Genomic DNA, 122869 nt, shown 5'->3' on the forward strand with positions numbered 1-122869 from the left:
GTGTGAGGCTGATGAGAACAGGGCAATTATTCTGGAATATATTACAGAAATGTTATATGGAAGGCACTGGAAGTACTTAATCTCTACTCAGTACTGATCAAGCTTGCTGGTGTCTGGTCTGGGGCTTTGAGAAGGAGGTGAAAAACAAAAATAGAATGCAGAGGAGAGCAATGTAAATGGTAAGAGTTTCGGGGAGCATGAAAGACAGCTGAATGCAAGACAGTGTGGCCATATTTACATGGCATGTGGTAGATCTGCTTGAGTTATGGTTTATGGTCACAGAACTGAATGTCTTGAGCCAGTTGCATCCACAGTGCAGACTAAAGAGCAAGTGGTCCCCCTCATGTATGAATATCTGTGCCTGGAAAGCTAGCAAACTAGAGTATGAGGTAATAAGCAGACAGTGTGAGTCATTGGGGTGTTGTGCTCTGGCTCCAGCACTGAGCAAATAGGATGGTATAGATGTAGCTCATAATAATAATAGTCTTTCATTGTGAAAAAGGTGTTAGAAGAGCCATCATAGCAAATAATCCACTAGGTCAGCTGAGAGAGAAGTCTAAAAAGTAATCTATTTAATGAGCAATACAGAAAGTTTAGGACATATTTCAGTAAAATGTTCGACTACAGAGTGCTTCACCAGGAAAGGCCATCTAGGAGGTGGAGGAGTCTCCATATTGCTTTTAACAACTACTTAGATAAAGGTGTCTCCATACTAATCTGAGTGCTGCAGATCCTTGCTTTGAGGTAGGGGTTTTGACCTGATCAGGGTTGAGTTACCCCTACAAATGTGGCATATAGCCTGCCACTACAATGATCTGCTTCTGCTTCTTTAGTGACCTCTCAACGCAGCCAGGGGTCTGGGGACCAGATGAGTTGTCACACATGAGCATGGATTTAAGTGTCTGCATTAGGTTCTCAAGTCAGAGAGTGCACTCTTGAGAGGGCTGAAAAATGAAAGACTGTGTCCTGGCAGAGGAGGACCTCTCACCAGGAGTCACTGAGAATGAAAAAGGGTAGGCAATCAGGAGGGTTTGGCTGGAGAAGGGATGGGGCCTGAGACTGGAGTGGCAACTGGGAGGAAGGCAGGCAAGCAGATCTGAAAATAAAGCTAATTTGGATTTTTTGTCTATCCAAGGCTTCAAAGGGGTAACTCCTACTTATCTGCAAATATTTCTACTCCTGCTCATTTATTTTAAAGAAACTGAGGTGTGTTCTCATTCAGTTGCTGATGCATTTATGTCAAATGTTGTCCGGAACTTTCCCATTTATTAAGTGTCATGATGAGGAATCACACAGTCTTTGCTTGTGCACTCAGCTGAGGCAAAACTAAAACCACAATAAAAATACCATTGGCTACCTTTGGAAATGACATGCATAGTCTGAAACAAATACAGAAAACCTACTGAGAAACCAGGCACAAAAATGAAAGTGAAAAAGAAGAACGCAAAATGTTCTGTGTAACAGAAGAGATTTAGGCCCATAGAAGGGAATGTGACAGGCTAACATTCCCTTTACCTTCTCCTGAGTTCTTGTCAAGAAGGAAGAAAAGGCTTCAATTCCTGAATTCTGATACCAGGCCAGTCTCCAAAGAACTTTTGCTGGTATATACCTTCTCTGCCCTGCCCTGCTTGCCTAATGACGATGTTTAAGCAAACCTTTTGTAACTGAGGCAGCAAATGTTTATCAGTGGGATTTTCTTTTTCCTATGCAAATTACATTCAGTGACCAATGTAATGTAATGCGGATCAGACCCCGTCCCAGGCAGTGTGAGACACTGAAACTCCCCAGAGGTGCAGTTTGGCCCTTTTTTTCTGCTTTCACTGATCAGTGGAAACGAATGGAAATCAGGTCAGTCATAAAAACTCTTCAGTACTCAAGGATGACATCAGAACCAGTGCGCTGCAACTTTCTGCTCATTTTTCCCTGACAATAATAGCTTTAGTCATCTTTCTAAATGCTTTTAATTCCTAGTGAAGTAAATGGGAATTTGGAATGAATGCAGACTCCAGTATCAGACCCCCCTTTATTTAAAAAATTGGGTGTTTTAATAGCAAAAATTATTCGTTTTCATTAAGCACAGATAAGCAGGGTTGGGGTTTTTTTCCCTTTGGTTTACCTGTGTTCTCCAGCCTGCTCTTTACTGTTCTCTTGTTCTCTGTGGCAGTCTGTTTTCTCTAAGTGCTTTTACTGCTGCTTCTATTTACCACTGTTGTCCCTTGTGCTGCTTTGGAGCAGGGACCTCAATTTTGTATACACCTGTAAAGTAATATAAATTTGCATGAAGTTATGAAGCCAACATAAATCTCAGAAGCTAATAGCATGTATTACTGCAATACTTGGTAACTGAACTCACATAGTCTAGGTAAAATAGCTGGTTCTGAGCTAAAAATCTATCTTGGAAACTCTTGACATGCCACAGTCCCCAGCATTTCACATAGAAGATTTGTGCAGTATAAGGGACTCGAGGTGTTGGGAATCACCCTTACCAATTTTCTACCCATGTTTTTTTTTTCCAGGGAAGTTGTAAACTGAAGCTGTGGAGAGGCTTGGATGAGGGTGCTGGAGTTGGGAGAAATAAAAAGCCGGAAAACGGGCTTCAGAGCTGAGCTGCTGTGACTGAGGTTTGTCCTCAGTCTGAGGCAGGGAAGTTCCTAATAGCTGGAGTAAACAGCCCCAAACTGAGATTCCTAAATAGCCATAGTTAGGGAAACTAGCTGAATTGATTTTTGTATGTCCTGCCTTTCATGCTCTTATTATCTTAACCATGATAAAGATAAATCGCTTGATGGATTGCTTTTGACCAGCCACTGAAGCACCTGGGTTGATTCAGGATGTGAAGCAAGCCACATCCTCTCAAGGATTAAGAGTGGATAGTTTGATTGCTTTTTTACACTTCATTAGTGAATTGGTATTTGCTTTTCAAGAAATGGTTTTCATGAGAGTGGAGGTGTCAGTTCTGAGACCATGCGAGTTGTAGGTAGTTGGTATCTCTGAACAGTGAGATCTTCCCTGTCATGAATTTCATCACGTTAGCATCTACAGACTTAAGCTATGGAGCAGGATCCTTTCATAATTAGCACTGTAGAAATCCAAGGACAAAAGCTGGTGGTTCCTGTTCCAAATAATTTACCTAAATATAAGGCAAGAAACAAGAAGAGAGAATGAAGAAAAAAAAGATGAGAGCACTGGACATCATGAGAAGCAGTGGCTTAGGTTCACCTAATGCCTGAGCAAGTGGCAGTAGTGATCAAATATTCCCCCTCAGACGAAAGATTATTAGTGTTGATAATCTATTTATCGCTAATTATAATTAAAAACCAATAGTTAAAGAGAGTTAAAAACTCAGATGAGTTGCACAGAACGTCTACCTTCTTTTTTCTCTGAATTCCACTAGGCAATAAATTAAGAAAGAAATAGAAGGTTTCAAGCATTATAAAAATTATTTCAGAGTCTCTTATGAATCTTCCAAGTAATGATTTTGAGGATTTGTCTGTATTATACAAATCCAGTTTTTGCAAATGCACTCTTGCTGGCGTTGTAGAAGCCGTATTTCTGGAACAGATAATGAATAAGCAGCAGTTGTGAATGGGGAGATGTTTTAGTATTTTCTGCATTATTTAAGGACTTTTCCCTATGATGTCATGTTCTTCAATTAAAGAAAAAAGAAGATGAAGGAAAACAGTGATAGGCATCAGCATCCTCTTCATCATCTCACAGCTTTTGTAAAGAAATTAGAACATACAAGTTTGGATCCCAATATAATTTGAGTCAATTGCAAACTCTTGCTGCCTTAAAAATCGAAGACCGTAGGATTGAGCCTAAATGAGCTGTGTGCTCAAAGGGTGCAGGCTTCTTTGATGCATGATTTAAATAGATGAACTAATTGATTTGAGGGGGTAGGAGACAAGTTAGCTACAGTGGGCCAGTGAATCTTGTTGCTAAGACACTGAGGGAGTGAGAGCAGGCCAGGTGAGGATATGAGAGGAAGAGAAGTCCGCTCTAACAGGAGTGATTAGAATCCCAGCCAACATTTGCAATGTTTATCGTGTTTTTCATTTCTGATTTTATAGGCTAAACTAAAAGGTTGAGGACAGAAAATGAAAATGCAGATGTTCAACTTGTTACTTTGCTCTGCTTTGAATGACATAACGAAAACCACTTCACAAATTGTTATTAAATACTTGGAAGTTCTTAGACAGGCAGTGGGCCTACCCACAAGCATTAGCAATTATTTTTCTATGTTTAAAAAAAGGACAGAAAATACTACATCTACATATTGCAAAGTACTTCCAAGTGGTCACAAAGTTTGATACTTATGGTGTGTTGTATGGATTTAGGAATACTTTTAATGATTTAATACAGATGTAGGGATGCTTTTGATGTTATATAAACAATAGCTGAGGAACAATTCCTACCACCTTTCTTCCTTTCCACTGGGATAGAATCTTGCAGTACACTCCTGCATTGCTAAAATTCAGATCACTTATCTGTTTGGGCTATTCTTGTTTTCATAGAGAGGATGGAGGCTCTCTCTTCAGAAGGAGCCACATGGAGAAGACAAGGGGCAACGTGTACAAGTTGCATCAGGGGAGTTTTCATCTCGATGTAAGAAAAACATTTTTTACAGTGAGAACAGTCATCCACTGTAACAATCTCCCCAGGGATGTGGTAGAGTCCCTGTCACTGGAGGTTTTCAAGATGCAATTGGGCAGGGTACTAGATAATTTCATCTAGGCTCCCTTTCCCAAGAAATGTTGGACTGGATAATCTTTCGAGGTCCCTTCCAACCTGGGCTATTCTGTGATTCTAATACTTCACCCATTGTATTGCATTTGCATGGCAAGGTTTTGGTAGCAGAGGGGCTGCAGGGGTGGCTTCTGTGAGAAGATGCCAGAAGCTTCCCCCATGTCAGACAGAGCCAGTTCCAGCCGGCTCCAAGACGGACCCACTGCTGGCCAAAGCTGAGCCCATCAGCGACGGTGGTAGCACCTCTGTGATAACATATTTAAGAAGGGGTAAAAACTGCCGCGCAACAGCAGCCGGAAGAGAGGATTGAGAAGATGTGAGAGAAACAGCCCTGCAGACACCAAGGTCTGTGAAGAAGGAGGGGGAGGAAGTGCTCCAGGCACCAGAGCAGAGATTCCCCTGCAGCCCGTGGGGAAGACCATGGTGAGGCAGGCTGTCCCCCTGCAGCCCATGGAGGTCCATGGTGGAGCAGACATCCACCTGCAGCCCGTGGAGGACCCCACGCCGGAGCAGGGGCATGCGCCCTGAAGGAAGCTTTGGACAGTTGGACTAGATGATCATTGTAGGTGTTACGGAAATTACACGTCAGCCACCATAACAGGGTTCAACTCTAGGTTTCCGCATGAGCTGAAAGGTAGATTCCTTTATGAAAGCACTTTTTATTAATAGCGCTACAGCTTGAGCTGGGTGCCTCCGAAGAGGGACCCCGAACAAAGAAATCCCTGGGCAGTCATACCCTTACAATCTAAGTTCCCCACCCCTCACGCGATAGTTGGGACCAATAGTAATATTGAGGTCTGGGGTCTTCTTGCTTTTTTGTTGGTTTGATTTGTTTTCTGTTTTGTTACTAAGCTGTTGCTAAGTGGTCATCTTCTTATACAATAGCACATCCTCTTAGGTCAGTTTCGGCCTATTCTGTAGTTAGCTATTCAGCATGTTGTAATACGGTTGTTACAGTTCATATACCATGATCTATAGACTTTGTCTACTCTAGCTATTGATGTTTAAGCTGCTAGCTTTGTCTACTCTAGCTATTATTACTGTTTAAGCTGCTAGCTCTAAGTTTCAGCTAACTTTTTCTACAACAGTAGGTCCCTTCCAGCTGAAAATATTCTATTCTATTCTATTCTATTCTATTCTATTCTATTCTATTCTATTCTATTCTATTCTATTCTAAAGCTGTATCCTGGAGTGTTTTGTCAGTATGCTGATAGATGTGCACTCTGAGATCCCTAGTATTTCTAAAGATGAAAATCGTTTTCCAGATTGCAAAGTCAAGAATCAGTACATCATGAGGCATGTTGCTTTGAGGGTAGAGCAGAAGGCCAGGGCTCTGGACATCAGGATTGCTCTTTCAGCTCTGGTGCTAGTACTTGCAGTTCAAGCACATTCAAATTGGTAGCGTTCAGCTTTTGCTTCGTGGCTTTGGTCAAGTGTCTTAATTTGTCTGTGTTTCACTTTTGCTTGTATACAAAATGGGTCTGACAGTTCTTTATATGATCTGAAATCACTGCACTGATGTTTAATGTCTATTCTGCTGCTATTTATAAGCTTTGATATGTGGGATTCAAATAACAATCAGTTTTTCCCAGCATGCAGATTAGATTTGTCAGAGAGCTAAGGGACTTGGGCACAAAACTGCCATTGAAAAAATCCTTCAGCTGACCCTGAAAAATTCAACCTTGTTTCTATTTGATCCTTTCTAAACCAAAAGCTAATAGGCAGATACATTTCGAAACAAGTTGCAGTATTATGCAGAATGAAATCAATGCTAAAATACTCCCCTACTCCATTAAGCACAGGATTTAATTTTGTTGCATGAAAAAAATTAGCCGCTTCCATTTAACAGTCTAACATCAGTCCACACAGCCTTATCATCATGACAACAAATCCGGTACAGAACAATTCCAACGGCAAGAATGATTTTTTTTCCCCCTAGCTAATCACCCTGGCTAGAGCAATCAATTCTACAAGACTGGATGTAACGATGACATTTTTTTTTCTTTTCTCAGTATATGCTAGATATAACACGTTAATGTATATTCTTTTCCTTTTTAATTTCTTCCCCCCCCAAAAAAAAATTCTGGATACAGAAGAAATGACCCTAACAAAAGTATACTGATGTTTAATTTGGACATTTCTTCACTAGTCTTTACAGAAAACTTGACACATTATAAAGAGCACCCTGATATAACAAACTATCATCAGAGTTTATTTAAAACGAGTCAGTATGACAGATTAATTTATATAACAAAAATTACATATATAATAATATTGTATATTTTGTCAACTTTTGCATTTTTTTCATCAGAGTATCTGAAACATCTTTACAGATAAAAATCAGCGAGTTGAAGCAGCCAACCTGTATAATTTCTTGCTTGCAGATGATAAAACTCAGACATTTAGTATTTCATAAAGTTGTCCAGCTGGCAGGGGAAACTTGGAGACATGAGGGCAGGTGAAAATTTGTAAGGATTGACATTAAAATACCTTCAGTACTGTGTGCGGTTCTGGGCCCCACCATTTAAGGATGTGAAGGTCCTTGAACGCGTCCAGAGGAGGGCAACAAAGCTGGTGACAGGGCTGGAAGGCATGTCCTGTGAGGAGCGGCTGAGGACTCTGGGTTTGTCTAGTTTGGAGAGAAGGAGGCTGAGGGGCAAGCTCATTGCTCTCTGCAGCTCCCTGAGGAGGGGACGTGGAGAGGGAGGTGCTGAGCTCTTCTCCCTGGGATCCCGGGACAGGACGCCTGGGAATGGCTCAAAGCTGCGTCAGGGGAGGTTCAGACTTGACATCAGGAAACATTTCTTTGCTGAAAGGGTGGTCAAACACTGCAACAGGCTTCCTGGAGAGGTGCTCGATGCCCCAAGCCTGTCAGTGTTTAAGGGGCATTTGGACAATGCCCTTAACAACATGCTTCAACTTTTGGTCAGCCCTGAAGTGGTCAGGCAGTTGGACTAGACGATCATTGTAGGTCCCTTCCAACTGAACTAATCCATTATAAAAAAATGCGTGCAACATGTTTTATGAAACAAATAGCATTTAAAGAAATATTATAGAATAAAGACTAATGGAGAAGAGCCCCCAATAAAACATACAACAGGACTGGGCTTGGGCTAATGTACTGCTGGATTAGGTACAAGTCACCATGAGTAGAATGGGTAGCAATGTTGTCAAACCTAAAAACCATGTCAGAAAATGGATGAGTCAAAACGGTGCATCCTAAGTTGTGAAATTTGCTTTAAACTCCTGAGTTTTTAAAATGGGAATGGATTCTTTCTGTATCCCGTTGGGGTTCTGAGCCTTCAAAATGTACTCAAGTCACATTTGCAAGATTTTTTCCTACAACTGGGCCACCCCAATTGTACTGGCCCACTTCATCTTTTAAGGGAAAGCTGATACTGGTTTCAGGAAGCTTTGGGAAGCCAAAGGCAGTCATCAGCAATACTGAAACTGGTAGGAGGCAACTACACGCTAGCCCTGAGATCTTAAGAGCATCTCGTCTTTAAATGTCAAATTTATGCAAAGCCTAAAGTATTTGCAATTTTTTTTGTTAATCCTTCAATATATCCTGTGTGTAAGAGCACCCGTTAGCATCCTAGTGAGCTAAAGGTTTAAGTACCTGCATTGTTAATCTTGGCCCATTCCAAAGGTGAGCCTAAACATATCTGAATTTAGTCACGCCCTTTACTTCATCCTCCATTCCCGTAATCTGCAAACCTGGGAAAACACAGTCTTTTCGCCAATACTGCCTGCCATCCATCTGCCCTCCCTCATCCTCCCCACCTTGTTTCGGCAAGGGGGTTGGGTGTCCACAGGGGACAACACAGAGGGAAACTGTCTCCCTTTGCCCATTCTTTTCTGGAACCGGAGCACACATGCCACCTTACGACCGGTTTCCAAGAAACGGTGCTCTGCAACGGTGAGGCGCTGGTTACGAGCAAGGACATACGTTAACAGCGGCCTTATTTGCAAAAACGACTCTGGAAGGCATTAGCAGGCGCACGCCAGCGCTGCACGCCGCGGCTCCCCCGCGCGCGCCCCGAGCGACAGTCGGCCGCGCACGCGCGCACGCTCGCGCCCCGGGCACGGCGGGCGGCTGCCGCCGCGCGGCCCCGGCCGCTGCACGCGCGCACCGCCCCGCGGGCGGGGGAGGGGAGCGCGCCTGCACCGCCCCCGCGCCAGGCGGGAGTGGGAAGGCGGGCGGGCGCGCGCCGCCGCGCGCGCGGGCTGCGCGTGCGCTGCCTTCGGGGGCGCGCGGGGCGCCGCGAGGAGCCGGGCGCCTGCAGCAGCGGGGGCCGGGCGCGGTTGCTAGGCGACGGCGCCCGGGCAGCGGCGTTGGCCCGGCTGAGGCGCAGGCAGAGATGAGGTGGAGGCAGCGGCCCCCGGGCTCCCGCCGGCGCTGAGCCCCGCTCCCGCACCTTCCCCATCCCGTCCCGCCCTGGCTTTGCTCCTCCACCCCCCTCCTCCTCCTCCTCCTCCTCTCCCCTCGCTCCGGCCTGCCCTCCCCCTCCATGCGGCGGGAGCGGCCGGAGTGGGGCCCGTGCCGCGGCCGCGCCGAGCCCCGCCGTCCCTCGCCTCTTCGCCGCCAGATCCCGCAGGGAGCCGCGGGCGGTCTCTGCAGCGACAACAGCGGGTGAGGCCCCGGCTGGGGGAAGGGGGGCGGTGAGGGAGGGCGAGGGGTGGCCCGGGGAGGGGGGGGGCGGCAGCGCAGCGCCGTGGCGGCGGCGGAGCCCCCCTCCTCCCCGGCAGCCGGCGGCACGGCGGCGGGAGTCTGCGTGCTGGGAGAGGCCGGTAGGACGCCCCCTGCCGCCCCGCCGGGCGGTCTCCAGGCCTGGCAGCAGCCGCGGCGCGGCCTCTGCCGCCCCGGCCCGGCTCCGCCGTGGGCCGCCGCCGCCTCGCCGGGCCGCTGCCCCGCGGGTGCCCCCGCTGCCCTGCGCGCAGGGGGAGCGGCGGGTGGAGGGGCGGCTGCTCGGTCTGGCGTCTGCCTCCCCCCAGCGCGGCCGCCGTCCTCGGCGCGCTGCGGCCCGCCCCGCAGCAGGTGCTGCCTGGGCGAGGGGGCACGGGGCCTGCTCGGGAGCCTGGCGTTGTTGTTCTCGCAGCTGCCTGCAGGAGCGTGCTTTGGGTGCGGGAGGCTGCTGTGGCAGGGCGGTTGAAATGGCCTAGACACCTGGGTACGGAATCGGGAAATTCACCTGGTTTCATTTAGTAATTGTAAGTGCCAAGGGGGCATTGCGAAGGCTGCGTTAGCACGCTGTTTAAGAAGGTGTTCAGTGTCCGAACGTAAGAAGGGTAGCAAGAAACTTGCATTAGCGAAAGCAAGGTGGTGAAATAAGGAAATTACTTTTGTAGAGGGTACCTGATGATCACTACTCGCATCCTTCCACTTTGCTTTATAGTGCAAATGTGAATAAGGAACTGGTCGCTTACTGCAGTATACGTGAGGTTTGAGATACTTTTTCTAATTAGTTCATTTAAAAATGTTATTTTTCATAGCTGTTTGCTTTTCTAATTGTCATTTAATCCTTTGGAGATTATATTTCACAAGAGCTGTATATTTCCTTCACAAGTTAGCAAACAGTGAAATTGAATCAAAAGCTATATTGTGTCCTCTGAAGTTGAGAAGTGTGGCTCTAAATTAATTTGGGTTTAATGAGATACATGTGATACTTTTTTACTTTTTTTTTTTTTTTAAATCTTGCGATGTGTTTTAGTGATTAGCGTGTATTGTCATAAATGGGAAGCGGGAATAGAAAGAAAATCAAAATCCTGGTCACTTATGAACTTCCATTATGCGTATCAGTAGTTCTAGGTGCCTGGGTGTGTGCAGCATTCCAGATCCATCTGATTTCTTATGCTTGGTATGTTTGTTTATTGAAATGGATGTGTCTGTCAAGTAGTCATTTTTGTATAGGAGGTATCCTTTATTGATGAGATATATCTTTTGCTTGCCAGATGTTATAAATGCACTGCGGTATGTAGAACTGAAAGGTGTATTTCACAAGTGCAGCTAAAGTAAATTATAAAATTGTCTCTGCTTCTTGCTGGAAAAATGGGTTAGTGGGAATGTCAAGGTCATCCTCAAATTTAGAACAATTTAACTGCCATTGGAATATGTCTTTTCTTCTTCACTGTCATATGTTTTCCGTGTATTGATCCTGTGGCTGTTGACGTTTTCTGGACCTGTGATCTGTTTGTCTTCTGAAATGATCTAATGCTTAGCGAGTTTTAATAGAAGCAATCTGTAAAGCTTCCTAAGTCAATTTCATTTGAATGACCTCTTTAAGGTGTATTTAAAAAAAAGAAAATATAACGGCATCCAAACTCACTGTTCAGAAAGAATGGAAACAAAAGGTGTTAAGAGGGTGAATGGATACCAATGACACTTTATATGCAGATGAGCTAGTAAGAAAGTAACTTCTTACTGTCAGCTGCTGTGAATGAGGTAAGTTCTGGCTTTCTGTTCTTTGATCTTTCTGGATGCCTTTTCCAATGCAAATTATTCCATTGTAGACATCTACTGGTTTTTACTTTCCTAGCCACTTTACAGTTTGCAACTGAGATGTCATTTTGTTAAACGCTTATAATTCTACTATAGATCTGTGAATAACAGAAGCAAAACAAATTGCTTCCGTCACTTGCACTCTGTTACTGTTTACATCAAGAGCAGAAGCATTGGAGCTTTTGGGAATAAGGAAGGCAGCAGGTAAGTTCAGTTATGGAAGCAGGGCTTGGAAAGGTGAAGAAGTGTAATTTATGAACTCAGAAGAAGTTTCCAAGTGTTGCCACCTTGTAAATTAGTTTGATATATTGATTTGTCCGTCTCATAATGTTAAAAAAAAAAAAAAAAAAGGCTGTAATGCTACCTAGACCTCACATGCATCCCTGAGAACACTATCCTCTTTTGATCATGGAATCTGCTAGACATAACGGGCTTTGAAGAGCCATGGGTACGTGGCTGGACAAATATATATTTTTATATACATAAACTTTTTTTTTTGGTAAGTTTATTGTAACAGGTTATTTTTTTTCTAGGCATTATAAATGAAAAGCATGTTTAATACTGGTATTTTTTAAATTCTTTACATCTGTTAATGTGGGGGTTTTTATTTCCTATGAATTGTCCCTTTTTGTTGATAAGCTGTATTTGATACGATATATTCACAGTAACACAGATAATTCATCTGGAAGTAAGAATGCCATGACCACCTTTACAGATCTAGGCTTTCTGATGCCATGATATGTAGTATTGTGTTTGATATATTTCAGATTTAGGAAACATATTTGGAAGTGCAGAGCTAAGCGGTGTAGCATCTCATAAGATGTAGTTTTATTGTTCTGAGGTGAACAATTTATTCATGAGATTGGCCATGATAAGAAAAACTCTTCATTAGCTGGCAGTTTTGATTCAAATATATACGTTCTTTCTATATTTAAACTTCAGCTAAGTGTCTTTGAGTTTTAAAGGTAGCTATTGTATTTCATTTTCTTACATGAGTTATTTTTGACATTGCTTACTAGCAAAGCAGGTTGAATCACCATGTCAAAATAAAACCTAGGCTTTACATGGTTTGTTGTGGGCCTCTTCTAGAATTTCATTAGGATGTCATGGTACAGTATAACTAAAGCCTTTTACAAATCCTAGCATAGGCCAAGGTGCTTGTTGGTTACATAGTTGAAATACAAGAGCTCCTTTTCCACATTCAGTCCATTTGGTGAGAGTCCCCTCATCAAGATTAATATCTGTTCTGATTATCTGAGTCAACTTCTATTTCAGTTGTCTGGAGAGGAATGCTGTAACAGGGACAGAGTATCAACCTTAGGCTAAAGCCAAAAGTTTAGACTCTAATTATTTTTAGTAAGGACATCCACAAGAAATTTAATGTATACACTCCTTTAATGAGCCCACAGACACCTCAGCCAGATCACATAAAGTCAAAACTAAGTCTGAGAATTTTAAACTAAAAACCACGTGATTGCCCCCTCTGACCCCCCACCTTTTTTTTTTTTTACCATCAAACACTAATTTCAGACTCTTTGCCAAGTCTTTCCCTTTTCTGATTTCTAGGTTGTCCTGATTTAAAAAACCGAACAAAAAAACACTCCCTAAAACAAAATACTCCTCCCCCCCCCCCCCCGAAAAAAACTTCCTCTCTCAGGCCTAGTCCATATATAGATCTCCCTTTAGAAAGGGAGAGATGAAGTTGCTGGAGCATAGGGATCTGCTGTTTTCATTTTCGAAAGCAAAGTAGTAGGCTTTTTCTCTTGTCTTCTTGAAGATGACTTTGCAGCTTCCTCACCTTGGAAATGAGCAGTGTTGTCATGATAAGAATGAAGGAATATTAGGATAAAAGAATAATTAGTTTGGACTGGACTTCAGGAGGTCATTTAGTCCAACACCTTGCTCAAAGCAGACCTAATTAGCGATGGACTGACTTTGTTTTTGCAAAAGCAAGGTAACAGGTGTGAAAATCTAAAGTCACAAGATGCCTTTAAGCTCCTCTTGCTGCTTTCCATAAAGGTACTGTTTGACGCTTACTGAGCGAGGTCTCTCTGCTTCTGGCTTTTTTTTAGTAGCTTCTAAAGTGGTTGTTTCAGTTTATCAGAAAGCATATGTCCTAACAGCTGAGTACATCCTGCCTCTTGTTGGATGGCATAGCATGTGAGGGTCCACCCAGTATATTGAGACCTTTAGAAACAGAATACCCTTTGTTTTACAGCTTTCTCAAAGATTGCTTCTGGATGAGATTTTTAGTTAGAGGAACATTTGGTTTAGTCTATCAAAGTAGTGTTCTAAATATTCAATTACAAAATTAGAATTAGTGTAAGTTAAGATGATGAGATGCGTCACATCCTTTATGTGTCTTTAACTTAGCTGCAATCACAACTTTTTTTTTTCCTTCCCAGAGCATTAATGAGTCATTTAGATCTGCAGAGTAGGTAGTACCAAATGGCCTCCTATTAGAATGTAGATTAGGAGAACCAGTGTATTGCTTTGGTTTTAGATCTGAATACACTATCTCAGTTTATAAGGAACTGCTAACAAGTAATCTTTTAAGGGGTTATGCTCCTATTCCTATTTTACATAATGTTGTCAAATGAAGTGTAAATGTTGCCTTGGTAGGGACAACAGACTTTTTGAGTACCAATAATGCTAGCTGTAAGTGCTTAAGATTATTAGAAAGAGAAGATTGGTGGAAGGAGGTACTATATTATTGTTAGAACACCTTTTTTTGAATGTGTGTTTACTGTCTACTTCTTTCTTTTTTTTTTCTGTCTTAGGAAGTATGGTTGAATACCTAATCAACAGAAATATTCCATTTCCTTCCCTTCAGAAATCTGGCCTGTACTTTGTACTTGTCTTGAGCTCAGCACTACCTTTTCTTTCTAGTTCAAGAAATCAGTTAACTCCATACGCAAATCATATATCTTAAGAAACAGATAAAATGCCACTTCCTCTATAATTCCAAAAAGCTTGCTTTTATGTATAGTCTAATACTGATATCAGTGATCACTTGAAGTATTTACTGAAATAAATTTGAAGTACCTCAAACATTGAGGTGATACTGTAGTTTCTTAGTGCAATTTTTCAGTTTAACAAAACTCCACAATATGCTAAGAATGAGGTGTAAATGGATGCCTTCCTACCAGGTTTTCTATTCTATGATATTGTTTCTATCGTATGTTTTGAATTAAATCCTGTAGTTGTCACCAAAGCAAAATGACTTCTTTGCAAGTTTAGGCTTGGTAAAGTCTGTAGCTTTGGATCTAGGGATTCACTGCATATTTGCACAGCAAAGAATACATTGTTTTATTTAATGTTCCAAATCTACTGTGACCTTAGTGTTTAATAGGTCTTATTTCGGGTTTTCAGAAGTGGCCTTGGTTTCTTAAACTTCTAGCTAATCAAAATGCTTTTACTCATTTCCCTGTTGTCTGTTAACAGGAGCATGTTTTTCTTTCCTGGTGTTGTCTGAAATGGTCTCTAGATTTATTTCTGAATCCTTTATGAAAGGTTAGCCATGGAAGAGTGCCGCAGATGTTCAGTCATACTCTTTAAACTTGTCAGACAATCCTGCGGGGCAGATACCTAATGTTTGTTATGTACAATACTACAGTTTGAGCAGAATTAGAAAAATGAAGTTCTGAGCACCTTCTTTGAGGTCTTATTTCTGATGCAGCAAAGTGCTATGCTTTTCTGCTTAGTGTCTTGCTTGTTACGGGGAGGTTGAGCATAATAGCGTAGTAACTCAGTACCATTTCTGCTAAGCTGAACAAGGAGGTTTTCATCAAGGTCAGGCAAAAAAAGATCTGTAACTTTGTAATCTGCTGGAACTCAGTGGCAGATGTGGGAAGTTCGGTTTTGGGTTGGTTTGTTTGGTTTTTTTTTTTAAGTCTTGATCACTAGAATTGTTGTAGTATTTAATCTAATTTTGCTCAAATAAAAAGACCATAAAAAGGCAGAGCTGTGCTCATTAACTTTCACAGGCTGGGAAGTAAGTAGTGGCTCTTGGATGTAATTTAGCTGAATGTCTTGTCATTGCTGAATGACACTGTCACTCTGATGCCTTGTTCAGTAGTCCAGCCAAACACCAATTGCTTGCATTCAGCAATGTTGAAATGGAAAGTGAGAAACTGAGGTCCTCAGGGGCGTAGTTGCACGATTACTTTCTTGCATGACAATGCTTGTATAAGATATTTTTGTCTACCATGATGGTTCTTTCTTGCCTTTGTGTTGCAGGATGTTGTTCCCCTTTGCACAGGTGCAATTATTTCTTTGAGATACACTGTAAACTTCATCTGTGTTTAAAACCAAACATTTCTCCCCTAACTCCCCCCTCAAACCCCCCCCACCCAATCCCTTTTCCAGCTGGCGTGCATGAGCCCATCAGCCTCTTCATACTGCAGAGAGAGTCACGGACAAGTAGGTTCCTAGCTTAGGTGTTTTGGTTAAGAGTCTATGGCAAGATTGCATGAATCTAGGTTTTCATACCCACGGATATTCTCATCAAATTTGAAAATTAACTGATCTGCTAGCTCAGTGGCTTACCTTACATCATTGGCAGTGACCCTGAATTTCCATAGTTCTTGCACAGCATTCGTCATTTGTTTTAAACTGAGCCAACTGTGGTAAAGGGATTTCAGGGACAGTGGGCTAGAAGTTGGTGAGGAAGAAGAGCAACTGTGTGACTTAAGTTTTTGCAGCATTTGCGAAGGAAGAACTCTGTTTCACTTTTCTAAACTGTGAAATGTATCAATACATTGACAGATTCAGAACTTATGTATATATATGGGTGTACATATCTATCTGTGTGTGTGTATGGGTGGGTTTTTTTCCGTCACTGTTCTGTGTAGACAGGACACATGTAGGCACGAAAAGATACAGAAGATCAGAAAGGTAAAGCCTTAGTGGTATTTCTAAAGACGTTGCTAGTTCTATATATTCTAGTGTGTGGATTCCTCAAATTCAGTCCTCTCTGCACAGCTGAACCTCTTCTACCATTACAAGTGTTCCCTCAGCTTTTGTTAAGAAAGAGTATCCCCTTCAAGGCTGGGTGGTGATGATGATTACATTAATCTTAACTGGTGAGTCAATGCTGAAAATCTTCCTTTGCTCTGCCTCTGTAACAGAAGTGCGCTAAGTCACATTCCTTATTGTTCTACTCCAAAGGTGGTTAAGGAAGGGCGAGAGACAGATGCAGAAACAGAAATGGCAAATTTGCTTTTCTTTTAAAATACTACCTCTGAATTGACTCAGGAAGGAGGAAGTTTTTAAGTAAAAATGATTACTAACCATAGCCAGCAAGCTATTTTTCAGTTGCAGTTTCAATATTAAGGACAAGGTATTCACTACTGGTGTTACCTGCTAGTACTTTACTTTAGACTTAATGTGTATCAGTGTTTTATTTCAGATAAGTCATAATGAGTAGAAAGTAAAATATTTTTCTTGATGTTGTTCTGAGTTTGGCTTGATAAAAGACTATACAATATTAGGCCTTTGATTTGTGTAAATTTAAGGTTTCTCTGTTCATCAAAATGACAGTGTTGAAACTTCCCATTAACGTGTTGAGACTGACATTGCATCGTAAGGTAAGAAAAAATCCATTAAACTGAATCAAAATGCTGTCATTTATATGGCTCTAATTATCAAGGGACTAAAATCTCTGATCTGCCATTTTAACACTTCTGTTAAAAATGCTATTTGACTTAGTGCATACCCTGGGAATACTGATTATACATGTCTCTAAACGTATAAATGAGCTGCAGATCTGTGCTCAGGTCTTTGGTTTACACCATCTCTTCTAGAACGGAGAAACAAGTTGGTTTAATAGATTAAAAAGTACAAAAAGTATTTGAACATGTGTTCATTTTAAGTATCTTAAAATAAGAGTATTCCTTTTCAATAAGGAAGATTCCTTGCTCCTCAGCAAGAAAAGTACTATAAGTGATGTTAATGCCAGATATTTGCATCAAAAGCCAGCTGCTTTTATCTTATATCAAGCTTGATATACTTGTTTTCCTTCACTGAGTGACTCGTATGTATTTTGGACTTTTTATGGATGCTATATCAGAATATATATGCTATACATCTGTCAATAATTTGATGCTTATATGAGTGTTGTTTGCTAAGTACAAAAGCTCTTAGGACAGTCTTAATAAAACTATGCAAAATGCAGTTTTAAAAGGAATAAAAGGGCAGAATTCTTTATTCTAGGTCCTGCTAGATAAATTCAGAGTGCTTGGTCATATGATCTTGTTGACATTACTGAGAGGTGCACTTGAAACTGTGACTACAAATTTCTGTGCTTTGCAAAAGCATCACATTTTGGAGTCACTTTAATTTCAAAATGGCCAACTTAAATAGGAAAATTTTCTATAAAGCTTATTTTATTCTGTTTTCCTACAGTCTTGCAACACTTGACACAGTAAATGAAAATTAAATATGCTAAGCTACCACATTTGTTACATGCTGAAAATAATTCATTCTAAGGTTCAAAAAATAAATTGGTAAAAGTGATTAATTCCTGTTGAATTACAACATATGTATTATTATGGTATGCATGTGTAAACTGTAATGTATTCCTGTTATCTCTGTTTAAAATAATGATAAATGTGGAAATCTAGTGGTACAAGATGTATAAACACACAGGCAAAACGCTACAAATCACCAACCCTTTTTATTAAGGACAAAAGATAATTGCACATAATGTCACACAGTGCAACTCTTCCTTTTTTTTTTTTAATCCAGTCTGAAATACCCAAAAGTTAATTTTAGAATATTCTCTGCTTTTCTTCAGGTGTAAATCTGTCCCAGCAGATGTGTACCACCTAAGCGTATAATTAGAATGAGAAAAAGCTACCATTTTTATTTGTGACTCATATACTTTGTCAGCTTTAAGCGCTTCTTTCTCAGTAGATAAAATAGTTCACTACCTCAGAAAATACTCAAAGCAGCAAGCAGTAATGTGTAATGTCTGTACTGCTCCTGAAATAAGAATACAACAAGAAGATTGTGTCTTCAATGCCATGAAAACACCGATGTTGAGTTGTGTCCCTTTTTTCATGAGCACTGTAGAAATGCGGTTCTCAAAATTAAGGGCTAATCCAAAGTCCAGTGGCATCTGTGCATCTTGAACTGCTTTTTGTCTATGTCCTCTGACAATAACTACTGCCTAGTAAATACTGTTTTGTCACATTCCTGAAGACTTGTGCAGTACATTTCAGGGTTTTTTTTTTTTGTGCTGCAGGCCCAAATTGTAATGTCTTTGAAATGGCAATTAGTCATGTGTTGGGGAAGTTTTTAAGGATCACAAAAACGTACTCCAAGAATGTGTCTTTAGAGTAACCACTAGTCTGTGCTGCAGCACACTGCAATGCTGAAGATCCTATTGGATGTAGTGTCTCTGAACACTGAATCATTTTTAAAAAGACTTCTCTTTCTCTTTGTCTCTACTCATATTGTTTCCATGGGTTTAGACTCTTAATTTACCATAATCAGTATGTGCGTAACCAGGAAGTTGTCAGCTTTTGTGTTAGTAGGCTTGTACGCTGTCTACACTGTAATCACGAGGCGTAGTTGTAGTAGATACATAGTATACCAGCCCTACCTGTTGTTTAGTTGTGAAGATGATAGGATGGGTTTCATTCATTCATTCATGCATTGTAGAACAAGTAACCTGGGATCATGCTAGGTTTACACAGTTTGTGTTGAAGTCTGTGTTGTTATGATTTGGTTGCTCTTAGTGCCTGAGCTAGCTACATGAAAATTAGTTTGGTGTTGTGGTTTAACCCCAGCCGGCAACAAAGCCCCACGCAGCCGCTCGCTCACTTCCCCCCCGGTGGGACGGGGGAGAGAATCGGAGGGGTAAAAGTGGGAAAGCTCGTGGGTTGAGATAAAGACAGTTTAACAGGGAAAGCAAAAGCCATGCATGCAAGCCAGGCAAAACAAGGAATCCATTCCCCACTTCCCATGGCAGGCAGTGTTCAGCCATGGCCAGGAAAGCAGGGCTCCATCACGCCTAACGGTGGCTTGGGAAGACAAATGCCATCGCTCCCAACGTCCCCCCCTTCCTCCTCCTTCCCCCAGCTTTATATGCTGAGCATGGCGTCCTATGGTCTGGAATATCCCTTTGGGCAGCTGGGGTCAGCTGTCCCGGCTGTGTCCCCTCCCGGCTCCTTGTGCCCCCCCAGCCTCCTCGCTGGTGGGCTGGGGTGAGGAGCAGAAAAGGCCTCGACGCTGTGTAAGCACTGCTCAGCAGTAAGGAAATCATCCCGGTGTTATCCACGCCGTTCCCAGCACGAATCCAAAACACAGCCCCATACTAGCTACTGTGAAGAAAATTAACTCTATCCCAGCCCAAACCAGCACATTTGGATATATGTCTTTGTGTACTTCAGTCAGCTTCTGATGATGTAGAAATAGCCACAGTAATCAAAGACTTGGCTATTATTTAGAACAGCCTTCTTCCAGAAAGATGCCTCTTCCTGTGTGCCTGTCTTACAGGGAAGAATCTATACAGAGGAGCATGCAAATGATTAGTTACTGAAATGAAGAGTAAAGAGAGATACTAAGACATTAAAATTCATGCTGAAGCCATGGAGGGAATAACTTAATTTTCTTAATAAAAAACATGGCCGGTTTTTTAATTCTTGTGAAGATGTTTATTTGACAGTTTAAGAAATACAAAAGGAGAAATTTGCAATATTTATTCCTCACTGTGCATATGGAACTCCCCTAGATGTTATCATTTCATGTGTCAGTATTCGGTTAGATTTTTTTTTTTTTTCTTGGAGTGTTATTAAAAAAAAAAATCACTTACTAACTACATGTATCTCAAAAGTATACAAGGGAAAACAAACAATCCTCCCCCTCCTTAAAATAAATACTATAGAATCATTGTCATATGTATTTGTTATCCAGGTGAAAGAGACATTTGAGAAAATACTTGGGTTGGGTGGGGTTTGGTTTTTTTTTTTAATTTTGCGTTTTAGTATCTGCAATGACAGAAAACAAGTCAAAGTTGACTTGTCAGCTTTGTCAACTTGTCGACAACAAACAAGTCAAACTGCTTAAAAGTTGACGAAAGGAGTTAATTAATAAAATATTTGTCTTTTAAAGGTTGTTCCTCATAATAGATGTGTGCATCGTATAATTGCCCCTTTGAAGGGCATGGCTCAGAGCACACTGAGATGCTGGAAAGATAGTGTCATAAGGGACCAAAAGAAGTTGTTCAATCCATTCTTTCACCCTGTCTTCTCTGATTCTGTTGGTCCTGCTGAAATGAACAGGCTCTGAATAGAGTATTTCTAGCACCAGCTCTTTAATAGTCACTTGTATTTGAATAGTAATTGTTAAATAATTCCCAAGTGTTTTTTCATAAATATTACAGTACTTTATTACTGAGCAGACATTTTCCTTCTGTTTTAATACCAGCAAAATTAAATAGATGCTTTCAGTTTGGTCCTTTATGAACAAAATATAGATAATTTTGCCTCGCTCTTTTCTCTGAATCACATTATCAATTCTACTAGTCAGTCGTGACTGTGCCGAAAGAGGTGTTTAGTAAGAAAACTTGGTTGCTTAGCAATGAACATCAAGAGAATTAAAATTTTAAAGCTGCAGTATATCTGTTTCTGAGTTATAATATCTTCAAATCAGAAATCAGTAATAGCTTTTCTTTTCTCTCCTTAAGTGGGTGTTCACATTTGGCTGTCTTTGGAGAGAGTGTAACTCATACTAAACAAACACTAAAATTTCAGCGATACAATGTTACTGTTTATGATCTGTGAGATGAGCTGTTATTCCATCTTTGAGAAAATTTTGAGGCACACTGACTCATTTCTCAATTTTGTGGTTATCAGCAAAATCAAGTGTTACTCAAATTATTTATGTTTTTTAATGTTTGTTCTGTTTTTGCTTGTAAGTGGATTTTTTTTTTAATTTACCCCTGTGTGATAACTCCTTAATGCATGTGTACTAACTTTAAAAAATGTACAGTATAAGCAATAACAAAACAAAAAAGTGGAAAATTATCTGCAAGGATAGTTCTGTAAACTGATTATTAGTGCTTTTTCCAGTAACTTTTTTCTGTGCACGTAAGGGCAAAGTGAGCATAAAGCCAATGAGATAATAGAGAATTCTCAATGGATCACATATTGCTTCCAGAAATAGAGCTCAACTAAGACATCCCTGTCCAAAGACTGCCTGAAAGCTGTCATTTTATTCTACATGATGCATGAATTGCTTGCACTAGATTAAATGTAATCCATGGTTCACTCTTGCACTATTCAGTCTGATACTACCCTGATAAAGATATACTGTGTTTGGAGGCTAGCTTTGTATGCAGAGTTGAGATTATCACTTTGTCTCTTCACTTTATCCTCCTCCTCCCATCCTTCTTCCTTCTGTAAGGGGTCCCAGAGTCTCATCACTGTTTCCTTTCAGTGTTTATTCTATACCATGTTATTGGGGTGTTAATTCAAATGGCTTGAACTGTTATTTGCGTCACAAATTTCTCCTCTACAGATCTTCTCTCCTTTTGCTCAATCTTCTGGCTTGAATAGAATTTTACAATTCTCCCTAAGTGTTCAGCTTCTAGTTTAAACTGAAAATGGCTGAAACACTGCTTTCATTTCTCCTGGATATGTGGGCCTGAAACCTAGGAGTCCTCTTAGACTTGGCTATCTTCTTAGACCCATGCAGCCAGACTCCTTCTGAGATTTCTCAATGTTGTGGCCGGGGAGATGGCTGAGATAGAGTCTTCCGTTTCTGTTAATCCACCAAAACATTTATCTAGGCTCTCACTTCATATTGAGATCCTTTCCTAAACTGCTTATTTTGACGTGTATGTGTATGTTTGCACAGATGCATATTAAATGCATAATTTCTTTCCGCTTGCCCCTTTAAAACCTCTCCATAAACTCCCTTAGTGTGCCCAGAAAGTACTACCTTCTAAAGGTGTCTGGACACAGTGAACTGAAACAAACCAAAATGTTTCATGTAGTCTTTCTGATATTAGAGTTATCACTTGTTTAGTTCATCCATAGCCTGTCATCATAATTCTAGATTGTATTTTCTTTTGGGCAGGGACTATATAGTTAGAATAGAATAGGAACTGATTGGGGTCCCTAGGTACAGCTGTACTACCACTGCTAGATAATGTAAACCAGAAAGAAAAGAAATTCTTCATTATTGTCAGTACTATGCAAGATGACATGTTTGAATTTCTGAGAAGTGCAGTGTGGAAAAACAAACGAACAAACTATACTATTGCAGCTTTGAGGGTTTTTTTAGTCTAAATGCCAGTGAGTTAATTGCATACATATGTTGCTGTTGACTGGAAGTTCTCTTGGAGGTGTGGCACTGATTGTGGTTGTTTTTACATGTATCAAAGAAATGAAGAACTTTGTCACTTAAAGTGGGAAGCAGGAGGAAGATTAATAGCCAGGAGCTGTTTTCATATGGATGTGGAAAATGTGAACTACCACGTGATCTTTTATTTAAAAAAAAGAAAGTTTTACATTTTTGCACATACTTTCTTTTAGACTATATGTATACAAATTATGCATATTACATACAGGCTATCACTTTAGAGTTCAGATATTTTCTTTACTCCATGTCTTTTATTGTATAAAAATTTAGTGGTGACTTGACGGATTCAAAAAATTAATTGTGTGGGACCTGATGCCATTGTTAGAAAAGAAATTGAATATATATGGCTTTAGCTGTTTCCTTTACAAAACGTGGAATTTTGAAGGTTTAAGTGCACCACATGAGATGCATGCTTTGTACAGTTACTAGTAACAAAGATAGGCTTGTAACTCAGTAACAAAGGTACGTTAATTCAGATGTTAAGTTCTTTGCATTGTATTTTTGCATTTTGTACTTTATTAAATCCTTTTTTAAAAGAACTTAAAGGTAAAATTACAATGTTTGGACAAAACATGATATTTGAGAGAAATGTGTGTAATATTCAAGTAATATTTAATTTAATATTTAAGAACTGCAATGTAAATGGTATTATGTATATTAAGAGTTTAGTACTTCATCTTTGTCAGCCAGAGAGGGGAAAAAGATGAGGCCATTGGTACTGCGTGTGTTTGTGTGACTGCTGAGTGTTCGTGTCCGCGTACATCTGTGTGGCTGGCCGTGGGTGTGCTATATATATGTGTGTGTGTGTTTGTGTGTGTAACCTGGGATTACATGCTCAGCCTTGCTAATGGCTGGAACTGGGGGTATGCAGCTGCTCAGGGTTTCCTGAACAGAAGCCATAGTTGGTACAGTATATGGCATGTATTTGACAAATGATACTATAAGCAGCATGGGAAGCAGGAAACAATGCTAGCAACTATAAATGTGTTTTAAAATTCTTTATTAGGTTAGGCTTCAATGGCAATAGATACAAACAGTGAAGCAAGGACCTCATTTTAGTTGAAGAGGTAGTGAGGGGAAGGCAAGACAAGCTACTTATGAAAAGCTTAATAAAAATATCCCAAACTTGCTCAAAAATGTATTAGAAATTGTAAGAGCAGTAAAAAATGGAGGACTTGGACTTAATTTAATGTCAAGATTAAATGTTAATCTTCTATCTGCTTAACACCATTTCACCTCTCCTGTGAGAGGGTGTAAAGAGCAGTGGCCACAACTCTTCCCTGGGCCCTTCTTGTACTTGAGGTAGCAAGATACTGACCAGATTCTATCTCATTCGTTCTCTATTTCCTGGCAGCATCAAGCTGTTTTTTTAAAGGAACTTCATAAGTTCCTACTTACAGTTTTTAATCAGCAATTTCTTTAGTTTGACTGTTGCAAAGGAAACAGTTGTACAGTTGAGATAAGTGGTGAATTCAAGTCACTGAGCTTAAATGCTTTGAACATACAGAAAACTAATTTCCCTGATATGCCTACATAATAGATGACTCCTTTATTTGAAGGAGAACCATGTGGCCCACTAAGAAGGGATAATATACTGAATGCTTGCCACACTGTAGGTGGAGAGGTAATGATAGCAAGTAGAGGTACTTAACTGGAAGTCAGAAATAAACTGAGACCAAATATGGTTTCAGACAGAGTGGTACAGAGCAGAGACCTCAGCTTTCCAAGAAGAGGGCATCTGAGCCTTTTCAGAGTGGTGGTACTGATTACGTCTGGATCGCTGGCATTGACAAAGGCAGTGACTGACAAGCTTGTTAGATCAAAACACCGACTGACTGAAAAGAGATACTATCTGTTCTGTAGTGATCGTGGGCTTCAGAATAGGATTGCAGATTTATTTTAAAAAAACACGACTGCAATTTGAGGACAAGTAGTAATCAGTTTCTGTAGCTATGCCTTTTCTCACTGTTGAGAGCTGGCTTGCTCAGGGACAAGGGTCTGGATCATAATCTGTGAACACACATAGTAAAGCTATAGTGATAACTGTGGGGCTATAAGTAGTTCCAGGGGTTGCAATAGGCTATAGATTGGACTGTTCAGGGCTGTGAAGAAATGAGGGAGAGACCATGGTGCTGTTTTTGTAGCTGAAGGATGGTATTACAAGTCTGATTTCTAACCTGGAAGGTGTCAAGAAGAGTGCTGTGTTAAAGTAGTGGTAGTTGCTGCTGCTGCTTTCTCTTGCCCAGTTCTTCATTCCACTATGTTTGCTGGTTTAGGAGCAACACAACACTTCTTCCTTCCTAAGTGTCCTCTCTCAATGGTCAGTTTGGTCCTGTGCTGTAATATTGTTGTTGTTGTTGTTTTGTTGTTGTTGATTTGTTTGTTTGTTTGTTTTGGTGCTCCTGATCCAACAATGAGATGACCCTCATTGTTTAAGAATCTTAACCTTATGCATTTGGGAGCAAATCCTACGATGTCCCAAGTCTGTGGATGCAGCGGAACAGTTAAGTTGCACGGATGGAGCGACTGGCTGAGGGTGGGGAGGCTTCAGTGCAAGCTGACTTGTTTCCTAGGAGCTCTTTGTACTAAAGTGTACAGGGTTGTAGAGATGGGCTCTGGAGACTGCCTGCCTCATTTTCTGTCAACAAGGCAGTTGATGCTAAAGCAGGTTGTCTAAACTATTTGTCAAAAGTTGCCTCTTCAGAAATAGGCTTTGTGTGTTGGGTGTTTAAAGAAAATGGGGAAAAACTTACTTTCCCAGAAGTTACAATTTCTACATATTGTATCTTTTTTTGTGGAAGATCTGTGATATATCTTGGTAGAAATTACTACAGTTGGTACAGACAGGACCTTTTGACTTTTAGTGCTTCGCTCACAAGATCCTAGATGGATATGAAGAGGAGATTTTTATAAAACACTGTGATTTAGTTATAAATAGTTTGAAGATAACTAGGGATTTATTTCTTTTTTAGCGCATTTTTAATTCCCATCTCAAATATTTGAAAGATAATGGTGATCATTACGTCACAGACCAAATATTTTCCACTGCTATGCAAGAGAGGGATGCAACAGCTAAAATTTCCCTAGTTAGTGGCTTTCAACGAAAGGCTGACATGAATGAAAAAAAAAGGCAAGAAACTCCAAGATGAGTCATAGCAGGGGGCGTTTCCATAGAGTGAGCTTTCATAACAGATCCACCAGTCTATCACTAGCGACCAAAGAATAGTAAACCACAGCACAGGACTGGCAGAGAGCAGTCCTTCTAGATATACAATACTGCTTCCTAACATGGATTGTATCCGAGCTGCTTTCTTTGTAAGTGCGACAGAAGTGAGTATGCCAGCAGCGGTGATAGAAATTGTTCTTAGAATTAAATTTCTTTGTTTATATTTTAAATAATTTTTGAATTCAGGATTATTTAGATCTGACTATGATCAAACTAACTTCTTGTTAAAATAAGATCTTACTTTCAGGGAAGGACAAATGAAATTTATGAGAAATTGCTTGTATGATGTTAAATGACAGGAAACTAGAGATATGTATGTGGAATTGGGACAATGCAACAAAATGGTGAAATCAGTTAATATGCAGATAAGGTATATTATTTTCCAGCTAAGAAAGAGGGGAAAAAATTAAGAGCAAAACTTGTATCATTGTCATTTACAAAAAAAAAAGAAGGGGGGGAGTCATAGTCTGTTTGAGTGTGTCAAGTTGATTTAATTTCCAGTTGGGAAGGAACATATTTTGCTTGTAGTTTAAATATTTAAGTGTTTATAAGAGAATGTAAATTTGGTCCTCTAAAAATTGGTTTAAATGGATTACTTCTGGAAAATAATTTGTTGAAATAAACGAATGGAGAAGTTAACAGTAAATTTGAAAACCTAAACGACCTCCTTTCTCTTCGTCATACTTTCAAGGTTATTTCCAGTCTTAAGAACATTTGGGTGATCATTCTTGAGATTTCCACTGGCAAAGGGGTTAGGATTATTTACTAGAGGTGGACAAACAGGCATGATAAGTTTAACAAAAGCCAAAAACATTCTTGTGACATTACCCTTAAAGAAATTATGACAACTTGGGAAAAAGAATGGAGATCTTTAAACTTGGACCAACAGAATCACACTGTTCTTTGTCCAGTGTGTCATGGTTTAACCCCAGTCAGCAACTCAGCACCACGCAGCCGCTTCCCCCTTCCCCCTCCCAGTGGGGTGAGGAGGAAGAAAGGAAAAAAAAGTAAAACTCGTGGGTTGAGATAAGAACAGTTTAATAACTAAAGTAAAATATAATACTAACAATAGTAATAATAAAATATAATAATAGTAATGAAAAGGAATATAACAAAAAAAGGAAGGGGGGAAAAGGAAAAAAAAAACAGTGATGCACAATGCAATTGCTCACCACCCGCTGACCGATGCCCAGTTAGTTCCCCAGCCGCAATCCGCCCTCCCGGCCAGCTCCCCCCTGTTTATATACTGGGCATGACGTTCCATGGTATGGAATACCCCTTTGGCTAGTTCAGGTCAGCTGCCCCGGCTCTGCTCCCTCCCAGCTTCTTGCACACCTGCTTGCTGGCAGAGCATGGGAAACTGAAAAGTCCTTGGCTGAAGATAAGCGCTACTTAGCAACAACTAAAACATTGGTGTGTTATCAACATTATTCTCACACTAAATCCAAAACACAGCACTGTACCAGCTACTAAGAAGAGAGTTAACTCTGTCCCAGCCAAAACCAGGACACAGCGTCAAAGCAGTACAGTGTCATAAACTTGAAAAAATGAGTCTTACCACAGGTATTGTAAAGTGTTCCTTAGCTGCAGTATTTTGTAAGCTGAGGGCACAGTGTGTTGATAACCTGGTTTTTTAATCTTCTTTTATAATCATTTTTTATATACTTTGTTTTAGTTTTGGCAAGGTACAAGGTTATACCTGAGACCTAATTAAAATCCATTCCAGGTTAAGCTGATTAATACATCTATGTTGGCAAGTACTTGCATTATAAATATACTGCTATTAGCGCTATGCGAGAGAAAATCACCTCAAATGAAAATAGAGAGTACTGTAATAATAATAATGATATCTAAGTATTTACAGGGATACTCTTTGAATGCGTAATATTAAAGAACAGCAAGTATCTACATCTAACCTAATTAAGTCTAACCTAAACCTAACTAATAAACATCGGAATTTCCATTCAAATGCAAGGAAACTGTGTTTTTATTCCATATTGCATAAAGGACTTAGAATATAGTTCTTTATTAAAAAATAGTGTTGGTTGACTCAAAACTTGGCCTTTTAGGGTTTTTTAGATATAAGTGATTAGCATTTTCTTTAATTAGCTTGATTTCCGAAGGAAACTAGGCTTTTGAGCCGCCCTCTCTGCATGCGTGTTTGTGTTTGCTTGTATGTGCATCACAAAAAGAGCATGAACAAGTGAGAGTCATTACATTTGGCACTGTTTGGAGTAATTTTGAGACCATTAATGGTTATCGGTCAAGCTAGCCACCTTTGCTATGTACTTTTCTTGCTTACTTAAGCACCACCCAGTTGTAGCTGAAAATCTTGCTGTTCATATTCATCAAAAGAAATTTTCACTCAGACTGTGCTTCACATGATATGAGAACTAGGACTATATTTTAGAATATTCTATTTTTTTCTTCTAAACCTTTTTTTTCCACTGTAGTTAATGATGGGAGTAGTTCCCTCTCAGCCACTCTTAAGAGGTCACAAGTGAATTGAACAGAATATGAAAGACCTTTATCCCCAAAGCAAACAAAGCACACAAATAAATAAAATTTCAATCTAAGATATTTACCTAAAATTGCTTATTTGTAAACATACATAAAATACCTACCTTTAGTGGGTAGGTACTTTCCAGTGCCACTGGAAATGTGGGTTGAAGTTCATTGTATTCTGGATATATATCTACCATCTCCACCAGTATGCAAATTTACAACAGCCAAGTGAGATGTATAACTCAAGAGCATAAATTAGAGTGCAGTCTTGTAGAATGCTACTGTTTGGCTTGTTTAAGGTAATTATATGTTACTGTGTAAATGTTTTGCAGATTAATAATCTTTGTTTCACGTTGAGACAATTTTAGGGTTTTTTTGTTGTTGTTAGGCCAATAGGGACCTGCCTTAGAGATCCTTTGATGTTTTTGTGGTATTGATTATCACAATTTATCACTCTCCTAGACCTGTTCTTCTCTGAAAAACTCCCACAGGCAACAGAAAACCACCATTTAATGTAGGGAAATAGTCAAGGAAGAAAGCTTTCTGAGATGAGTTGTGTATCAGGCGCTATGATTTTCAGCATCTTATTACCTAAAAATGAAAGGATATGAAAACTCGGAATGAATAAGCTTTGACTTATGTGCACATTGGTGGTTCTTTCATTTTTCTTTTGTGGCTTATAATGCTTTGTAAAATGTCCATACTGTTTTTCAGGGGAAAAAAAAAAAAAAAGATCAGGTTTTCATTTTAAAGATACTTTTAGTATGTAAGATTTTGCTTTTATGTTTATTATGTTTGGTTTACATCACTAAATCAATATATTCATGCATGTCAGCATTTCCATTAGTATGCTCTTGATTTCAGTATCTACTGAACTTTGTTCTGTGGAAAAATTTAAAGTTCTATTTTTAGGAAGAAAATCAAATAAATAATAAAATGAACAATGTCAGAGATGCTGCTCTTCTAGCTACACTAGACATAACTTCCCCCCCCGACAGATTCCAATACTTATTTTTAGTCCCTAGACTTGGCATTACTGTATATCAAGGGAGTTACACTGCTGTACACTAAGGGAGTATTTCTCCTATTATTTGCTGTTTTGGTAGACCACAGTAATTAAATAAGAGCCACTGTGGTCTCTTGGGGAGACAGGAATAAGATTTTTAAAAAGCTTTTGAATACAAGTGTATTTGATAATGTCCTGTATATAAATAATTCATGTACTTGGTTGAGTGCTTATGCTCTTTTGAGGAAAATTTCATAATCTTTTAATGGTTGCTCATAGCCTGAAGGAGTGGAAGAGACATGAGAGGAGATGAAAAAGGTGCATGAAAGAGATACAAATTTATTGTTAGCTACCCTCGTGACCAACAACCCCCCAAAAACGCATGAGTTATACTTCTTTTTTTTTTACTACTTTTTGGGTGCATGAGGAGCTTATTAGGAAAGGATATCTTTGACCAATCTCTGTTCCAGTGCCAAAGTCATGCCTATTTTGTGTCACAAAAATTGTCATAGGAATCCTGGGAAAGAGCTTTTCAAGCATCCACAGCTTATATCTGCAGTATTTGTCAGAACACAAAGGTAACTGGCTATACTGTTAAAAGCAAAGGTATATTGGAAAACTGGTGTCAATACTAGGTCTTTCTTCTGTGATTGCTGTTTAAATCCAGGATCATGCTTCTCATGCCTCTTCGGACTACATCTTTGCTGACAGAAGTCTCTGCAGTAGATGTAGCTTTAAAACTGTGCTCTTTCAGAAGTTTGGAACCTTTTCATTTTTTTATCTTTCAGTCTTTCTTCTCTTTGTCTGTAGTTACATCTAAAAGAGGTGACTTTAATAAAAGCAAGATTTATCAAAATGAGAAAGTGGATTTAAAATAAATCATTTCTTCAAGACTATTACATCATTATTTTTTGTTACTCACACTGGATCCTGCATTCTCAAGTCTGCTGTTTTACAGAGGAGAGGAAAGCGGGACTTGCAGCTTTCTCAAAGTAGGCCTCTAGCTAATTAATTTGGTAATCAATTTTCTCCAGTTACCTGCATTTATATCTAGGTCTTAGTTTACCATTTTATCTAAAACATGCACTGCTGTAGGTGCAATTCCTTTTAAAAACTATTTTTCAAAGGCTCCATGATGTCAGTTCAGCCCTTCACAGGTCACTTGAATCTTCTAGTTTGTCAGACATCTCACTAGAATTCCTTGAACAAGTTTTCTTCTGGTACAAGACAAGAATTGTGAGTGTCTATCCTGACTTTCTGACAAAATGCAGTAATATCCATCCCCGATCTTTGGAATTTTCAGTGCAGTAGGTCAGTAAACGGAGCACAAGATGATCGTCGTGTAGAACCTTTGTGCATCTTGTTATTGACCTTTACGTGTCTAGCAGACAGCTTGCAGTAAACTTAACTTGTTGGTTCGGATAGTAAACCCTTACTGAAGGAGGCTGAAATGGTTTGTGTTAAATTTTGTGCATACGGGAACTCCACAGTTGTTCCTGATGTAGACAGGCTGTTCCTGCATTCGAAGGCTGTAAAGACAGGTTTCTAGTGAAAGTGGTGGGTCACCCTTTTCTGTTTTGTTATCTTTAAATATTACTGAGATACTCCATTAATTCCAGCTGTAAGTTTATTGTGTGGGAAGTGCAATTTTTTTGTACGTAGAGTAACTGGGGGAGGGAAAGAGAGTTTAATTTGTGATTAAAGAGACAACATAATTATATGCTTTATTATGATCAGTTTTTACACAGAAATGTGAATGACTAGGGACCTCTACTGACTTGTAAACAAAATCATTGTAGTTGAGTATTTCGCAGAATTTGTCAAAAGCTAATTTTTTTTTTTTTTTTTTTGAAGGAACTTCATGTTGGTGTTGTTTATGCCAGAACATAGTAAGCAAGGCAAATTAACTCCAGCCTCGTGTAAACTTTTAATTGGCCAGCACAATGCAATTGAGTATGAATTCCAGGTGGCTTTGGAAATGAAAGAGAACTGAGCTCTCTGGCTGGAAGCTGAACGTGATGACGGCCTGGTCTATGGTAGGGAAGCTGAAAATGGAGAAGAGGCACTCCAGAGAAGACAGAAATGTGGAACAAGATGCTGGGGAATGCAGTGCTGAATCTGAGGAATGGACGAGCTCAGAAAGTGAACCTGAGCAACCATACTTCAGAAGCAGCTGTAGCAATACTCAGTGGAGAGAAAAGGAGGTTTCCACTAAACCACATCGGCCGCTCTGTCGGTCCCCTTGTTTGGATCGCCCAAGTTTTTCACAGAGCAGTATCACACAAGACTTGAAGCTAGACGAATGCAAAACAAATTTGGACAAGGAATACCAAGCTAAAATGGATTTTGCTTTAAAGCTTGGGTATGCAGGAGATCAGATCCAGGCTGTACTGAATAAATTGGGAGCAGATGCCCTCATCAATGATGTTCTGGCAGAGCTTGTGAGACTTGGCAACAAAAGTGAATCAGAGGGACAAAGCAGTGCCAGCAGTACCACTAGTACTCTGGTGCCAAGAGGCCCTTGCCCAAAGGAAATAGCAAGCCCTGAATTGTCACTTGAAGATGAAGTTGTGGATAACAGTGATAACTTGAGGCCAATTGTCATTGATGGAAGCAATGTGGCTATGAGGTGGGTCTCCCTGTCACAGCATTTGAAAAGAATGAATCACTAAAATATCTATGAGAAAAATCAATATTGATGGCAAAGTCACTTTAAGTCATGTAGTATATTTACACTGATAATACATCTTTTATGGACTCTTTAGTCCAGGCTTTTAATTATGCTGTTCCTCCTTTATATGTAATCTCTATTCCAATTCCCCTCCTCCCCTTTTCAAAACAAGTTGTTGCCTCAAATCTTTTGTTCTAGCAATCTAGCTGTAGTGTGCTTTTGTGTGAATGGGATTAATTTTTTGAAGTCCTTGAACAATGTTGAAAATTATTTTTCTTCAATGTGCAGAGGCAACCAAATAGGGGAGGAAAACATGGTTCGTTCTAAATTGACGTGCAGTGTATGCTGATGATATGCAGTGGACTTCAGGGTATTTGAGCTCCTGCTGATCAAGCCTGCTCAGAATTCAAAGCCATTTAGCTGTGTCAGTACAGGGATATGCATGAGCTAAACGTGCTGACTCACACAGCTATGGTGCTTGTAATTTCAGACTCGTGTGTACACACGTGCACTTGGCTGCTTGGGTCAACGCTGACTCAAGAGATATCTGCCCTGTGCCACTTTCGAGCATGTCTGTAGAGTACACAGTTCGGCTAGCCAATGATCTGTTTATCGTTGAGAAAGTACGATTTTCTATGAGGGAGTTCTTTAAACAGTCTGCTTAGTGATCAGTGATACCAAGATTTCTTCAGGTAGTGTTTGCACGATAGATTTCCTTTAGTATCAGCTTGCTCCTCTAAAAGAATTTGTGATCTGAATTATTTCTTTTTCAGTGTATTAAGAAAACTCAGATTTTTATAGGTGTATTGAGTATTCTGAGTTTTGAAATACATAAACTTCCCAAATCCTGTAAGAATATTTTATATACAGGATTTTCCAGTGCCAAGTTGTGGTTACATCAGTCCAAAAGATATTTCTGTAAAGCAACATCACCAATATTGGATTTAACTTTTTTCTTTCCTTTTTTTCTGTGCCTGTTGAATTTGCAGTCTCTGTACTGCTTGAGTTACTCCCAAGTGTAATGTGGCAGCAACCGGAGAAAAGTGTGTGTGTACTCTTACTGCTGCATAGCTTAGAACTGATGCTCTATTTATAGAATCACAGAATATCTCAAGTTGGGACCCATAAGGATCATCTCGTCCAACTCATAACAAAATGCATATGCATCTGAAAATTTAAAAGGATATTAAATTCTGTAAAATCTGAAATGTATAAAAATCTAAAGAAAAATGCTTTAGCAACATTGTGGCTTTCTGTATTCATTATTTAAGTTGCAAGGATTTGGACTAGGCTGGTGATCCATAGGCCTTAGTTACACAGATGGTATTAGAGCTGCCTGCCTTTCGTCTGTTTCAGTGTTACTTCATGTAACATTCTGAGCCCAGGAAGAGCATGCATCTTGCTACGGGCCAGTAATCTGTCATGTTGTTCTATAACAACAACAACAATTTTGAATGATAATCCATAGAATAATGCTAAAGGCAATTTTAATAAGATGCAAATCTCTTAATTATGCAGCATCTGCTTTACGGACTGAGAATATCTGAAAAGAGCAAGGGTTATACACTCCTCATGCTTCAAAATACTGCAATTATTGACGATGCAAATGGAGGCCTTGCCTTTACGGTAAAATGTGTTATGTTGTAACTGAAAGGTGGCTATATATGGAAAATGGAACCATTTCCATTTTCAGTATTGACATTTTCTTGAAGTAAACAATTCTGGGAGATGCTACACAGAACTAGCAGCTTGGAACAGGATGGTGCAGCAGCTGGATGCCGCTTTGTGTACAGTCAAATGCCAGCCGCTTTAAGTAGTGGGAGGAGGACCTAGCATTACATAGTGCCACAAAGCCTCCTTAACCACAGCCAACTGCGTGGACTGCACACGCACCTCAGGGCTGCTACGGCAGAGTCCTCTCCTGTGTTTTCTGCCCGGCACTGCTACCTAGGCCCCTGGTGGGTTTTTTTCTGATAGGGAGCGCCATTAGTGCGCGTGGCGTGGCCTGCCCTGCCCTTACCGCATTCTGTCACCCTCCCTGACCTGGTCACTCAACCACTTTTTCGCGGTGAGGATCTCACGCCTCAATACGACATCACTGATGTGATTCGGTTAGCACCTTTTGCGATGGATGGAAGTCTCGTAAGAAATAATGACTGGTAGGTGCCAAACTAACTAGGCAGCATCACTGCTATCGTAATTGATGAAAAATTGCAGCTGTGTTGAGAAAGGGGGAAAAAATTTGAATTAATACATTTTGAAGAGCGTGCATCAAGGAGCATAGCATTGGCTTACTAGTCTACCCTTTTCAAACGCCATTTTGGAAGTAGTTCCCTTTGCTAGCCAAACTGAAATGTAACAGAGAGGGTTGTTTTTGTTTGGTGGTTGTGGGGTTTTTTAGTAAAAAGGGCAGACCCATTTTTTTTTCTCAAGTAGTTACGATATTCATCGAAAAGAACCAGAAGCCTTAGTTTTTATTATTCAATTATATGGTGTAGCAATAATATACAGTCCGTTTTTCAGACAAAGAAAATGTTGGCTTGAATCTAAATATGAAATCCAGCCATAATGCAAAGATCTCTCTCTCTCCCTCTCGTCCCTCTGTAGACTAAGGATATTATAATGAAATGTCATCTTCTCTTATATGTGTGCTTAGGTATTCAGGCATTCCTAAACTATTTCCTGAGAGGATTTAAAGCCTGATTCTTTAGTTCACTCCATGATAGGTGCACCCATGAGGTAGACTGAATAAGATTCATAATTAAGATTCTACTTAGTTTCTATCAAACCTCTAAAGAACTTCTTTCTTCCTTTGCAGAAACTTGTTAGGCCATTTTAAAAATTAAACCCCTTTATCTGAATTGTGTGCTGTTTTCGAGACTCCTGTGTGTTTCAGAAAACAAATTTTTGATGGGGGCAGGGCTTAAACAACTTTGAGAGAGTTATTTCTTTCCCTTGAGGAGAAAAAGTCCTAATAAAAAATGCAGAACACTTATTATTAAACGTATTTTTTTAATCTAGATGTTTAAAAGCACCTGTCACCCATGACAGCCAGCATTGTTAGTTCATTCCTTTTTTGTTATCGATAACTTTTTATGGTACTATTTAAGGTAAGCTCAATTTGTTGGGGAAAGTGATGTTTTTCATTAGCTCAGCTAATAAAATTAAAAAGCAGAAAAACTTCATGTTTGTTTTTGGGATAGTGAAATGTCACCATTTCTAGAGTTTTAAGTAGCAGTGTTGCTGTAATCTGATGGCTGAATAGCTCTGGACAATTGTCTTTTTCCAGTTCTGTGAGCTGGTCTAATAAATAGGTTTACCTATCTTTACAGACTTTGTTTCCCTTATATCCTTAGACCATGGCAGCTTCAGAGGGAAAAAAAAACCCCAACCCAAAACCACCACCACAACAAAAACCAAAACCAAATGTAACTTTTATCCTTGCTGTTTCTAAAACTGTTTCATGTTCTTCAGCCATGGGAATAAAGAAGGATTTTCCTGTCGGGGAATTCAACTAGCTGTTGACTGGTTCCTGGAAAAAGGACATAAAGATATCACTGTGTTTGTACCTGCGTGGAGAAAAGAACAGTCTCGACCTGATGCACCAATTACAGGTAACAGATCAAGATTTTCTTTGACCCCTTGGTTAAAAAGAAAAATAAGTATTGCATTAAGACACAACCATGTCATCTTTTTGATGGGTACCACATACTGGGCTGCGGATGTGATGTTGCACAATGATGCTGCACTCATTCTTTGTTTGAAAACACCGTTTCACTGGTGAGGAAACAAGCATTTAAGTACCTGCACCTGTAAACAATGCTGGTTTTTTGTAACATTACTGGATCATTTCAACACTTTTGAGATGTAGTAGTCATAATTTTCCCATTAGCAAACATTGTTAAGCATACAGGAACTGATTCTTAGTTGCTGGGCGAGTATAAACTATCAGGCCAGGGACTCATTTAGTAGGATTATCTCGAACACTGAAGAGGCAGTATGTGTTTTGACCCATAGAAAGTACTTACGTTTTACGCTAGGCTAACAAGGTGGCTATTGTAATACAGTAACAACCGAGTTCTTGACGTGTTCAGGAAGATTGAGTAAAGGTACATGGTTGTCTACAGAGGAGTAGAGTGGTTATGAAGCTTAAATATTGAATATTTACCCAGTGCTTTGAAACCTCAGAAATATAATGGCACTCTGCATCGAGGTATTTTTTAATGATAATGGAGACCGTATACAAACATTAATTACAAAATACTTTGTCAGAAAAGAGGGCAAGAAGTTTCGTATTTCAAAGGCTGCATTTCTTTCAAAACTTTTTTAAAAGCTGCTCAACAAAAATTATTTTACAGATCAAGAAATCTTACGTAAATTGGAGAAAGAAAAAATTCTTGTTTTCACCCCATCTCGAAGAGTTCAGGGTAGAAGAGTAGTTTGCTATGACGATCGATTCATAGTAAAACTTGCTTTCGACTCAGATGGCATCATTGTATCAAATGACAACTATCGGGATCTTCAAAATGAAAAACCAGAATGGAAGAAGTTCATAGAGGAGCGGCTGCTAATGTATTCTTTTGTGAATGACAAGTAGGTTTTTTTTCTTCAAAAGTAAAGGAATTTTCGAATTCAGAATCCTCAGTAAAAACTGAAGTTCACATTTCATTTCTCTCCCCTTAGATTTATGCCTCCTGATGATCCTTTAGGACGCCATGGTCCAAGCCTTGAAAATTTCTTAAGGAAAAGGCCAGTTATTCCTGAACATAAGAAACAACCGTGTCCTTATGGTAAGTGCCTAACTCGGATTGATTTGTTGTATTCAAAGGTAGATGAAGCAAGCAATTAATTAACATCTTGCCATTACTGAGGAAAAAAAAAAGACCATTTTTTCTGTTGCCATCCAAGCACTGTATCCATTTTTATACCCTTCATAGACATATTAATAAAAACAATGTAGCAGAAAATTAAGGGTTACCAGATATACCTTGTGGATAACACAGCTTTTTGCTATTTTCTTCTGGTTTGTATTCAAGGAAGGAGATTCGTAACGATACAAACTGTGTTAGAACTGTTTTGTTTTATATAGCATTGAGTATGTTGTCAGTATTGACATCATGAGCCAGTAGGAAGAAAAGTGATGTGTTGCCCTTGATGCAGCGATATACGTGGATACAGGTAGCAGAGTCTGTGGCTGCCTGTATATACAACATATATAATTATTCCGTAGGCTGTTAATATAGAAATGTTACTATTGAGAAGTGGTGAAAGATATAAAGATAGCAACTGGTGGTATTGATTCGTTTTTGGTTTATTTAACCCGAAAACACTTTTCTTCCAGGTAAAAAGTGCACCTATGGGCACAAATGTAAATATTACCACCCAGAACGGGCAAACCAGCCTCAAAGGTCAGTAGCGGATGAGCTTCGAATAAGTGCCAAATTATCTGCTGTGAAAACTATGAGTGAGGGAGCCTTGGCCAAATGTGGCACAGGGCCATCCAGCTCCAAAGGAGAAATCAGTTCTGAAGTGAAACGCATTGCCCCAAAACGTCAGTCAGATCCAAGCATTAGATCAGTAGCTGTGGAGCCTGAGGAAAAGTTATCAGTAGCCCGGAAGTCCGAGGCCAGCTCTGTCCCGTCTCTGGTTTCTGCATTAAGTGTACCAACGCTCCCTCCACCAAAAAGCCATGCAGCCGGTGCATTAAATACTCGTTCCGCAAGCAGTCCGGTGCCAGGTTCCTCACAGTTCATGCATCAGAAATCCTCACTGGAACATATGTCCAGTGTGCAATATCCTCCTATACTAGTCACCAATAGCCATGGCACCTCAGTTAGCTATACTGACCAGTATCCCAAATATGAGTCATTGGGGGACCATGGCTATTATTCCTTACTCAGTGATTTCTCCAACTTGAGCATAAGTAGTATCCGTAACACAGATTATTACGGGGCTGATATGGACCAGGGGATGTATTCTAGAAACTCAAGCCCCTGTCCTGACAATTGCTTAAGCCATACAAGTAATGATTCTTATTCCTCTTACAATGACTTGTATCTGGGTGTAGCAGATGCCAGTCCAGAAGACAATGTGAAGATCCACAGACTGCCATCGCAAAATCGTCTTCAGCCTTTTTCCCATGGTTACCATGAAGCCTTAAATAGAGTTCAGAGTTACGGAACTGAAGAGCCTAAGCAATCCCTTCGCAAACAGTCAGTTTCCCACTTAGGCCTACATGCCCAGCATCCAGTTGTTGGAGCACGGTCCAGTTGTCCAGGAGAATACTCTGTGCCTCAACATGTTCATCCATCAGCTGCACAACCAAGCCGTGCCTTGGTCATGACAAGAATGGACAGTATTTCTGACTCACGGCTTTATGAAAGTAACCCTACAAGGCAGAGAAGACCACCTCTCTGTCGAGAGCAGCATGCTAGTTGGGATCCATTACCATGTGCGTCAGACTCTTACACTTACCACTCGTATCCACTGAGTAACAACCTCATGCAGCCATGTTACGAACCCGTAATGGTAAGAAGCATGCCTGAGAAGATGGAGCAACTCTGGAGGAATCCCTGGATTGGGATATGCGGTGAGCCACGGGAACCTCATATCATCCCAGAACATCAGTATCAAACATACAAGAACCTCTGCAATATTTTCCCTCCAAGCATTGTCCTCTCTGTGATGGAAAAGAATCCCCACATGACAGATGCACAACAGCTGGCAGCTATGATTGTTGCCAAATTAAGAACAGGGCGTTAAAGCATTACAGCCTCTTTTGGATAAATGAAACTATACGGCATATAGGACCTGGAGGAAAACCTAAATGAAGAAGGAAGGGGCCAATCTATTGTAAATATTTTCTACTAAGAGTAGAAAATTCTGTACACAGTAGCAATCATATATACGCTGAGGCACTATATAAGAGTTGATTGTATTGTAAATTTTAAGATTTTAAATATAGGGATTTTTAATAGTATTTTATAGGAAATGCATACCTTGCTGCATGGATAGCTCATTGAGAACTACAATGTCACGTTCAGTGTCTCAAAGCTGTTACTACAAAGTTATTGTTAGCAATTATATTGCATGTATTAGTGTACACTTTCAATTTGCTTATAAATACCTAATCGGCTTTTAAAAGTATGCTCTATACACACCCAGATGACTTTTAGTGTTTCAGCTTTGTCATTTGACACTGCCTACTGGCATATTAAATATTGAAGAAAAAGTAACCTTGACAAAAATTAAAACACTCAATTTGTAAAAGGAAAGACTGATTTCAGCTTTTGAATGTCAGTATTGTTGTTGGTACTTAGATTTCAAAACTGTTCCCCAAGAGTTTGAGTATCTATTACATTGTCCAATATGTTGGCTCAATCCAACAGAAGCCAAATACTTTATTATTAAATTACGACCAAAACATTAAGGAGCGTGAAGGTGTGAGTGCCATTCAATGAACTAAAAGAAGTTTAACTGTAGCTTCTCTCTTCAGAATCGCCTCTCAACTGTGCAGTAAGCAGCTGCTGGCCCAGATGACTAGACAAGCTGAAAGTAACTTGTCAGTTTTATATGTAAATTGGATTACTCGACCTGAAGCAGCGGAAACTGGATGTTAACGTGGAAGTTCATCAGTAACTACAGCCCTTCCTCTGGGGGCGAGGATGGTGTTTGAGTGAGCCTAACAGTCAAGATGGCTGTACAAGATCAACTTGAAAGGGGGTGGAGGGGGAAGGCTGCTTCTTGAAAAGAGATGCTACAGTTTGGGTTTGTGGCAAAGCTGGCCTGGTTTTTGCTCTTCAGATCCACGCAAAGGTGTGCATTTGCCTCATGAAGGCTTTTAGAGTTCCTGTTTCAACAGGTGAGATAATTTTGTGTGGCATTGTTTGCGCAACTGGTATCTTGCTCAGGGTGGGAACCTTTGTAGCTAAATGTCTCCAAAAGAGGCGTTTATTGTTTTTTAAGCTGCACTGACTGGACGCCCTTTTTTGAATCCACTGTATATTTCAACATTTCGAACCATTACTAACTCGATATGTCTCGAGCTAGGACTTGTTGACTTCTACTGTAGTTTTTTTCATGAAAGTTGAGAAGGCCTGGTTTATGGCCTTTTGTTTCTTCATGAGAAGGTGTGACACTGCCTAAATGTTTCTTACTGTGAAACACACGGAACGTGAGGCTGCAGTCAGGGTTGTTTCTGGTGTTTTGATAATGGCTTGCATGCTGCTTTCTAGTTATGTTTGTCTGAGAAACAAAATCACATCATTTCCTCCACTTGTGTTACTGTAATGGTTGCTTTGATTCCAAATATCTTGTGGGCTCTTTATCATGTGCAAATTATGTTCCTGTCATATAAAACCAAACAAACCAACAACGAACCACAATTACAGGTGCAACTACAGTTAACTTACTGATATTTGATAATCGTATCATTTCACACAGGATAAACATTCTTGCATTGGTACAGGTAACATACATAATGACCATGTCATCATGTATTTAAAATGAGTTAACTTGAAGGTGATTCTGTATTTACACTTGGTGTTTACAAAGAACTTAAGTTTCAATTAGTTGGTTATCGTCTCTGTTAATGGAAAAAGATAAATCTTCAGACATTTGTAACAGTTGGGGAAAACAGATTTAACTCTTGACCAGTTTTCAAAAACATTTCTTACTAACCAGCATTTTATATTTTTAATTTGCAATTAATTCTTATTCTCTTCTCTTGCATGGTATAAGCAGCTGAGAGCAAAGCCTCAAATAACCAGAAATGACCTTTTGTTTGTTGATACAAATTGTATCTCTTTTTCTTGATTGTATAAAAACTGTGTATAAAAAAAAAAGATAATCTCTAGATTAACTTCAGTATTACATTTTCACCACAATGTTTGTGACACTGTGTGTCACAGGGAAGTAGCCCATGAGTAATTATGGATCTTTTTTATTTAAAATGGGCACTTGTAGTTTATAGACAAACAAGGACAACTTTTCAGAACCAGTTTACTACGTGCACAGATACTGTGTGTACACCTCAAAGCATTACATAGTTATCTTTAGTCTATTTATTAAGCAGATACATTCTTGCACTAAACTTTATGTAAAAATGTTGCTGTTAACTCATCTGCATGTGTTTAAAATGTAACAATGTAACTGCTATAGACCCTGCTTTATTCTTAACAGATTAATTTATAAATTATTTAGGTATAAAATGAAGTTTATTGTGCACTCACGTTTTCCATCTTGCATGGAATTAAATATTTGTATGTAGAAAAATGTTTGTTCCCTTCTTCTCCAATTATAAAGATAAGCTATTTTAAGAGAGGTTTAGTAGGTGTTTTTTGATGTTTTCTAATGTGGAAAACGGAGCAGAAATTTCTGTATGAAGTGTTTGGGTGGTTTATGGAGATACTAGTTTTTGTAGGATTTGTCTAGTCATTTTAATTTTCACTAACTTCTGTCTTACTGATAGAATAATTCCTTTTTAAACAATGGGAATGCTATGCCAATACAAACCCAGCAAACTATTTCCCTAAGGCACTTTGAAGGCAGATTGTCTTTTTCTAAGAAGCTATTGGCATCTATTGTGCATAGTTACAGAATGGGCAGTGTAGCCTTGTGGAAATAATCTGCAAATTTTGTGCTCGTTTGGTCCTCCTTAGAGGTCACGAAACTTTTGTATGTGATGTAGTCTTTCCTAATCAACTACTTTTAAGTGATAATTCAGTCATCCACATCTGTTTTCAGGTATGTTTACAAGCCAATTCAAAACACTGACGCATTCATTAATCTTCAGCGCATAAGCTTAGATTTCTTCTTACATGGAAGAGTTGATCTTATTAACACCTGTTAACAACATAACTGTCTATATTGTAAATAAAAGACTTCGTATAAATGCTCTTTTTGAGAGCATGGTATTTAAATGTTTTTAAAACTGTAAGAGAACAGTTCTAGAAACTATATTTTAATAAAATCCATGAAATTACAATTCTAGATGAGGAGGAAAAAAAAAAAGCGGGGAGGTAAAATCCTGGCCTTCTGCAATCAGCAAGAGTTAAGCAGTAGACTTCAGTGCTTTACTGGGGCCAGAGTGCTCTCTGGGAGTTCTGATTTACTTTCATCTTTAGCTGTATTACTTTCACATAATTTGTCACTTAAAAGTGTATAACCTTAAATTCATGAATCAAAAATCAAATGCTTTATGGGATGTCAGTCTAAGTTATTTGATGTTTTTTTGTAAGAATTACATGTCAGTAATATATTAAATTGTACATACAGATGATTTCACTACTGTTAGTCCTGTTGTTGTATTAAGCTGCAGTAATTGGCTTTATTCATTTGTAGAATTAAACATTACTGTTTAATGGTTGTAACATTTTATAAATCTCTTTGGGTTTTTTCGGTTGACCCAAATATAATGTAAGTCTTAATGACAAAATGAGTGAAAATGGATGTTAAACCAGTATGTGGTATTCGTAAATCTCTGTAGTAATAAGCGTGCACTGCTCCAGTTGCTGCTGCATGTAACAACTCATTCACTAGCATGAGTCTGTTCAGCTTTTGTAAAAATGCTTTAACTGTAAACTTAAAAATAGAAGGTTGTGGGTATGGTTGCTTAGAACAAGCAGAAAGATCCCCATTAAAAAAACCAAACAAAACCAAAACATCTATCTGAGTGCCCCCTACATACTTTTAATGCCATTTTGCCTCAAATCGTGAATTTTGGCGTTTTGAAATTCTTAATTATAAAGTCAGAACATGCAAAGAATCTGTCCAAATAACTTGGTGACATGCAGGTATACCTGTGATGTATACCAAACCACAAAAAGGAACACTTCAAGGGACATATTTTGACTATACCGATTTTTAAAACTCCATGCTGAAGAGGAGGTACATGCATCATTTCTGTGAGACTTTGCTCCACAGAGTTGAAATATTACTTTATCTTGACTCGCCCAAAGTTTACCTGAAGCATTAGTACTATAGGACTCATAATAGTCAGATCGTTAGATCTGTCACTATTTTATTTCTGTGGTGAGTGCTCAGCTTTAATACTCCTCTTACGTACCCAGAGCTTGTCCGCGTGACAGAGCCCTTATTAACTGTGTTTCTTGCAATATTTCAACTGGAAAAACACAAGTGCACTGTCACTTAAAGTATTCTCATGCCAGTGTTTGGTTAGCCTTTGAAGAGCTATTATACAGTATCTATGATTTTGGTCTGTGGTATTTAAAGTTTGTAAATGTATTAAAAGAATTGAGAGAAGAATCTAAAAGAAATATAGGCTATTACCTGTTCCCCCCGCCCCTGCTCTGTGTAAAAGGTTTGCACAATTATTTAATAATATGAAACATGTTATACTTTATATATATATATAAATTTGCTATTTAATAAAACTGAGAGCCATTGGATTATTTGTTTCTATTTCTATTTGGTTTTATTTTGTAACGCTCTTTAGGTGAGAGCCCCAAAAAGCTGTTTTGTCCAAAACAACTGTTGTTGTTTGTCCAAATTATTTCTCAGTATTTTTAGCTGATTTACTGAAAAATACCCAGATTCTGAAATCATACATAATGCTCAGATTTTCCATCTGTGCTTAAATCTGTGAAGGAACAGGACAAGAGTTTTACTTTTCTTTAAAAAGCAGAGAAAAAAGTGCTATTTAGGTCCCGCTGTCTTGTCAGAACAACATCCTTTGTATCATCTCCTCCATAGTAAGGGGAATGATTGTTTAAATGGCGAAAGAAAAATTGCGTAATACAGAGATGGACAATGCCATTTATTACCATTGCTTTGACTCAAACTGCTTTAACTTGTTGGGGGGGGCGGGGGTAGTAAAGCTAACAAAAGGAAAATGATATACAAAGATCATCTCTGTCTGGATTTGCCTGAACTTCTCACCGTTACCATGTTTGCTCTCACAATGGCCAGGAACCAGGTGATTCAGAAGACAGCACAAAACCAACCAAATACCTGTATTACAAAGTTGCTTTTTCTGAATCCCAGGCCCTTTGTGCTTAATTTACATCCTCAAGTATATCACTCCTGAAAACAAGTACTAATTAGGTTCCACGGGATAGTCTTACTGTTCCAGTTTTCTCCCCAAAACTGTAACCCCTGGGTAGAGCTGAAGTCCTTGTCAGAGTAGCTGCCTTTGGGAATGAGAAAACAGAACATTAAAGACTTGAACAGCTGGGAACAAGTTATCCTAATAAGATTCCACTACTCTATCCAATTACTTACATTGAAAAGAAATTCAAAAAGTGGAGAAAGCCAAAAGGGATCACAGGCCACAAAAGCAGTGGACCCAGGCCTTAACTTCCTCAGCAATTCCTGTTTGCATGATTTGTTCCATATAGTCCCAGCTTCTATCTCCAATCCTTTCTATAGCTTCCCTTTGGAGATGTTTTTTCAGACAGTAAAAATCTGTCTGGAGAGATTAATTTACAGGGAGAAAGCAGTCTCAAGAAGTCCTGCCCAACGCAAAGGAAAAATCAAGTAATGTAGGAATACATCAACATTGCCTTTCCTATCCCCGCTCAGAGTATGTTTCTAGCAAAGAAAGTAACTCGCATGTTGAAAACAAATTTTACCAAGTAAACTTTCATGAAAGGGGAAAAAAATTATATGTAGCACAGTATTTTGCCAGCATCACCCTTTGCTTTTTGAACTGTTATGTTTGCATTGACAGACCTCAGAAGTACCAAATACAGTAACTGTTTACTTGCTTTTTGTGTCATTTGAACTGGCTGGCTTTAAATGTTAAGGTTATCTATGCATTTATTATGTATTATTCATAGTAACATTGTCATTTGCCAGGCACTTGGGAAAGCAGCTACAAAATTGTTCCTGTGAATTAATCAGATCAAACGAACACCAAGTTTCATAATCCTGAACAGAGCAATACATAATTGTCTACATTTTACACTTTCGTTGTTTCAGTAGAAGCCCCTTCTTTACTTTTTAAAAATCGAAACATTTATGTTTCTTGTCTCCAGCCATTCTCAACTTCTTTTTTTCCCTCCTTTGTTTCAAGCCTGCTCCCCCCCCTCCCCCACCAGTAACACTTTGTTTAAAATTCATGCCATTACTATGGCTTCTCCTCAAGTCTTGGTGTTCTTTTTTTAAAGCATCTGGCAGATTTGTGCTTTTCTGCAAGTCACTCACAGCACTGTATTCAACTATTGTATTTGACTCTGCAATTAGATCAAAGACCAGGATTTTTATTCCATAATTCGCCAGGTGGGGTAGTGGCAGACACACAGGGCAGTAACTACAGCTGACGAAGAAACTATAGTAGCACATGAATTTACCAAGTAAACCTTTACCAAAGGGGAAAAAAGGTTACATGTAGCACAGTATTTGCCAGCATCACGCTTTCCTGTTGTGCTTGTTTGCATTGACAGACCTCAGAAGTACCAAATACAATACTTTAAGTAATTTCATACTCTACCAAATACAGTAATAAAAGAACAAATCTTCACTCAAAATTTCCTAAATAAGCTTGAACTGCTGGGTAAAAGGAGAAATTTCTAAAAATACTAGAAAGGGGAAGGGCTTACATGAAAAATCCCTCCTAAGAGAAAGAGAAGTTTGTTTTTTGCATTAGCACTGCTTGTTTTTAGAGAAGGAAATGTACAACGTATCTTCCATTTTAAACAACTTTTGGCTGTCTGGTAAAGAGTAACTGCAGTAGAACAGCACAACAAAAAATTAGAACAAAGAAATACTTACATTATGGACATTTAGCTAAGCCTTTACTTGAGAGCCAGCCCAAAGCATCCATGAAGTTGCTGTTCTAAACTTGCAATTCAATCCTATCTGATGTACTGCTAAAGTTGTACGTCCCTTTTTGTATCTCTTTCTACAGAACATTAGCACATAATGTCAGCAGTAGCTCTAAAGAACCAAAAAGATTCCATTTCACAATCCTGCACTATGTTCCTGTTTCTGTTTAGTTTGTAAATACTGCAAATTATTAGACTGACTCAGAGAAAGGCTCTGTCTTACCCTCTAGCAGATATACTCCAACAAATTCTTACTGAGGAATCCTGCAATAAATATATGCTTAAACTCCTATTTTTTGACAGGTAATTGCAAAAGCCACCAAGTTCCAAGAACCTTTAATACAGGTAAAGAAAACTGAATTTAGGAAAAACTAGCTGGAAGTCCTTTTTCTCAACAACTTTCCAACAAGGTACTCAAGTCCATTTCCGCAGTAATTACACTAGCTCTCAGCAAAGACCACAGTATTAGTTATCAACCTCAGCAAAATCATTAACAGAAACAACATCAAGCAGAAAACTTTAATTAAAAAGAGATAGTAGTGGCCTCAAGACTATCACTTGAAAAAAATGGTGAGAAAAAAAATTTTCAAAGATATATGCACTACAGTGCATTCAGCCATGCTATAACTAGGCGTGATCCCTAAAGCTTCATGTGAAAACCTAGCTAGATGAAAACTGTAGCACAATCTTATCCTGGCAAAATCATGCAAACTCATACAGGACAATATTAGCGTCACTGAAACAGGAAGGGCTAACGAGGACCAGAGGACACTTTCCAGAATACCTGAGTGAAAAAGGAAAAACAGGATCCAGAAAGAAGGTTTGCCTTCAGTTGGTTGTATTTATTAACTATGAAAAAAATTAAGGAACACTGAGGGATTCCGAAGTACTCTAACTGTATTTGGCAAACATCAACTAGAGCTAAAAGTTCATTATAGTGGTTAAGCAAGACAATGGTTACTACACATGGAATTTAAAACACACCACCTTTCTAAAATACTGATTCTACATGGTAAAAATCAGTAAATCTTCACCAAAAAAAAAAAAAAAATCCTGGAGTGGCTATTTCCCCATCACCATTACTAGTTCTTCCATGCCACTTATCTTGTGCAATACCGAAAGCCGCAGAGCACTCTGCTGTCCTAGAAAAGTTGAAGGCCACTTTTTATTTTATGGAAGTCATTCTGGGTCCATAACAATCCTCCTGTCACAGGAATATTCAATTCTGCAGAGCTGTTAGAGGAAGAGAAATAAAGCACATAAGTACTGAGCCGATTTAGAAGCTCACATCACCAAAGTAATTTTGATACCACTTTAAACTTGTTAACAAGTTTTATTTCCAAAACAAAATGTCATTTCTCATTTTTAGCTCTGAACATTTAGCTGCTGGAATGTCCTTACTTTTTAATCAGTTCGTTCAAGAGAGGCAACAGTCCCGAGGTGCCAAAGGTACCAAAGCACAAACCAAAGGACAGGTTACCAGTTACTAACAATTGTGAGGGAGACATGACTTCAGAAATAACCACACAACAATTTTCATCTGAACCTTCATCTGTCCTTTGCAGCTAGGAATACAAGCTAATCAGGTGAAATGCTAACACAGCAAGTGGTCGACATGAAAACAGTCTGTCACAAGTTACAAATGTTACAATGCCTATACATTCTGCACATGGAAACTAGCCATTCCCATGGCTTCACAAAGAAGTCACAAGAAACTAGTGCTTTTACAGAGACTTTAAAGGAAGTTGTTGTTTGGTGACACCCACAGCATGCTAAGTAATTTCTAATTTTAGAAGGTGGCTCACTCAAACAGGCGTAAAATCCCTTTTCATTGCAGAAGTTACCCAGTTAGGGCTGAGTCCCAGGAGATCCCCCAAAACAACGACCCATTTACATGACTCGCTAACACAGCTTACAAAGGAACAAGTAAGATTTTATACAGTGTTCCCAGGCATAAGGCACTGTCAAACACAAGGCTCAAAGAACAGTTGAAGAACATATGTAAACCCTTCCCCACCCAAAGTTTTACTATGTGAAGGAACTTAAGGGTTTGTTTTATCATTTTTATTCATTTTATGAGAATGCTGAAGGTGAAAACTAAATTTTATCAATAAAACAAATCTTTAAAGGATCCACTTGAAACCTGGTATCTGACATTGTGAAGGACAAAAAGGGAAAATCTGGTTGTCTTGTGCATGTTTTTCACTTTCTCTATTCCTTATGCCCAAGGAGAGCTCATACACTCCTAGCTACAACCTAGCATCCTCCAGGATAAGAATATATTCCCTGCCTACTCACTGTCTTTACCCTTCAGCACATATTAACCATCCCTCTCACCAACCTGCTTATGCATCTCATCCTTAGGACAACAAAATCCAGTCATTATCCATGACCGTTAAATGATGAACCCCATTTTTTAAATGTCAGTGCAACTGCTTGATGCAATCCCTAAAGCAACTGCATGTCAGCAACTCCACCCTCAGAAAACTCTCCAAGTGGTCATTATTTGCCAAATTTGCCCCTGCTGTCAGGTAAAACTGACACTGGGAGTAAACAAAAAGCACTTACGCTTATCACAAAAAACAAAATGTCTGCCTGAGGATGGCAGCAGCTATTCAAAGCTTCAGAGGTTGCCACAGCAACACTAAACACAAACTTTGACAACACACATACAAAGCACACACCAGAAAACCCACCAAAGAATCTTTCAGGACCAGGGAGGAAGGAACTGTAAGCTTTTCCAAAGTATCCAACCATCACAGGAACTTATGTCTCATGTTAAAATAAAACCAAAAACCTCTGGAGACAGAAAATAATTTCTGCAAACAAGACTGAGATGTTTGGAAAGTTTTATTTATACAGCAACTTCAACCTATACACCGAAAAACTCAGTGCCTTTTCCAGATGTTCAGCACTGGAATAACTGGCTATACAGCAGAGGCTGCTGTTCAGAGCTCCTCAGAGACAGATAATTTCTCCTTTAAGGTCAAACCACCTCTTAGACACTCCCTGTTCAGATGAAACACTGCCAGAGGCCTCACAGGCAAAGCCAACATAGAAACATCACAGCTATCACACTCAGTGTAATGACCCAACGGTCTTCCTCTGGCTGTTGGAAACTATCCTGAATTCAGCCTGCTAATGGGATAATTCTTCCTCTGGCTGTTGGAAACTATCCTGAATTCAGCCTGCTAATGGGATAATTCTTCCTCTGGCTGTTGGAAACTATCCTGAATTCAGCCTGCTAATGGGATAATTTTTCCTCCCTTGTGAGGTATACTCATCATTCAGGACTTCACAGAGCTGCTGTCATTCCCAGGACAGGGACTCAGGGGACAGACACTGACATCATTCTCTGCCTTAACTGTACCGCATGAAGGTTACCAAGAGCCAGCTCATCACAGCAGATCAACCACTTTTCAGGAGGGATGAAACTAGAGTACCGCCAAGCAGAGTAAGAGTACGTTATTACTTGGGATTCAAGGGAGAAAGTGCCTTTTCCATGATCAGTGCTACTTTGTCCCCCAGTCACTTGCTTGCCACTAATTTTTTCCAATAGTATATCTGCAAAGACAGCTAAATACGTGACAATGGAGTACAACCTCAAAACTCACTGGTTTTGGCTGGATTCAGCTCTTTTTGAACTATTTTGCTTCTCTGAGATTCAGGCTATTCTGTTTTGGAAACAGCATGCTTGTCTTTGGGAAGATCTGATGGCAAACCAGAGAAACTGTGTGTAAAGGGTTCCACAAGAGGCCAAACTGTGTGGTAAGTGGCAGGCAGAAAAACAGGAGCAGGGAAAGAACAAAAAATTACTTATCCAGCAACCTTGTGGGGGAAAACTTTGTGGATAGCTAGGCTGCTGCTTTCAGCGTAAGGAAGGCACATTCTCCAATTTTCTGAACCTCCAGAAACAACAACAAAAGCAGAAAAAGAAGTGAAACACAGGAATTGAGATGGGCTCTTGACTGTCTCAAGATTTGAGTTCATCTTTAAAAGGGAAAGGACATTGTCAGCTGAAACTTATTTTTCCTGGTATGTAATCAAATTTTGCTACAGATTCATCGGAACTATTTAGTAAGAAGCACAGACCTCAAACAAGGCAGGCAGAATTCAGGCGGATGTTAAATAACATAGATTAAACGCATCATATGATCACCAAGCGCACCATTCTCATCTGTGGACCTGGTGAATTAGGGCTGCAGCAAGAGGTTCTGCTTCTGTTACATGACTTATCCAAAGCCCTTTTTCCAAATTAATGTCAAACTCCATGCTCCAGGAAACCCTTTCTGCAGCTTATTACCTTCATTTGCTTTAAGTCTGTGGAGCCAGAAAGACAAAGATGGCCATGGCTTTTAGAAAGGGTGTGTCCTATTGCCTATGCTGCAGCTGCTTTTTCCAAGCATCTTATGGATATTTTCAAAAGCGTCACATTTTCACAATCTCTTACACCATACTGCGGTACCCCTACAGTGAGCCTGCTGGAACAGCTCTCTGCAGGCAGTGAAGTTGGAGGGCAGTATCAAAGAAGAAGTAAATAGCAAACACTCCTTCTGGAATAGCCCATACAAACCCCTTCTGAAGGGGAAGCAGAAAACCCATGTAGCTGCAAGACAGTGGACAAAGTTTCTACATACAAGAATACCTGAGAAGCAGCCAAGAAAATCTGCTCCCCTGTGCCTCTGGGCAAGTCAGACAACCTTTCTGGTGCCACATGGCCTTTGGCAAACGGAGAAGCTGCTATGCAAGGGAAGTAAGAAGAATGAACAAGCTGCTGTTGTAACACTCCTGATGAAACATGGATTGTTTCCAGGCTCAGCTCCAGGAGTAAATCAGGTTCTCCTCCTTTTTATTTCTGGTAACAACAGGTTTTCCTCATGTTTCTTTTTGAGCTTTTTTCCTTGGCCTCCTGCCAGGCTGTGGTCCGAGTGGCAGAAACTGTCTGCCCATTTCACCCGCACAAAGAGATGCAGAAACGTGTTAGTTTTGGCCTGGTATGTGCTTTTTCATTTTCTACATGGGTATTTTCTAGTAATATGAGCTGCATGACACATTACAGGGTTCAAAAACCAGCCAATTGGAAGCAGCACATGAGGAGAAAAAGAAAACCACCTCCTTGGCTGAATATAGATGAAGCTCTTGCAATCGCTCCTCTCTGCATCTTAGGCCACATGGAAAGCAATTATTGGGGGCAGAGGGGAAAGCAACACCTGCTGGCTTTTTTCAGAGTCTGCACAATGAAGCACTGAAATCTATATATCTGGCTTGCAACTTTTTAGTTTGCAATCAATATGCAATCAGTCCTCACCATGACTAAGTCATATTTCAAAATGCAGTCCAGGCATCTTCCTCCAAAGGAACCTAGTGCTACTGATAAGGGAAGGAAACAGTAACTGGTCAATTAGTTTGATCTAGACCGTTGCAGAATTTCATCTGCCGACATGAGAAACACTTTTCTTTTGACAGATTATTTGCTGCTTGTGACCCACTTGCTGAAATGGTTTACTAGCAGGCCTAGAAAGAACTCTCAGTCACAGAGGTGAAAGGACAGCAAAATACCTGCTAACTGCCGTGGTTTAGGGCCAGCCGGAAAAAAAGCACCACGCAGCCACTCACTCACTCCTCCTCCACAGCAGGATGGGCAGGAGAAAATACAACAAAAAACTCGTGGGTCGAGACAAGGACAGGGAGGGATCACTCACCACTTATGGTCCCAGGCAAAACAGACTCGATTTTGGGGAAAAAGAAACCAATTTAGTTTGTTACCAATCAAATCAGAGTAGGATAATGAGAAATAGAACCATATCTTAAAAACACACCTTCCCCCCGCCCCTCCCTTCCTCCCGGGCTCAGCTCTGCTCCCGATTCCTCCACCTCCTCTCCCCCAGCAGCGCAGGGGGCGGGAATGGGGGTTCTGGTCAGTTCATCACACGGTGTCTCTGTGCTCCTTCCTCCTCAGGGGGAGGGCTCCTCACACTCTGCCCCTGCTCCAGCGTGGGCTCCCTCCCACGGGGGTCAGCCCTCCATGAGCTTCTCCAGCTCAAGTCCTTCCCACGCACTGCAGTCCTCCACGAACTGCTCCAGCGCGGGCTTTACCACAGAGTCGCGGCCTTTGGGCTCCTCCGCGGGCTGCAGGGGAATCTCTGCTCCCCCGTTACCCAACCTGGGCTGCAGGGGGACAGCCTGCCGCCTCACCACGGGCTGCAGGGGAACCTCTGCTCCCCCGCACCTCCTCCCTCTCCTTCACTGACCTCGGGGTCTGCATGGTTGTTTCTCTCACACCCCACTCCTCACTGTAGCTCCTCTTCGTCTTCTTCCATCTTCTTCCTCTCCTTTTCTCTTTACTGTAGCTCTTCTTCCTCCTCCTCCATCCTCCTCCACCTTTTTAATCTCTCCCTTTTTACTCTCTACCTCAGGAGACCTTTTTCCCTTCTTCAACAGGCTACCACAGAGGCGCAACCACCGTCGCTGATTGGCTCAGCCTTGGCCAAAGGCGGGTCCGGGTTGGAGCCAGGGAAGCTTCTAGCAGCTTCTTCCCGTTGCTGATTGGCTCGGCCTTGGCCAGAGGCGGGTCCAAGTCTGGAGCTGGGGGAAGCTTCTAGCAGCTTCTGACAGGAGCCCCCTCTGTAACCCCTCTGCTACACAACCCCAACACACTAACCTATGAGAACTCTACCATTTAATGAAAACAGAACATATTTAAAGACTTTCGCCCCCCAGTCAATCACAGAATCTTCAATTCTGAAGCCAGTAAAGAAATGATCGTCCTTTCAAAAATGAGGGAAAAAAAAAAAGACATATCTGTTTCTTTTGCAGGCTATAAGACTCCAAATAGTGTTAGGTGAACAGAAGTTGCACAATGAAATCAAATCCACAACCTAAACACTCCCACGTTTGCTGAGTAGCCAGAACTAGGTGCCTCAGAAGACAGCACAAAACCAAACAGAAACAATAAAATATATGTATTACAAAGTTGCTTTCTCCTAATCCCAGGCTCTTTGTGGTTAATTTACAGGTCCTCAAATATACTACTCCTGAAAACAAGTACTAACTAGATTCCACAGGATAGTCTTACTGTTCCTACAAACACCTCAAATTAGTTTTAGTTTTGGACAAAAGTGGTTACACGTGGAGGCTTCTTTTCAATTAGTTTTTAGGTTATTACTAAAACTACTTCAGCAGTTTATTGCTATTATCAGTTTTCACTGAGGAAGTAGGAAGAGAAACGAGCAGAGACATTTTCATAGAATCATTGAGGTAGGAAGAAACCTCTTAATGTTGGAGATATGCGAGAAACAAAAACAAAGGATGCTATTTAGTTAACGAGGAACAAGATGACACCATAAGTAAGTCAGTGGGTAAAGAAATACCAAGATAAGCACAGGGGCAATCAAAGAGCTACTTGAACTGTGAGTGAACTATCCTAATTCACATACTAGAAAACCCACCCTTGAGTAGGGAGAGCCCCCTACCAACAGAAGCCCCTTCCTCACAGAATATGCGCAGTAAAAAAGGAGGACACTGCAACTTTAAGTGGAGATGAGACTTGCGAGAACCAATAGGAACGAGAGTAACTAAGCAAAACTGTAAAAATACTGATAACTGTTGCTTGAAAGGTATAAAATGCTTTACTGTGTGTTAACCAGGTGTGCTAGCTTTGTGGAGTTACCACCTAGCACCCATCTCTGCGCAGACATGAAATAAACAAATATCTCGGCTCTGTGTGTTAATCGGCTTTTTTGCACACCGGGTGAAAGAATCCTGATTTTTGGGACAACATTAAGACTGTCTATTCCAATCCCCCTGCTCGGGTCATCTGGAAGAGGCTGCCCAGGCCCATGTCCAGCTGGGTTCTGAATGTCTCCAAGGATAGAGACTTCACAATCTCCTGGGCAATTTATTCCAGTATTAACTACCTTTAAAATTCAGAGTGACCCAGCTCAAACAATTTGCTGGCAGCTATGCCTAGCATGCCCTTTTTCTTAAGGATAAGAAATGTCACCTTTGCGTGCTCACTCCTGCTCTTTGAGGACTCTGCTTTCTGTAATTCAAATTTGTCCCAGGCTTTTCTACTACTGCACTGAGACTGAATTTCTAGAAAACAAACCCAGTATGCTACACCAGGTCACTGCACACTTCTGATGCCATTGTATTATTTTTACTGTTTTTTAAAAAAATCTTTAAATAAAGAAATTGAGGTTGTTCTTTTCTTCCACAGAAAGGTTTCTGTGAAGTTGTCCTCAGTGACTACCATTAGTAGTGATCTTGAATAGTTTAAGCTAAGCGAGAGCCATTCTGTGCCTATGAGTAGTTTAAATTGTGTCCAATGCTGCATCGCAGTGCATTTATTCACACTGATTTGCACCACCCAATTGCCTGGTTTTAAGGGAAGGGGAAAAAAAACCAAAATCACATGCAGTAATATTGAAGATACTGCTTCTAACTGAAATGCATTAATTAGGTGTCTTCAGCTAAATGCCCTTTCTTCCATTTCAACAAAATAGTTCTCGATGGTACTGGGAAACCACAAGGCAAACAGTATCAGGCAGTTGGACATCAGAAAGTATCTACCATAAAAAGCACGCGAAGTATGTCACACCACTGGAATGTGTGCAGGTAACGAAATTCAACTGCAGACACAGTCATAAAATACACTGGACTAGGGAAGAACAGATAAACTGGTCATCCTAACCTCCTTTGCAACAGACAAGTAATTTCCAGAATTGTATCTTCCACTTTACCTTGAAGCTGCCTCCATATTTCCCTCTATTCCCTTGCTATCTTCTTGGATTCCAACTATCTCCCTCTGCCATTTCCTAATAAATCCAAGAACCTCTCTCTCCTCTCAGGAAGGGGCGAAGCCTTCTCCAACGAAAAAAAACCCCAAGCTTAACAGTAATTGCTTCCATTCAAGGAAGGGCCCAACAGCTCTGTTCTGGTAGCACAACTCAGCTTTTGCAGTGCACCACAACACTACTCGCTTGAAGAGACTGTATTAAATCTGTAACAGTACAGAACAGTGTAGGGAAAATACTGCTGTGGACTCAAATGAATGTGGATGTTAGAATGTTCTGAGCCTAATCTCAGTTTGTTTGCTAGTTTAGGGACAGACAGAGCTTCATGTCGAAAACAAAACTTTCTTGCTCGGTACAAGACAATCCAGGGCAGACAGAGCTGAGGTAGGATACACACCAGCAGAAGTGATAAGGAGGAATGAACCTTTTTACTCACCAACTCAATCCTATTTCTCTAGTATAAAAATCACCTAGACTGCCATGTTAATTCTTCACAGCATCAATGAGATTCTCTACTCTGGAAGGATGCCCCTCTTTACAGCATTCAAAAGCAGGCTAGAGCCAGCTTCTGGCTCTGCTGGTGCAACCATGCTTTTCTTGAAATGAGCACAGGTTCTAGGTCTTTCGGATTCTGTTGTAACTACTCCAACCCACTCTCCATCCCCATATCTCTGGTAATAAGGGGACAGAGGTTTGTCATGAGAAATGGTTTGTCATCTCTCCCTGCTCCTGTTCATGCCTAAATACAACATGAGGAAACATGCCTTCAGCCGTCAAACCATGCTCCTTTCCCATAGGTTTGCTTTTTCTCCAAAATCAAAAGCAGCTAACAACAATAAATTAAAATTAATCCACTTTCTGGATTTGCCAGTGCATTCTGACTCCTCTTTTTCCTGTCTTTTAGGCTAGAAAAACTCTTTGAACTGGTACTGTCTTGTATAGCTTTACAGTCATGACACCACTGGTGCCTTAAGGCCCTTCAGTACCTTCGTGTCACAAATACATGCAGCGTAGATTTGAAGCAAAGCCTCAGGTTCTTTTGAGGCACCTTCTGGACAACAAGGTCTTGTAACTTACACAAGAATCACGTAAGAGCAATTATAAATCTTGTCATTGACGTTATTTAAAATGAGGTCTCTTCAAAGATGACAGCAGCAAATTCTGATTAAAGCAAGTTTCAAGACAATCTACAAATTCCTAGAAGCAATTAATTATATACCTCTATGGCAATTTCACCATTGAATATATACTGAAATTGTTTCATATTAAAATATGAAGAAAAGACATGCAGCAATCTATGCAGAAGACTATTTTCAAGACAATGTGAAAAAAACAGCCTACAGTGAGTAGAAATTGGTGTGACCTTTGCTATTTTAAGTTTCCAGGATACTACTTTTCCAGCATACTTCTGCTATGCTTGTGTTAGCTGCTACCACATTCCACCCAAGAAGTGGCTGAACTTTGGGGTTAGCAAGATGATTCCTTATGCACTTGCTTTGTACATTGCTTTGGTTTTCTCTGCAGTACGAGTTCAAGAAGTACAAGTAATTCTATGCTACACAGAACAGGCAACACACTCTGTGCAGGTCTGCAATGCAGTAGTTAGTGGGGACTCATTCTGCTTCTGTAACATAATCATGAGGCACTGCACTGCAGCAGAAATCAGCTCTTAAGCGATTTCTTCAGGAAGTCAGCTACATCGTGTACATCACTTTCCCTCTTCTTTTATTTCCATGGTATATGAAAAGAACAGAACACTGTAGGTAAAAATTGAATGATACCCTCAACCTTAACTGCAAGATATTTACTGGTGGCTCAGGCTTCCCCTCCCTTTTTTAAAGCAAGGTTTCTAAACAGCTTGTGTAATTGGTTTCACTGATGGCTAGTTTCATGGCAACATCAGTTTAAGCCTCTCTGCAAAGCACCACCATAGAAATTCCACCCTTGCCCCCAGGACAGGCATTGCAGAAAAGGTCTAATTCTCTCCAGGGCAATCTACTACTTTGCACTATAAAATGAAATGGCAGCTTCCTCCTAACCATAAAACTACGAACAATCAATCTACACCAACCACTCTGTCATGAATTCCTTAATGTCACCACATGTTTTTTCATATCCTTGCAAGCACCAAATAACTAAGCATTACCTGCAAGAAAAGCACCAAAGAAACTGGAAAAAACAGGCCCTTCCAACTGTCCGTTTGCAGATATCAAGAGGAGTGTTTTGGTACATGTGAGCAAGAATTAATAATGCAAGTTAGGTTTGTCTCTTCCAGGAAAAGAGGAGCTGTGTGCCTTGGCAAACATTTCTGTTCTGGTTACCGGCAGCTTATTCTCCAAGTCAAGGTAGGGGCCACAGTCAAGTGTGTAGGCAAGTAGTATGGCATAGAGCGCACTGCCTCCTGAAGACAACCCACGTTATTCCAAGGTTCTTGCCTCTGCTAAGTATCTTTAGCAAAACTTCCCATTACAGTTACACAAGTATGGCACAGAGCAGAAATTCCTGGGAATTTATATACTTCAGCTAAGCCTTGAGCCCAAGAACCTCCTGGAAATCTTCAGCTGGCCGACAGCTTTTTCTATCCTATAGCAACATATCTGCTCTTCTTCTGTGTACAGACAGGTTGACCTGGCATTTCCCCATAGCCGTGTCTGTTCTGTATGACTTGCTGCTTCTTTTCACATACCCAGAAGCAAGGATCACTTATTTCTAATTTGTTGCAAGCAATGGAATCATAAACAAGTCCTAGAAAGTAAAACCTAGAGAATATTACCTAAAGTATGGATAAGTAACGGCTTACCTGTGGAAAATCATTGAACAGTGCGTTCCAAAGAATAGCTTACAAATAAAGAAAATGGTTCATTTTCATGAATATTTTTCTCATTTTGTTTTAAAACTAGAGCGACTCTACAGCTATGCATTTTTTTTAAACCTGCATGTTGCAGGTTGTTTATGACCAAGTAGAAATCTGACTTTCCAATGCTTTTTACAGCATGGAGGGGAGAAAAATACCCCCGATAAGGTTGTTACGAGAAAGAGGCCTTTTAAAAAAACAGCCACGCATATTTCCTAGACTATTAACATTCAGGGAGAAGGGAGGATGAATGCATCCTAGGAGATCTTCCAGAGTGTGCATCATGCTGTTAGGGTCCAGACTTAGGTGCACATCAGTTCCAGTATGTAAAAGGGTTTGCACTAGCTGAGATCAAAGGTCTGAGTTGCCTGTCTCCAACAATGTTCAAAAGCAGATGCATAAGTAAGCACACAAGCACAGAACAGAACAGTGTTCCCAGTTATCCTCCCATCTGCCAGCAATTTGTGAATCAGAAACTTGCTGAGCCAAAGGTCAGTCTTGTGTTTAGATGCACTTGTTGACGTGTGGGTGTTTGTTTTGTGTTTGGAGTTTTTTCTTAAGATCCTTTAAATATGTGTCTTTGCAGACTATCCAAGCAAGAATCTCAAAGCACCTTCACAGATGACATAACTCCCAGAACCACAGTTCCAGCTTCTCTGTTAATGACACTGTGACGCTTTGCTCTTGAAGCATGATAAGGAAAGCAAGTTTTGGAAAAACAGAAATCTTACCCACTTTGGACATTCAATGGCTCTGCAAAAATCCTAACAAGTTTTACCTCCCAAAACTCTTTCCTACTACCCTTATACGCCCTCCAAATCCAAAGAATTAGATCACATCTATTCTGAAGTCACAAGAGGCGATATTAAGTCAGGAACAGACTGGAAGCTTTACCAAGTCACCATTTAATCACACCACTCAACTACTGCTTGTCAGTGCTGTAAAACTGCTGAGACTTGAACTGCTTCACATGACTCACTGCAACAAGTGAGCATCACAAAAGCAGCTACAAGTCTCAAAGTTTGACAAGAAGGAGAAAGAAACAACACTGAAGGAGCAGCAGGACCAGGTGCACCCAGTGGTTGCTTGCTTTATGGTTCTGCTTTCTAGTTGTTAGGAACTATGATGGAACTCTAAACGCAGAGGACTTTTTCTTGTTGGAACATAACCAAAATACATTGGAAACACTACCTAGAAAACATCTCCAGGTCAGCTGCCAGCATCCACAGCTGAGCCTTTCTTATGAAGGGCTAGCAATCAAAACTTGTAACAGCAGTAGGAAGAAAGATTTAGTGGGGATTAAATGAAAGCAGCCAAAACCAAAGTAAAAGCAATGAGAACACAGTTCATTACCCTGCTGATGACAAAGCAATAGCAACTGCAAGGTGTTTGCCAGCTGCAGGAGCAGCTAGCAGTATACTGATGGCACAGACGTTTGAGGAATTTGGGATATAGTAGAATGGTGTCATGGCGATAAATCTCAATTCTTCACCTTCCCTTTGAGAGTACAGGAGCATATTGCCACTGCTGGCACTTGTATTCAACAAAAAAAACAACTACCTGCTCACTCTCACCACCACAGATGCTGGAAGCTGCAGCAGAATGACCGCTGGTATGGGGAGGGAAAAGGAGGGAAAGCAGCCGGGGCTGAGAGATCAACAAAAGAATAACCAGATCATCTCTCCAACCACCTGCAACTAGAGGATTAGAGGTAAAAGAAACAGACACAGACTACCAAGCATCCCAAACCACCGCTGTTACCACATAATGTGTGGAATAAAAGCGGCAAGGATAAAATATTGGTAAGCACATCAGCTGCAAAAATTGGGCAGCACTATAGTAATAGTTTCTGCTTGCTGTTTTCTCTCCGAAAGTACTCACATTTCTCAGGAATTCAGAAATAGAAAAGCCTGGTGGCTTTTTTTTCCTTTTCTGGGGGTCTTTTGCACTACCCCTTGTGCTATCAAGCTTAGCCTATTAGATAAGAGGAATTTGGCAAGGATGGAGTTTGTACAATCTCATCTAGGCTCCCTTTCCCACAGAAGGTTGGACCAGATGATCTCTCGAGGTCCTTTCCAGCCTGGGCTATTCTATGATATCACGTTACTTGGCATGGAACAGAGATGCACGTGAGATGACTTATATTCCATGATAATTTGACCAAAATTTTCTATTCTTAATTCTATTCTAAATGTTATTTAACAGAGTTGTTTCCACACTCAGAGTAAAGCTGTAGTTAATCACACTTCAATACCAGCACTCACTTTAACTCCTGCTGACACTAGCAAAGATTTTGTTGATGTCCAAAGCAAAATGACAAAAAAAACATTTATTAGTAATTTTAGTGAATGGTTATTAACAAATGAATTGAGTAATGTGCTGTGGATTTACAGACAGCAGACTTTAGTATGGCCAAGTTCTAGCTCCTTTAACATCTACATCAGTGGTATGATATAAAGTTTATATCTACAGGAATTCCTTTGCTTGTAGAGCAGAACCTGGAATCATTAGGTGATTTTTAATTCCTGTTACTCTAGAAACCACTCCAAGAAATATACTGAGATTATAGAACACCTGAAGCCTACAACACACAAGTCAGAAAGGGCACATGCTACAGCTGGTTTCAAGTAGCAGCTTACAAACAAGCCAGAACAGTGAATCACACTACTCCACATACACTTCATTACAGCCTCCAAAATGATGATTCCAGCTACCATGCACAGAAAAATCAACTGAGCCAAGGGGATCAGATTAAGAAGCCCCCACCCATCTCTTGTCAGAGCCTGCTGGCTAGATGCCAAATGGTACTGATTACTGTAGCCAATTAGAATTCTGCTGCAGCTCTTTATTCTTATCAGTGATCTCACCTACCTAAACATCAAGTCAAACAGCTTTATCTTTAAAGTCTCTGAGATCAAGTATTCTATCATTTGTGACTACAGTGAGAGTGCCAGGGCTCTGCAGACTAGAAGTAGATATGTAAATTCCAGGAATTTGCCTTATTCCCAACATGGAACATGTTGCAAGAAACATGATTCATGGCTGGCTGACACCAAAGGGCTCTTCCACTGAATCAAAAAGGGTTTTTTGCATCTAGTATAGATTTAATCTTCTTTTTGGGATGATAGACTATCAGAAGACAAATGGTTACCTGCTCTCTTCACAGTCTGAGAGGAAATACATGCAGTGCTCAAAGTATAGGTCTTGTCAGTGATTAACATCATTCAAGAGGACTCAAAAAGGATAACTCATTTAACCTCTCATATAAAGAGAGACAGGTTTGGTCCTGCCTCTCGTAGAAGTGTTGGAACCAAGGACTTCATTAAGTATTTGGATCATCAGAAAGAGGAGCAGTAGGAAAGGATAGTTTCTTTTTGATTACCTAGCAATCTCTGAGACGCTAATTTTACATTTCGATTGGATGAATCAAGCAGAAACACTAGCCTCTTATCTGGCCTGAACTGACAGAAGAGCAGACTAGTCCCGGGGAGGATGACCAAGAGGATGGAGAAGAATGGAAACCTTGCTTTTTGCAACGTTTGGAACTGGAAGCTAATCTGAAGACAACTCTGAATATGTGAAAACATGAATATGTGCAAGAGCTCTTCCTAATGCAACACCCCAGGCTGCATGACTGTCACTGTTCTTTACGTGTTTTGGAAGCTACTAGATTGGGCCCATCAACTACAGGGAAAGAATCACTGATTAGGAAGTTATCCTATCAAGTGTTTAAGAAAATAATTGCCATTCATTTATATTCTGAAGTGTTCCTTGGATTAAAATACATATAAGCCCATCTCCTATTGTGTACATGATGAAATTGATTTGGCAGCTTGCAGCATTCAAGCTCCTTTGACTTCAAAGGGTGAAATAATGACCGTATTAAAATGTCTTCAATGGGGTGGTTTAACTAGATAAGCTTCATTTAGTAACAGAGGTGATCTAACTACAGCTTTATAGAACGTTACCATTATTTCCGTGACAACCTGTGTTTCTTTACTGAGGTCAGATCTGCAGCTTAAATTACTAGCTGCAGCTCTGAAAAGGTCACTGGGCAATGTCAACATACTGTGGCTGAGGATCAGAGCCCCAGTTAACAGAAACTGAGTTTTCAAGCCTGCTGAGGCTGTGCTAATAACTTCCACACTGCTAAACAGCAGTATCTCATAATCCCTGCAATGGTTTCTTTTAGAAAGAGCAGGAGGAGTGAAGATGGTAAGATTATAAGCTGGCTTCCTCAAAGGATACCATGGAAATCACATTTTTGCTTGCCAATTACGCCACTGCATTTAACTTTCAGATAGTGCAAAAGACCCAAGGAGTGCAAAACAAAAGGACATTCCCAGAAGGGAATGAGAACAGCAGCAGTTACAAATAGCAGCTCTCAGAATTGATGACAGGAAAAGATGAAGGAGACAAATGCAGAGAGGGAAGTGTTGAGTATATTCTTTCAGCTTTGAAGGATGGCTGTTAGGGCTTCATGAAGTAACTTCCTATGATACTGGTGAGTTGTCACAGCAATACAGGTAGCAGTAACTTCTGTCCGACTGTGTCCATCAACAATGCAAGCATACTGTCAGAGTAACGCAGTACAAACAAGCAGGAAGAGTTTCCTGTTGCGGTGCGGGAGGGTGAGAAGAGAGTTCGTCTCATGCTGGGTTAACCACAGGATGAATAACTGGGACTGCAGGGACATAGACCTTACTCAGGAAGCGTACTATAGTCTCCATTTCAAGCATACAGAAGAGAGACACATTTGCATTCACTGATGTGAAACTCTCAGCATATTCACCATCCCAGTCAGGTACAGCCAATTCCTTCCTCAGGTGTTACAAAAGTAATCTGCAGTTAACCACTTCCTGTGGCTAACTTTGCTCCTCATCTTCAGGCTTTCCCACTAATGCACCTCAAAGTGCTTCAGCAAACCACTGTGCATTTTAGAATGACTCCTCCTTCCTAAACAAGATTTGCTAGTCTGGGAAAACTGACACTGGGGGAGGCTCCCAAGGCTTCTAGTCCTGAACACTTTAATTGTAAGGCCACAGTTCTTCCCATTAAAGTTATTCATCCCAGTGTATCACCAGGCAGATTCTGCACCAGCTCCCAGTAGCTTGTTTTAAAAATTCTGCACTTCTAGACTAGTAACTCTAAGGGATCAGCAGACTGTATCTTACTAACAGCATCAGACAACACTGAAAGTTGTCAGCACAGTCTGAAGAGCAGACTGTTATGCTATCACACCAGCACTGCAAAGGTCCTTCCAAACACACACATGACTTGAAAAATACATGAGAAGCACAGTTAGCAGATATTAGAGATAGTAGTAGATACTTGGGTCAAACTATTTAGTCAAACAGAAGTGAAAAGGAAATCTCATCCTTAATTTTTCACATCATACAGTACAAGGCACAGAGAGACAAACGCATTTCATGGTTCAGGGGCAAAGTCCTGCCCACACCATTACTCACTTTGTATTGGGAGACTTCCACTCATCTCTCACTGGCTGATCAAGCAGGGACATCATGGAATAATTATCCAACATGAGACCATCAGGGTCATCTGTCTGACCTGGGAGTTTCCCAAGAGGAAAGTTTTTCCATCGTACTTCATCTAGGTAAAAACAGTGCATAAACAAGAAGTCTGAGCTCCCCAGAGAGATTTTCAAAAAACGAGATCCCCCCCAAGTCCACAAATACTGTCTCATGCAACTCAGCCATTCAGCAAAAATGAACAATCTCATGTACTCAGCAAAAGCAAGTCTCAACTATAGTTCTAACTAATTTTATTTCTAACCTTACTATCTCTTCCAAAGAAAGTCACTGTAGTATGTGAGACAACAGGGACACATCTGGAGTCATGTAATATCATGCAGTTTACACAGTGCAGCTCGTCCAAACGACTGTGAGACAATGTCCATTAAAAGAAACCCCACAGTATTCTAGAGCAACCCTTCATATTTACCTTCCTCTTTTAAGCATACTTTTGTTTGAAACATACAGATTGACTTACATATGTTAATTTCAAAAAATTACTCTGCATACTTCTGCAAATGGAAAGAGCCATCTGTACACATATGAAGATACAAACCAGCACTTTTGCATCCAGTAGCTCATTCCTCCATTAGCAGCTGCACAGGAACAGTGCAACAGTGACTAAAGAAGAACTGAAGCCACAAAAGTAGAAGAGTATAAGGCTGGGGAAGCCTAATTAACCAATAAAGCAATGCTGGACAGACAGGTGGGCTGGGATGAGATGGCAAAGAAAATACGGATGTTTCTTGGACTTCTGTTTGTCAGAATATGTCATATTCTTTTTCACAGCTGGCATATATGCTGCCCCATCAATTGGACACATTGAAATTTTAAACAGTTTGGAAAAGCCTAATAAAAAATTTAACGAGGCAGTTAACAACATGCTCCCGGAAAAAGCACTCACAGTATTTTAAGAATTTAAGAGAGATGACTCCTGCACATAAACAGAAGACTGGAAAAAAACGAGTTTTCAGCGATTTGGCATTTAGGTGATTTTGTAGCACACTTCAATTCTGGCCAGGCCCAGAGGGCTGAGATGCCTTTGCATTTCAATTAACATTTGCCAGTGACGAAGACTAAGTCTTACAAAGTCATTTTTTACCTGCAGTGATTTGCCAGGCAGACCCTTGCAGTGCTGCCCTTTTCTCAGCAATAGCCACCATGTTACCAGAATGAGCAAGTCCTTCCAAAGGATTTGTTTCAGTTATCATCTCTTCTTCCTCCTCCACCTCCTCTACACCATCATCTCTCTCCAGCACATCTTCTTGTTTCTCTATGGTCTGCCCTTGATTTTTAACCTGATTTTCTTGCCTGGCCCTCCACTGTAAGCTCTCTATAGTGTAAATTGGCTGTTCACTGCAGTCTGAAGAGAGGCCTGGACTGGACAAAGGGCCACCTCCTTCCGTGTAAACGGAAGCAAGATAGAGAAGGTTTTTCCGCGAAGAACGTGGCAAGCGAGGTCTCATGATTGTGAGGATCCTAGAAAGGAAAAGGGCAATGTAAAAGTCTTAAAAGCAAAAAAGATTCCAGAGGTTTATCAAGCTGAGCAGCCTTTTAAGTGTGAGTTTCCTCCAAGACAGCTCGCTCATGTATCTCCTCTAACATGCAAATCTGATTATTCCCTGGTAGGTGGATAGTGGAATACTCCCTCTTTGTGATTAAAATTAAGGACTTTGGATACTTCTAACTGAATTCCTGCTTTGCTGTTTTCATGTGAAAAAGTTACCACCTGTGCTAAATTCGTATCACCTGTATAAGCAGTCAGATCTCTGCTACCAAGTCACTTTTCTTCAGACCAGGTTGCTGCTTTAACACCTCCCCAGACAATCTTCACTTTCATTTTGAAGGTGCAATCCTTTTAAATTCTCCTCCTTCTTTTCTTTGTAGAATCAATGGGGAGATGAGCAGCAACAAGCATAGCTTTATATGCACCTGCTACAGTTTTTACTAGATGCAAAGGAAGGGAAGGGAACGCAGCTATAACTCAGCGTATCACAAGGGAGCTTGCCAAAGCTGTTACAGAGCACTGTTTGCTGTCCCTTTTCTAGCTCACAGGATCAAACTTACAGCTGAAGAAGGTGTGGGGTTGCCCAGCAGGGAGCTTCCAAGCAATTATCAGTCAGTCTTATCCACTGCAAAGGAACTTTATGGAGGAACAGCTCCTTCACGGACACCTGTTTATTACAGTGTTGTCTTTTCTTCCCTTCAAAGAAGATAATGAAAACAACAAGGTGCTTAAAACTCATTAAAAATATGCCCTTCATCCCTTTGCGTTTTTACTGGAACAGCCATCCTCAAATAAGCTGGCATTCCAATCCAAGTCCAAGACCAGATGTACTGGCCAAACACATCAAGGTTGTTACAAGAGACTTGCCAATGCACTGACAGCTAGGTTAGCTCCACAAGACGTGACCACAGTGAGGTGCAGATGTTCCCAAGCTGGTTCTGTGCATGCCATCCCAGACAGGAAAGCCACAAGATGTGTTTGTACAGTATGGTCCCAAATAAATGCAGTATACTCCTTCTGGGACCTGAGATCATTCCAGACAGCACTGCAATGAGGAGACTTAACAGCTGGGAACTATTACCATTCAGGGATCTTGGTACATAATAGATAAGCTCAGCGCTGACAGAAAGCATCAAACATTAACCCATGACCGCCACAGATACTGGCAAAACGTTGGTGCAGACTGAGCCAGACCAGGAGAGGCAGCAAAATTAACCACCTGGAGACCTCCTCAGGGATACACTATATCGCAGTATAAAATTCCTGTTAACAGAATTCCTGTGACATGCTTCAAATAATTAAAGCTCTTCTGAGCCCCTGTTTCTGGAGTGAAACATACAGTTTGCCAATTTAAAATAGTTCTAAGGAGTTAGGAACAGAAAACAAAATATTACTTATTACTTTTGTGTAAGTTCAGAAGGCATGAAAATCCTGTGATAGGATTAAAAAAGGACAGCAAGACTATGTAAGTATCTTGTAAAGACAGGCTTCTGTTAAGAGAGGAAAGAACTGGGAACAGGGAACTCAACAGGTTGCATATAACATCTTTATTTGTTATCTGCTACTGTTATTTCCTACAAGTACTAATATCTGGAAAAAATAGCACTTAAGGGCCTGATCTTTCAGGGGAGAGATTGGCTTTTCTTATCTTGAGGAGGCTGCAGCAAAGTCACCCATAACAATTTCAATTTTTTGCTAAGAAATGCATGACATATATAAGCTGCAGGTTGAAAAGTGTAAGAAATGCAATAAAAGCTCTATGTTCACATGACAAAATGTAATAATTAGGTTATTGCACTTTCCATCTAAAGGTCACACCACTCTCCCAGTTTTCATAATAGTACAGAAGAGACTCTTACATTTTTTTTTTACACACAGAAATTCCAGACATACTCACCAGCGTTTACTTTGGCAATGCCAGTCAGCAACTCAGAAATCCAGTTGATCAAGAACTGAGGCCGGAGTTCTGAAGAGTCAGAACATTCCTTCAACTCCATAAACATTTTCTCTATTAGGATCTGTGTAAAACTTCGGGAAAGGAGGCCTGTCAGCAAAGGCTGCCAAAAGCAGTAAAACGTCTGAGGAATTTTGAACTGCCATACCTCTTTATTCGCTGCAATAAGAACAAGAAAAAAGAGAAGCTAAAAATCACTGTTTTGTAATTTTTGGTGAACCACTTGTTCCAAACTAAAGCAGTTTGTTCTGAGATCACTGGTTCCAGGGTATTTCCTGCGATCCTCACTGAACCTGGAACTATTATTTTCTTATGCTAGGGAAGTAAAATAAGCAGCAAATCGATAATTAACACAACAGCTCAATGAAAATAAAAAATAAATGCCTGATCTAATCACATGGTAAACCACAGGAAAAATCTACCTGTTTTGCTAATCCCTTTCCAGTTTCAGTTTATTTCACACATAATGAAGAGCTACTCTGTCTAAAAATATACTGCAAAGAGAAGGCACATTGAGCAAAGCAACACAGAATCAAAAAGCTCCTAAATTTTTACTACTGTAATATAGTCACAGAAATTTGAGGATCTTTCTTGGAACATTCTTTGGCTGGTGTTTCCAAGAGGTCCCAGGGAAATAGACAAATTATTAATTTTCATTGCCTCTAGGTACCTAATCCTCTTGCAGAAAATCCATGCAACTCCACACATATGGGCAGCAGCATGGAACCAAGACGCAACTGGTGAATGAGGCTCCAAAATACCCATTTAGATTTGCTTCAAATCTTCAGTGTAGAAAAGAAACTACTGGGAGTTCATGAAATCAGTTAACTATTGCAGATAAGGGCAGAGATGCAAGCTTCGAAAGACGTTTTGGCCAGGCAGCGTTCAGTGCTGAAGAGCTATCCTTCCATGGTAAGAGATTTATCCAAAAGCAATAGCTAAGCATGGCCGTAAAGGGGTCTGGACAACAGGTCAAAAGATGTTTAAGGACCCAGATATATGAAAAATATGCAGAGAATTACAGATTTTAATATAATGGAAAAAAAAAAAAAAGAACAGACTTGGACATAACACTAGCTATGGACTTTTTACTTATGTGGTGCCCAAAACACTAACCTTCATACTTGATATTTAGCATCTTCAGACAATCCATCTTTGGGATGAGAAAGCCATCACTGAGAAGAGCTTCAGCCACTGTCTCCCTAGAGCAATCAGAGAGTCTTATTAATGCCACTTACTCCTTTACATATCAAAACACTACTTGCACCAGTTCTGAAACAAGTTTGAGAGCCAAATACCTGGAACTATGAGGAGGTGATGTAGCTTGTTGTAAGGCACTAAAATCGTATGCCAGTTTTGGGCTGGATATATCCCACTAGACTTGGAGGGAACGTGCAGTTGTGCAAACTGGAACAGAACCAGAACCTTGAAGGAAACATTTCTGCTCGAGTTGCAGAGGCAAATATCTTGGTATTTCAAAAGCACAGGAACATTTATCATACTGAAATACCTATAGTTTGCAGTATGATCCAAGTCTTCTGTCAGCAGGCCAGCCAAAATTTGAGGACCTCTGACCCCCAGAGCTAGGTTAAATTTCAGGGGAAAAGCCAACCTTTTTGACTCGCTGGCAAGGCACACCTTAAGGTGCAGTTCACGCAGCTGTTCAGCAGATAAGTTACAGTAGGGTCACAACTGCTCTTCCCTACAGCACCTACAGCTCTTTTTTGGATGTCTCCTGCCCTTATAGCTATCCTGAGAACTTCAGTTAGTCTGAAAGCACAGAATGGTCCAGCTCAAGGACCACTTCATCTCCTATTAGGCTGGCTTAAAGCAAGTGGAAGACTGAGGGGACCCACACAGGTAGGCTGAACTGACACTTGAAAGTAAAATCCAGCAAAAGGGACAGAAGCAAAATTCCCACAACTACCCCAATATCCAGCCATAGGATTCTCTTGAGTTCTTCTGTTCACGCTTCTATCCATGAGCTTCTCTATCCGTGCAAAGATACAGCACTAAAACAAACACTTCTCAGAATAAAAATCAAGGTGGCCATTTTCAAACACTGAATAAATTCCACAGAAACAACTGCTTTTGCTATCAGACTCATCGGATTTGGAATGGTAGTACCCATGTCAAACACGGCATATTTTGGTATAGAATGGATGAGAAAGTTTGTCTTCTCCAATAGGGGTGAATTCCAAATCTAAACATCAAGGCGTGACTTAGATCCAATACAGGATTTTTATAAATACAAACAGCCGCTGAAGATCTCAGAGTGCAGAAACAACACACACAAACACTAGACCACTCTGTCATAAGTAGATGATGTGGTGGGAGATCAGAAGGCAAGTGGTAGAATGTAATTTGTTTCTAAAAACAAAATCCAGTTTCAATCCTTCTCTTCTCTGGAAACTGTTCCAGCATAATTACCATTATTCCTACATGCAATGACTGATTATCACCAACTATTAAGGACATCTCTATGCAGATGGCAGCTTCAGTAGAGAACCACTTAAGCAGAAGAACATCTGACTAAGAAAGGTCCACTGGGTCAGTTCTCTGAAGCAGACAGCAGAGGATCCTTTGTAGTTAGCTCATTTTGCTTTAGGTCTAAAGGAATCTTCTGCCCTCCGCACAATCCAAATTACAGGGTATGTCAATAGGGGAAATGAAAGGCTTTACTCAGAATTACAGAGGCATTCTAAATTAAAAAAGCACTTTCATAGGTCGCTTGACATATTCAAGAGAACTCATAAACTCTGTTATCCCTGAGTCCATAACCCAAGTTTCCAAACCTAATGAAGTCACAACCTTGTCAATGCATTCCACGCCAGCCTTCCTCCCTCCCATGTGGTCAATTTTCCGTGAGTGAATAATCAAAAAAAAATTCTCTCTTAAATGAAAGCAAGCAGCTGAGTCCTTAAATTAAGCTTCTTCAGAAATACATAGAAGACTGCAGGAACAACCCTGTCTTCAGCTGAGAAGGAAAGTACCATTAGTCAGTCCTTCAGAAAACTGGATTCTCATAGAGGCCACTGGGGAAGCACTAGCCCAGCTGCATTTGTGATACATAACAGACTCCCTGTGACTGAAAAAGTAAACAGTTGCAGCATTTCAGGACAGATAACGAAGCAAAGCAGAAGCAATTACCACAATGGTATTCAAAAACAACTTCTAGGAACCTCTGTGTTCATTTATATAAACATACATGCACAAACATTTGTTTAAAGCTTGTGTAGTTTCTTTGTTTTCTAAGTAAAAAAGTGACTTGATTATAAGTACTTGGACACTCATTGCTGCTTTGGTAGCGTAATACTATTCATCTTCTCAAAGAAATGTCATGGTGGAGAATGGACTGGTAGCAAGGGCTACAGAACGTAGAGCTTTTATTGAGTTTCTGAAGAAGCAAGAGAACCTGTGACCATTCACACAAGAACATTTAATGGAGAATTCCCTCTAAAGAAAGATAAATCTCCACTTAAAGAGAAACCCCATGCCATATCACTGTCTTTATGTTGCTATATGCAGACCAATGGAAACCAGAGTGCGATAGGGTCTCATTTTCAATACAGTTAACATGCTATTATTAATAAACAGAAGTAGAAGGTACATCTATGAATCCCTTCTGGGAACTGTTTTTAATAATTTTGGGCCCTCAAAGAAAACGTGTAGGTGGTTCTAAAAAGCTGGATATAGGTACAGCCTTGCATTAACTATAAATACAACAGCTTGTGTTCTTTAAAAATTGCATCTGGATGCTGGAATAAAAATAGCATGAGATGAAGTAGGCGCTCAAGGATGAAATATGGGAGTGAGTGCCAAATCCTAGAGTTTGCTCTACCATTCTGAGGCTTCCAACCCACCTCTGTCTCCCCCTCCACAAGAAGAATGTACTTGTGATTTGCATGACTGTTCATCATGCTCAGCCAGCTCAACTTGGTTCTTACTGGGATTTAGCATTTGTCCATAAGGACACTTGTTTTATGTAAGCTAGTGTAGCATTTGTTCAGATGCAATGTGGCCTTTGTCCTGTTATTACTCTGAAATGAGCAACACAGTTGAAGTCTTCCAATAGAGGAAAGCTTCAGTAGAAAATGCAGATTAATTGAAAAATCATTTTCTCTCTGAAGCAAAACTGTATTATTCAAGCAACTTTCTAATGTTAAACAACATAAAGACCTGGAATAGGATTCCTTATTAAGCCACTTGCATGTTGCAAAACAAATAACTGTATGATATCAAGATTCTCCCTTAAGATTCTCCCAGACAGGAGAACAGGGCAAGTTGGGTTCTGAGACCTGGCTGCATGAAGCAAACTCCAAAACTTCCTGAATAAGTCATCATGGTTCCGTCAGCAGGCTGCCAAGAAGATGGCAAGAGACAAGTGGTTAGTGGGATTTTCTTTTCCCCTCCCTCCTAGCTCAACTTTGACACACAGTCAGGTGTTCTTAAAAGTGTAGTGAAGGTAGCAATCTCACTGCAGTGCTAGTTCCAGCCTTTGCTATAATATATACATGTTCTTGCTGTGGGGAAAAAAAAAAAAAAAAAAAAGGAAAAAAATCCCAACAGCGGTATGCTTGTAGGTTTGTTTGTTTGTTTTAAATAGCTGGTCTGCAGAAAGGACACTCCAGCAAGGTTCAAGATGTGAATTTTTATTATTTTTAAGTCTTAAATTGATCTTCAAGTAAATAATTTTCAGCCTGCAGGATTAAAATGGGGAAAGTAGGCATAAAGAAGGCTTAAATAAGGGGAAGCATGGCAGCATCTGGCCTACATTGCTTGAACCAAAAACAAAGATTGAGAATGGATAAAGTAGCTCTTTGGTACGACAACAGTCAGGGGAAAATGACTATACCTCAATACCCTGCTAAAATCTGGTTCCAATGACTGCTGCCTCACATTGAAACAACTGTGGAGCTGAGCCTGTACTGTCACTCTGGCGAAAATTCCCATTACATCACTATTATTTCAGGTACTTCAAAGAGAGCGTTGCAGAAGTGCAACAAAACCCGTGCAGAGCTACCACGTGATGCATGACTGAATCTTGCCAAGGGGCCTGGAAACTAACACCAGCCCAAGCGGTACCCAGCACCACAGCCATGCTCAGCACTTGGTTTCCAGTCGTGCTAGCTAGAATGAAGAAGGCAAAGGTTAAGCATCACCTATTCAGCTTTGAAGAAAGGTGTCAATCAAGTCCCTTGTCCCACTTCTCTCTTTATCTCCTGATAAAGGAATGAGAAACTCACCAGGAGAAATAATAAGCTGAGTGACCAGACTTCCACGTTCTCCTGTAACACATGCCCCCTCCCTACTTGGGCTCTGCCAGCTCCCAAGAATAAGCACATGTGTGAATATAGTCAAACCACTCTGCACAAACCAAGGAAAATGCTTCATTACAGCACCTGGCCTATCTGACATCTATTGTTGACAGGAGCAGAAAAATACAGAAAAGTACCAAAACTAGCAGTACGTAACCTGACACGCAGTTCCTGGGGCTTTCTGGAGCTAATACTGCTTAAAGAAGCAAAAGGAGTGGAGAGCGAGCCTGTAAAGTAAAAGGAATAAGGGTTGGAAACTCACTGCCAAAGCTGTTCTGATCCAGAAACATGTATGTTTCCTTTCCACAAGTTTGGCCCAAAGTCTGGAATTGTGGAACCAGTACTTACTGGAAATAATATACACACACACATATAAAAATAAAAACAGTCTTGCCAAAACGTCTCTCTGAACAGTGAACGCACAAGGCAGTTAAATGCAATTGCAAAATCTCTCTGCAGTAGCATCATTATTGAAGGGTTTGGCGCTCTGCTAGTTTTTCAAGCAGCAAGTTGTGAAACAGTCCCCCATCCTTGGCTGCTGTAAGTGGGGGATTTCCCCGCACATCAGAGCAGCTATTTTAATGAAGTTGCCTGATCATTAGGAGTCACTCAGGAAACTATGAAACAGCTAACAGAAACAAAACCCACAAGACAGAAAAAAAATACATTTTTATAGTCATAGAAACCAGCTTCCTCCTCTCTGTTTTGTCTTATTTGAAGCCCGTGCTTAAGGGAACCATCAAAAAAGTCTTATTCAATGTAGCACAATGCAGTGAAGACAAAGTTCTTATGAAAGCGTTACTTCCAGATTCGATTACTTAAGAAATGAGAGATACGCTAGAGATGCTATACCATCAGACTTTTCTGTTGGAACAAAGGATCCGGTGATGCTGTTTTTCACAGATTCTTGGCCCATCTTTGAAGTTTCTTTAGGCCACACCTAGCATCTGAGTTTCATACCCTTACCTAAGTTACTGGGCTGGAATTCCAAACAAAGCTCTCAGAAAACTGACAGTGAAAGCTGGAAATTAAACCAGGCTCCTGAGATGTGCCACCTAGTTCTAGGACCTTCCAAGATAGATGACAAACTTTTAAAACTGCTTTAATTTTGGAAGCAGCATCTCCTAAGCACACCAATTCATTGGTGCCCTGTAATCCATGCTATCAGATACACCTGAAGAAGGAAGGATGTAAAAACAGTTCTATCCTACTGCCACTTTACCTTCTAAAGAAATGACTGCAAAGCAGTGAAATTCCCAACACATTGTGCAGGAATTAAATGTTTCATTTATAATCTACAGCTATCCTAAAATATTTCCACAAGTAGATATTTTTGAAAGACAGGAAAAGTCTAACCCTTCCATTTGACTTACCAACATATAAGGACATAAGCCTACACATTGCAATAACAACACTGAAGCATCTTTTTTAACTCATCCACAGTAACAGCTTTTCAGAAGAAAAGATTCACGCACAGGCACTTTTGGACTAACTGAAGCTGTTTAACAGAACATGACAACTGCACAGATCCCTTCCAAGCTAGAGGTGGTGGTGGGGGCGGGATGGTTACTTTTCAAGTCTTCTCTACATCTGCCAGATCAGAGTTTCCTGTAGAAACAGTAATGCAAAAAAGGCTGCCACATTCTGGTGACAGCACCCTGTACGGAACAGCATTCCACTGAACCAGACTGAAGCAGCTTAAAGCCATACTTGAATTCAAGCCTGTTAAATTGTTTCAGAGGTGCCAGGCTGATCGCAGGAAAGCAAACTCTTGCTTACTTGCCCACTGGCCAGATACACCACAAGCAGGCCTACGCAGGCTCCCCCCACTATGCTGCTCTCAGAGTATTTGCTATTTGCTCAGGAACACCCTTCAGAAGCAAGGGGAAAAACGTAACCAAGCTTATCAGCAGAAAAGCTAGTTATGACAAGTTGTGATAACTGTTGATGCTGTACACAAGCATCACTTCGAGTCAGACTACTACCAGTATCCTGGAGTTGGGAAGTGCTCTGGAGACATTCAGTCCTCTGCAAAGCAGAAAACTGGCTACTGACATTAGGGGGTTTGGGGTTTTGTTTGTTTGTTTATTTAAAGTTACTACTTCCAAAGAGAGACTAGAGATTCCCCTTTTTACTGCACACTCCCAGGTCAGCAGCGGCTCCATATTAGGATCGTATGTTATAAAACTCATGGTGTGCCATAATCTTTTCACTAAACAGAACTCCAAAGAGGCTTCCCTTCCCCACATACCTGCCCTCCAGCCACTACACAGACAGGCACAGTAGCGAAGGTTTAATCGACAGCCCTCCCTCAGAATCCCATCCCACTCACTTGCTGCCCATTCTAACAGTTTAGGCACTGCTGAGACGGTGAATTCAGCCTAAAGACTTCTTCTGAGAATCACCCATGAAATATATAAAGATATAGCGTGATGTGCTTACGATAGAAACTCGAGATTATTTCAAGGGAAAAACGTTAGCATGGTTTGGCTGTGCTAGTAATAAAGAACAAGCATTGCAGAGCCCTGGGAACTGGCTGGGTATTCCAAGTGTTCGTATTCTCAAATATGCCATCAGATCCAACGGTTTCAAAAATGAAGCTGCCCCAACTCCTCTCTTCACCCCCCAGCACATGGTATTTCGGAGCTTGATGAAGACAACAACTTTGAAACTCTGGCCCCTCCAAGGCCACAAATACAGTTACTAGCATCTAAATTCTAAGTTTGAGTATTCTGGGGGAAGATTTAATTTGATAGATGAAGTAGATTCTTGATTCTTTTGGAAATCCACACAATCAGGGTTGAACGTACTTTGTGCAGCTGCACGGGACAAATAGAAAGAGCTGATGCAACAGGTGGTTCAAAGATGACGACAAAGAACTGCTAGAATGTGATTTAACACACTTTCATGGGATACCACAAGCATGTTTTACAGAGTCACTGCACAGCAAGCGAATCAAAAGCACAATGTTTTCCAAATTAAGTACTTGTTTTGATCATATACTTATAGGACAGTACTGTTATGAAAACTAAGTTTTGCACAGACATAAACTAATAGGAGAGCAAGCCAACAAGGCAGCATTAGAAAGACCTGATTATCTTAAGATCTTCACTACTTCAGTTTTCCTATATGGAAAGGGACTTCCTACGGTCTTTTATCTGTTACCAATGCATTACAACTCTTGCCTGAACGCAAAACTCATTCCACATAAGATGAAGTCTCTTGTTCTCACTCGAACCTTTCAAAATCCTTGTACTGTGGCAGCCTGTTTCCCCTCTACCATGTAGCTGATGCCAGGCTCAAATACCTATTTATATATAAAAGCAGCTGCACTTGGTCCATTCGTGTTCTGATAGAGGCTAACAGAGGCTGCTTAGGGAAAGAGTATCAGAATCACAGGTAGGTGCAATGGCTTGCTTCCACAAGTACCTTCCAACCGTCTAGCAACAGACAGTTTAAGTGATATAGAAGTCCCATGTTTAGTAAGTTATGCTTCTCATTACAGAATCTTCATGCCTTCTTGCTCATTACTCCATGCTCAGCAACCGATGGGCAATGCCACTAAGGTGCAAGTCTCTTCCTCAGGGTTTTCTTCTGGCACAAGATCTGATAACCTCTTAAACTAATCAGCAGCTTGTATGGCATATATATTTATATTCAAAACATCAGGAGTTATAGCTCGTATCTGTAATGTGATACCATCTCCCCTCTACAGAGTTACACTGATTACGTTTCTCAGAGTGGGACAAGATCTTCATGCAAATTTATATAGTAATAATAAAGTCTCAACACACTGGATCCTAGAGGCCCTGTAGTAATAGAAAGATAGGAAGTATAGAAGAGGCCAAGTATTGCCCTGCAATTTTGAAGAACTCTAAAGGTTACTGCGAAATCAAAGTCTACACAAGGTTGTTGGGAGAGCTTTTGAAGACACTGAAGATGCTGACATGCCTTGGGGCAAGCACAGCTAAGTCAGGAATAACACCTTGGAGACCATCTGGCACAGGAAACATTACTCATTAACACAGATTAGGAACTCAGTCCTCAAAGATGTTGAGGAAATCAACCAATTGCTTTCTCCATGATCAGCTGAACACCACAGTGCAGCAGGTCTACAGGCCCAGCTCTGCACTGTACCTTTCACCTCAGTTCCTTATCAGAGATGTACCTGTTCTCTTGCATCAGGTCTTTGATCTGAGCCAAAATCCAGTCCACTTCTGAAGAGGAATCGGACCACAGTTCTCGAGACTTTGAAACAGACTGTACAGTCTGCATAACCTGAGCAAAGGAAACATCCAAGCATTAACAGAAAATATGCTCCAATGGCAAACAGAAAGGCATTGCTATGACGACAAGATGCACGCCATATGTACTTCATCAACAGCACTTCAAAAAACTCACAAAAGTTCCCCTTCCTAGGAGTATATTAAAAACTAATATAAGCCATGTCATACTTGGAAAAGGCCCGAATTAACAAGGCAGCAGCACCAAGGAGTCGCAGTCCTGGCATCCTCATTCTGGTTCTAAACCTTGCTCTCCCTGACTTTAGCACAAACCAGGACAGACTCATTTTGAATCATTAACTCCACACGTGGGGTGGGGATGAGGTTGCCTACTCAGGACAAGGTTTTGCCAGTCATATTATGTATACGGTAGACCAAAATGTCAAATCAACACAGCCATCTAGGCAACTTGTAACCAGCTGAGAGCATCTGATGAGTAGGAGCAATACACAAAACAGACGACCAGGCTGTACCAAGAATGGAAGAGAGAATATTGGAGGTTAGTACTCCTCTGAAAGTTAGTTATTTCTTGGTTTGATATATACCTTATCTGAGTCTGTCCAGCAAGGTAAGACATGCCTTCTACTTATGCTCACAACCTACCCAAGTGGCAATTCTACCATCACCACCTTCTATAAAATATTGGCATGAAGCATGTTACATCACCAACAAGTATCTAGCAGATTCTTTTTGGAAGACAATAACTACTGAGAGAAAAGAAGAAATTATTTTTTTGAGGCATATAACAGAGTTTACTCTTCAGCCTGTATTTACACCATTTCGATGGGATAGGGAGAGTTTCACATGAGCTTCAAAACAAAAGTTTTGAAATTACTCTTTAGCAATTGACTGACTACTCCCTTCCCCCATTCAAACCTGGCCAGTTTAAATTTTGAAGTTGCATTTTCCTATTCAGTTTGAAATACTTCCCTCTGTTCTGTTAAGAGGTCACTCACCACATATAACTAATTTGTCTCCTTTATGATGCAATGCAAAACATACAAAATAAGCCAGTACCAACTACAGAAAGGGAAGGATGAACAAAGGAGAATCACTTATATACTCAAAAATCAAGACAATGAAGGAAACAATGTTCATTTTCAATACAATTCCTGACCCTAGTTCTCATTGCTGATTAAGTCTACACTTCACTGGAATGTTAGCACACTTTCTCCTTTAGCCCCTAATGATATTAATCGAAATAAAAGTGAGAACAGCTCCCCAATAACAACAGCATGTTGGTGAGGTCATATCGAAAGACATTTTACAGGGTCTGTAAGCCAGCTTTCACCACATCTTAAGAACTATCCCATTATTAAGAAGGGGAAGCTGAGCAGAGAGAGATTTCTGGGGCAAATTATTCACAAATCTGGCAGCAACTCAGCCACTGGGCCATTGCAAAAATATATGATGGATGATAGAAAACATGGGCTAATGACTTCTGAATGACAGGTCTCAATTTCCAGAGACACTAGGATGAACGAAAACAAACTGAGCACTACCCAATTGGACAAGGAAGACTTGGGATCTACAGCAAGTACATATTTCATTTATAAACATGAACAAAGTGCTCCCATTAGAAACCATCACAGCTCAGATTGCTTGTTCTCTGCAGTGAAGCTTTACCTCGGCAAGCCACGTATGACCACACTAGGAGAGATATCTGAACAAGGAACTAACCAAGCCTCTCTCCACGCATGTAGCAGTCACAGGTCCCCTACGGGCTACGCACTCGATGGCAGCACTACTTCAGGCAAGAGTACACAACCTGGCAAGCACTGGTAGCACTATGGACACTGGCGTAACTGCCACCTCTGCAGCGCTGATACAAATATCACTTCTGTATCACTGATGCTTCTGGACAGATTCTAACTGTGGGAGGACGCTACAGGGAGAAAAAAGGGATCCCTGCAGTTATATGAAATAAACTCCTGGCACAGCAACTTAGTCATGCCAGCACTCAGGTATTTCAAATGAGGCCTGGCCAAGAGCCCCAGTTCTTCAGTCTGGGCCAGAATGAAGAGAAGACTTATTGCCCCAAGCAGGAAATGAGAAGAACCGAAAGTGCTGATGATCAGACTGCACTTACCCGAAACTGCTCATTCTTGTAGGACATCAGCACATCTCTGACTTTTTCTAGAAATAAAAATAAATATATAGTTTAAACAGGGAAGGGATCAACTATATAAGGCAATTTTGTATCTGGGCAAGCTGCTTAGTTCTGCTGAATATACACTCAACGAAGACATCAGTCAAATGAAGTCATAAATTCTGATGCAGACAACACTCTGAAGACTCCTACAGCTCCCAGATTCTTCCAGCAACATGGAATTTGATCAAGTGGGGTTAAACCAGGAGTTCAGTATTTTATCTCTAACAGTGGCCAAAGACAGGCAAGTTGGATAAATCCAGACAGCTCAAAAAAAATCCCTAAACAGATCAGTTTAGGAAGAAATTGTTCCCACAGGCAGCTCATGTTCTGATGCATATTTGTATTCCTTATACTTGTATTTTAAATATATTGCAACAGCACTGTGGCTATTCACAAACTATATCCTTACAGGACTTTATTAAATTTTAATTTACCATCTACATGAAATGTCCTTTCTGATCACTTTTACTGTACCAGAAATAGCACCATCTTTCAAAATACTTCACCACTCAGGTGTCATTGTCACCTGCTATCAGGATGTCCACCACCCAGTATCAACTAGATAAAACTTCAGATACATTTGAACTGTAGGACTGACATACCATTGCCATTCCATTACTCTGGACATATAAATCACAGGATCTACTGTATCATTCTGTGGCGCTCTCTTTCGGCTACTGGGGGTGGGGTGTTCTTTTTTTTTTAGAGTAGCCAGAGAAAGAAAGAAATAGCACATGCTTAGATCTCATCCAACATGAAGTGAGACAGAAGCCCAGACATACACTCTGACAAGAAAAGTGGTAACTGCTGCTGCATTCCAAAGTTTAGTACTGCCTCTAGGTTTGGATTGTTCTAATAAATTCTGTATTAAACTCAAAGTGCACAACAAATGAGCTAATATTTTCTGGATCACAGCTACTTTATCTATGTATGAGTCTGTTATAAAGGAATCTAGAAAAGACTTGCAAAAAATCCATAGATCCTAAAGCCAGAAAGATTGTTACAGTCATCTAGTGTGACCTTCCAGGGCGCAATAAGGTCACTTCAGCATTTTTGCACACTCTGGACCTTGGATTGGGCTGCTGTAATCTGTTGGGTGAGTTACTCCCCATAAACATGCCATGTTTTGTCAGAAAAAATTATGACTAATTGGTTTTACTGCTTCAGGTACTATTTGATACCTCACATGCCTCAAACTCGCAGACCAGCCATCTAATCTGAAGTCCGGCTTCCTCAGTAACTCATTCAATAACTAGAAATCCCCTTTGAGAAAAGCTCCTTATTTTGGGTTCACAGACTTCTGGTGATGGAAAAGCAACCACTGGAACAGTTTACCACAGTTTTCCCACTGTTTTGCACTTTGTATCTTAGATTACGTCCACGTTGAGTTACCTGTCATATTTTTTTTTATGCTGTTGGCAGCTAGTGATTTTTCTGTCCACATGTGAAGTATTTTGAAACTGGCTGAACTGCCTTTATCCTGCTCTTGCTCAAGTTATGAATCTACAGAGTTATGAGGGCTATAAAAGAACCATAGCCTTCTTTGTCAGTAGTGGCCTCAATACCAAAACTGTGGCTGTCAAGACACTACAACTACTTTTTACAATGCTTGGTCCTAAACCATCCCAGTATAACTGTTGCTACTGGTTACGATACTGCATATTCAATAGAAGTAAAAGATTTTATGCTACAGATTCAGTGAGCTAATACCAAAAAAGTCAGTCTCCCCAAGGATTCACCAAGGCCCAAAGAGGAATCACAAAACCTGAGCTGAAGGTGTATCTTTATGCATTATCAGGGCTAGAAGATGACACTTTTAAACTGCTTTCTCTAGCATAGGACACATCTAATCCTTGTATCTGCCACTGTTCTAGGGATACCTACCATGGAATTCCTTGTGTTTCTGACAGGCCTCATGCTGCGGAGTTCGAATCTCCCATGCATCATTGTCCAACTCTGCATTTGCTTCCACCCCTTCCTGCTCCTCTTCCTCATCCTCACTTTCTTCACACAAGTTATTGCCCAGCTGACGGCTCCAATACGTCTTTCGTAGCCAGTCCAGCACAACATCACAACCTAAGGGAGAACAGAAAACATTCTCTTCTCAGTGAAGTTTTGTTATTGAAAAAAAAAAAATATATATAGGTGGCACACTGCTAGCTTGCATTGTGAAAAAAAATGCTGTTAACAAGTTACAAACCCTGAAATCACATACAACTCCATTAATGAAAAGGTGAACAAGTTTAAAAAAAAAAAAACAAACAACAAAAAACCACAACAAAAGAATCCCACAACCCAGTATCACAGGCCTGGTAACAGCCACCCACTGTCTTCTTGGCAACAAAAAAGATTGGACACTGCTATAGTGCTGCACCTCGCTCAAGCTAGGCCAAGTTTAAGCAGAAACTAAGTCCCAGCAGTGGCGTTCTGATGAGAAAATGAGTTAATTCTTTAGTATCACCATGATCAACATAGTGTCTATAACACCAATTTTTTGTGCAGAGACTACACTAGGCATACATTAGATAGAATGGAAAGAAAATCCCTTTTCTCCCATCACTATTTCACTACCCAACTCAATCTAAGAACCCTGCTGAAGGTTACTGAACTGGCTCCTCAGTGCTTAACCCAAAATTCCCAGGAATCCCTTCAAACGCCACGAGCTGGTCATTCATTCAGGCTTGCAGTACCTACTGCATTTCTCCCTAAATGGGATTTTTTAAGAGTCTCAAGTATCTCTAAACCATCAGGAAAAGCATCTACCTCTTTCCCTGAGATGAACGTCCTGTGCTGTAAAGAAGCAAGAGGGCCGAACTATTGTTTCCAGAATTCTTTTCAGGGGAAGGCGAAAGTCTCTGAACACCCGCCCTGGGATGCACCACAGCCTGGAGCCACCGGACACAGTTCAGCTACCCCCACAGGGCAGCGGCAAACCCTCCCGGTGCCTCACACCGCAACTCTCCCTGCCAGGACGAGCCCGCTGCCTGCCCTGCAGGGCCCCAAAACGGAGGGAGGGAGGGGTGCTCCCCTCAGGGCCTGCGGCACTGGCATTGCCACCCCGAGCGCGCCTCAGGCCAGGCCCTCCCGATGCCGCCCTCCGGCAGCACTCACCCTTGCGGCACAGAGCCAGCCGCGGCAGCTTCCCGTGGGTCAGCTCGTGACGGAGATCCACAACCCAGATGGGGATATCCACCTGGAAGAACAGCCACGGGCGTTAGCCCACAGTTCCCACTGCCATCACGCCACAACTGTATGCAGCCCTGCAAGGCTGCAGAGAACCTCTGCCTGGGTGGGAACAGCCTCTTCCAGGCCACTCCTGCACCGCAGTCCCCCAGCCTCCCACGTCAAGGGTGGGCTGAGATCCCCTCCTCTCTGATCCCACTCCTCCTGTGGCCTAGGATCCACAGAAACTTGGGATTTTACAGTTTAAGTTCTTCAACGTTACTTGCAACACCACATGTCTTTTTATACAGAGACGCTATGTATAATTTAATGAGATACTTAGCAGCAGTTAATTATATTTAAACTGATGAAACATTCTGGATGACAGTTTGTATATCAAAGATACAAATCATATCATTTATAATACTCAAATCATACACACTCTACGTTGCATGCAATTTTTTGCAACTTTCCTAAGGACAACTAACTTTAACTAGTCAAGACTTTTGATCACACATGATTCAAAAGGCTTTAGTGATCATCAGCCTTTGTTACTCCTAATCTGACTTTAAAGAACAAAGTTTTAGATCTAATTACATCAAGCATCTTTAAGACTTTGCAGTTGGAAAGAACTGGCATCTATATCCATTATTTTGGTTACAAAAGAATGACACCCCCCCTGACTCCCTCCACCCAGTGCTATTAACAGACAATGCATATGCTCTCCATATATACATAAGTTATCAAGTAACTCTTATTAAATATTTACCTCTCTGGCTAATTGTCTCAGAGGAATGCTGACCATTTTCTGTTTCCTTTCTGTGATCAAGTTGACAAACCTGCATGCAGGTTACAGAAAAGACAGAAGACTATCAAGAGCTGCAGAGAAACCTGGAACCCCAGAGACAAATCCCCCTGTACTGTTGCACAAATGCTGTATAACACTGTGGTCCCAGAGTTGCAAAGTGAAATTAGACAGCTGAATAATGCTATCTGTCCAAGTCTCTCTCTCTCACAGCATACAGGCCTTCAGAGCCCTACCTCACGAGAGCCAGCCCATAAGAGAGGATAAGCTCATGCGACTTCAATCTGCCAGATGAATCCAGGACCTTGCAACGAATCAGTTCAGCAGTGCAATCCACTGCAAGAGGCATTTTGGGACCATACCTAGAGATAAAGGAAAAACAGGTGAGCAGTCTCACAAGAATACGCTCCCTCTGCAAAAAGCATGGCTTTCCGGCTACTTTTTGTGCTGTGGTACGCAACAGCCTGAGAAACGTATGCAGAAAGACAGCATCACAGGCTCTTTCCAGAAGGCTTTTATCTGGAACAGAGTGATTACATGGCTACCCCTAAGCATGTGTTAAATGAGTACCTACTGATATGCTAAGCACATACACAATACAAGAAGCTCTACCTAGACTGGTCTCGCGTACGGATGCAGCAGGGGCAACACAAACAGAACAAGGTGATTTGGGGGCCTTGGATATGCTCGCTGCAGCACGCTGCCTTGAGAAACCAGTCTGTGAACCTGCGGGCATGCAGGGCTTCTGCCTCCCCTGGCACCCACGGGGCCGGCCTACTTCTGCCATGAGCTACGTGCCCGAACTCTACCGCACGAAGAAGGCGCCCTGCAGGACGGAGCTGCCTGCCCGGCAGCACCGGCGGTCTGCACACACAACCCCCGGCCCGGGGCGCTGCGGCCGGCTCCCGGGCGCCCCACGGGCCCGAGACAGAGAGCGTCGGGAGCAGCCTGGGGCGGAGGGCGGGCAGGGCCGCTTCGGGGATAGAGGCGGCAGCCCAGAAGGCAGGGCCGGCCCCGCAGGGCCGCAGCGCGCTCCCTGCCCGCGGAGTACAGCCCGTACCGACTCTTCCAGGCCGAGACCCGGTCCAGCGCTTCCTGCTGCAGCCGGCTGTCCCCGCAGTACAGCCCCACCATCACCTGGTCCCACTCCGCCCTGCCCCTCCACGCCACCACAGTCCGCAGCGGCCTCAGCCGCTTGCGCGCCGGGGACAAACACCGCCGCCGCCCGCGGCGCCACGCCAGCTCGGCGCGCACCGCCATGCCGCCGCCGCCACCCCGCCCATCCGCGCCCAGCTTCCGCTCCCCGCCCCGGGGCGGGGCGCGCGGGGGCCGCTTCCGGGGCGGGCTGTGCGGCGGCCCGAGCCTGCGGCGGCTCTCGGCCCGCCTGGGGTCGCCGGGCCTGCCCGCGGGGCTCGTCTGCCGGGCGCAGGGCGGGGGGGCCTCCTCCGGGGGTTGGCCGCAGGGCCTCTGGTCCCCGGCGAAAAGCGGCTTGGGTGCGTTGAGGCCGGTGCAGAACAGACGCGCTCTCCCCTTGTGTCGTTGCGGGGAGCTGAGGGAGGGCGAGATGCGTTTGGGGTCAGGGCGGAGGGAGCGGTGCGAGGAAGGGTGGCCAGAGGACTGGCGGGCAGGGTGCTGCGCTTGGCGGGATGTGGAACGCCGTCCCTGCAGCAAGAGGCGAAGGCAGCCGGATAATGTAGGGCTTCACGCCGTATGGGCATGACCCTACTGAACTCGGCGCTGTTGGGAAGACGGGGCTGCCACGGGCCTGAAGGGAGACGGAGGAGGCAGCTCTCCTGACTGGAGCAGTGCATATCGTACAGATGCTTCCAGTGCCCCTCACCTCCCGGCCTGGGCTGTACGTATCTGCGCTTGCAGAAGACTTAACTGCTCTTCTTTCCAGTTGCAACATTTTACAGGTTTTTGCAGCAGGCTGAATCAATAAATGATCCAGGCTATAAATCACCTTATTTTTGGAAGCTTTTTTTTTAAACTTTTCACTGACCTGTTTGCATAATGCCAGGAATACGCTTGTGTTAGGCGTCAGAGGGGAGGTAGAACCAAAACACAGGATGGGAAAAGAGCACTGGGGGTGGAAGTCCACAGAAGCTACTTACACTGGTTTTGCTAGTAGAAAAGCTAAGCCTGTAGGTTCTGGTGCTATTTCCAGCACCTAAAGAGTAGCTTGGTCTTTCCCCAAGGCTGTCAGGCCTTTAGGATAGCTTAAGCTTTTTTGTTCAATATTCCAAAGCAGGATTTTGTTTGCAAGACTGTTAATCATCCTCACCAGCTTTTTATGAACATTCTCTGAAGAAATGCTTATACTGGAAAGCTAAAACTCCTCTTATGTTCTAGCACAAATGCAGTTAATGAAGCCCCCCCTAATTTAGACTAAAACACGAGTGTGCCTGAGTGCATAGTTGAGACCATGTACACCTGAATATGTGTGAATGGGAAAAAAATTATAGAACTTCTGCCCTGTACAAAGTACTTATTTTATTAAATACCCAAGATTATGGGAAAGAAATGCTGGATGAGTTCTGTTAAAATACCATCTTTGAAAAATGCCTCGGTTCATTACAGCTTCAATCTCCTCCTCCCTGCCTCCCCCCCAAAAAGTCTACCTTGTTCTTTGTTGTTAATAAATGCAGGCCAAATTCAAACAAGAGTTTCATTACTCAAAAGAAGTGTAAGGTTGAGGGAACAGATTTGACATTCGTTGCCAAACTCCTGCAGTGCCTCACGCAGTGGAAGTGAATTCTCAGAAGATATGAGGCAGGGAGAAAACTTGGAATAGGGCCCTGTTCTCTGGAAATGGAGTTGCACTTTTCATCTGCTTAGAAAATGTTCTGAAAGGACAAGCTGTTTACTGCAATCAAAGGGTCTTATTCAGAGCATAGGAACACCATGTGTCATTTTGCTTGCCAGATTATTTCTGGGTTTCAGAAATCAACTGCAGCGCAAAGGTTGTAAAAGGCAAATACTGCAGTGCTGTGGAACATACAGGATACATCAAACTTGATCAGGTCACCTGCTTCCAGAACCTCAGAGACACATCAGAAATTAAATTAAAAGGAGTATTTTTCATTCTTATTCTCTGTGGAGAGGCAGAAAGATGTAAAGAGTTTGGTGTCTGTTATAGCGATGGAAGGGAGCAAGGACTGAACCAGCATAGATTTCACGTGCTTCATGAGCTTTCAGAGTCTGGATCTACGGGGAACTATGCTTGTGCTGTTGCTCTGCTTGTGATGTCTGGCTACACGGTTGCTCAGTACACAACTGGGAGGCAATGGGCGAAGATGGCTTGTCGCCCAGAACGTCCCACGTGAGACTGGCAGCAATTCGCCATTCTAGTTTCTGCAGCCTTGCTGTGGTGTTGGCTGAGAGAAGAGGCCAGGCTTGTCTGTGGTGTCCAGGTAGTACTTTGGGAATCTGGATGGTTAGGCTGAGTGAGGTTACTTGCACCTGCGGGTGAAGTGCCAATGAGGAGCGAAGAACCAGACTGCTATCTAGGTAAAAGGCCTAAATGGAAAACCTGTTTTTTAGAAGAAAAGAGATTTCAGTGTGTCAGGGTAATGTAGGTAGTAGATTAAAATGAAAAATCCAGCAGGTGAACTGTGATAACACTTCTTCTAAAGAGACAGGAGTCTGCTTTTCATGTGTATAACTGAAAAGGAAGCCCCCAGAGCCTTCCTGAATAGTCTTGCTCTTGCTGGGAATAAGGAAATTCCTTTTCCTACTTTCTTTCCAGAGAGTTTGAAGTAAGCAAAGGTGATACCTAGAAACGGCCTTGGAATGTCAGCTGAAAGGAAATTTCACACGTAGCATGCCTTTCTTGACTGGGATTAACAACTATGTGCCAACCTTCTTCCGGGAGTAATCAATGACAAAAATGCATTTAAAATCAGTGGGTGCAAAAGATTAAGCTTTGGGTCATCCAGAAATGAAGAAAAAGCCTTTTAAACCAAAAAAGGAGAGTGACAAGAAGATGGGAGGTCAGGCAGTTTTTTTGTTTGCTCCTGTTGTTTTCTGTATTATTTTTTAACTCAAACTTGAATAAGGCACAGCCAAGAAAGAACAATGCTCTGTCTGCCTTCCTGTGGCTTGATAGTTTAATCTCTAATTGGTCCTAAGACATTTGAGCTCCACGTATTTCCCAAACACCATGGCCCTTTGAGATTGTTTGTAGAGCAGGGGGTGGCAGAGCAGTCAGAGCATATCTGGCGTGACAGTTGTTGCCTTCTTGTTTTAGTGTTATTCCCTTGAGTGGGGAGAGCGACTGCTGATAGGGCAGAGAACAAGGGAGAGGGGCCTCTGCGTCTTTTCAGTGCTATTGGCTGGTTTTGTTTTCTGGCATCTATGAGACTTGAGCTTTGGAGACTAGCCATCGAACATCCTGTTTTCACTGAACTTGTCTCTGTTCTTCCCAGTCTCTTCTCCTTTCTTCTGGTTGCAGAGCTGCTGCAATAGCACCAAGGTAAGAATATGAAATGGCACTTCTCGGGTCGTTTCTCACATGGGGGTTGTTATGTTTGAGCAAGAGGTATCTGGCATTCTAAGCAGATAAAGGCAAGTTTAGCTGGGATCTCAAAAATCACTGTGCTCTTTAGAGAGCTAGGCAACAGAGGCCAATAATATAACTCCAATTTGCTGAGTGCTGAATTAATCTAACCTGCTTAGAATCACGCTGTGTGGATTCCTGTGCAGCAAGTACTAAGGAATGCCTTGCACACTTTTAGTCCTTATGCTCAATCCTGCTCTCATTGAAGTTAGTGAAAGTTTTAGGGTGAAGCTGCATCAAGCCTCACAGATGTTGGGATTGGCAAGGACAGCAGATGGGCAGTAATTCTCTTGTGCCATGAGCGTGTGACCAAGCTGCAGCTTCCAGCCTTTTCTGATAAAGCTGAATGAGGTGCTGTATGTAGTTCTTCACTTCTGGGAGTCTCTCCTGGTGCAGGGCTTGTTTCCCTGCTGATCCTGGGTGGAAAGGTTTGTTGCAGAAGTGACCTGTGACTCCCATGCTCAGCACTTTCTGCAAAAAAGGGAGGAGGGATAACTGGACTTTCTGCGTGCATGGTCTCAGCACACTGAGCAGCCGTCTCTGGGTAAGAGACTCCAAGCAGGAAAGATAGGAAGGCTTGTTCTGTTACAAGAAGAGAAGGGCCAGAACTAGAAATGCAGAGCGTAAGAGAAGGTTGGATGGGAATGTGTAGGAATGGAGGGGAAATGGAGGGGTAGAGACAGTCAAAAGTGGATACGTGTGGGTGAAAGACAGCCCTAGTCACTTTGTCAAGAATATCCTGCCCCTATTCTGCACCTCTCCTACGTGCTCCTGAGGCTACAGAGAGCCTTGGTTTCCCTCCCTTCTTAGAATAATGTTCACAAAGCAGGGCTCGAGTTTCTCCCAGGTATGTTGGATTTTGAAGAGCAAAACAGGGGATGTATTACAGGAAATAAGGAACTGAACATGCTTTCCAATGCCCGAGGCCTTGGCAGCAGGTTCTGGTGCTATTCTGAGATGTCACCTAGCCCTGAAGGAGGAGGCAGTATGTTGTTCTGCATTTCCATCTAGTCCAGGAATCCTGCCTATAGATTCTAGGTAAGGAGCAGCTTCCTGTGGAGGGAAAGGTCGTTTGGCTCAGTGGGACTCTGTACAGGGAAGACTCAAGGAAAAATCATTAACTCAGACAACCTAAATGTTCCCACCAGGCAGCAAGGTCTCTTGTGAAACTTGTTATGCCAGGCTCAACACGGGAGAGTATGTTTAAAGACTTGTTTGGAGAATAAGCTGTTGATGACTGGTGTACCTCTTTGGCACATGGAGGTCTCTGCAAGAAACTGCTTGTGGAGAAAGAAATTGGGGGCGGAGATGGAAGAACTAGACGAGGGGAGGGATAGTGGAAGGAATGTCTTGGGAATGAGAACTTTACCTCAAATGAGTTTATTGCAATGATTATCTACAGTATATGAACAAATGTGGTGAAACAGACTCTGGACTGTGTGCTCTGTCCCCATGGGGAGAAGCTGAGAGGGAGAGCAATGCAAACCAGATGTTTGTCATTTTGTTTGATGCATCTCCTGAAAAGTGCTCAGACAATACGGCCATGGAGCAGAGTCTACGATCAGGCACTGAACATGATGGGGAATGGCAGAAGTGCCTTCCTCCCTATAGGAGATGCAGGTTTCAGGTACAAAATATGCTTTAAAAACACTGCAATAAGGTACACTGGAAAACCTTCCTGCTCCAAAACTTGCTTTGCTTTACTTCTTTTAATTTGTGTTCTTCTCTTTTTGACTGAAGATAAACAAGAGCCTATGAGGACTTGCACCTCCCTCCTCCCTCACAGATGGAAGGCTCCAAGGAAAAAATCATCCTGAATATTGGGGGAGTCAGATATGAGACATACAGCAGCACCCTCCGGACCTTCCCAGGGACCAAGCTGTGCAGCCTAACAGAGCCCCATGCCCCAAGCATCTATGACTATGATCCCACCACCAAAGAGTTCTTTTTTGATAGGAGTGCTGAGATCTTCAGCTACGTGTTGAACTATTATAGGACCAAACATTTCCACTGCCCCATTGATACCTGTAGGTCAGTCTTAGAAGAAGAGCTGGCTTTCTGGGAAATAAATGAGACACAGCTAGCATCCTGCTGCTGGCTGAAGCTGAATAACAAAGAGGTGCAGCCAGAGGAGTTTAACATTTGGGATGAAAATGAACAGCCTGATGACCAGTGCCTCATAGTCCAGACAGAAAGAAGGGATTTCAGCTGGCGAACCAGGTGGCAGCCAAAGATTTGGTCTATGTTTGAAAAACCCTTTTCCTCTTTCAGTGCTAAGGTAATACTATATGTGGACATGGACATAGCCTGTGTCCTTTGGGATTACTGGAATGCGTCCATGAAAAAGGCTAATGGGTTCATAGCTATGATAAGTATGCTTTGAGTCCCAGATTAAAAGAGAAAATAAAATTCTCTCTTCTCATTAACAGACACCTCCTTCTCTCCTCCTCTTGTCCCTGTTCTCTGTACAAAATGCATGCCCTGTGCCTCTTTAAAATGTCAGGCGTGCAGAGCAACAAACACAAGTCAGAGACTGCAGAGGATGTTTTCTGTGCTGCTGATATTTCTGGAGCCAACATTTAGTGCTGAAGAGGCCCTCAGTGTGAGTCTGTCCGCATTACTCCAGCTGTCGGACATTTTCCTTTCCTTACAAACTCCAATATAGGAGTTCAGGTGGTTTTTTTCTTTGACCTGAATCTTCTCTATTATTTTTCAAATCTGGAAGGAGAAAATGCACTCCATGTGAGCAGAACAATGGTGATTGGAGACAGATTAGTCTGGGATTGTACTGTGCCTGTGGAGGGGATCCTGGGGTTGTGGTGGGGCAGTGAGGTTATGCGATACTTGTTTGTTGAACTAATTGCATGTGTGTCCTTTCCTCCCTCTGCAGTGCTTGGCTTTTGCTTCTCTGCTGTTCATCATTGGAATTGTCATCATATTCTGTGAGGAGACCAAGGCACAATTTGAGTTCTTTACTGCTAACTTCACCTCTGTTGGCTATTCTGAGGTCTCCCACAACAACCATGAGACCTATTACCACCAGGCTGCCTACTTGCTTCATCTGGAGCTTTTCTGTGTCCTCTGGTTTACTTTTGAGTTCTCTGTGCGATTTTGTTTCTGCCCAGACAAGAAGTTGTTCTTCCAAAATCCCCTGAACGTGGTTGACTTCCTCTCCCTCTTCCCAGTTTATATTGAACTCTTTGTGGCTGGACAGATTCAGAGAATGCCAAGCCTGGGGCTTTGGTTGGGCTTTGTTCGCATTGTCTATCTCCTCAAACTCCTGAAGATATCCAAGCTGATAGAAACGCCACTGATCCTCAGGGTTCTGTTGTACACCCTCAAGTCTATCCTCAGAGAGATTTGCATCCTGCTGATGATTTTGGCCTTTGAGACTCTCTTCTTTGGCTCTCTCTTTTTCTATGGGGAGTTGCTCGGTAGCCATCCCTCCTACACAGGGGAGCTGCACTTCACTGACATTCTTGTTTGCTTCTGGTGGGCTTTGATCACGCTCACTACAGTGGGCTACGGAGATATTATCCCTCTCACCACAGTTGGCCAAGTGACGGCAGCCTTAGCTGCGGTATTCGGCATGCTAAATGTTATCATCCCAATACCCATTTTCCTGGTGAAATTTAAAAGCTATTACAACATTGCTATCTTCAAACAGAAGCTGAAAAGGAGCAAGAAACATTAACACTTCAGAACTTCTGTTCCCCTTTGCCTTTAGCAATACACCTTCAGCATGGTTTATTCCCTTTGGTGGGAAGGGAGTGCAAATAGTTCTTACCGCATTTACTTGCTGCCTTAGCATATTTCAAACCATTGGGGAGGCCTCAGGTTGCAGTACTTGATACACAACTGAGCAGACCTGTTGAATCACATGGGTCTTTCCCATATTGCACGTCATCTCATGCTCTTTTACATACCACATTTTCTCTCTCTCATCTAGCTGTTTGGAGACAGGCTGTGATGCTGCATTATAGCCTGAATGTGCACCACATAGCCCAGTTCCATGACCTGGGGCCACAGCACATTCCCTGAGCTGGCATACAACCCACGATGCTAGCTATGCCCTCCATCACCTGACAGACCATAATCTCATTTTGCATGCTGGGAAAGATTTGTGCATGGTCCTGCTCGGACAGCGAGGAAGAAGCATGGGGTTTTTTTTCAACAATGTTCTGTTTCCTCATTTTACCTAAACAAGCCACTACATGCGGTTTGCCTGCACTCACACACAGATGTAAAGAAGGCAGCAGGCTGAACTGAGTATCTGTGGTCCTGAGAGCCAGCACTGTTTGATAACCTGCTTTGCAGGCTCACAGGAATTGCTGTGGCATTCGGGTAGCTGCAAGCGAGGCCTCCGACCGCAAATCCTTTTTGGCTCTGCTGAAGTCAATGGCAACCTTTCCTTGACCTCAGTGAGATCAAAATTTCATTGGAGACTTCCAGTGGATCTACGCATTTCAACAGTTCTTGATTTTTATGTAACAAAGTCACTGAGCTATTAGCCAAAATTTCTACATGGTTTTTGCTGTTCAAGAGGAAGAACATAATCTACAGTACTCTATAATGTTATTTGCTTTCTTAAGGCATAAACTAGGAATATTTATCTTTTAACTGGATAGTCTTAATTGTTACCTATGTTTAATTTTGAAGTAACAAGTATCATTGAGGTATAGAAAAAAACCCACATCCCATTCTTTATATAGCAGGATGATGTGCTAAGATTATTTTGTTTAGTAAGTAAAAATTTCTGTATACAATAACATTTATGTATTTAGATTTCATTAAGGCTGTATTTTAATTGCAATTTTGATTATGTTTTGTCTGTCACTATGATTTTTCTGTTCAGGATAGCATTTTAAGGCTGCTTTATTTTTATTGAAACATCAGGTAACTTCCCTCTATTCCAATGCAATTACAGTTAGTTTTTGTCTAAAGAGAAAGAAAAAACACTGCAAACATTTCAGGCACAAAGCACATGAGAAATTGGAGACACCCTGGCAGTGGAAGGAACGTCGAGGTGTTCTACTGCACCCATCTTTGCTATGCATAGAGTGGAGGGGGTGAGCAGGGTAGAGCCACGCATGCTGGTGCATAGGAATTTTTCTTAATCAGATCGAAGTGATGCTATGTTTTCTCTGGACATATATAGTCTTCTTGGAAATTCACATTAATTGCAACAGTTTAACAGAGATTTACCAGGCCTGTTCTTGAGTTTTCCCCAGTCCGGTAAAGGGTCCACAATATAATCATAGGCCATAACCCCATTTTAAGAATCCAAGTCAAATCCACTGGAACAGTTACATCTTACTGGCTGCAAAGTTAGGAGGTGGTTCAGAATGCTGCAGTGCTTATTTGTGTTTAGCCAGCTCTGCCGGTGTACATCCATTTTTCAGCAGATGCTTCACAAGGAGACAGATTTTCTGCGATTGAGGAGAGCAGCCTTCACTGCTGCCCCCTGAAGAGGGTGCTCTCTAAATGCACATGGCAGTCCCATTTCTGCACAGGAAGCACAATGTGAACATCAGAACAGGGTATTGCATTGCTCTCTAACACAACTCCATTTAGATCCAAATGTACGTTCCTGTCACATCAGTTAGTGTCCACTCCTATTTGTCATAAAAACAAGAGTTACAGCAGCAACATTAAGTCAATGTCGGTGTGATAGAGGAACTGTAGTTCCTCTGGATCAAAGGATCTAACCCTGCTGAGAACTCAGCACTGGGTTTATCAGAGGAAGAGTATGTACTCTAAGCTCAAAAAACCTGCATGGAGCTGGTGGCAAGCAGAATTGGTTAGATCAATAGTTGTTGTTCAGTTAAAGAGCAGTATATGGAAAATCATCATCTATGAAGTGTTGCCAAGCATTAACTGGCTTTCAATGCCTTGCTCATGATCTTCGTAATGTAGATGTTATGGTATCCTTGGGGAACGAGTCTCATTTTCTGAGAGTCAAAGTGCTACATATATAAGGAAAACAATGACTTGAAAGATACACTTATAGAACAGTGCAATGAATGATATAATTCACTCCAGAGAATAATCATCCAGCTGAGTTTCAAAGTGGCAAAGACAGAAATATATTATCTTGGCTACACGCTGGAGTTGCCTCTTTTGAGGTTTGTCCAGTCACCAGAAGATACTGTGGAAAAATAGCTTTCTGTATATTAATAATATATAAATCATAAACCTACCTCCACGCTAGCGTTAGGGATTTGAAGGCTTGGAGAACAGATATCTCAGGGCTGAAAATAAGATTAGTGGTTTTCAAAAACCCGTTTAAGTTATAGCTGTCATTTGTGAAAACACCAGAAGGCAACTGTGTTGAAATGGAAGGACACAGATCACAGACTGTCCTGCAGGAGACTCTAAAGTACTTGCGACTTCCCTAATCCTTAGGGTGTGTTTCACATATGCCTCAAAGCAAAGAGAAGTTGGTCCAACAAGGAGGTCCTGTTATTTGCCCAGCCCATTGCCACAAGGTCTGCTGGATCACTTGAATGCAAACAGAAAGTGGTTTCTTACAGTACTGTTTTCAAAGTTCAATACCTCCTGTTGTCTGCCTTCACCCCAAACTAGATACGTGTCCAAGCTATGGCACTCATGAGCATATGTATGGCTGCAGGACTAATTCAACTCCAGCAGCGAGGAGTGGCTGTACTACTCTGGTTTCACTGACATCTATGTGTGGTACTCCCCTGGTAGTCAAAGCTAGGGCATCTGCTCTTGAATCCAGACTCCTTTGGGCCTTCAGGCATCCTCAGTCTGGGCCTCTGAGGGTATCCAAGTCTACATGGTCAGTAAAGCAAGGGTCTAGCTTGCTCTCAAGACCATCTTGTGGATTTGTGCCTGAAAAGTCACCTCAGCCCACGCCCTAGAGAGGAATAAACAGGGACAGCCTGAGCAGTCACAGCATCCTGAGCAAGCTCTTGTGCTTGTCTAACACAGGCAGACAGGACACGATCTTGCCACGTTGCTTAATTGCTAATAGCACAGCTAAGCACACTGCAGACAATTTGATCACATGCTATATAGCCTGTCTGGGACTGGTCAATGACATGTGTGATTGCAGTGGGTTAACCCTGGCCAGCAGCCAGATGCCCGTACAGCCGCTTTCTCACTCCCCTCCTCCACAGGATGGGGAGAGAAAATAAGATGGAAAAGTTGTCAGTCGAGATAAAGACAGGGAGATCACTTACCAATTACCATCACAGTCAAAACAGACTCAACCTGCGGAAAATTAAATTACTACCAATTAAAATAGATTCAGATAGTGAGAAACAAACCCAAAAATTAAACCAACACCTTCCCCTCCCTGTACGTTCTGTCCTCAACTTCACTCCTGACTCTTCTACCCCCTCCCACCACCAGCTTGGCTGACAGGCTCAGCTGTGCCTTGTGGTGGGTCTGCTGGAACCGGCTGGAACTGCCTGTGTCTGGCACAGGGCGGCCCCCAGCCTCCTCTCACAGAGGACCCCCTGCAGCCCCCTGCTACCCGCACCTCGCCACCCGCAGCCAGTGCAGTTGTGTCACCGAGTATGTGCGCCCCGGTCCCGAGACCACCGGGCTGCGCAGTGCAGACACTCGGCACCCTACCGTGCTGGAGCAGCGGGATAAAGACGGGAAGAGGTCATGCTCCCAGGGGAAGGTAAGCACAATGATGAAACAATCCCTAATGCACAAGCTCACCTGCCACACGCTCAGTGCAGCAAACTCAGCCTTCAGCGATGAGTCCTGGAGCTGGAAGTCACAGAGGAGATGCTTTCCCAGCACAGGCTGTTCGTGTTGGCCTGACTGCTGTGCCATCATCCCTTTTTTCATAGCCGGGCCATGGACACAGAACCCTTACACAGGGCATGGCAGGCTCTCCCTGAAAAAAGGGGAGAGGATACAAGCTTTGACAGCAGACTGTGAAAAAGCCTGTAGCAGATTTTGGTATTGAGAAGGCTGGGATTCACAATAGAGAGCAAGAGAAACTGGTGGCTTTTTACATCAGTGCACTGCTCCCACCCAAACTTTCAACTTCCCACTCACTAGTGTGTTGGATGTTACAAGACGTTCTTTCCTACAGTATTAACTACCCAAATGGCATTCATGTAAGACTCTTCCATGTACAGTGAAAGTGGACTTTGTGAGGATTCCCATCCCAGATGGGATCCCAGCTGTCGTGGTTTAGGCCCAGCCAGAAAAAAAGCACCACGCAGCCGCTTGCTCACTCACTCCTCCCCCACAGCGGGATGGGGAGGAGAAAATACAACAAAAAACTCGTGGGTCGAGACAAGGACAGGGAGGGATCACCCACCACTTATGGTCCCAGGCAAAACAGACTCGATTTTGGGGAAAAAGAAACCAATTTAGTTTGTTACCAATCAAATCAGAGTAGGATAATGAGAAATAGAACCATATCTTAAAAACACACCTTCCCCCCGCCCCTCCCTTCCTCCCGGGCTCAGCTCTGCTCCCGATTCCTCCACCTCCTCTCCCCCAGCGGCGCAGGGGGCGGGAATGGGGGTTCTGGTCAGTTCATCACACGGTGTCTCTGGGGGAGGGCTCCTCACACTCTGCCCCTGCTCCAGCGTGGGCTCCCTCCCACGGGGGTCAGCCCTCCATGAGCTTCTCCAGCTCAAGTCCTTCCCACGCACTGCAGTCCTCCACGAACTGCTCCAGCGCGGGCTTTACCACAGAGTCGCGGCCTTTGGGCTCCTCCGCGGGCTGCAGGGGAATCTCTGCTCCCCCGTTACCCAACCTGGGCTGCAGGGGGACAGCCTGCCGCCTCACCACGGGCTGCAGGGGAACCTCTGCTCCCCCGCACCTCCTCCCTCTCCTTCACTGACCTCGGGGTCTGCATGGTTGTTTCTCTCACACCCCACTCCTCACTGTAGCTCCTCTTCGTCTTCTTCCATCTTCTTCCTCTCCTTTTCTCTTTACTGTAGCTCTTCTTCCTCCTCCTCCATCCTCCTCCACCTTTTTAATCTCTCCCTTTTTACTCTCTACCTCAGGAGTCTTCCCCCCTTCTTCAACACGCTATCCCAGAGGCGCAACCACCGTTGCTGATTGGCTCGGCCTTGGCCAGAGGCGGGTCCGGGTTGGAGCCAGGGAAGCTTCTAGCAGCTTCTTCCCGTTGCTGATTGGCTCGGCCTTGGCCAGAGGCGGGTCCAAGTCTGGAGCTGGGGGAAGCTTCTAGCAGCTTCTGACAGGAGCCAGGCCTGTAGTCCCTCCCTCACTACACAAACCCAGCAGTTGGTAATGTGCTTTTATTTTGAATCAGAATAAAAAGTCCAAAACTGGCTATCTCTTAAGAATCAGATTGTCAAGATGCAGTGGCGGCCAGCGGCTCCTGAAGGGTCAGGGAGCCAGGAGTCAAGCACAAAAACACAACCGCCAGAGCAGGGTCCTTGTCAGCCAGGACCGAGCTGCGCAGTACCGAGTGAGGTGAGGTGAACCGGGCAGACCCAGGGATGGCAGTCAGATCCAGCCAAGACTCCTGGTCATGAGGCAGACTTGCGGCGATAAGAAGTGAATCTGCAGAGCAGGGTCAGGATCACATCCAGTGACAGTTACCAGGGTCACACAGCCCGCTGATCACCAGGTAGGTCCAGAGTGAAAACGATCGCCTTGAGAATACCAAATTGTCTCATTTTGATTTGGTAAAACCGCTTGACTGCAATAAAGGCAAAACAAGAGAAAACGTCTATATGTGTTTAATATGCAAACACAATAATGTATTAATACAGATTAATGTCCAAAATAAGAAAGATGTAATGAGGCATTTTTAGCTCATCAAAATCCTTCCATCTTTATTGATCAGAAAGTAAAAAAAAAGACTTTTCATGGAATCGTAGAATATCTCAAGTTGGAAGGCACCTATAAGAATCATCGAGTCCAACTCCCTGCTCCTCGCAGGACTATCTAAACTAAATCATATGACAAAGAGCACTTTTGACTTCTTTCCTGCAAATGTCAGTAAAAAGAACACGTTCCTGCAAAACAGCTTAGGCTTTCCCAGCAGAAAATTCCCTTATGCATGCTGACCAGTGCTGCTAACTTGTGCTGAGCTCTGAATCAGCATGAAATAGATACAGTTCCCCCTCCTTTCATGTTCCCAGTGCTCCCCAGTGTGGAAGGATGAGGAGTTGCTTGTCACTGGGAAACTCACCAACACAGCTTCACACACTGCAAAAGTGATGGGAAAAGGGGCCTGTTCCTGGCAATACAGCTTTGCCAAAGCAGATGAGAGTCCCTTCCCTTCTCTAGACCACACTGCTCTTTCTCTTGTGGAGCCTCTTAGCTGCAGATTTCCCAAGCAAGACGAGCCCTGTGACGAGTTGTGCTTTAGTGAGTGGTAAGGGAAAAGCATTGCTGCCTGCTGGTGTTATCCATCATAAAAGCAGTTTGTGGGACAATTCCCTGATGGCTCCAGTGCAGCCCAACAAAGGAGGCTTATCGATGCTTATGACCTGCTCCTTTGGCCCTGCTGGGGAGCTGGTAACTGTAGCCTCTGATCAGCTTTCAGTCTCTCTTGCAGTGCTTGGATAGGAGTAGGGAGTCAGGTCTCAGGCCATAGGTGACCTAGGAGTGGCAATGGCATGGGGATGGATTGTATTGGACTCCCAGACATGATTTTTAGGTGGGTGGTTTCCTTAACCAGCCATGTCATGCACTTTGTGCTTAGAAGTCACTGTCTTCCTGGGTTGCTACATTCACCCCCGATGCTTGTTTTCTTATCCTATTCCAAAACTCCTTCCTCTTCCACTTAGAAATAAAGTATTTAACACAAATTGTCTCACAGTGGGTTAACGACCAAGCTGTTTCTGATGCCCTGCATGATAAATAAATTCATGGTCATGAGGTCTCTGCTAGACCCCCACACCCTTTGGCACTTCCATGTGAGCTTGCTTTCCAAGCTAGGTTTCTAAAGGAGTGTGTTTTGTGGCTGGTCCCCATCCCAGCCAAGCACTTTCAGACTAGTATTGTCCACTCATCAGGAGTAGCAGAGAGAGGAAGAATAAAGCCTTCTGCAGCAAGACGAAATGAGCCATACTGGTTATCAGTTTTCTTGCTCGAATGAGATTTTGAGGCTCAAATGAGATTTTGAGGCATAACTGCACAAAGTGAGGTTCTTTGCTGCTGCTGCAAATGGGAGCCTGACCAAGGTAGCCAAGTGTGCTGTGTCCCACACCCTTTTCTTGCATTGATTTGCAGCCAGTTTCATGCTCCGTCTCCCTACCCCTTTTGCCACAGAGTGGCAGCAAATTAGCTGATGCAATCTGACCTTGTGTCTTCGACACAGTTGGAGGGCTTGTGAAGTGAGCAGGATTCAAACTGAGATAGAGGACTGCTCGCAGTGGCCATTCATCACTGTTAGATAATATTAACTCCTACTTGCTTCCCAGTTGGTGACAGCCTGAAAGCAGTTAAAAGTTCAGTACTCCTGTCCTTCTCTTCTGAGTCTGTTTTCTTAATATTGTCCACACTCAATGGGCTGAATTTCCAGTGATTTTAGCCATGTTAACTCCATAGCATCCCCAAATACTCCAAAGCACATGCTTACTGCTGTGCTTCTTGGGGTTGTGACAACTCTGTGCTCCCTGTGCACTGAACATGGTGCAGTAATTGGACCCGCCCTGCTCAAGGCTGGGATGAAGAAGCCATAAGCCCCTTGCAAGAAATCTCTTGGTCAAGTGTTTCATTATGGGAAGGGCCAAACCCCATCCACTGCTTCTCTTGTCCCCTACAAAGGCTATTACAGAGACGGATACTGTTCACAGAAGGGATGGGATGTCAGACTTACTGTGCCCAAGAAATGGATGAGGGGGGCCACTGACGCGGCTCAGGACGCTTTCAGAGAAACAAGCCATCTTCTCAGCTACCCTGAATACTGCCAGCACCACGACTGGTGAGAGCTGCTTGTGCCGGTGAGGGCAGTGACTTTCCTGGGCCCTCAGGGTATGGAAAATTTAGGGTCTGGTACAGCACACTCCCACAATCATTCAGCCTGGGAGTACAGGGCATCTGCACAGCCCGTCTGTGGGCAGACTGACTCAGCAGCAAAGGGAAATTCAGTTTCAGATGGTGAAGTCAGAGCCTGGTGAAGCCCCAGGCTCTGACTCACAGAAAGCAAATGCATTTGACATATGCGGGAAGTGAATGAAAGTTCCCAAATCTGGATATTTCTCAGGACTCAAGAACAAGCACCCTCAAGAGATACACTGACTCTCGGATGGTCATGCTATTAAACTTTTGCTCACTGAAGTGCAAGTAGTGCCCCTTCCAGATATTGCTGCCTTTCTGTGTTTCTGTGCAACTGTAGCACTGCTCTCCGGGATGTATTTAGATTTGTATGTTGTTGTACTTGTCCGAAAAGGTTTTCATTCAGATCCCACAAAGTTTGCAAAGAAGTGATGGAAAATCTTTGGTGACTGAATGATGGGAGAGTGTGTGTGTGTTTGGGGGGCCCCATCCACTTTCTGTGGCTAGGCAGCTTGTAACCACTCCGATGCTACCACATGTTGAACAAACCTGTTTTCAGCCTAAAGGTTGTGCCTGGAAAAACAGCTGCTTGCGGTAAGGCTAAATCCTTCCTACTTAACACTCTGAGTACCTTTCTTTCAGCCTGCCCCTGCCTGCAGAGGAGCGTTGGAGGAAAACTGGTGAGGAGTGACTCTCTCCCATAATTCCCCACTAAAGGCCTTAACTGCAGCCGCCCTCCCTCCTGGCGGCCAAGCTGCAGAAGTCATTCTCCAGTGAGGCCACCTTTGTCACTATTTAAGAAGGAGGCTTGAATGATGTAGTGAGGTTGACTTTAATCTACTGCTTGCTTGGGTTTCTCTGAAACGAATCTCCGCCCCACCATTCATTTGGGAGCAAAATATGAAGTGAATGTCCTTCCCTCACCCCAGCTTCGTACAAAGTTGACCCTCTGTGCCCTCTGTGTTAGCAGTGTTAAGAATCATATCCATATCTATTCACATGGTTCTTGGCAGCCAGTCTGGCTTCATAGTGTAGATCAGGTTCTAGTTTTAGGCTATTGCTTTTTGTCTGTTACAAAGCTTGTGACAGAGTGCACAATTGTATCCTTTCACATTGCTACCTTCGAGGTACATTTAATAATAATAATTAGAGTGCACAGGACTCTTCATCTTTAAAGTGCTTCCTAAAGATGAGCTAATTAGTCCACACAATTTATCAGTGGGTAAACCCTTACAATTTGTTTTTAGGATTGCTAAAGAGAGGAAAGCCTCAACCCCTCATTCAGCAAAGCATTTGAGATTGTGCTTCATTTTAAGCATGTCTGGGAGTGAAGTACATGTTTAAGTGGGCTTAAGATCCTAGCTACCTGCTTGGGGCAAAAGCTCCCTATTTATTCTGGACCAGGATAGACCCATGCTGGAGGATAATGAATGTGTGAGCATAGCTGGGATGGTTTTTCCCTCACAGCCTTGATTAGCTGCCTCAGGTAATAACATCATTGGTAATAACATTGAGGACATAGCACCAGCAGCTTTAATGCAGTTTGTATCAGCTTGTCACTGACCACAGGGAAGTATTTTAGTAACTTAAAGTGGTGAAGTCACATCTTCATGGTTCCTGCTCCTTCCGCTAACTGCTGTAAATTGCACTTCACACTTGCAGCATAGATGCATGGTGTAAGTGCCTCTGACTGTATTTTTTTCTAAAAGGTTTTCCTGCCTTTCTGCTCTTGAGCTTTATGAACTGGAGATCTGCAATTTCTAAATGCGCTGAACAGAGCCGTGGTGCTCTGAGAAAGGGTTCCTGCATCTGAGTAGTTTTGCAGAGTGACCGTCTCAGGCTTTTTGCTTTTCCATTTGGGAGATTTCTTGGCATGATTTAAAGCTGTCAGTGTTGCTGATGTTGCATGAATGGAGAGACATAGACAATAGAAATAAAATCATTTTATAAGTATAAAGAAGTATCATTTGGGCTGAGGATGATTCATGCCAAGGTCAAGATGGTGAACCCTGTGACTGGACAGAGGATGGGAGATGGATGTCTCCCATATTGGAGTCATGTGTTCCTCAATCAGGATGCAATGTCCTTCCTATCTGCAAAAGAAAGCAAATGTCCCACTGAGTGAGCTTACAAGGGCCTGTTTCTGGGAAGCACACAGTTATGCTCTGCCAGAGGGTTTCAGGGGGTGCCCTTTCCACTATTTTGTGGTTGTAGTCAGAGGAGCTCATGCTCAACACACACTAAAAAAGCATACACGGAAAATAAGGATTTTAGAGCAGAAAGCCCACTCTTTGCAAATCTATCACAGTTGCTGAAGGTGTCAGGAAAGACCTTTCTCCACAAGGATGGCTAAATGTAAGACACATTCCAGGATCTTCACATGGTTGCAAGCCATGAAACTCCTGTGTCATGGAAAACCAAGGGACAGGAGAGCTCAAGGAATAGAGACAGGGCTCCTGTGGGTCTCTGCTATTTCCTTGCAGCAGGACAAGTTTGCATACAGTCTAGCAAGAGACAGGTTAGAAATTAGCCTGATTGTACACCCTGCTGCTCCAGTCTTTGTTTCTGTATGGTATATACTATGGACCTTTTTACCTATAGAAAGTCCGATTCTCTCCTGAACAGGCAGAAATTCTGTGGTCTTAGTGATACCCTATGTCAGGTTAAGTGCACACTGTGCTAAAAAAAAAAATCTTTAAAGTGAATTGCCTTTTCAGTTTCATTGGATACCTTCTCTTGTGACAGAGTGTGGAAATTGAGACCCCAGCTTATCTTGAGGTATGCTTCTTTTACACATCTTTGTTTACAGAAAACTTCTCTAACATTTGCCATCTTTTTCATCTCAGACTTTCTTCCACATCGCTGTAAATGACCTGTCTCTTCATACATCCTCCTTCAGCTCCAGCAATCCTGATATCTGCTCTAGAGTTAGCCACCCCTAGCTACTCCTTAGCGTCCCCCGACTTCGAGCTGCTTGTGTATGCTCTGCTAGCCCAGTGCACTAGCAATGAGCTGGAAGGATATAGACATGCAGTATCCTTCAGGGAAACATGAACTGCCCGAAAGCCAATTAGTCTAGCAGTGCTCCTGTTTTTCCTCATTGGAATCCCTTGTCTTCTGGATACTTCCTTACATCTTCCTCCTTCCCTCCGTATTAGCAAGCTGGAAAGGACAGAATATCTAACATTCATGCTGTGCATCCCTGGTCCAAGCAGTGCCTGAAACTCAGCCCAAACCTAGCACCTTCACTCACCTCTGACTGAAACCTGATGTTGGCCTCAAATGGTGGCACAGCTTCTGGGTAAATTTCACTTGCATCCTTCTTCTGACCCAAGCCCTGAAAGTGTGCCCTCCTCCTCCTCGGAGTCCATCGGCCTATGCCATATATTTTGAGATGTGCCTGTGTGGCACAGTTTCCCCAGCCACGGGGAAATTCAGAAACAAAACTTTGCCGGGGAGATTTCTTCTGTGACTCATCTGTGCTAGGGAGGGGAGAGTTTCTTTTTCATTTCTGCAGCTTGGAGAGGTACATCCTCTAGTGCCTCAGCAGGCCATGTTTCTGACTCGTGTCTGGGCTGCTGTACTAACACAGTGTGTGTGGGGCGGGGGGGGCGGATTGTGCTCTGTGTGAGTAATACGAGGGGAACCATCCTTTTAAAATATGCCTTTCTGTCTTCCTCCCCCACTTTCCTTTTTCCTCCTTCAGTGTTGTCACCTTGTAGTATTTTAATCGGAGGAAGCAGATATATCAAGGAAGTCAATGGCAGGGGCGAGGTGGGCGGGGGGGCGGAGAGGAAGAGGAGGAAAATCACATCACAGCCCAGTCTGCCAGTGTAAACACTTGATGATTTCCTGTTATTGTAGCCTAAAATGTACCATGACATCATTTGCGGGCCTCCCAGAATCACCCAGAAGGAGGAAAAGCCAGCATTCCCAGCCCGCCCCCAGTGTGAATCCAGGGGATTCAGACCCTATAAGGCAGTGAAGCTCTGCAAGCAGCAAAGATAGAGTTTCGAAAGCTTTCTTGTTCTTGGCAACGTGGAGATTTCACAAACAGGAAAAACTGCTTTTACTTTTCCTAAAGGGGAACCGTTTATGCCTCATGAAATATTGATGCCTTGAACCATGGTTACTTTAGAAGCAGAGCTGAAATATAAGAAATGCTCTTAGCTGAGGACAAGCACAGGGGAGCCCCTCACCAAATCATGTCAGTTCATCGTTCCCAGGCATCCACTTTTTTATAGTACCCACTTTTCTTCCAAATCACTCTACAAACAAGGTAGTTAAGTCAAAAGCTGTGGATTATATAAAACAGTCCAATATGGAACTAATTTGATAATTTTGAAAGGTGAAGCTAGCCCTCAATGTAGCAGAGATTGCCAGTGAAATGTTCTTCCTCCTTTCCTGAGCATTAAATCAATAGAGACAGTTACCCGGAAAGTGTAGAGCCAAGCTGTTCTGAGTCTGGATACACGAGCTATCCTGGAATTTGACCCAACAGGTCAGATTTGTGTCTCAGTTACAGTTAATCCTGAATCACTGCACTCAGTCTGCACCACTGTAAGGAAGAACAGAATCAGGTTCACAGGGATGGGCTCTCATAACTTTTCTGAGAGGGATAATAACTAGGCTGATTCCACACCACACCCTTCAGCTACAATCTCTGTGGACAGCCTTTCAGATAGACCACAGTGGGATATCTGCAAAATTTCTTTTTTCCTAAGCAAGGTAACAAACTTCATAAATACAGTGCTGTATTTGTAATCATTTGGACTCATACCCTCCCTTGCACACCTGCCAACTGCTTGGCAAACGTCAGCAATTATAGTGTAACTTTTTGTTCTTGAAACAGGAGGAATTCGTGTTTTCATGTTATATGTAAGGAAACTGAGGCACTGAGATGAAATGAACCACTACCTTACAGAATAGAATGTATTCTCTTAATGTGGGCTTAAACCAATCCTATACCTCCAAATAGTTTCAGAAAATTAGATTTGTCTTACCATAAAGTGGACTTGAAAAGTCTGAAGAAAGTCAGCCTAGAGAAGAAAGATACAAGCAAGTCTAGTAAATAAAGCACACTTGGGATTGACATTCAAAAGATACAGAATGGTCTTGCAGTTTACTGGACAACAAATAACAACCATGTATAAGTTTTTCTGTTATTACTCTCACTTGGACTTACTGGAATACAAAAGTGGGTTGTTCCCCATGAGCTATTTTTGGATAGGAGAACCAAGCCATTCAATTCTTCACCATGCTGAGCTCTTTTCAAAGCTATATATACAAGATGACTATCACTCTTAAGTACTTTGCTCTTCATTCCCAATGCTGCAGGGTGCAGCACTGGGAACAGAAGTGAACTTAAATTTATGCACAACTATGTCAGGACCCTGCATCCAATGAAATCAAAGGCTAGGTTCTGATGACAGCATCAGGAACCTGCATATTTATGCCCAGCTCTGCTGTGAGCAAGGCACCAGGAGAGCAAATTGCTCAGATACCACTGTGATAGCTGTGGGGTGTCAAGGCCTTGAATTAACTTCTATTATTCTGTATCTCATCAGAATGCTGAGGTTATCATGTGGGCTTGGCAATAGAGGGGAGGAGAGGAGTTCCTTCTTCTAAGCATTGAATTTGCCAGATCTAGTGTGCAGTTATTCTGTCTCTGGGATTTTGCTGAGTCGTACAAAAACACATGGCCTGCGAAATGACAGGGGAGCCAGCAGCAGGGATGAGTACCTGGCGATAGACGGATGATTGAAGTTCTGTGTGTGGGTAGTTGAGGAGTTTTGTGTGGTGAGAATGTTCATCTAAGATGCTGTCTTGCGTGTTTCTAGGATATTGATCCTTGTTTGTGCAGGAGAAAGTCTGGGTCATGTGCTGAGTCTCTCTCATTTCACTCCCACAGCACAGGAATGACTTGCCTACACAAGACTGCTCTTCACTTTATGCTTAGGCACTGCAGGCTGCTTCAGTTCTCTGCAGGGCAGGTTAGTGTCACGTGAGTTTTGACATAGCTAGCCTTTGATGCTAAGTATTTCCAATGTTGGTTTTATGGCATGATGTGATGCCATGTTTCCTGGGTATGAAAAAGATAAAAATGGCACAGTACTGTGATGCAGTATGACTGGGATTTATGAGAATACTTCATCCCTTATGACAAATATGAAGTGGTGTAGTCAGAGGATTAGTAAAGATGACAAAGTAGAAATGATAGCAGTTTAGGTTATGCTGATGAGTTTGAGAGAGCAGCAAAGTGTGCTTGATTCCCACTGATTTGTACAGGATTATCTCTGCTTATAGCCAGGGTGAATCATCCTGGAAAGTTTGACTCCATTTATTGTAGAAAGCTTGACTCCATTTATTGTGGAAAGCTCGGCAAAAATGAAGTGGAAGAGAATCTGGAAGAGCAGTCATTCATCAGGGCAGTAAATCCAGGTTTAAGACTCTTAAGTATCAGACCAGAAACACATTGGCCTGGTGATACAAGAAGCCAGTCCAGAGGTGGCTCTTTCTTCTGGTTCAAATTTATTAAAAAAACATTGTTTGTTCCAGGAAGATGGATCAAACATCACCTGTCCATGCCCCTTTAGATTTATGCCAGATCAAATCTCATCTCTGCTGAAGTGTGCTAGCATTAAAGCATGAAGTCAGCAAAACTCACAATGACCTAGCTAATCAGACAGAAATGTCCTTGCCTGCTCCAGATGAAAAGTTTGCTGTCAGCGATCCAGAACTGTGTGGATCCAGTATTAGTGTTCACAGAAACACAACCTATGTGAAAGGAGATCTTCTAAAAAGAAATAAATACCTTATTTGTGTTTTGTTGGTCTACTTCCTCGAAATGCTGTAAAATGGAAACTGCAAGAAAATGCAACTGGAGGGAAACTGACACACTTTACACATATGGTTTGGCAAACCAGAAAATACTAGGTAGTATTTAATGTACTGTTTTTCCTGAAGGGTTAAGGCTCCTGGTGAAAGACATTGCCCCAGTGTTGCAGGTGTAGTGACTGAGACATGGAAAAGACAGATGGCTTCTTCAGATTGGGCCAGAGTTTGGATCAATACCGAGAGTGATGCTCAGCGCTTGGAATATACTACCATTCAGGGAGGACCACGTAGCTAACAATGAAGAAAGGGAATGTGGCTCTGAAAACGATGACTAAAAATCCATTTGACTGAACGTCACACAAACCAGAGGACTTAGACTGTGTTTAAGAAGCTAGTCAAGATTGCTTGGGTTGAACTTCTCCAGACAACGTCGTTAATGCTGGTTTGACCTTATTAAAGGCCGCAACAGGGAACTACAAAACATTCCCAAGCTGTTTCATCATCTATCTGCTAAGTTAGAAAGAGAAAAAAATTGCCAAAGGACCATCCTGCCTAAGCCTGTTCTACAATTTTATACCTCTCTATTGTATATTCACTGAAAGAGTCCACTAGGCTGGGTTCTTGAGTCTCTGTCACATTTTTTAGCAGGAACCAGGAAACCTTCTCTGTGTTTTGTTCTTAGTGAATGCCATTGAATGGTATCAGAGACAGTAAAAAAAGAGTCCCTTGACACTTGTGTAAGAAGAGAGCCTTTGGAAACTGTCTGTATGGCATGGCTGTACAGATCAGCAGCTTTCTCTGGGTAGGCATGTTCATGTAATTGTGGCTACCTGAGGCCCCAGGGAACTCTCAATCTGAGTATGTGAATGCAAGTGGGTAGCAAAATTCCAGCAGTGAGCTAACGTCATATCAATATGCCTGACCAAGGCCCTTTTCAGGAGAGACTGGAAAAAGATTCAGGTAATTTGCACATATATTCTGTCCTCGCACTTGAACTTTTAGGTGCCCTGAAGTCAATAGACAAGATTTACATGACAAGTGCACAGACAGAAAATTAATGTCAGTGCCCAAGAAATGGACTTCGTGAAGTAACCTGAGAGAAACCGAGGGAAGGTGTTGGCTTTTTAAGCTTTGTAGTTTATTGGTGTATTTGTGTTTTGGCCTGCTGTGGACAGGCGGAGGCCTGCGGCAGGGACTGAACAAGGGTGTGTTTGTAGGACTAATAAAGTAGGTTAGTCCATGTAGGTTTGGGGGGGAGGGAAGGAGGTGTCTGCTGCATTTTAGCGTTAACAAGCCAGGATATGTGATGTACCATGTGGCATAAGAAGCTCTGGGTGCTCCCTCCAATATATACCATTTCAATTAATTCAAAATCATCTGCATCTTCATGGAAAGGAGGAAAAAGCCTGAGGAAAAAAGAGTTTTCTGTGGTCGTTTGTGGTGGGTGAAGCAGCTTCCTAATTTCATTCTGTTTGAAGTAGGTGTCAGCAGCCTGCACATGTCTGCAAGTCAGTGCTTTTGTCTGCATCCACGGGAGAAATGGGCCTGGTCATCCAAGGCCAAGGAATGTCTTGGGAGATCAGCTGCTCAGCAACCCAGAAAAGTAGGTGGACACTGTTTTTTGGCATGGTTTGTATGTATCTAAGGAACAGGAGCTTCTGGCCAGAAATAAAAGGTCCCAAAGGTCAGGCTCAAGACCTCCACACAGGGAGTGGAGTTTGTACATGGTGAGCATTGCATTATTTTGACATCTCCTTGTCCTGTTGCACAATATTGATACCAGCCATCAGGCTTAGGTGGACTGAGCATCATCTGTGCAGAAACGTGCAGTTAAAGTAACACCACATTGCCGTCTCTATTCTGAAATACAAAGAACTACTCAGCACTCGTCAGCCAACCCCCATTAATCAATATCTGTTTTCTTCTTGTTGTCTTGTGTCTTTTATTTGTTCAGAGAAACAGGGCTTTATATTCCCTGTTTATTTACCAATAGCAGCAGTGCTGGGGCAAAGGGAGTAGATCAGCTTCCTGCATCCAAGAGCTTGGGCAAAGATCCAGAGTGTGAAACCTCTTCTTGTGATTAGTGCAAGTCCTTAGCAGTGTTTCTAACAGTACTTTCAACACTTTCCCACCATAAGATCCCCGCATGCTCAGAGGATTCCTCAGGGACCAGTGGTTTGACTAATCAGATATAAACTAGTTCTGAATAAGGCAGATTCCCTGTCAATCCCCCAGAATACTCATAATACCAAATGAATCCTGGGAAGCTGAGTAATGCCATAATCTTTTTTCACCTTTGGCCCTCAGAGTGCATTGCACCTGTTACTTAGGACCATCAGCATCCCAGTAATTAAGCACTAACTGGGGAAACTAAGGCAAGACAGAATGACTTGCAGTAGTTCCTCTTGAGATTAATGAACCACTCTTTCAAAGCAATCCATTTTCTCAGAGAGGAGGCATCAGCCCAGGGGTGGGTTAATGAAATACAATGTGGTGTGGTGGTGTACTGCACCATTTTTGCATGTTGTAGTGGGGCAATACAGGGTTTATATTTTGTTCCAAGAAAGCTCAAGTTACCTAGGCAGGCTGTGCAGGCGGTGTCTGACTCTGTGTTGGTTATTGTGGGAGTGGCTCTAGTTGTATGTTTGTGTTGCTGAAATGAAATATATATGAATTGACATTGCCTGAAATCTTTACTATATTGACATTGTAAATATCAACACGAGGACATGACCACTGATAAGAACGAGTTTGCTTCTATGCTATGCTATACTATGCTATTCTGTCCTACCTTACACTATCCTATTCCTATAGTTCTTATGCTTCTGAAAGCATTCAGCTCCTACAAATGCATCAAGTAGTAGGAATAATAGAAAACAGGAATGGACTCTCAAGAAGCCACCTAGTACATATTCCTGTCTTTAAAGCAAAGTTAATTATCCTACTTCATCCTTTCTGACAGTGCTGACCACACTGCAGGAAATGAAATACTGAGGACAGCCAGTGCACAGTGGAAGCCCTTGGAGCTCTATGGCAAAGTGAGTTCAGTTTCTAATGCTGTCCTCCACTGTCTTCGGTGGTAGTGACAGGATCTGCGTGCCAGGTCCAGGATGGGGGCATGCCCTAGTTTCAGTGTAGGACTGAAAACCTCTCTGGAGCAAATCGGCTGTTTTCACACATTGTGCTGAGGCCTTACCTTCAGGGAAGCGCATTCTCTGCACTTCCCTCCTCTCCCCATGTCCAGCTTTCCTCACTAAAGAAAACGGTGCATTTGGAGATACACCAACATTTTGACAGCGCGTGTTTGGGGCGGGGGGGTGGGGGGAGAGAGACTCTGTCTCAGGTCAAACTTGGAGCACCTCCTCATTGACCAGCCTCCCTTTGACTGTAGAATGGACCTTCTCACTATGCTTCACTTTTCTCTCCTTGCACTGAAAATATTCAAACCCAAATTCCTTTAGAACCTTCCTGCATCCTCAGAGCTTTCTGCAAGATGCAGATCCTACGCAGAACTGGCTCTGTTGCCTGTATGTCAAGCAATGTGTGCATGTATGATGTTCTGCAGCCCACCAGTGGTCCACCAAATGGGGATTAGATAATGCTGGATGACATTTTGAGGCCCCTCATAAACCTACTTTCTCTGTTCCCATGACTCTGCAAGAGGAAAAAAGAAAGTTACTTCCTGCAGGTATGGAGGGGAAAGAAGGTTATTTACTTCTGTAATATACAGCTCTTCATGCATCAAAGCAGGTAAATTTATAAGTCTCCTCTGGGAACACCAGCAACCCTCTGGTTTTCTTACCTCCTCTGAAGTGCTGCGGAGCAGCCCACTGTGCAGCCACTTGTACTGTCAGCAGTTCCCATTGCAGAATAATCTATGGCAAACACAACCATGTGGGTGAATGCCAGTAAACAAAGAAAAAGCTGTGCTTTCTGCTCTCCTTACTATTGATTTTTCCTAACTACAGCCAAGTAAAAAGGAAAAAATGGTTCTTGTATGGTTCAGCCGTGCAATTTTAACCTTGCTGGTGTAAATCCCTTGAGGAAACAGGCAGGATGGGTGTGAACTGAGGGAAACCCTATAATTACAGCTGCATTAGGGTTTTGCTGTGGCCAAAGGCAAATAAGGCCTAGGAAAGTTTCTTAGCTCTTCATGTATCAACTCAAGCAGAAGATGGAAATGTGTCACAGTGGAGGAGGATCAACCCAACAAGCTTCTATTATTCATTATTCAACTCCTAGAGACTACAGTGGAAAACTTCCGATTAACAACTTGGAGAGGTGAAGATAAATTGCTCACTTTTCTGCTATTATTATCTGAAATAAAAACCTTAAACACCCACCTGATGGACTACCATGACCAGATCAGAATTTCAGCTTCAGTTTTGAAAAAATATGGCTTTTCATCTTCGTAGTGCTGATACAGATCTCATACTAAGGTGAAAAAGACGGCTAGCAAATGACACAATGATTAAAAAAGCCAAACCTCATCATTTATGAAATGCATAATGGTTTACTGGAGACTGGCTTGTAGTTTTAGAGTACTAAATAAAGCCAATAGTGTGGACCAGTCCTTCAGGGAGAATATGTAATATAGCATAAAGCTTAAAACTAATTCTTCTTCCAAAGGAGTGGTAGTTTAATCACATTCAGAGATATGGAGCCAAAATTTCTGTTATTGTAACTCTGGAGCTGTATCAGTAGAGAATTTGGCATCCATTGGGTTAAAGTGAAACAATAGTGCCAGCTTTCATGATTTAATCTTGAGTTTTTAATATCCTCAGCATTTTTTATGAACCTGAGCTCCTGGAATTGGATGTGTGTGGGTATCTCTTTTTTTTTTTTTTTTTAAAGTAAATTTTCTAATAATAATAATAATAATAATAATAATGCAAACATTTTCATCAAGCGTGAAAACAGTGATTTGGATGTAGCTAGGAAGCAAAGAAGCTCAAACTCCTTCTCTAGTTCTCAGTGCTTTTCAAAACATGTAGGTCTGTTCCCTGACTTTGGAGGTCCTGCAATGAGCAACATGAAGAGAAAGAAGAAAATACAAGCAAGAAGCAGACTAAACTCCTCCCAGAGAAGCAAGTGCCTGCTGACTGATTCAGGTTAGGTGCTCATCTCCTTCATGGTGCCTGGCAGCAGGCAGCAGAGAACAGCAAGGCAGTCTCCAGTAGTCCTCCTCGGAGCTCCGTTGAGAGGCAGGTTGCTTCTCCCTACAGAGGGACAGAGACTTTAGTGCCCTTGAACTGTGGGGCTCCACCGATACTGCCAGTAATTGGTGCCGCAGGAAATTCCTGTGCCCTCTGTTATCCCCACCACCCCTCAGAAAGGGTGGTGAACTTTGAGCCCAGGCAGACTTGCTGACCTGTTAGGGGAGCCTTGTGCTGTGATTCAAGGAAGAGGCAGCGTGACTCTGGCCCTGCCGCTTCTCTCTCAGATCATCGCAGAAAGCCAAAAGGCACATGCACAAACACACAAGTTCAGTATGTTGCGACTCAGCCCTGGGACTGTTGGAAGGCCTTCTTCCTCCTTGGCTTCAGTGAGGACTTCTGATATCTCCTGTGCTCTTGAGGAGCCATCCTTTTTCCTTAATGATTATTTTTAGCTGTACACTAGCCTTTCACTGCGAGGGACTTTGGTACCTTGATGGCTGTGTGGTTTCTAAAAGAGAATTACCCAGAGAGCTTTTGTGTTTTCAAAGCACTGTACAAACATCGGTAAGCTAATCCTCCCTGCCCCCAGGGTTGCTGAGGATGGAGGTTTCTGGTGGGGAAGGGGAAGCCTCCTGGGCTTGGGGATCTTCTCAAAATATGTGTTTGGGCTTGAAAAACTAGTTTTGACATTGGGGCCTTTTTTCCTTGTCATTTTAACTCAGGCATTTTCTTTTCTTAAAAACAAACAAACAAACAGAACGGGTTGATTGAGAGAAAACAATTGTAACACAAAGGAAAAAAAGTTATGGCTGTGTTTTAAAAGTGGAAGTCTGTGTTCCCTATGAAGATAGAGAAATTCTTCTGAAACAGAACAGGCATAATTGGGACTGAGTGTCTGCTTCTTTGTGTCTGTTGCTGAAGGCAGCCCTTTCTGGGACAGAGAACAGCTAAGAACACAGTATGTATGTATACCTATATATCTACCTACCTATCTGTTATCTATCTATCTATCTATCTACCCACCTATCGATTCCTTTTTTTACAACCTACTCACTCTTCTGGTACAAATACCCTAAATGCTTTAACTCTCTGCATTTTAGGATCAGAGATGCCATGTTGTTTAGTAGAAACCTAGGAAAAATAAATGATGCCATCTGTCATGCCTGTGTCTAACTGGGCGGGGGGGGCGGTGTGTGCTGTATGGTGCATCATCGTGTTTTGCTGTGGGGAAAGAACAACTAGATGCAGAGCGTGTGAGGGAGTGAGGGTTGCCCAGGGGTGTATGTCTCTCACAGTCATGCAACCCTGACTGTAGATCACACCGTGTAGTGTTAACAGGGTGGGAGGGAATTCCCTTCACTTGTGAGTGAATCAGCTGGGTGGGAGAGGTAGCATGAACATTCCCAGATCAGACTCCTGCTCTAGGCATCTCCCACACAATAACGTTCTCATTTTTTTTGACTCTACTTCGTGTTCTAGCCCAGAAACAGCTGCAATACTTACCTAGACAACATTGTCATGGGTCAGGGTTTTGTGTTCACCTGGAAAAAACCTGCCATCTGAGCAGGAGCCAAGAGTAATGTCTTCAGTATATAATGTTCCTGCATTGGAATAAAAATGGCTGGCAACTCCCTGTATATTTTTAAGATTTCCAAAAATAGGTCTAAGTCTCAGGCAAAATGAATGGAGCCAAGACTTAGATGGAAAGAACTGGTAAAGTTTGTCTGAAACGGTTAGTGCTGAGATCATCTTCCACATTATACGCCACTACCTGGAAACGCAGGCCAGTTTTCTTTTCCCTCTTTATGGCTGTCTGAGCCCTATGTTCCAGTGCATTGATTCACTTGACCAAGTTTCAGTACAGTGGGGAGAATTGACTTAATGTTAGTGGCAAGACTGAGAGCTTCCTCCCTGCTCTGCTTCTGCTCTGTAGGAGCTGGAATGCCTGGAGCACCGAGTCAGGCTTGGAGCCCTGGAGAAGCAGAGGGAAGTTAGATTATAAGCAGCTGCTCTGTGTGTGAGGGAGAGAACGCTTTCTTATCACAATGACAGGCAAGAGAGAAGGTCAGGGAGAGATGAGTGGGAGTAGGGGCTAACTGGAGGGTAAAACCTCTGGGGAGGTGCCCACTTACGTTCACGGAGGAATTTGATGCCAATCAGTGAATCCTGAGTGCATGGGTGAGCCTGTGGCGTTTTGCAGAGGGGAGGAGGAGAATTTAGGAGCCAACTTAAGAACTGCAGCTTGGTGCTCAGTGCAGCTGTGGGCTAGCCTGGCTCCCAGGGATGGCTCAGCTGGCCTGAGGCTGAAGGTGCTATTCTGGCTGCATTTGAAACTGTCTTCCTTGGAGGTTACTGTCCCCACAGAGGTGCCAGTAAATCTGCATGTCTCCTTGCTCCCTACCTCAGTTCTGCCACCCTCATCCAGGTTAAAATCCATCCTGCTAAAAATGTTTGAACAGGTTCAATAGACACACAAGCAAGCATCGATCATTTTGACAGGTAAGCATGTCTACATTAACAAGTAGTGTGGTGTAATAGGAGCAGATCTGGAAAACAAAAAAGCTGCTGCTGAATATTTAACATTCACACTAAATGTGTTTCAGAGGGAGCTTATTTTGGACTTGCTCTGTTCTGGTCCAATTAACTGAATACTTGCCAATAGCTGGAGCACAATAGATGCACCCCTGGAAGCACATCTTCTGGCTTATTTTCATCCAAAAGGAATTCAGTTCACCAGGTGTGAGACTGCACCACGATGGGAAGCAAAATGCAGTGAATAGGAAATTAACTTCAAAACCAAACTCCTGATCTGAACTAAAAAGCTAATGTAGATGCAGCTTACTTATATAGTTGGGTGGCTGAGGAGCTGGTAATCTCCAGGAGAACTAGAGGTGGTGATGATGGGGGTGTGTGAAAACTTCTTAACCCAGCCCAGTTACAGCCTGAACACCATGTTGGCCTGCAGCGGAATGCACTACAGCCCAAACCACCGACCACATCAGAGGCAGGGCTGCCTGGGGGTTAGCACACAGCCTATTCACTGGCTACTGCTTCCAAATAGGTAACTGCTACTTATGATAGACGATTCTCGGAGGAATAATTCTGTTCCCTCTCCCACAGTGGCCCTGCTATGCTGCTGATGAATGCAAAGGGGAGACAGGCTTAGGCTGGGAATATTGAAGTGATGGGACATTTGCTTGGGCCTCCCTGTGCATGTGAGAAGGCAGTGAGCAGCATTCTGCAGACATGAAACAGGGTCACTGAGCAGACTGTGCATGCAAGAGCCTACGTGCTGCTGCCCCAGGGCACTAAATGCTCTGGACCTAAAGAAAAAGGGGGGCAGGGAGAATGGTCCAGGAGTTGAAGGGCTGTTTTTTTACTGAGTTTAACACAGACCCAGACGTTATCAAACTGCAGCTTTGTGCTGAAAGCTGGTGATGGTATGGCAACAGCTTATTTAACGGTCTTTAGAAGCTGTTGCTCTGGCTGCAGCAAGCTCCTCCTCCGCCACTCGCTTGCTGGTTCTCTCACCCACGCATGCACACTCACTCACACAGCACAGGGACTGTATCCTGCTGCCCTTGGGGCTACTGACACACTCAGGTAGAAGCAATGCCAGGATCTGTTACTCTCTCACTCTGATTTAATTTTGAATCTCGCAAGTGAGCAAGGAAGTTTTTAGGCCAACAGGCTGCACCACACACTTTCTAGGATGATCAAGATGCAGAAGTGGATGTGCTGTAATACCGAGTTGTTCAAATCCTATTGTACAGTGGTACGGGTGTATTTCTGCCCGTGCAGAGTGAATGGCTCAGATACATGACCCTGACTTTCCAGCTGTTCTGACACCTATGCAACATGAGCACAGAGACACTTTCCAAGTAAAGGGGCATATTTTAGACCCATTACCACGCATGACAATGCAAAGTACTAAGATGTGTAGAGTGAGACTCCATAATCATCTGCATCTGTTGTGTGAATTTGCAGTTGGTGGGATTTGGATCAGACTCTTGTGCAGTTTTTCCTTTTTTATGTATCACAGAGCCTGGACAAGAAAAACAGCTGTTGTTCTTGTCCTGCCATCAGCCTCTGAGGTTCTTGCTGTTAGCAGTGCTCTGAAGTACTTGAGCTATAAAACCTCAAAAGACTTCAAAAATAAACTCTTTGCACTGACAGCTTCAAAAAATATCCAGGAAACAATTCTTTTAAATTACGAATTTAGATAATATGTAGAAACATTTATTTATAAATAATTAACATAAAGAATTTGCACTGTTGCCTGGAACCTTAAGATGACAACTTCGTCAGCCCCCTCTAAGATAGCCAATATTATTATATTACTTTTATAGCTGGGTTAATCAAAAAGAATATAAAATCATCCAGTCACCCACTGGCACAGCTCATAGGACCAAGGAGAGCTGTATTCTAGTCTCTGTCCCTAAGCTATAGGACAGTACTTTAACAGCCTAATTTTTCTTAGGCTGGGGGTTGTGGATTTTCAGTGCCTCAGCTACTTTTACTTTGCTCATGGAGAGGCAAATTGATCAGGCATTTTTGTAAGAAAAAGAAAGCTGTGATGTTTGAACAGTGTAGGCAGGTCTTGTGTTGATGGCAGTCTCAGGACTTCCGAAGAAATGAGGTTTGTTATTGCTGCCCCTGTAGAGCTCTCATTTTCCTGTTCACTGCTTTCCACCCCCATAAAACAGGCTCTTCGCTTCCTCTTCTACCCATTCTTTCCTTCTTTGCTTTCTACAGCAACACAGAATGACTTACTGGTCAGAGATTCTCCTTGGAATGTTTATTGAGAATATTTTCATGTGTGCCGGTTAATGAGGTTTAGGAGAACACCAGAATCCAGAAGTTTATTTGATTGGAAAACACAGAGAGATAGGAATGTATAACTTACATTGGCTCTTATTTCATAACATATTTTTTGAATAGACATCAACCCCTAGGCAGAGTCCATTTTGCTGCCAGCTCAGCACAGCTGCTTTGCTACCTAGTTGATTGGTAACAGTCTCCTTGCTTCAAAGTCAATTGCAAGTAAAGTTTAATAACCACTCTGTAGCCAAAACAGCGTAAGTGAGAGTCTGAACCATGCTGAGTCAATAGATCTTTCCTTCCTTGGACCAGCATGAAATGTGGCATGTAGACGACTGGGCACTTGAATTCAATTAGAACCTTTTTAACTCCTCCAGGAACCATTTGTGAGGAAGACACTTGGTGATTCCCTCATCTCTGTGTATCAGGTCCCTGGCTGGTATTAAAGCTAGATCCAGTTTAATCTCATAAACTACTCTGTATAGCAAAAGGTGCGTGTGTATGTGTGTGTCTGTGAAGAGGGGATAGGCAAGAAATGGAATTTATAAAAAGTGAAGAGAAAAGTGAGATGTCTTTCCAAAGGTTTCTCTAAGTCTAAGTTTACAGCCCTTGTAACCAACACAAATGACAGGTCATTGTTTCACCCATCACTAAAAGGGAAATTAATGCAGGATTTCCTTAAGGCCTTGAAAAAGTTAAGAAATTGATAACCACTTGGTGAAGATCTGGTCTTGATCTGCATGTCCTGTGAGGAGCAGCTGAGGACTCTGGGTTTGTCTAGTTTGGAGAGAAGGAGGCTGAGGGGCAAGCTCATTGCTCTCTGCAGCTCCCTGAGGAGGGGACGTGGAGAGGGAGGTGCTGAGCTCTTCTCCCTGGGATCCCGGGACAGGACGCCTGGGAATGGCTCAAAGCTGCGTCAGGGGAGGTTCAGACTTGACATCAGGAAACATTTCTTTGCTGAAAGGGTGGTCAAACACTGCAACAGGCTTCCTGGAGAGGTGCTCGATGCCCCAAGCCTGTCAGTGTTTAAGGGGCATTTGGACAATGCCCTTAACAACATGCTTCAACTTTTGGTCAGCCCTGAAGTGGTCAGGCAGTTGGACTAGATGATTGTTGTAGGTCCCTTCCAACTGAAATATTCTATTCTATTCTATTCTATTCTATTGATGAGCAAGCAAGCCATACAGCTCTGGAGGACTGGACTCCTGCTGTGAAGTCTGAGGGCTGCAAACACAGCAGCCCAAGAATATGTTCTGAATGATCACCCAGAAGATAAAGCCTGGGGAGTGAAGAACTGGAGGGGGCAGGATGTACATGGGGAGAATGAAATACTTCAGTAAGTACTGCTGTTCTGAGATCCCTCAGTTGATGATGACAAATATGAAGTTAAACAAACAGACTCGCCTTTTTTTTTTTTTTTTTTTTTTGAGAAATGTAATTCTAGATCAGCAGAATGGTGGGATAAAAGGTGAACAAATATCTGTGACAGCTTCCCTGGATGACAAGTAATGAATTGGTTACAGCTACAAAGATCACTGACATTTTGTCACAGAAATTATTGTGCACCTAATGAAAGCTCAACAAAGACTATCAGTCTCTGGTTATAATCAGTAAGCTTCTTCCCCCAAACCAGGGCTGGCAAACTACTGGCACTTGTACAAAGAACTGATATTTCTAATAAATTTGGAACCAGTTGCCAAAATAATTTGCTGTCATTTCATTATTGTCAGCGGGTCAAATTCAGCCCTGATACAATTGGAGATAAAAGATAAAGGATGAATGTATTTTGCAAGGTCTCCTTCCTCCCTGATTGCAGAGCTCGTCCTTTGTCACCCCATGAACAAAACACAAACAGCCCTGCCAGTGTCTACAGTTTTGCATGGACTAAAACCTTTATGGGTGAACAGTAAAAATCACCACACTGTCCAATGTGTCACAGCACCACTGGCCTGCCTTCACTATCTCCTGTCGTGATCGGGCTCTGTTTGCAGCTAGAGATTCCTGCTGCGATATCTCATTGCAGGTGTTGGTGATCCATGTGCCTTTGGGAGGGGTTTCATTTTAAACAGCCAAACCATATTGACCTGAAAATCCCTCTCACAACTGGCTTCTCCTTGGTTCCTGTTCAGCAACACTCAGTTTGGTCCATCTATGGCCCTTTTTCACCATCTTGGACTGACTCTGTATACAATTACTCCTGATTATTACATTTTGAAGCCTTCAGAAAACCCCAGTGTAAGTAAATGCATTCCCGATAGAGTCCTATCCAGTGGTTACCCGTATCAGAGCCATCTGGAGCCTGGTACTCAGCTCCAGAGGTTGGACTGGGCACTCACATTCTCTGGCAGGCATGGAAGGAAACGCCTGGTGGCCTTCATTACAATCTCCGAGTTCCCGATCTCTGAGTCAGAAAGGCAGTGGCCCTACATGGTCATCACACCAGTACCATCATCTTGGCTCCACACCAGCCATCTGAGAAGGAGGCAGAGCAGGAGAGAGGGAGGGAGGGAGGAGAAAACTCCCAGAGAGCCTGTTTCTTTGGGGCACTGAAACTGTGAAGATCTTTCCTGAAGACTCCAAGTCACCTCCCTTTCTGCAGCAAAGCCTATTAGCGTTGCGTGTAAGCTCTTGCTGGTCTGAGCCCTATTGAATAAAAGATTTGCTAGATTTTATGCCTAAAAAGCTTTGGATTGTCCTGTTAAGAAAGTAAGGTGGATGAAGAACAGAGCGACAGGTTTTGTTAGATTTTGGAGCTTTAATTGTTTTTTCTGTCACAGTTTGTTTACAGTGAGGCTTTGCTGGTCTACACAGCTCTGGTGTGTGTCCCACAGGCTTTGTGGACAGCCTCAGGAGGTAAAATGCAGTGGGTAACGTAGTGTTTTACCTCTAGCTGCCTGCTTCCAGGGGCCCTTCCAGGGTCAACTTTTAGTTGACCATGACTACTGTAAATGCTTAATGGCCTCTGGGAAATACATATGAGTAAGCATGTTTCCTTTTGGATACACATCACACCATCAAACCTATCAGAATAAATACCATTGGAGCTACTTTTTAGATTAGATATCTTTTCTAAAACTGAGAGCCCTAGCTTGATTCCTCCCATCACCCACAGGAATAATTTCTCTTCACTAGTCTGAGATGGAACAGACCAGCGGGACCTACCTCACCTCCTTGCTCTGAGAAGGCGGCACCAGTGTCAGTCTCCAAAGCCCACATTGTTCCAATTCTGCACAGATTTCAGAGCATTTCTACAGTAGTACCTTTCACCCAAACTGGCAAAATATATTCCCATTCATTGTTTTGTCCTTGCTAGTTATGTTATCTGTTATTTGGGCTGTAAATATTTGGAGTGAGGTCCCCGAATATCCATTAGATTTCCCTTTGTTCCCCCCATTGCTGCAAGCAGTACAAGGTGTAGAAAGCAAGCAATATATGAGCATTTGCTCCCATATGGTACATAGACAGAACAATCGAAGAAGAGACAATTCTAGCAGATGGGTGGTTCTTACATTTTTTTCATATCGTCATTGCATACATTGCACACCCTTTGTCTGGTTTGAAAGTCTCCTCTTTAGTCTCCTCTTGCACAAACACAGCATATCCCCAGACACCAGACACACAGGGTGAGGTGAGTGGTGTGGGCCATACCCTAAGTCATCGTCCCTAGTCCTGCCTTCTCCCTTGTTCCTTGCAGGGGCCTCATTGGCAGTGGGGGACTTACGTGCCGGAGGGAACTAGGAACTAGGGCTTTACAGAGCATCTGGCAGACCCAAATCCCTGGGATTTCCAGGCAGTTCCAGCTATTTCTGCCCTGGGGAATGGATGAGCCAGGAGCTGGGACCATACACTGTAATGAGCTCCATTCCTTGAGGTGGAAAGGGGGTCAGATAAATGGGGTCACACATCCAATGGCCACATCAGCTTCTGCCCTGTCCCAGCGGCCGAGTGGAAATAGAATTATTCTCAGCCTTTTCAAATCCTGCCTCCCTAGATGTGGTATGCTCTCCCTTTCCTTTCCCCCTCTCATCCTCCCAGCTTGCGAATCACTGCAAAAGACTACCCTGACGCTCAAGGCATAAAGGTGTTAAAGAGGCAAGGGTGTTTGGAAAGAGCGATTGTGCTTGTTTGGGCGAGAAGATGCTTTTTACCTCTAAACACAATCAAACACTAAAATGATCCAATGTCATCATCGAAGGCATCTCACTGTGAATTTGTAGGCATTAATGTCTGAGCAGAAGGAAACTGTAAGAGCAGGAGAAAGAAGCTTACCTGCTATTCAAATAGCTCATAACCAGGCTGGTTCATTTTAAACAGAGGACAATCCAGGACTACTGTGCGGTGAAGGTGTAGTTCTCATGCTATGGTAACAATTCCATTTTGTGCCTCCCTTTGCCTATGTGAATCAAACTAAATTTCTTTCAGCCCTCTGAAATACACCTTCTAGTATGGAACACCTTTGCTTTGGGGTTTTTTGGTTTGTTTCTTTTTTAATTACATTGCAGCAAGCTGGATGGAATAAGGCCTCTATCTTCTGTCAAAGCTACACAAAGGGCAGTTCAAGTGACCCAGCATTAGTCCAAAAAAACTATAGGCTGATGAAATGGTCCCTTGTTTAACTGCTCATGCTAAATAATTCTAGTATTTCAGACCAAATCATTTACGTGCTTTTTCTGCTTAAAAGAAGGTACTACAAAAGGTTTGATGTAAATGAAACCAAGACAATAAATCCCCAGTGAAATACCAGACCTCCTCCCAGGAGAATGCTTAATGTCATCCTGGTCTAATCTAATTCTGAAATACTTTAATATTATTTGGGCTCTGAGCAGTCTGGAAATTACAGCATTTTTGAGGCCCTGAGTAATGTTACTCATCCCTACAGCCTCCTGCAGGGAGGATCTTTAGTCAGCTGACACTTTTACGCCTTGGAATCTCATCCTGCAGTCAGGGAGGAGAGATAACCCCTGCCTGTGGCTCTCAAGGAATCCACTGATGTGCTTGTTCTCACACATGGCCAGGCAGGGAGGGCTCAGCAAACCGGCTGCTTGATACCACCGTCCCTCCTCAGCAGCTGGCAAAGGAGAGGTCTGTGGGGGAGGCGAGATCTTGGTGCAGCACCTCCTCAGCCGGAATTCCTCATGACACTGTAGCTGGAGCACCATGCGGTTCAAAAGTTTCAGATGTCTCGTCCTCCCCCTCAACAGGGAAGGGGAAGAGGAAAGGAAGAAGCAGGAGAGGATGTAAAGCATAGAGACTCATGTGCCTGTCACAGGGAACCCTTGTCTGTCAAAGTGGCATGAATGGTATTTGTTTGGTTATTGCTACCAGTAACAGAGAAGAAGGACAAGAGAAGTGGCTGGGGTGAGAAAGAAGTGTCTGTCACGCTGTAGAATTCACTTTGCTTTGTCTCACTTCTTCAGACCGTTTGTAGACTGTTTGACATGCGGTTTATGACCTTCTGTGTGCACGGCCAATGCCTGGCACGCTGTGGGTGGGAATGCAGTTGCTTTGGATCTGATTGTTTCACTGGCATGGGGCTTCGCTTGCATTATGGCTCCTGTCTGTAGCACTATGAAGAAAACATTAGCTTCCTGGATGCTAAACTATGGCTCCTTAGATTTGGCAAATAGCTGGACTTTTATCATCTGAAGTTTTATCATCTTCGTGAAAAAGAATGATGAAATCCTCCAAACAGTTACCTCAGTCTTACGAAGAAATGTTGGAACAGGAGTCCCAATAGAAGCAGAATCAGGCTCTCCCCATCATACATGATGTTGTCAGCATGGTAATGAAGAGGTCTCCACAGAGCCACTTGAATTCAGTGAGAAAGCTCACACCTAACATTCCTGGATCCCAGCCTGGCACTGTGGGTGCCCTCTATCATTTGTTAAAATCATGAGCAAGTGCCTTTATTATTCTAGACCTCTTCTGCCAATATCAATTTCTGTAGGAAACAAGCGGAACCCTTTCATGGAGCAGTCTTGTTTGACCTAGTCCAAGAAAGCCTCAATGTAAAAACGCATCAGAAAAGGAAGAAAACTTTGTAAAATAGGCTCTGAGGGACCCTGTGACTTTTTGCGTAGAAAAGTTACACCAATTTACATCAATCCAATTATACTGATGTTTTTTCCTATGTAGACAGAGCATAGAGATTCTAGTTTAGGTGAAACCTGCATATTCAGATGAAGCAAACAAAGCTTATGGACCCCGTTTCCACCTCCTGCCAGGTGGGCACAGGAATAGTTTTATTACTCTCTATAGTATTACTCCTAGTTTACTCTAGGGTGAAGCAAGGCCTTGTCTCTTACAAACTTCATTTTTCTTTTTTATAGGGTGAGAAGTATTCTGGATTTTCTCTTTCTCACATAATGCTGCATGGTGAGGAAACACCACATTGAAAAGCAAATCAACACATTTTATAAGCCTCTAGTTTAAAAATTATTTGTGTTATATTACATATACTTTTACAACAATATTATTCCTTGGGGAAAAAAGAGAAACTTCCTTTCTGCAGGCCCCGAGGATTTAATTATGGGTATTTACAAGGCACTTTGAGATCTTTTGAATGAACTGCAATATTTAAAGACGTACAAAGTGTTATTACGAATCTGATGTCAATTCCCAACATACCTCAGTTTAATATTAATCCCAGCAGAATCCTGTAATCAAATTAAAGAAAACAGTTTACTCTGCGGGAGTCTGTGCTGAACTGCCTAGTAGAGCTTGGCTTGCTCTCTTCCTATTTTATATCTGAATTTATGTGTTCTCATATTAACACAATCTTCATTTATTCAACATGCTGGCAAAAAAATAGGTATGAAGTACAGCTAGTCTGCATGGTCTTTCCGTCAACCAAGATGGCTTAAGGATTGAAAATGTTTAGCAGATTTGACAAGAAGACACAAATTCAAGAAAAACAGGAAGATAGGTTTCTACTTTCCTTAAAAAGTAAGATGTTAAATTTATTGAGGACATTTCATTTCCTTCTTCTGGACACAAGTTGTTAACTTTGAAAAGAATGACTTTTTTTTTTTTCTGGGAGAAAATAGGACTTGGGTCACTGTTTGACAGTTATGTTCCAAGTCCCAGATGAGATGAGATGGCTCCCTTAAATCCCCATGAAAATGCTGGACCTCGATTCCCTCCGTCAGCGGTTCCAAAGCACAGGTGGCACGGGAGGCTTTGGCGAGTGGTCTGCAGCTGGTCCTCGAACTATTTTCATCCGTGAATTCGATTGCTCATTTATACCATGTGGTTACGGTGGCGGCCTCTGAGAAGCCTTGAAGACTGGAGGTGGTTTGCCTGCCAAGCTTCAGGGAGCCACAGCCCCTTGTGCTTTTGAAGCACCTGGAG

General features: G+C 42.2%; 3 protein-coding genes across 4 annotated transcripts; 2 read left to right on the top strand and 1 right to left on the bottom strand.

The window, feature by feature from the left end:
• Nucleotides 1–31219: 31219 nt before the first annotated feature.
• Nucleotides 31220–39287, top strand: ZC3H12B (zinc finger CCCH-type containing 12B). Its single transcript, XM_050901849.1, has 5 exons — nt 31220–31981; nt 35498–35637; nt 36382–36616; nt 36707–36813; nt 37365–39287. The coding sequence occupies exons 1-5, from the start codon at nt 31371–31373 to the stop codon at nt 38783–38785; spliced, it is 2514 nt and encodes an 837-aa protein (XP_050757806.1). The 5' UTR covers nt 31220–31370; the 3' UTR covers nt 38786–39287.
• Nucleotides 39288–46615: 7328 nt separating this feature from the next.
• On the bottom strand, nt 46616–93937 carry LAS1L (LAS1 like ribosome biogenesis factor). 2 transcript variants are annotated; one of them, XM_050901574.1, is made up of 13 exons: nt 93932–93937; nt 82405–82530; nt 82133–82202; nt 81313–81394; nt 80086–80277; nt 78139–78185; nt 75935–76044; nt 67565–67650; nt 66392–66607; nt 65055–65190; nt 64090–64466; nt 62925–63066; nt 46616–47040 (listed from the first exon to the last, which is right to left on the bottom strand). In XM_050901574.1, the coding sequence occupies exons 2-13, from the start codon at nt 82515–82517 to the stop codon at nt 46950–46952; spliced, it is 1662 nt and encodes a 553-aa protein (XP_050757531.1). In that variant the 5' UTR covers nt 82518–82530; nt 93932–93937; the 3' UTR covers nt 46616–46949. The 2 variants fall into 2 exon arrangements, with proteins under 2 accessions (XP_050757531.1, XP_050757530.1); XM_050901573.1 differs by lacking the exon at nt 93932–93937 and adding an exon at nt 83229–83428.
• On the top strand, nt 88485–91588 carry LOC127019513 (potassium voltage-gated channel subfamily C member 1-like). The gene is made up of 2 exons (XM_050901575.1): nt 88485–89004; nt 89617–91588. Exons 1-2 carry the CDS (start codon nt 88513–88515, stop codon nt 90418–90420), a joined length of 1296 nt encoding a protein of 431 aa, XP_050757532.1. The 5' UTR covers nt 88485–88512; the 3' UTR covers nt 90421–91588.
• Nucleotides 93938–122869: the final 28932 nt, after the last annotated feature.

Source organism: Gymnogyps californianus, chromosome 9 (assembly GCF_018139145.2).
Source record: "Gymnogyps californianus isolate 813 chromosome 9, ASM1813914v2, whole genome shotgun sequence".
NCBI lineage: Eukaryota > Metazoa > Chordata > Aves > Accipitriformes > Cathartidae > Gymnogyps > Gymnogyps californianus.

Excerpts from the sequence above, each read along its gene's own strand:
- ZC3H12B (XM_050901849.1), top strand. The coding sequence starts at position 31,371 with ATGACGGCCTGGTCTATGGTAGGGAAGCTGAAAATGGAGAAGAGGCAC. Across the intron at positions 31,982-35,497 it reads GGAAGCAATGTGGCTATGAG|CCATGGGAATAAAGAAGGAT; the intron begins GTGGGTCTCCCT and ends CATGTTCTTCAG. Across the intron at positions 35,638-36,381 it reads ACCTGATGCACCAATTACAG|ATCAAGAAATCTTACGTAAA; the intron begins GTAACAGATCAA and ends ATTATTTTACAG.
- LAS1L (XM_050901573.1), bottom strand. The coding sequence starts at position 83,428 with ATGGCGGTGCGCGCCGAGCTGGCGTGGCGCCGCGGGCGGCGGCGGTGT. Across the intron at positions 76,045-78,138 it reads ACAAGAATGAGCAGTTTCGG|GTTATGCAGACTGTACAGTC; the intron begins GTAAGTGCAGTC and ends TCCTTTGCTCAG. Across the intron at positions 66,608-67,564 it reads GCTAAATATCAAGTATGAAG|CGAATAAAGAGGTATGGCAG; the intron begins GTTAGTGTTTTG and ends TTCTTATTGCAG.
- LOC127019513 (XM_050901575.1), top strand. The coding sequence starts at position 88,513 with ATGGAAGGCTCCAAGGAAAAAATCATCCTGAATATTGGGGGAGTCAGA. Across the intron at positions 89,005-89,616 it reads TTTCCTCTTTCAGTGCTAAG|TGCTTGGCTTTTGCTTCTCT; the intron begins GTAATACTATAT and ends CTCCCTCTGCAG.